General features: G+C 46.6%; 1 protein-coding gene across 4 annotated transcripts; it reads left to right on the top strand.

Annotated features, from left to right (window-relative positions):
* The first annotated feature begins 70,578 nt into the window (after positions 1–70,578).
* On the top strand, positions 70,579–141,675 carry NUAK1 (NUAK family kinase 1). Of its 4 annotated transcripts, XM_089921217.1 has the most exons (8): positions 80,243–87,165; positions 87,916–88,001; positions 100,942–101,062; positions 116,762–116,913; positions 119,493–119,558; positions 130,812–130,931; positions 132,718–132,850; positions 135,661–141,674. In XM_089921217.1, the coding sequence occupies exons 3-8, from the start codon at positions 100,990–100,992 to the stop codon at positions 136,812–136,814; spliced, it is 1,698 nt and encodes a 565-aa protein (XP_089777343.1). In that variant the 5' UTR covers positions 80,243–87,165; positions 87,916–88,001; positions 100,942–100,989; the 3' UTR covers positions 136,815–141,674. The 4 variants fall into 4 exon arrangements, with proteins under 4 accessions (XP_089777341.1, XP_022455498.2, XP_089777343.1 ...); XM_022599790.3 differs by lacking the exons at positions 80,243–87,165; positions 87,916–88,001 and adding an exon at positions 70,580–71,663; XM_089921216.1 differs by having other exon boundaries at positions 80,243–88,001.
* The last annotated feature ends 2,504 nt before the right edge of the window (positions 141,676–144,179 follow it).

Here is a 144,179-nt window from a genome sequence, read left to right as displayed (position 1 = left end):
TGCACCCCCTGCCTGTTAACACAGAAACGTGGTTTGTGCACTCAATATTCATTCAACAATACTCGGAGAGCACCTCTCTTTGCTGGACAAGGAGGAGATGACAAGGAACAAGACAGATCCGGCTCCTGCCTTCATGATGCTCAGTCCAGGTGGGAGGAGACCAGCAGTAAATGTGGAAAGAAACAGAGCTAAATGTACAAACTGCAGTCCGTGTCTTGAAGGATACGAACAGCCCCTATTTGGCCTCCCCTGTCCCCAGCCTGGTTCCCATTCAGGGAATCCTCCATGGGTAACTGGTGTGATCTTTCTCAAAAGCTCTGAGAAAGAGACTTTCTCAAAAGTTAGCCTGTGTCCTTTCCCCACTAAATCCTTCAGTGTCTCCCCTTTGGTTTCAGAAGAAAATCCCAGTTAAAAACCTGTGCTCTGAATTACTCTATAACTGATTTATTTTCTTCACTTAAAAATACCTAGTCCTGGGACTCTCCTGGTGGCACAGTGTTTAAGAATCTGCTTGCCAATGCAGGGGACACGGGTTCGATCCCTGGTCTGTGAAGATCCCACATGCCGTGGAGCAACTAAGCCCATGTGCCACAACTACTGAGCCTGTGCTCTAGAGCCTGTGAGCCACAACTACTGAGCCCACATGCCACAATTACTGAAGCCCGTGCGCCTAGAGCCCGTGCTCCACAACAAGAGAAGCCACCGCAATGAGAAGCCTGCGCACCACAACGAAGAGTTATAATTCACATACTACAAAATCTACCCTATTAAAATGTACAATTGTTCTTAGTATATTTACAGAAGGCTGGACACATTCTTATTTGATAAATCTTGCCTCTGTCACTTATTAAAAAAAATGTGGCACATAGTAGGTGCTCAATAAACAGCATCTGTTTGAGTGCATAAGGATTTTTGAGCTGGATAACACATTTTGGGGTCTCCATCTTACTGGTCAATGACTCTGAGATGAAAAAAGAGGGTGAGGTGTGGTGGAAATGTTCTTCCTCTCGCCTCTCTGGCTGGGTCCACAGGGAAGGAGGTGAAAACTACTGGGGCAGGGGCTTTGACAGTCCTTCCCCCTCCTCAGGCTGTGTTTAGTTAAAGTGTGGATTCCACAAGTGGCTGTTTATTATGAACCAGGCAGAATTGCATTCGCTCTGGGAGGTGAGACGAAGGATGAGGTCTCCTTTCCTTGAGAGATTCCCAGCTGAAAAAGGGACACAGATATGTAAACGGCACATGTAGTGTGACGTGTGCTGCGGTAAAGGGGTGCATACAGGAGGGACTGATGAGGTCCTGGACCTCTGTTTTTGCCTGCCCAGCATCAGTCCTCCCTTGTTAGGCAACAACTCCTCTGTTTTTCTTCAGAACATCACCCCTTCCCCATTCTCAGTCTACTGCACTTTGATGAGACTGACTGGGATAAGCACATGACCCAGGATCGGCCAGTGAGAAATCCCATTCTCCTGGTCTGATTTGTTCAAGATGAACACATATCCCAATCTTATCCATTGCTGCTGGAACTTTCTAGAAAGGAGTGACCTCTGTCCACTGGCAGGATATAAGCCCAGAGCTGCTAGGGGCCACGCTATGTGGAGAGACCACTGAGAATGAAGCCAGCATAGAGGAAAGCAAAGCCAAGAGATGGTACTAGACAGATTCCTGATGACATAGTATGAGCACCTGGATCCAGCTGTGCCTGAAGCTTCACAGGCCATGTTCTTTACCACACAGAATTGTACACCATCGTGCCTTTCATGTGGACACAAGGTGACATGGAACCATGTAAATGACGGGCATAGTGGCAACTGCTTAAGACTAAAAAGATTGTAAACACCTAAAAAGTCTGGTAACCTGATCAATAACTACTTTGTCACTTGTTCATACAATGGACCTCAAAACAATAATAAAAATGAATTAAACCAGAATCCTGTGTATCAGTGTGGATGGATTGCTCAACTAAATGCTGAGTGAAAAAAAAAAAAGCTACAGAAGAAAATACATAGTATGAAAACTTGTATATAAAATTAAGGAAGCATACAAAGTAATACTATATATTATAGTAAAAGGATCAAGAAATGGCTAGGCTACTGACTATCCACATTCAGATTGATCTCTTCGGCTACGTGGGGGCTACCTGGGTATTCATTATATTATTCTTAATATCTTTTTTCTTCTCTCAGCAATTTATTATGAAAATTCAGACAAAAAATGGGAAGAATTGTGCAGTGAACACATACATTTACCACTGAGATACTGCAATGAACATTTTACTATCACATATATATCCATCTCCCCATACATATATATTTTTTTGATCATGCCATGTGGCTTAAAGGATCTCAGTTCCCTGACCAGGGATTGAACCTGGGCCATGGCAGTGAAAGCCTGGAAGGCTAACCACTCGGCCACCAGGGAACTCCCAATCTCTTCATATTCTTGATACTTTTTGCATGTCAGAAATGTTTTGTAATGAAAAATTTTTAAAAAGGGGCATGAAACACATAGGGAAACACTCATACTTTAAAAAATTAAATTATAATTAACATAAAATATTATATTAGTTTCAGGTGTACAACAGTGATTTGGTATCATTATACATTAGGAAATGATCACCACAAGTCTAATAACCATCTGTCACTGTCCAACGTTGTTACAATATTATTGATTATATTCCCTATGCTGTACATTACATCCCCATGACTTCTTTATTTAATAACTGGAAGTTTGTACCTCTTATTCCCCTTTACCTATTTCATCTCTTCCCTCCATCCCCTGTCCCTCTGGCAACCACCAGTTTGTTCCCTGTATCTATGACTCTGTTTCTGTTTTGTTTTGTTTGTTCGTTTTGTTTTTTAGATTCCGCATATAGTGAGATCATATTTGTCTTTCTCTGTCTGACTCATTTCACTTAGCATAATGCCCTCCAGGTCCATCCACATTTGTCTTGCCACAAATGGCAAGATTTCATTCTTTTTTATGGCTGAGTAATATTTCATTGTGTGTATATATATATATATATATATATATATATATATATATATATACACACATCTTCTTTATCCATTCATCTACTTAGGTTGGTTCCATATCTTGGCTATTGTAAATAATGCTGCAGTGAACATAGGGGTACACATATCTTTTCAAATTAGTGTTTTTGTTTTCTTCAGGTAAATACCCAGAAGTGAAATTGCTGGATCATCTGGTAGCTCTGTTTTTGTTTTTTTGAGGAACCTCCATACTGTTTTCCATAGTGGCCTCACCACTTTATATTTCCACCAGTGGTGGAAAGCGTTCCCTTTTCTCCACATCCTCGCCACTTGTTGTTTCTTGTCTTTTTGATGATAGCCATTCTGATGGTGTGAGGTGGTAAACCACACTTTTTTTGTGTGTGTGTGGTACGCGGGCCTCTCACTGTTGTGGCCTCTCCCGTTGCGGAGCACAGGCTCCGGACGTGCAGGCCCAGCGGCCATGGCTCACGGGCCCAGCCGCTCCGCGGCATGTGGGATCTTCCCGGACCGGGGCACGAACCCGTGTCCCCTGCATAGGCAGGCGGACTCTCAACCACTGCGCCACCAGGGAAGCCCGTCAACCACACTTTTATCATTTAAAATAGTGTAGATCAGAAAACAAATGATCATCTCCCTATACTTCATGAGATGCTATATTTAAACATAACTAACTACTTTTCATGATAGCCAAGCTAAATAGCCATGTGGCAGGCCTTAGAGAGCTAAGGCTGAAAAGGGGTTCCAATGTCCCTTCTTTTATAGATCAGGGGAGGGGGGACTGAGTCACAGAGAGAGGAAGTTGCTCCCCCAAAGTCACAGACTAGCTGTTTAGGAGACAGGGCCAAGTTCCTTCTCTTCTCTTCCACTGGTTCTTTTGGCTCCATCCCAGGCCTAAGCAAATTTCTGAAATGCCCAGAAGAAAGCAAAGAATCAAGGCAGCTGAGTTGCTGCAGGCAGCGAACTGCATTCTGCGCGGGAAAGCGAGTGGCCCCTTGGCCGTGCTGAGCGTATTGGTCATGAACAGCCAGGAGCAATACATGTTGGGCAATGGGCTGTGGGGAAACCTCAGCCTATGTGCGTGTAAATACCTGATAATGTTCTGTTGAAATGTCTGTTATCAATTGGGTGTAGCTGCCTGGTATTAAGATGCTTACTGTCCTATGGAGTCACTCTTAGAAACTCAGGAACATAGGTCTACGTTTCTCATGCGCTGGTATTGTCTTGGTTTGCTCTCCTTAGGGGAGTCCCCAGCTGAAGTTTGTTTTTTGTTTTTTTTTGGCCGTGCCTGCATGTGGGATCGTAGTTCCCCTACCAGGGATCAAACCTGTGCCCCCTGCAGTGGAAGTGCAGAGTCCTAACCACTGGACTGCCAGGGAAGTACCCCCGGCTGAGCTTTTAAGGACAGGAGGCAGGGCGGAAAAGGACCTGGGGTCAGGATGCTGGTCTTAGTTCTGATCTGCTGGCCTGTGTTTCTCTGGATAACTCATCTCTCTCTGGGCCCCTGTCTGCCGTGCTGTCTGTAAAGTGAGGTGGGTGATAAATATAAAATGATCTCCAAGTTCTCTTCCAGCTCCAACTTTCCTTGACTTTATCGTCTTATATGATTCTTTGGGAGCATCTTGTGGGCAGCAGGAGGTCTGAGGGAAAAAGAACTAGAGGGTGGGCAAAGCCCTGGAGGTCAAGGATAACTTCTGTCGTAACCAAGGCTGTGGTCCTAGCTCCCATCTGTGTCTTTCTTACTGGGGTGGGGCTAGTGATTTGTTAGATTTGTTATCGGCGATAGCCTCCAGGCTGGGCTGACATCTTGTATAACCTTATCCGAAGTCTGTTAACTTTTAGAAGATACCCGGATACACCAGGAACTCAAGCTCTTGAACTTTCAGCACACCCCAAATCTGTAGGGCTGATGGCTGTAGGAACCAGAGGTGCCACTTGAAGTGAGAATTTAGCGCCATCTAGTGTCTAAGTTGGGGATCACAGGAATGATTTCTTCAGTTTTTTAGGTATTGTGTTTCAGAAAGGAGGGATAAATCCAGTTGTACCATTAAAATGTACGAAGAAAACCCACTATTTAAAAGACTCATGAGTGTATTGTTATGTGACATGAACACTTTTTTTAATATGTATACCCTCCCCCAAATGAGCTCCCTCTGAAAACTTAGGTAATGATAAAGGGTTTTGTTAATAGGAATCTTTTGTTAGTTGAGGCTTAGTAAGTCCTAAAGGACTTAACCTTCCCACGTCCAGCTAGTTCAGAAGGGCAGGCGCTGACCCTTAGAGCAGTCCAATGCTGAATGCTTAGTCATTAACATAAGTAGCAGTCACTCATAATTGTGTATCTGTGTTTTATGTCATGCATTAGGTAAAACACGTTTATCTCACTTAATCCTAGAGATTATCCCAGAAAGTGAGAACGGCAGTCTCTGATTTGCTGGTCATCCACAGCAGCTAAGAGAGTTTTATTAATTTGCCCTGACATCACACAGTAATCGTTAGGGCCAGGATTCAGACTCACCTTGGTCTGTCTCTAACGACAGTTCTCTGCCTACTAAAAATCACATTCTTTTTGCCATAGTGATATAACTGGCATCCCATAATGTCCAAGGATACAACTTTACATACTTGTACTGTTTATCTAGTACTGATAGTCAAGGAATTGGGTTCTGGAGCCAGACTCTCTGAGTTCAGATCCTAGCCATAACAATGTCTATCTGTCGGACATAGGGAAAGCTACTCAAGGGCTCCATGGATCAGTTTCCCATTATAAATGGGGATGATGCTAATAACACCTACTTCATAGGGTTGTGTGACCCTTAACATAGTCACTACATCTCAGGTGCTGAGGACAGTGCCCTTCACACAATAAGGTGCTCAGTAAATATTACTTCAAAATTGACTGTAAGGCAGGGAGTTGAAAATATGAGTCCTGTGAAACGAGCTCGCCTGTTGTTGGCCGACAAAATGCATGCTGAGAATTTTGGGTCCGAGCACCTCTAGGTGGGCCTGTGTCCTCTAGATCCTCACGGTTCCCATCACTAACTCACTTCTGCTTCTCCATCCATTTAGGACCCTTGTCTGCCTCTCAAAGGCATTTGGGATTTTGATCCTTGCAGTGTATGAGATGAATTAATGGAAACTCCCAACCCCGAGAAATGGAAACTTTGGGCTCTTTGTAAATCTCTTTCAAGGCCTGCAAATTCACAGCTCTGTACATCAGAGAAGACCTTTGGGTTCTTCCGTCGTGCAATATGGTTTCTCCTGCCAAGAACAGGGGCTCTGCTAGCCACAAACTAGGGCCAGCCCCAGCTCCACCTTACCTCCTTCCACAGATGTCTACTTTCCTCCCACCCTTCTCAGGGAGGAACCAGGCTCCGGAGGTAAGAAGGGGTACAAGAGAAAGTGAGTGAGATTTGCAGACACAGCCGAGAGCCCCAACCCCTGCAGTCGCTCTGCAGAGAAAGTCTGCCCTGAGGAGGTGTCAGAGCCTCAAGAGTCTTGAAAACTACACGCAGACCAAAAAGGCAATTTCCCTCCACTGCCAGAAGAGGGCAGTGTAGTGCAGAGGACAGAGAAGATTAGGTCTGGGAGACGGAGGTTCAAGTCCAGAGTCTGCTTGGAAGGACATCGCTGTGATCTGCACAATAAGCTTGGCCCCATTTTTCCTGATGTACAGCTCTAAGGTTCTGCGATCCTGTCAGGAGAGAATTGGGATGAACTAGCCAAGAACTCAAGTCGGCCTGTGTAAGTAAGAAACCAGAAATGGACGAGGGGAGTGGGGGGATGGGTGAGAATGGCGTGGTGGTATGTGCAGCTGAGAAGTTTCTTTTGTGAGGGTTCAAACCTCTCTACGTGAATCCAGCAGGGGGAAAAGGCTCAAAACGGGTCTTTTAGGGTCACATGCTCATGCTGGGAGGCATGTCGAACCACCCCAAGGCGTCTGGAATCCAGCATTGTAGCCTGCTTCTGCCCTTGCTGGTGTCACTGTTTAATCCCGGAAAAACATTTACAGTGACAGGTACCACACGCTGCGGGTTTGCCCATCTCTGCGTTGTGGAATTGATGGAAATTCCTTCCAGAAATGGTTGATGCAGAGCCTGTGGTGGCCTCACGTACCCCTAGGCAGAGATAAAAAGTGAAGTCAGCAGGCAAAACCCTTTCTGGCTCAGCAGCTCCACTAAGAGTGCCTTGCTATGCTTTAGAAACCCCATCCTACTAATTTTGGGCAGGGTCTTTTTCCACTGAATTCACTTGATCAGGTGCCCTGGTCGGGTGCCCCGGAAGTCAGGGACAGTGAGGTTGTATCTTAAGAGAGCACTAAGGGTCTAGCTTGTCATTAGGAGATGAAGGGGCATTTTTGGTGGTTTGGTGTCTATGCATCTCCATTGGCCTCTAATTCTGCTAGACTCACCCAAAAGCCAGCCGTAAAAGTATAAACTTTGGGCAGGAAGCCTTGTTCAGGAGCTTCCTACCAAGCTTCACATTTCCCAGCCTGTTCCTACATCTGTTGGCTGTGGACCTCTTACCTCACTTCCTCTTATTACCCTTGGACTTCTTGGAGCTAGTGGGGACAGGATAGCCTAGTAGCTAGGAACACAGGCTCTGGAGCTCAGCTGTCTGGGTGTGTGACTCGGGGCAAGTTGCCTAACTTACTGCCCCAGTTCCTCACCTGTAAAATGGGGGTGACTATAATAGTACCTGCCTCACAGAGTCTTTGTGAGGTTGCAACTGCTTAGCACAGTATAAGTAGGAACCTGATAAAGATTTGTTGAACATATATATTCATGTCTGCATTGCAGACTCTAAAGTATGCAGAGCAAAAAAAAATCCTAGAAGAAAACACATTAAAAAAACCATTATCTCCACTTCCACATCAGGCTGAGGTGGATACGGGGACTGGATTTGCCCATCTGCCTGAAACAACTAAATACTAACATATAATAAGTGCTTATTAAATGTTTGCTAATATTATTGTTTTCATGCCTTAACTCACTTATTCGTCACAAGTGTGTGAAGCATTTTATTTTTATTTATTTATTAAAATTGTTTTTCTATTTATATTTATTTATTTGGCTGTGTTTGGTCTTCGTTGCTGCGCGCGGGCTTTCTCTAGTTGCGGCCAGCTGGGCTAATCTTCGTTGTGCTGCATGTGCTTCTCATCGCGGTGGCTTCTCTTATGGCGGAGCACGGGCTCTAGGCGCGCGGGCTACAGTAGTTGCGGCACGCAGGCTCAGTAGTTGTGGCGCACGGGCTTAGTTGCTCCATGGCATGTGGGATCTTCCCAGACCAGGGCTCGAACCCATGTCCGCTACATTGGCAGGCGGATTCTTAACCACTGCACCACCAGGGAAGCCCATGTGAATCATTTAAAATTATTAGTCTCATTTTACTGCCAAGGAAATTGAGGCTCAGAGAGTTTCCATGACTTGACCAAGGTCCATTAGCTAGTCAGTCAGGGGCAGAATCAAGATCTGAACATTCTAGAGGCTGTGTTCCGGACCACTGTGCTATCATGTCTGAGTGTGTAGCCAAGTGTTCAGTGATATTTGTTGAATGAATGACCCCAACAACCTGGAATGAGACACTCTCCATCCTCCCACTCCTCTCCCGTATCCTCAGCCTCTTCTCCTCTGACTCTACCCAGTCAAGTCTTGAACACATTCCTCTCTCTCCTATTCAGGAAAAACAAAGAAAAGAAAAGAAAAGAAAACCTCCAGTGCCCATTCCACCTCTTGCCTCTGCCCACAGGCAAACTTCTTGAAGGCGTCACCAGTTTTTGTCTCTTTATCGTCCCTCAGTCCTGCTATCTGAATTCCCCTCTGTGTTGTCACATGGTTCCTGTGGAAGCCACCAGTGGGTTCCAAGTCCAAGATCTTCTCATCCTCATCTTCATCTCATAGCTGTGTTCACTACGAGTGCCCACTCCCTCCGCTGGTGGCCGCGTTTCTTCATGCTTCTGGTTTTCTTCTCACTTCCTTGGCCACTCCCTCTGGGGATGTGTGCCTGCTTCTCTTCCTTGACCAGACCTAAGGGCTTGGTCATGGACAGTCCTTTCTCCTTGCTCTATCCTCTCTTCCTGGGTGATGCCACCTGCTCCTGGGCTCAGCATGCCACCTCCATAGGCTGAGGACACCAAGGTTTTCTCTCAAGCCCAGACCTCTCTCCTGAGCTCTGGACCAGCTCTGCTTAAGTACATACTTGGCATCTAAAGACCTCACAACAGACTGTCTTTGGAACACACTTTCTATTTGGGGGAAGAGGCACAGATATTCTCTTTTCTAGTTCTCAGCAAATTACAAACTCTCAGCCTAGAGCGTTGAACTCTCAGCTCAGCCTTTGAGGTGCAGAGATAATCAGAGGTCATTTACAGTGATACTGAAGAAATCGAGTGTCTAGGGTTCAGATGGAAAGTATCCAGGGGTGGTGATGCCCCTGGCAGCATCCACAACATGCTGTTTTCACTTGAACTTTGCTTCTCTCTTGTTTGAATGTTTTTGGTGACAGGGTCTCTAGCCTTTCTTTTGCACCAGTGAGCCACCAGCTATCCTTCCAACCCAGGGCTGTTTTGTGGTGATTGTAGCCAAGACCATGAAATGTACAAGCTTACTAAATTCATTGTGCCTCAAACGAGCCCATTATCTACTCCTCTGAAACCGTCTCCTACTCCAGTGAACTGTATCAGAGTAAATGTCTTCTCCATCTATCTGGTTTCTCAGGTCAGAAACACGAGTCTTACACCTCCCTCTCCCTCACTGTCTACCTCCAGTCACCAGATCTCACTCATACATCTTTCTAAACATTTCTCGAGAACGTTTCCTGCTCTCCACTGCCATGACTATGGTCCAAACCACTGTCATTTCTTGCCCAGACTCTTGTGATTGCCTCCTGCCTGATGTCCTTGCTTTCCCCAGTCCATCCTTCCCCCAGAAGCCAGAGTGACATTTTAACAAGACAAATCTAATTTTATAACTCCTTTGCTTAAAACCTACAGTGTCTGTGTTGCTCTGAGGGTAAAGTCCAAAATTACACTGGAGTCCCTAAATTCACACGAGAAGCACATGAACCTTTCAGTTTCCTGCCAATGCAAAACTCCTTATCACCTCAGCAACTTGGGACAATCTGGTCCCTCTGTCTAGAATACTCTTCCCACTACCCACCTTCACCAGGCCAACACTTGGTCATCTTTTTGACTCCAGTTCAAATGCTGCATCTTCATGGAAGTCTTCCTTGATTCTCCAGGCTAAGTCAGATCCTTCTGATATATGGTCTTCTGGCATTCTGGCTTTCTCTGTCTCAGCTCTTGTCATAATTGTTATTAATTATTGCTCTAGTTCCTTGATTTTCCAATATTTATATTTCTAAACACTTTAATGTCTCTGAAATCAGGATGTATCTTACAATTGGACGTGCCTCAGAAGTATCATTGGTAGTGTTTTTCTTTTTTAGTTGTATATAAAATAATGGTGCAACTTACAAGCAGTGCCATCTTAGAGCAGATGAACTACGGTAATTATACATTCATTGGTTTGCCTGATGTATCTCCTAGACTGCAAGCCATGTCTGTCTTGATGAGCACTGTATCTCCAACACTACTATAGTACCTAGCACACAGTAGGCACTGGATAAAGATTTGTTGAATATACACACACATGTATACATTACAGAGACTAATATTTGCAAGGAAAATAATTCCACAAGAAAATAAACAAAACCCCTCATCATCTCGACTTCTGCTTCTGGGCCAAGGTTGAGTAACAGTATTGGATTTACCCACCCATCTAAGACAACTAAACAACTGAACCAAATGTGTGAAACAATGATTTTCATGACATTGGATATCAGATAACAAAGGACAGTGAGCCCTGAGAGAAGGGAAACAGGTGAAGTGAGCCCTGGACCTACCCTAATTTGCAGCCTTAAGAGGGTTTCCAGGCTGTGGTGTAGGGAGAGGAAACCCAGGTGGATCTTGGCAGTCTCCCCAAGTTGAGGAGACAGAGGTCTCCTTCTGCGGAGTCCAGAGTGGCTAGCATTTACAGGACAGAGTACTGGGGAGGAGAGAGAACTATGGGATTTTGCAGGTAGTCCTCCTTCAGTCTTCAGGTGAACAGCCTTTAGCTCATGTGTTTGAGGAAATACCCAAAGTTGGGGAAAGAACTCCTCAAATGGGTGGGAGCTCGCTCAGGGCGGGGAATAGTCTCTGTTCCCACCAGTCAAAGTGAAAACCTCATAATTCACAGGGCATTGGGTAGAGTACTCAGTAGAGTTTTGCCTCAGTAGTAGGAGAAATTAGCCCTAGGTTAAACATTAAACTCTCCTTGAGTCCTGCCTAACAAAATTTAAAAGCAAGACTCGAAAATACCATACTGTTTCTGGGTAACTTAACTATGTTCAAGAACAAAGTTCAAGAGTATTTATAAGACTACAAAAACATCCAGCACCCAAAAAGGTAAAATCCACAATGTCTGGCATTTTATGAAACACTAGGAGGTACCTGAAAAAGTAGGAAAATATAACGATAATGAGAAGAAAAATCAATCAATTGAAAGTGACCTAGAAATGCCACAGATATTAGAAGTTTTAGACAAGGATATTAGAGTAATTATTTTAATTGTATTCTATGTTTTTAAGAAGCTAGAGGAAAGATTGAACATATTAAGTAGAGATATGGAAGTTATAAAAAAAAGACTGAAATTGAACTTCTAGAGATGAGAATGACAACATCCAAAAGGGAACTAATAGCAGATTAAATTTTGAGAAGAAAGATGAATGACCTTGAAGATATAACAATGAAAACGATTCCAGAAAACATAGAAAGAAAGACTGAAAAAAATAAATAGAGCTTCAGTGAGCTGTGGCAAAACTACAAGTGACCTGATATAAATGTAATTGGAATCTCTGAAAGAGGAGGGGACAGAAAAGCTGGAAGAATTTATCATTAGCCAACTTGCACTATAAAAAATATTAAGGGAAGTCCTTCAGGAAGAAGGAAAACGATACCAGGTTGAAATCTGGATCTACGCAAAGAATGAAGAGCCCCAGAAATGTTAATTACATGGATAGATATTATTTAAATCCCTCTAAAATATAATTGACTGCTTAAAAAGGAATAACAATGTATTGTGGGATTCATAACATGTAGAAGCAAAATGTATACCAAAAGGAGGAGGGTGAAATAAAAGGATATTGTTGTAAAGTTCTTACAGAATATGTGAAGTGGCGTTGTATCACTTGGCAGGAGACTGTGATAAGTTAAAGATGATTATTATAAACCCTAGAGCATCCACTAAATTACAAAACAAAGAGTTAAATTATAGCTAATAAGCTAACAGAGGAGACAAAGTGTGAAGGGATAGAAAGGAGGGATTCCAAAAGGGTAGGAGAACACTTTGGGGCGGGGGTGATGAATATGATCATTATATTATCGTGGTGATGGTTTCATGGGTATATACATATATATCAAAACTTACTATGCTGCACATTTTAAACATATGCCCTTTGTTATACTCAATAAAGCTATTAAAAAGGATACCTCTTGGGGCTTCCCTGGTGGCACAGTGGTTAAGAATACACCTGCCAATGCAGGGGACATGGGTTCAAGCCTTGGTCTGGGAAGATCGCACACGCTGCAGAGCAACCAAGCCCGTGCGCCACAACTACTGAGCCGGCACTCTAGAGCCGGCAAGCCACAACTACTGAGCCCACATACTACAACTACTGAAGCCCATGCACCTAGAGCCCGTGCTCCACAATAAGAGAAGCCACCACAATGAGAAGCCCGTGCACTGTGACGAAGAGTAGCCCCTGCTCGCCACAACTAGGGAAATCCTGTGCGCAGCAACGAAGACCCAACACAGCCAAAAATAAATAAATAAAATAAATAAATTTTTTTAAAAAACGATATCTCTTGATGGTAAGGTTATGAATCTCTTTTATTTTCCTCATTATCCTTCTCTAAGTTTTCCAGAATGAAGATGGGAAAGTGAAAGCCCATGAATCTGTTTTTGTAAAGCCTCTGTATCTTTCTTCTCCTTTTGAAAATTCATGAAATTCTCCTGTTTTCCATACTTTTTCCTTTACCTTCTCTGTAATCCATCCAGCCAAGGATCACCAGCTTCATTCCCTTAAAAGGCATCTCTCTCTCCAGCTTCCCATCATCTATAATTTAATGAGGTCCCGAATCCTCCGCTGGGCATTTAGCACCAGCAGTTAACCTAGCATCTTTGTAGATGGGATCTGGTTAGCCTATTCCAGTGGGCACATTTTGGTAGTTAGGGGCTTGCCTGGAATTTGGGTTTCCATCCTCCAGGGCAGCATTTTTCATCCACTGCAAACCCTGCGGAGGGAAGGAAAACCCAGAGGCTGGGAGCCACTTCCCCACCCCCAATGCATCAGCTCCCAGCAGAGCCCAGTGCCTCGGCAGTGGTGGGTGAGTTAGGAAGAGGGGGACTGGCTGCCCTCCTCACCCCATGTCTCAAGTGTCCCAGAAAAGAGAAAATCTTGAAATGATGTGAGCTACACAGACCGCTGTATCTCTCAGAATAAGTCAGAGCTGGGGGGTGAATACTTTTCCCAGCTATACATTCTGAAAAACAATCTGTATATCCCAACATTAATGGTTTCTGTCTCCTCCCTCCCTCCCTCCCTTCCATCCTCCCTTCCATCCTTCCTTCCCTCCTTCCTTTGACGGTCTCTCTTTCCCACTCCTTTTCCTTCTCCATCCACTTCCACCAACGCACCCTTCTCTCCTTACACGAGATTCTTGTTTTCTTTATCATCACTATTTCTTGGTTTGTAGTTTCCAAGTACATGGTCTTAAAAAGTGCCCGGCTGACTCGAGGGCTCCCTTGCAAGGCTGTTTCCAACAGGTGTGTCCCATTAAGCCCAGGGCGCCCCCAGCCCAACCCTGGCCCCCAGCTCTCATTTCCGCCCTGCCCATCTGCCCTGCCCACTCCATTTCTCTCTCTATCAGCCTCAGCTCTGGCTGAGCACAGGGCGGGCTCCCTTTAGCAGGTGTGCCCCTGGTGAACCGCCTGGCTGCCAAAAACAATGCTCCTGGTGCCGGGCAAGAGCGCCCCGCGTGGCAGAATGTTTATGGAACTTTTCCGCAGAAAAATCTGGCACCTGACACTTTTAAACCACGGGGAGGGATCCCGAAAAACAACTTTTTTTTGCACTTTCTCCAAGAACTTTCTCAAAAGCAAAGGCAAATTACATTTTTTATGGAGAAAAAAAGAAAACCACATGGAACCAACAACAACACAGGGTAATGACGGAGGATGAGGGAAACGCTGTCAGTGATGTGAAAGCAGGCTGTCGTTTTTTTTTTCCTTAGCACTTTTCACTTTGGAGGCAAAAGAGCCACGGCTCTGCTACATTCCTGTGGACGGTCCTGTTTTTTTGCCAGGATGGATCTGGTTGGGGCAAACTCTTTTTGTTCTGAGTAAGGGTGGAAAGCATAATGAGTGTTTGTTGGAAAGATCATAAATTCCTTGACCTTCTCCAGGCTCTGGGGCTCTGGGGAGATGAGATTCTGAAGCTCCCGGTTCAGTTCTGTGCCATCTGGCTCTGGTCTAATGAAGGTTCAGTGACCCCTGGCTTCTGGGTAACAAAGCTCTGTGTTTATACTTCTCCCTCTACGAGAGCTTGAACTACCTGCTGACCTGCCAGGTCACTCACCTTAGATGTTAGTGGTGGGGAATTAGGGGCAGGAAAGCAAGCAGGCAGAGGCACTTCTAGAGAACATGCACAGAGGGGCTTTGTATTGGTTCCCCACGGCTGCTGTAACAAATGACTGCAAACGTAGTGCTTGGAAACAACACCAATCTATTCTCCCACGGTGCTGGAAGTCGGAGTGTAAAATTGGTTTCACTGGGCTGAAATCAGGGTATCAGCAGGGCTGTGTTTCTTCTGGAGGCTCTGGAGGAGCCTCTGTTTCCTTTGCCTTTTCCAGTTTCTAGAGGCTCATGGGCCCGTCATCTGTCTTCACAGTCAGCAGCGTAGCACCTTTGAATCATCATGGCATCACTCTGATACCCTGCTTCATCACGGCATCTCTAACTCTATTAAGGACCCCTGTAATGACACTGGACTCACTGAGATGATCCAGAATAATCTCCCCATCCCATCTCAAGGTCTTGAACCTAATTACCTCTGCAAAATCCTTTTTGCCCTGTTGGGTAACATGTTCACAGGCTTCAGGGATTAGGGTGTGGGTATCTTTGGGGGACCATTATTCTGTCTGCCACAGGCTTCTTGGAAAGGCAGTTGCCTTAAGTCATGTGGTGAGACTCAGAGGACAGAGGGGACTTGCTTTAAGTCAGACAGCCTGTCATGGACTGAGATGGGACTCGAATCCTAGTTTAGGACCCCTGTCTTTCCACGGCATTTGGATTTGAGAGTAACATTTTGAGGATGGGTGGGGATCCTTGCAAAGCAAATCTTAGCCTTCATAGAGAGGAAGCAATGAGACGGCCCAGATGGCGTTGGAAGGGTTTGTTAAAAAATTATAATTGGGCTTCACTTTGTGCAGAGATTATGGTAAGTGATTAAAGGCCTTTACTTCACAAAATCATTCACAAAACACTGCAGTAGGGATAATTATAAGCTCCATGCTACAACTAAGAAGACCAAGGCCAAGGGAGACTAAACAATTTGCTCAAGAAAACAGTGAAGCCAGGATGCAATATCAGGTCTGTCTGACTTCAAAACCCAGGTTCTTGGACTTCCCTGGTGGTTCAGTGGTTAGGAATCTGCCTGCCAATGCAGGGGACAAGAGTTCGTAGCCCTGGTCCGGGAAGATCCCATATGCCGCAGAGCACATAAGCCCGTGCGCCACAACTACTGAGCATGTGCTCTAGAGCCAGCAAACCACAACTACTGAGCCCATGTGCCACAACTACTGAAGCCTGCACTCTTAGAGCCCATGTTCTGCAACAACAGAAACCACCGCAATGAGAAGCCCGCACACTCCAATGAAGAGTAGCCCCCGCTCGCCGCAACTAGAGAAAGCCTGCACAAAGTAACGAAGACCCAAGACAGCCATAAATAAATAAAGAACTAACTAACTAACTAACTAAATAAATAAATAAAATAATCCCTGGTTTTCCTACTCAGGTGTCTCTCATATATGGACCCATAAAATCCTGTCTTTATGAAGCTCTTATTGCATTAATTAAACTTTATTAAAATTACCTTTAAACAAAAAACACACCCAGGTTCTCAATGACTGTGGTACAAAGGGAGGACTCATGAAACACTCTCCTGCCAGGAGAAAATTTTGCTGTCCCTCCTAATTTACCTGCAGGGCTGAGTTAATTTAGTACCACTCAGAGGATAGAACAGAAATTTATGGAGAAAGTCGAGGTACAGAGAGGTGAATAACTTGTCAAAAGTCACACAGCCAGGCAGAGGCAGGGCCAAGAATAGATGCCTGAAGCCTCTGTGGGGACCTCTGTGTCAATCAGTATTCATGGTATGAAAGGGACACTAGGAGAACTGGCTCCTCCCTCCCTCAACCTTCTTTGCAGGATAGAGAAGGAGGCACAGAGAGGCGTCACCTGGATGAAGATGGTAGGATAAAGTGCATCACCATTGCCATGGCCGGCAAAGCCCTCCATGATGGCCTGGCTTCTACCTGCCAAGCACGTGTCCTGCCTCTCTCCCCTGGCTTGCCATACCCCATCACACTGGCCTTCTTTCAGTTATGCCAACGCTCCAAAATTCTTGCTAATTTAGGGCCTTTGCACTCATTACCCCTCTGCCTAGGGCACACTGCCCCGGTTCTTACATGGCTGACAACCTCTTCTCGTTCCAACCAGTCATCTCAAATATCACCTCCTCAGGAGGCCCTCCCTGATCACCCAATCAAAATTATCACAACACTTCCCAACCTTAACCGTCACTCTCTGTCATGGAACATTGTTATTTTTCGCTTCACTGCATTTACTACTATTTGATTTTTTTAAAATTTATTTTCATTTTTTTGGCTGCGTTGGGTGTTCGCTGCTGTGCACGGGCTTTCTCTAGTTGCGGTGAGCGAGGGCTACTCTTCGTTGCGCTGCATGGGCTTCTCATTGTGGTGGCTTCTCTTGTTGCGGAGCACAGGCTCTAGGCGTGCGGGCTTCAGTAGTTGTGGTACGCGGGCTCAGTAGTTGTGGCTCGTGGGCTCTAGAGCGCAGGCTCAGTAGTTGTGGTGCACAGGCTTAGTTGCTCTGTGGCATGTGGGATCTTCCCAGACCAGGGATTGATTCTGTGTCCACCACATTGGCAGGTGGATTCTTAACCACTGAGTCACCAGGGAAGTCCCTACTACTATTTGATTTTCCTACTTACTTTTTTTTTTTTAACATCTTTATTGGAGTATAATTGCTTTACATTGTTGTGTTAGTTTCTGCTGTATAACAAAGTGAATCAGCTATACATATACATATATCCCCATATCTCCTCCCTCTTGCATCTCCCACCCACCCTCCCATACCCATCCCTCTAGGTGGTCACAAAGCACAGAGCTGATCTCCCTGTGCTATGCAGCTGCTTCCCACTAGCTATCTATTTTACATTTGGTAGTGTATATAAGTCCATGCCACTCTCTCACTTCATCCCAGCTTACCCTTCCCCCTCCCCGTGTCCTCAAGTCCATTATGACTGGTCTCTACCCCGCCCCATTCCCCGCCTCCCCCAAGCTTCATTAAGTGCAGGAGGGTTGGTTTGATTATTTACAGCTGTGTCTCCTAATGCCTGGTAGATGGTATGCCCTGAATAAATGTTTGTTGAATGACAAATAAAAGTCCACGAGGTGACTACAGGTGGTGGGGAGACCTACTAGAACTCTAGGCAGAGGGAAGAGCATTTGTGAAGGTCGAGGGCTTTGAGAGAACAAGGGGCAGTGGGTGGTCGGCCATCTGGTGTGGCTGGACCATCAACGTTGAGATGGTGAGTGGAGGAGATGGGGTGTTGAGTTGGGTGGGGCAGGCTGACGCAGGGTCTCGTCTGCCAACCCAAATGGCTCAGAGCTTATCCTGACAGAGACGGAAAACCACGAAGGAGTTTAGGCAGGGATGTGTCATTGTCAGATGCTCATGCTCTACTGACCACTCTGGCTGAGTAGGAAGCATGGATTCGATCAGGGAAAGGCTGGAGCAGGGATAAACAGGTAGGAGTGGAGTTGCATGGTCCGGATGAGCGGGTGAGAACCTGAATAACATCTGGGGATGTTGCCCATGGCTTTTGGATGTAATGTATACATGTTACACGTACACAGTTGGTCCTCTAGCCCCTCTGTTCTTGCTCTTTGTAGCGAATGCTCTTTGTGCTCTATTCATGTCTCTGTCCCTCTCGGTAGGAACAGGTACCAACAGCTCTTGGCCTGCCTTGGAGTTAACACGTGGGGAGCAGCCTCAGCCAACAGTCGATGTTGGAGGACAAACACCCCAGCCTCCTGGTACCCCAGGGGAACAGCTCTGAGGCCTCTTCTGCACCATCTCCCGATGCCCCCAGTGGGACTGAGCCCCAGGGGTAACCTGCTCACGAAAGAACCCTCCCTCTAATGGCTTCCTCCTTTCCCTGGCTCTCTACGTCATTCTCATCTTAGTGTTTCTGGGGTTGACTACCAACTAAATCACTCACATCCAAATCCTTGTCTCAGGGAGTGCTTCTGGGGGTTCCATCCTGAGACATTGTTCCTAACACCTCACACCCTCCTTGGTGTTTTCTGTCTCTGGATTGTTCTTCCCCCAGGTTTCCAGAAGGCTCACTCCTTTACCTCCTCAGATCTCTCCTGAGATATCACCTTCATTATCAGTCAGGATGGGTTAGTTATGCTGAGGTAACAAGCTGCTTATCTCAGTGACTTAACCAAGGAAGACTTACTTGTCCCCATGCCACATGCCTCCTGGGGTTTAGCAGGGGTGTTTTGCTCATCAGAGGTCCCCAGGACCCAGGCTGATGGAGGCTCCATGGCCACATGGATTCCACAATCACCACAGCCTGGTATGGACCATGAGGAAGTGACCCTCGCCACTTCTGCTCACACAACAGAGACCAGAGCAAATAAATGGCCGCACCTAGCGGGGAGCAGAGCAGTGCTGTCTTCAGGTCCAAGAGGCAGAGAGCCGGAAATATTTGGTCAACATCTCCAGAGACTCCTACATCTTGGGGAACTTGGCTGTGAACTGGAACCCCAAAGGCACAGGTCATGTTCTATGTCTTCAACTGGCTACCTGAGTATGTGCACTTGGAGAAAGTTTGTTGAGCTGAACACGTATGATTTGTTTACTTTTCCGTACATGTATGATATTTCAGTAAAAAGTTCAAAAATTGTACTCCTGTCCTTGCTGTCTTCTTTCCTCTTTCTTCTCCACAGCATTTATCACCATATAACCAACTACGTATTGTGCTGCTTTGTCCCGACCATTGGAATATAAGCTTCATAAAGAGGGAGAGCATTTTCAATTTTTTTTTTTTTTTTTTGGTCCAGGCTTCATTGCTGTTTGATCAGGTTCTGGTATACAGTAGGCATTCATGCATGTGTATTCAATAAATGAAGATTTGGAACCAGATGTAATATTCAAAATATGTCCTAAGTAGAAAGTAGAGGCCTGATCCACTTGGGGTGGACATTTGCTATAAACAACCAGTACAGTCTTATTGGGCATTCCGGCTGAATATTAGCCCTGGCTGGGACACTAAATGCAGCATTTGAGAATCTTATACTCTCCCTTTTGCAGTGAAATAGGCATGTTCTGGGAACAGGCATTGCCAGGGCTAATTCTCTGTAATTAGCCGAAGGAAGGGGAACTCACACCTCCTGAGTATTTCACTTGGTGCCAGTCCTGGGCTGGGCCTATTATTTAACTTTATGGTCTATGTTGTTTTATTTCAAAATAATCCCAAATTGCATACCCCAACATTCTTTTTCCTCCTGGCTTCCCCTTTCCTCTCTCTGCGCCCACTTTAGCAGTGCACCTGGCAGGTAAAAAGGTGCTCCTGGGACCTCGGTGGTTGATGAAAACCAGGTTAGGAAAAATGGGCTGTTATGTGGGTCTGGCTGGGACCAGAACCTCTGGCAAAACCAGAAAAGACAACACCAAGAGGGCCAAGTGGGCCTCCTTTTCTGTCTGTATTCACACCTCATCTTTTCCTGTCACATGTGACACCTAGAAGATTTTATACTGAAGCTGCCTGGCTGGCCCAGGGGTTCATACATAATGACCTAGAGCGCTTATTCTTTCAACTCATTATTATGATTGCTTTATTGAAGTAGTGACTTGAGAATGCTAAGTCTGTTCTTTATGAACACTGGCTTGCTTCAAGACCAGGCCTCTGGGTCTGGCTTGGAAAAGAACTTGAGCGTGAACTTCACAGGCTACACACTCAGTTCCTCCTGGATTTGCTCACTGGACTCCCCAGTGTATCAGGGAGTCAGTCCAAAAACTTGATAGGGTTTGGGTTCTGTTAGGCTTTTAAAAATTATTGTTGAATTCCCCAGCAGTCCAGTGGTTAGGACTTGGTGCTTTCACTGCCATGGCCTGGGTTCAATCCCTGGTCGGGGAACTAAGATCCTGTTGTGCAGTGTGGCCAGAAAAAAAAAAAAAAAAGAAATCACTGGTGGTGACGTGATGGCTCCAGAAGAGAATAGAGGCTTTGGAATCAAGAGCTATAGCAACTCTTATCTGGGAAGATGATTTCATTTCTGTGTTCCTGCCCCACCATCACAGGGCATCAGAGCTAAAAATGAAATTATTTAGTCAATCGAATCAACAAATGGCATCTTCCATTCATCCAGGCACCAGACCTGGAACTGGGGTGCAGCAGTGCACAAATAGAGATGACATATTTCTGCCGTCATTCCTTCAATGATTATTTACTGAGTGTACACGGAGGACCAGACCCCGGCTTGGGTGCAGGGAAAGCAGAGATTGATAAGACACAGTCTCTGCCTTATAACCTAGTGGATAAGAACACGAACTGGGGAGTTCAAATCCCAGATCTGCCCTCTCCATAGCTGGGTGACCTTGGGCAAGTTGATCCAACTCAGTGTTTTAGTTTCCATGTCTGTAAAGTAGGGATAATAGTAGGACCTATCTTATAGGGTTGTTGTTATTAAAATGACCTAACTGTTAGGTCTTTGGAATAGTATCTAGCAAGTGTTCAGTGAATGTTAGCTATTATTATTAGCAATAATTCTATTGTTTATCTAATCAGGGAGACAAATAGGCCAAATCTTACAATGTGATACAATCTATAGTGAATGAAGGGTTAAGGAAACATAGAGAACAATACATTCTGATGGACTGAGAAAAAGTTTCATACGAAAGGGGATTTTCAGAGGCGGAAGTTGGGTTAGGAGGGAGTGGGGTGGAACCCTCAGCAAGGGGAACAAAGTGAGCAAAGACACAGATGTTTGGGAACTCATGATGTGCGTAAGGAGATCAAGAATATTTGAGAAGGAATCATAGGAGGTGAGGCTGGACCAACTTTGTGGAAATAACCTGCACTCTGGAGCCAGGCAGACCTGAGTTCAAATCCTAATTCTGCTACTTACTGCCTGGATGCCTTCTGTTAAGTGATTGAAACTTTTGGGGTCCCTGCAAAAGGGTAATACTTTTGCCTGTGTCATATAACCCATGAGAGAAAAATGGTGTCACTAAATTGTCCCAAAGAATCTCTGTCTATTCTTTCCGTCTTGAATTTTGTGGAACTACAGACCAGTTCAGAGTTTTCCTCCATGATTTCCAAATAGCTCCCCCCAAATCAATCCTGTGTTCACAGAGTCCTTGTAACCACCCAGAGATGTTGGCCACATTCTCCTTTTCTCTCTGGCTCTTGTTGAGTTGTCTGCTTCTGTTTGCACTGCTGCATCTGTGCCTCTGTAGACTCTTAAAGTCTTGCAGTTATGTCAATAAACAGCTTCCTTAATGACTTTCAATGCAGCCCCCTTGTTTCCGGGTCTCAGGCATGAGTCAGAGACAGTTTGGGGACAGGACCTCGTGCCCAGAATCAACCCTCCCCCCATAACACTGGCCTATCACTCTGGACCCTCTCTGCTGTGCTTTCACACTCTTCCATTGTTCTTAAGGTGTGTGTGTGTGTGTCTGTGCATGCACACATTCACATGTACACACATTCTGGACCCATTTGGTGGTTTGGAAAAGCCCATAAATCCCTTCTCAGTGTCAAAGTCATAGATGCAGCTAGCACTACTGTGGTTTGCTGCCTACACTCTAAATGACAAATACGTTACATTTCAGTTCTAGGTTAGTGAAAACAAAGATGCATGTTTTTCTTCTCCAACTTTTTGGACTCCCTGAGTTCTCTTTACAGGTACTCCGGGATATGTGGACCCCAGATGTTCCAGATATGTATCATGCTGCATCATAAGCTACCTCAAAGCTTAGTGGCTTAAAGCAACACTGTTTTATCCTGCTGCTCCACGTGGTATGAACTAGAATCACTGAGTGGTGACATTTGTCTTACGACTAATCTGACCTGGAGGCTCCGAGAGCTTTAAGAAGTTATGAGTCCTCTTCGAAGGCTAGACCAAGAACTGGCATGGCGTCACTTCCACCGTACTCTACTGTCAAACAGTCACAGGCCTTCCCAGAGTCAGGGGAGGTGAAATAGACCCCACCTCTCAATGGGTGAAGTGTCAAAGAATTTACGGTCATCCTTCATCTGTCATACCAGGTGACAGTAAAATGTTTGCTTTTCAAAAATCTTTGCTTCTTAAGCGGTGTGCTTCCTAGGGGTCTCCCCGGTCCCTCACGCAAATCAACTTCTACCAGGCTAGCCCCATGGATCTGCTGAACAAGCCACACATGTCAACATGTTAGATTGAACAAGACTTAAATGCCTTTGTTGCAACTCCCTTACATTCCTAGGACTATGCAAAGATCAAATGTGATAATATATGTCAAGTCCCCAGTATAGTAAGTAACTCATGGTCAGATAATGTCAATTCCATTCCCATTCCCTTTCTGTTTTGACAAAACAGTAGCAAACACTCTCAGAATTCAGAGAAGGAAGGGTTCATTTCATGTGGGATATCAGGAAAGCTGCTGCAGGGCTTAACAATAATAACTAATATTTATTTGGTGCCTTCTTTATGCCACATCCTGTGCTAAGTGCCTTACTGGCTCATCTCATTTAATTGAATCTTCTCTGAGTCGATGAAGCAAGTATTCTTGTTTCCTCATTTTTCAGATGAGGAAACTTAGATTCGGAGACATTAAATAATTTGTCCAAATCACACAGTAATCAGTGATCGAGATGAAATTTGAATCCAGGCACTGTAATTACAGAGCCATGCTTATAACCATCGTAATATATTAGTTTTCTATTGCTATGTCATAACTTATCCCAAAAGTTATCAGCTTAAAACAACAATGAATATTTATTATCTCACACAGTCTCTATAAGTAAGGAACTCAGGAGCTGTTTACCTTGGGTGCTAAAGTTCTCTCATGAGGTTAAAATCAAAGTGTCAGCTGGGTCTGCAGTTGTCTGAAGGCTTACTTGAAGCTGGAGGACCCTGTTCTCAGATGGCTTGTGCACATGGCTGACAGGTCTGAGCTGGCTGTTGGCAGGAGACCTCAATTCCTCACCATGTGGACCTCTCCAGAAGGTTGCTTATGTCCTCTCAACGTGGTAGCTGACTTTCTACTGAGTGAATGTTCAAAGAGGGATCAAGGTAGAAATTGCAGTTAAAAAAAAACAGCCTAGACTCAAAAAAGTCACACACCATTTCCACAAAATTCTTTTGGTAACATAGGTCAGCCCTACTCCGTGTGGACGGGAATGCACAAAGGTGTGAATACCAGAATACGAAGGTCATTGGGGACCATCTTGGAGGCTGGCTACTACAATGTGCTCTTCAACACAGAGAAGGTATTCAATAAGATATTTCACATCTTTGGAATGGTATTGATGGAAGTGTTAGATTTTTGAGTTGGATCTAGAAGGCTGGGCAATATGTTAATAGTTAGAAGTGATAGGAAGTATGAGTCAATCATTTCTCTTTGCTTCTTCACCCCTAATCATTATCGTCATTGTTAACGGATATCGTCAATATTATTGTCATCATTCTCATCACCAGCACCAGCAGCAGCATCACCGTCACCATCATTCTAGAGACGTCCTCGATCACCTTCGCAGGCATTTACAATCTATGACTGTAAAGATAGGGACAGATGTGTATAGAGTCCACACGTGTATAAAGTTAAATCTATACTGTACCATGCAAAGCGGCGGTTATTTTGGTGGAGTGGGATGGGTGAATTGTGCGCTCTAGCAAAGACCTACTCATTTGCCTTCTGGAAAGCCAGTCTCTGTTGAGGCCTAGAAAAGGAGGGACTTGGTTCCTCAGCTGAGGGCTGTGAGGGAAATATCTTAGTAAACCAAGGTGGGCTGGCCCCAGATGCCCTTGCTGTATGTTCCCTTGGCACTCTGAATTTGTAATTTCTCGTGTAACAGGATGTTACATTTGACTTTTGGTGTTTTGGCAAAGTACCCAAGGTTGAGACCATCTGTGTAGTACATGCTAAGAGACTGTGAAATCAGTTTTTGTTTAAAAAAATTCTTAGCTCATCACCCACATGAACTAAGACACATGGAAGACAAACAATGGGGTGGGAGTGGGGATCAAGGAAGAGAGACTGGAGAGTGAGTAGTCAGAGTGGGGAGAGGAAGGGGCATGCTTCTCTCTCCTTCCTTGGAACCAGATGTGGAGAACTTCTGAGAATCACTTGGAAAAGTCCCTGGCATTGAAGGGACTTAGTGACTGGTGCACAACTACGCCTGGAGGGTCTAAAGAGAGAGTCAGACTGGAATTGCCTTGATGAGAAAGAGAAAGAAAGGGACTTCCCTGGTGGCGCAGTGGTTAGGGATCTGCCTGCCAATGCAGGGGACACAGGTTCGAGCCCTGGTCTGGGAAGATCCCACGTGCCACGGAGCAGCTAAGCCTGTGCGCCACAACTACTGAGCCTGCGCTCTAGAGCCCGTGAGCCACAACTACTGAAGCCCACGTGCCTAGAGCCTGTGCTCCGCAACAAGAGAAGCCACTGCAATGAGAAGCCCATGCACCGCAACAAAGAGTAGTCCCCGCTCGCCGCAACTAGAGAAAGCCTGCGTGCAGCAACGAAGACCCAATGCAGCCAAAAACAAACAAACAAATAAATAAAAAAGAAAGAGGAAGAAGGGCCACGCTGGTATGAACAGTCCTCCCAATGGCAATGGGAGCCTGAATATTGTCCCAAGAAGGAGGAGCCAAACTTGAGTTATCTTGAGAGGGGTCTCCATCCAAGAGATCCCTTGTGAGGCACAAGGTGACTCCAATAGAGTGTCTGAATAGGAGAGATGGCTGGAAGTGAGGGGTTGAGAGGTCAGCTGGGGAAGGCATGGCCCATATCAGGGAATTACAGGAGGCCAATTCCATCAATGGCAGAAGGGAGTGGAGAGGAAGTCCCTGTGGGAGAAAGAACCAGAGTTTGCACATCTGCATTAATGAGGACATTCGACCAGTACAGATGACCCTGGCTCCATACGACCGTCTCACCTTCTTTACCTCTCTCACCTCTTCTTCCTGCCAGCGAAACAGTGGGTGGGGAAGAAGGGCAAGGGTCAGCAAAGGAGCCCATACAATCCCTTTCCCTATTGCAGCTTCCCAGCCTGAGCCAGTACCAAGATGAGGCTGGGGGAGGACTTTTTAACTGGATGAAAGATTGGAACTTTGCCATTAGACTAAGTGGGACTTTATAAATTACCCAGAACGTGAGATTATTCTTTAATATCTGAGAGTGGCCAGAATAAATATAGGATCCATTGAAGATACCTAAGATTTCCAAGGACTAGGAAGATAGAGCAGGTTTGAAGAGGCAGCGATGAGAAAATAAAGTTGCTTTCGACTGATTTCGGTTCATTCAGGAATCTGGTTACCTTTTAAAAGATGGTTCTTTTCTGCTGCTCTTTAAGCTCTATGAGGGCAAGAGTGCATGTTAGTCTCCTTCACTGTGGGATTCCTATCACCAAGGACAGTGTGTAGCTCACAGCAGGTGTTCAGCAAAATTTTGTTTAATTGCACTGAATTGAGTTGAACTCAGGGTGTGGGCAAGAGTTGGGTGAATGTGATGCCAAATCTAGTGATTCAGTGGGAGAGAAAGAAGCCACCTTTCCCCCATTTAGGATCCAGTGAGGAATGTATGATAGGATGGCAAGAGCGCCATATTGCAAGCCCTGGGTTCTAGGCCTGATTCTGCTGCCAGCAGGCTGATTACCTTGAGCATGTCACTAGAACTCTCTGGGCTTCAGTTTTCTGATCTGGAAAATGAAGAGGTCGGTTGGATTGGCAAGTAGATTCCAAACAAGGCTGTACATGAGAATCATTTGGGGTGCTCTGTAAACACAGATTCCTGGACCCTCTCCTATCCTTGTTCCAATTGAGGGTGGTGGTATCTAGAATAGGGTTCCAGATTCTGAAGGGTTTCCTAGATAATTCTGATATACCAGTCAGCTTTGGAACCACTGGCTAAGATGATTGCTAAGGTCTGTTCAGGCTTTAAAGGGTCCAAATTACTTACCTTATCTGAAAAATGGAAATATTCTCAGCATCTGCCCCAAGGTTGGTATGAGGTTTAGATGAAATAATACATGGAAAGAGTTGAGAGCAGCTTCTGGCACATGCTACCTACTTAGTAAATAATATCTCATGAACTATAAAAATAGAGGTTTGTCAGTAGAGTACAACTGTCAACTTTAAAATGGGTTTTAAGCCCACAAATATAATGCCAAATCTTTTCCTGTTTTCCTTTTATTTTCTTACACATTTCTAGCCTGGGCCATACCCTTTCTCCCTCTCATGTGTTTGTAATTATTTTCTCTTTAAAATGTTTTCTTATCCCATCCAGCCACATCCCATGCTTGTAGTGTGTTTCGCCTTACACTGAAATTATGGACATTGCTCACTAATTTTCCAGTTCTCAGAGCAAACTCCCACCAGTACCTCCACCCCAGTGTCCCTGAAATGCAATGTCTTAGAAAGTCCCTGGCACGCGAGGCAAGTTTTCTGTAAGTTGAACAAGAACCGAGGGCAGTGGGTAACTTTGCTTTCACGGTCCAGTCCTGATGGACGGAGGGGTTGCTGTTGTCCTGGTGAATGTTGATCTTGGTCATGCTCAGCTTCCCGGCTGGTTTTCATTGCATCCTGACTTGGCCCAAGCCAAACATTTTGTGCTGGGCCAGCAGTTGTGAAATCCACAGCAGATCCAGTGGTATTGTGTGTCTATTTTTAGACGCTGTGTCCTCGGGGCCACAGAGAATGGGGGTTCTGTGGTATTTTGCTGCTTCTCCTGGGCCTTGCTGTCAGGGACCTGACCTCATTTTTCACTCACCATCAGTAATTGACTGCAGAACCACCTCTGGATTTCTCCAGAACCATCTCAGACTTACTCCCTGCACCCTCCCACGACTGAGCTGCAAGTACACTGCCTGACTTCTTGGACGGAAATTAATCCTGGCCTAAGGCACTGCTCCAATATGGTTTTCTATAGCTGAAGAGGATAGGCCAAAGGCCAGCATATCCTAAATCCCTGCAGGTCCCTTGCTTTTGATGAGCCGTTAAGGAAGAGGACGACTGGAATTGGAGAGAGTGGGGTTGGGTAGGCTTATTCCAAGGTTTGTCAAACCCAGTACAATGCAGGTGGTGGAGAAGGTGGATCTCACTTACTCCCTCTGTTATCACCCCTTGACTTACCATCACTGTAGCACTTAGCCAATCGTACTGTTAGTTGCTTGGGAATTTGTCTGGATTTGCTAGTAGCTTATAAACCCCTATAGTCCAGGCACTTGGTGGGAACTCAGGCAATATCTGTTGAGTGAATTTGGAATAAACTACATGAGGAGTGAGTCTCATCAACCATTTATTTCCATTTCACGCAGGATTTGGAGATGGTAGGGACTCTATCCTATCTATGAATGAATGAATTTCAGCATCTATGGCTTTGGAGTCTGCCAGGTGTGGTTTCAAAGGCTGGTTCCACAGCTGTGCGGCCAAAATCGATCAGTTTCCTTTCTGAGCCTCACTTCCTTATCTGCATAATGGAGCTAACAGTATCCATCACACAGAGCTTATCTTGAGGGTTGGATGAGCTAATGTACCAGTTGATGAAAAAATTCGGCAGAGAGAGACCCTTAGAACTGATGGTGACTCTGGGAGAAATTAAAATAGAGACAACAGAGCTGGAGGGGAGACAGTAGGAAGAGAGGCAAAGATACAGTGAGGGCCAGTGAAGGGTATAGAATGTATCCATTTCCCTCAGCTGGCAACCATTACTGGTTGCATGGTCTACCCTCTCTTTCTGGATCAGAGACTTAGAGGTCCAGCTAGGGAGACTGGAGAAGGTTCCTGCCTGACTCCACTGAGGGAGTCCCTGCTGGAAGTGATTCTGGGACAGGATGCAGGTCACTGGGTCCAGTGGAATCCCAGGACATTGGGAGGCTGAGCGCAAACCCAAATGCCCTGCCCAGATCTGGAAGATCAGTCCTGGTGGCACCAAGGTAAATGAGTTTTTCAGACTGTGACTTCTCCAAAATTCTTAATGTCTGTGGTTAGTGTTTGAAATATGTTATATGGAATATTTGGCTGTTCAGAAGTCTAAGATAGTAGTACCATGCGATGATAGGGCTTCTCTTATATTTTTTGTAACTTCAGAGGTTCTACAAAAAGGAATTAGGGAGGAGAAAGAAGCATGTCACTTCAGAAATATTTTTAAAAATTCCTAATTACCCAGGAAAGCTAATACAATAAAGTTAACACATATATCAAATCTATCAGTGTCTAACGCCTTCTAGATATTCAAGAACTATTACTTTATCTTCTCCTCTGCGGCATTAAAAGGTGGTAAAAAAAAAAATCAAGTCACAATAAAAGGAAGGAGCCCCAAACCCCCAATTCCAAATCTAAATCCAATTTTTTAAAATGTTGCAGAATTATAACTGAGGAACAGTTCCTATTAGTCTCATGGCAGAAAGTAACAGAGCAGTAACTGAACCACACGATGGCTCTAAAAGCTTCTGCTCAATGGTGGCTCTGTCACATCTGCCCAAGCCCAACATCAGTGGAAGCACCAAAAGCTGTGTGGCAATGGGCAGGGATGTCTAATCCGCTTACGAGAAAGGCAGTGACTGATTGGAACAGTAACAGGATCCACTGTCAAGACTTTGGAGGTGGGACTTCCCTGGCGGTCTAGTGATTAAGACTTCGCCTTCCAATGCAGGGGTGCGGGTTCGATCCCTGGTCGGGGAGCTAAGATCCCACATGCCTTGCAGCCGAAAAACCAAAACATAAAACAGAAGCAATATTGTAACAAATTCAGTAAAGACTTTAAAAATGGTCCACATTAAAAACCAAACCAAAAAAACGTAGCACTTCTCTGGTGGTGCAGTGGTTAAGAATCCGCCCGCCAATGCAGGGGACACAGGTTCGATCCCTGGCCTGGGAAGATCCCACATGCTGTGGAGCAACTAAGCCTGTGTGCCACAACTACTGAAGCCCGAGTGCCTAGAGCCCATGTTCCGTAACAAGAGAAGCCACCGCAATGAGAAGCCCGCGCACCACAACGAAGAGTAGCCCCCACTCGCCACAACTAGAGAAAGCCCGCGTGCAAGACCCAACGCAGCCAAAAAATAAATAAATTAATAAAATTTAAAAAAAAACCTTGAAGAAAAAAAAGACTGTGGAGGTGATTTGATTCAAGCACTTCACTTGACAGATAGAGAAACTGAGTCCTGGATTAAAGTAACTTGCTCGCAGTCACGTGGGTCACCAGTGGCAGAGTGAGGGCGAGGACCCAGGTCTCTTGTGTCCCAGTCTAGAGCTCTTCCCTGCGCCCCGGCTGCTTCCTTGAAGTTCCACTTTGGCGAGTGAGGTGAGATGTTCACAGTTCTCTGCTCCCTTCCGCTCACTCGCACAGTATGTTTCCCTGCACTGATTGCTGGATGATGGTCAGGGCAAAAGAGAAAATTCTCCAGAATCATTATCTGAGCTGGTTTCTCCCAGGCATTTAGTGAGAGCAGAGAGCAGGTTAGGGGTGATCAAACAAAGTCTAAGAAATTATAATTCTGGGGATCCTGGAATGGGGAAGACATCTGGAGTGGAACCACAGGGCCACAGTCCACCTGCAGCCAACAAGCAACATGAATGAGAAATGAATTTTGGTTGCTGTAGACCATCGGAAGCTTGCAGCTGTCTGTTATGCAAGCCTTTCTTAGAGAAAGTGGGTTAGTAACAGTCTCTAGCTTTGAAGTTCCGGGTCTTCCTGCCTCAGTGCAGGAGCCTCTTGGTCATTCCCCTCCGAACAGATGGTATGCCCATTCTAAACCCAGATCTGATTGTATCCATTAGGGCTCTTTTGGCTGCAAGTTCAAGAAAACCCAACTCAACAGGCAAAAGACCGAAAGAAAAAAAAAAAGAGAAAGGAGTTTAAAGTTTATTTAACTAAGAAGTCCAGGATAAATTTGGCCCAGCTTTACCCAGAGGTGCAATATTATCATCGGGACTCCATGTCTCTCTATCTCTTGACTCTGCTTTCCTGCTTTCTCATTTTTTTGCATTAGTTTCAGGCTTTCTATGGTAGCAAGATAGCTATTTTAACCACCTTCTCTAGGTTTAAACCCTTCTAGGTCCAATCTAGCCTAAAAAAGGCACTCTTTTACCAATAGTGCTTGCACGAATCCCAAGAGTCACTTTGAGTGGAACAACTTGGGTGAATATTCCTGAAACAATCCCTATGAACTCAGGAGGACAGAATTATTGTGATAAGCTTACCTCTAAATCAATCACTGTGGCTTGGGGAATTCTGTGCTCTGACTGGCTGGGTTTGGGTCACATGCCCTCCCTCTACCTCTAAGAGTTGTAGAGAGGTGGTTCTCCTAAAGAAATCTGAGCTACTACTGCCGGGAGAAAGGGGATGTCTGTTGGGAGGGAAATCAGCAAGTGAGCATTATACTCACTATGTCACTTGTATGACAGGGAAAAAAATTACCCCCCCCCCCCCGCTATAATTTTCAGAACCAAATCCCAACTCTTTGATCTGGTCCTCATTCATTTTGCTGACCTCATCTTCCTCCCCATCTTCAGTAAACTCTTCCCTCTTGGCCAGGTTCACTTCCTCAGAAGTTAAGAGAGGTGCCTTGAAGCCAAATGAAGACATGTCAAAGTAAGGTTAGGAATACTGTAGTTTTTTTTTTTTTTTTTTTTAAAAAAGACGTTTTGGGGCTTCCCTGGTGGCACAGTGGTTGAGAGTCTGCCTGCCAATGCAGGGGACACGGGTTCGAGCCCTGGTCTGGGAGGATCCCACATGCCACGGAGCAACTAGGCCCGTGAGCCACAACTACTGAGCCTGCACGTCTGGAGCCTGTGCTCCGCAACGAGAGGCCACGATAGTGAGAGGCCTGCACACCGCGATGAAGAGTGGCCCCCGCTTGCCACAGCTAGAGAAAGCCCTCGCACAGAAACGAAGACCCAACACAGCCAAAAATAAATATAAAGTAAATAAATTTATTTAAAAAAAAACAAAAAACGTTTTGGTTAATTAACAGTTTCAACACATGCATGAGAAGTTCAATGGGGATATAATCTCATTAGAGGATTTAGGATCAGAGGCCTGAAGCTGGGGCCCTCTGTGATGGTGACGCCAAGGTGAATAGGCTTCCAACTACGCTCTCAGCCTCTGAACTGCCTCCCTCAGCTCGCCACAGCTTAAGAGGTCCTCAGCAGCCTCACCAAACAGCTATTGTACCTGAAAAGCATGTGATTTTCCAAATGCTGTTTCCTAGGCTGAAATGCCTTTCCCCTGCCCCTTTCTTTTGTCTGCTTTAATTCATGCCCTTTAAATTTCAGCAACTGATCCTTTAAAAGACCACACCTGCATCCCATAGTCCAAGGGGCCCTTAATCTTTTAATGCCTTGGACCCCACTGAAAAAAAAGAGTTAGTGATATAGTGATCTATATGTTTCTTATTAATGTATTAGATAACAAGATCCAGCAGCGAGTCTAATAACTACCATTGTTTTGATGTCGTGATGCAAATAAGTGTTATTTCAAAGTTTCTGCCACAAATGAAATATGATATGAGAATATTTGGGATTATAATTCATTGTAAAGTCACAGGTACCACTCATGCCACTGTGTTGCCTACACTCCTAATAGAAGGGCCTTCTTCATTTCAGTTAGAGGTTGGTGAAAATTAAGATAAAAATTTTTTCTTGTCCAAGTTCAGGGAGCCCCTAAGTTCAATCTACAGACTGCAAGTTAATAACTCTGCCCTAGTCTGATTTAGATGGCCCTGACCTAAGATCTGGAAGCATTTTGTCTATGTCTCTGTATCATGTATCTTGTCTCTATATCTTCTGCTCTCAAAGCTGGACCAAGACATACAGGCATCCTCAAGCAGCCCATAACCTGCCCTCCCAACATCTACTTATAGGAGGGGTGGGGGTGATGGGGGAAGATGGAAAGGAGGTTGGACCTCTGCTGGCAGCCCTCAGCCTCATCTCCTGGTGCCAGCCCAAACTGGCATACTTCACCCAATAAGATCCATACCCTTCTTAGAGAGCAGATCTAGTGCTTCTAAATTGCTGTTTGCTGAGCTTGACCCTTGGAGGTCTAGTACTGGAAGAAGTGCCAGAAGCCTCTTTCTAAAGAGACAGTTTCTACACTTTCCTGGCATTCATAAAATCTTCCCTAAGGAGCCCAATGGCCACCTTTCCTCCCTGATTAGGGGAGTGGATGGGGAAGGGGGGCGGTTAATAAGATGCTCAAGCCAGTCAGATTTTTCTTTATTTTCTTTGTTACAAATGTTTTACCACCTAGAGCAAGTGTTTAGCTGGGTCTCTCTCTTAATGTGGAGGAATGGTAATCACCGACTAGTTGACTGTAAGTTACCTGAGGACGGGACCCAGGGCTCTGTGTCCCAGTTTCTAGTATACATTAGACATTCAATATTTTGGGAAGAAAAACTTCTATAAAAAAAAGCAATGGTTAATAAAGTTTAAGATGTCAAGAATGAGAACCTAAAATACCTGATCCTTGCTCAGTCCTCAGGCTTTCCTTCAAACATTTTTATTCATGAAACCAGTCTTTCTCCTTTATTGGACTTTCTTGCTCTCCCACCCTATACCATGTCCTAATTAAGCGGTTTTGCTTTATAACCTGGCACCAGGAAATGACATGAACCACAGACCTCCCAAATGAACCCCTGCTCCCTATACTTTTTGGGTGAAAGGACAACAGACTCTATGGAGAGGCAGAGAATACATTCATTTAACAATTGAAGAGAGAAGAGAATACAGGTTTTCATATATTTTCTTTCTTACCACCAAAAGGTTAAAAAATAAAAATAAAAGGGCTGTGAAGCTTGTGCACGTTCTTATCACTGGGCCCTTTTGCTCAGGCCCTGAGGGCGTCCAGCCCAGTTCTATAACCATTTGGATCAGATTTAATTTGGTGACTCTTTTGATGTGCCACTCGTGTTCTAGGCAATCTATTGGTTTCTTCCTGGAGCCACCTGGCTCACCAGGTGACGTAGCTTTAGTTATAGACTTTGGTTTATGGAGGTTTTGGGAGTCACAGATAGACCAGACTAGCAGGTAGACCAGAAGTCCTAGCAGGTGGTTGGTTTGTTCCTCAAGATATTAAAAAATTTGGGAATAAGAGGCCTATTTTTAAAAGACAGGATATTTTACATTAAAAAGTCTGAATTTCCTGCCTCTCTTGGAAAATTGGAAGGTCTGGCAATACTGGGTTCACTGTCTCATGTTCCAGTACCTGGCTGGTGTTGAGTCGTAGCTGCTACCACCACTGTCCACGGTAACCCTCTGCCTTCTATGTTTAAAACCCTTCAGGCTTCCCAGTGCTTTCGGGTTACAGACCAACAGTCTTTCCAGGGCCCACAAGGCCTGAATAGCCTGACTCTTGTCTACCTGCCTGTCCTTATCTTGTGCCAGGAACAATAACAGGACACATACATGTAGGGCTAAACGTATGCCAGGCTCTGACTATCCTCAAGACAGCCCTGGGAGGGAGGTGCTTTTACTGTCCTCACGTTACCGGTGAGAAAAGTGAGGCACAGAGAGGTCAAGTAACTTGTCAATAACACACAGCTGAGACGAATCAGAGCCGGGATTCAAGCCAGGCAGCCAGCCCCTTGGAGTCTCCACTCCTAAGCACTCCAGTCCCTCTCTCTGCATTCCAGTCACATAGCTCCCTCCCATCACAGGCTTGTCCCATGGGTGTTGTTACCCTGCCTACCATGCTTTCCTGCCCTTCCCCAGCTCTCTGGAGTTTTCCTCATCCTTCAGTCTCAACTCAAACGCCACTTCCTAAGGGAAGCCTCTAGGTGTCTGAACCCCCAGAACTCATAGTTTTGGTTCCTTTCCTCTTGAGCAGTGCTCTCCGATAGAAGCTTCTATCATGATGGAAATCTCTCGATTTGTGATGAGCCGTAAGGTAGCCACTAGCCCCATGGGCTGGTGTGACTGAAGAACCGAATTATTCATGTGGTTTACTTTTAATTAATTCGAAGTTGAATCAAAATAGCCACAGGTGGCAAGTGGCTACCATCTTGGATGGCACACCTCTGGACTGTTCACCTCATGCAGGAATTACACTCTCTCACCCCTGCTGGTTTGATCTGCGTGTCTCGGTCCCAGACCATAAGCTCCATGAGGGTAGACATGACTTCCTTTGCTTCCCACTGTATCCCTGACCCTATAGTCAGTGCCTGGCCCATCCCAGATAATGCCTGAATGGACAAACTTTACAGTTCTCTTCTTTCCACCAGAGAAGAATGTGCTAAAGAAGGGCAGTCTGAAACCCCCAGGCAGAGGGTGACTTTGCAACAGTGTGGACGCTGGGGGCAAAGCTGAATTTGAACCCAGCCTCCAAATATAAGCTCTATGAAAATGGGAATTTTCCATTAGGAGAATGGAGATGGTAATAATTGCTGTCTCCGAGGACCGCGAGGCAGGCTTGAATAACTGCTGATGATAATAGGTAAGATTTCTTGGGAGTTTATTGCCATGCCTTCTAAGAGTTTTCTACGTATCATTTCACTTGGTCCTTTCAGTGAGTTGAGGCACGGAGGGGCCAGGTGACGTGGGGACGGGGGCGGGGGGGATGGCACGGTGGTGCAGCCTTGTTTGAGCTCACCTGTTCCCCTCCCCAGCACGCCCTCTTAATCATCAGGTAAAAAGCCCCAGCTCTTGGTGAAAATCCTAGTGTTTACCCGTTGTCCACCTCCCCACCCCCATCCTCGTGCCCTCCTCCCCTCCCCCACCCCCCACCAGCTTCTCCCTGGTCCAGCTGCAGCAGTGCAGCCCCCCTGGTGGTGTGAGCCCCTTCTGGGGGCAGCTCTGGGGTCCAGGTGGCTGAGCCCAGCAGAGCAGGAGGGCTTCTCCCTCACAATGGCCCCAGAGGCCCTGGGGCTGGGGACAGGCAGGGTGCCAGCTGTTAGTGAATGGGCTGGCGCCCCGGCCAACCTCTCTGCTGCCCCTGCTGCTGCCCCCGACCTTGCGTGGCTCTACTGGCCGCTGTGAGCCTTGTCCGGCTGTGAGAGGTCAGCCCCTCTATCCTCGAGCAGGGTGGTTTCCATTTAGGCTTGTTGGAGACTCCTTTCTGAGGGATTCAGACTGGGAGGCTGAGAAGGGGGTGGGAGATGGAACTGGAGGGAGTGGGGAGGAGGCAGGAGAGAAGGGGAGGAGGGAATGAGCTTTGTGGGTGAGATGTCAGCTCTGTCCAGAAACCAGGGCATTTTGGGATTTGTAACCTCTTGGGCAGCACTTTGCAACAAGGCTAGTGGTGATAATAATGAAACTAACACTTATCAAGCACTTGAAACCCTTCAAAACAGTTGTTCTCTGATTTAATCTCATTTGACAGATGAGAGAACTGAGGAACAGAGAGGTTAAGTAACTTGCTCAAGGTCACACAGTAGGTGATAGACCCAGGATTCCAACCCAAGTAATTGGACTTCAGAACCTAAGTCTTTATGAAATAATAAACCCAGATTACCTCATGTGCATGTTGGGAGACCCAAAGATTAGCTATCACGTATACCCTGTTCATTGCATAGCTGGAACCTCAGAAATCTAGAGAGGTGGAGTCTTGAGGATTGCCTCAAGGTCATACATGTGACTGGAGATGGAGCTGTGTAAGAACGTAGTCCTTAACTTCTACTTCAGTCACATGTTAAAAAAAGATCAGGACTCGGGGGATTCCCTGGTGGCGCAGTGGTTGGGAGTCCGCCTGCCGATGCAGGGGACACGGGTTCGTGCCCCAGTCCGGGAAGATCCCACATGCCACGGAGCGGCTGGGTCCGTGAGCCATGGCCGCTGAACCTGCTTGTCCAGAGCCTGTGCTCTGCAACGGGAGAGGCCACAACAGTGAGAGGCCCGCGTACCGCAAAAAAAAAAAAAAAAAAAAAAAAAGAAGTATTACTTGACAAAAGTTTCTGTGGCCAAATAAGTTAGAAAATTCAAGGGATGCAGATTTCTTTCTACAGAACTTCTCAATGCCTTAGTTGAGTTCTTCTTCAACTCCATCTCTAGTCCTATTTCTTAGGATTCTCAATTCTGATTTTTTAAAAAGGAACATGACTTTCCTATTTATTTTTTGATAACTACTTACCCTTTAAGTCCTCTAAGTCTTAAAGTGCCTGGAATCTTTTGTGCTACTCTGAACGTTAACTAGTAAGGTATCCTGAGCTAAAGGGATGATTATATGTGTGTCAGGCCCACATATAGTCATGGGGGACAAAACCAGCATTTACTGAGTGAGGGCTTACTATGTGCTGGTTAATTTACACACATAATCTTATTTATTTCTCACAAAAGTCATGTGCCATTTTAGTAACCCCATTTTATAGACTGGGAAACTGAGGTTCAGAAAGCTCAAATATTCAAGGCAACCTGTATAGTTTATGGCTCTGCTGAGCTTAAAATCTAACTTCAGGCTGACTCCAGAGTCCGCATGCTTGGAGAGGTGGTATGAGCGCGGACTTTAGGGACATCAGAAAATGAAAAGTAATGAAATAGAGAAATGAGAAGCTTCTTGGGCAATGAAGTGTAAATAGAGGAGCCCTAGGGGGAAAAGTGAGTTAGCTGGGCCACATGCTTTTTCTCTGGCTAAGTGCTGGGGCTGGGGAGATAATTGAATAAATAAAGAGCTGGGTCAAGTTTCCTAAAGGTTGACAAGCCAATAAAATGACAGTCTTCATCCAGTTTAAGGGATGAAAAATGGGGCGTAATTGAAAGAAATTGGCTATTCCTGCCTCCTTTGGCTAAGTGCTGGACCTTACATGTGTTCAGTTTGGATCGATTGTGATTTTCCTGCCCTGTTCTAGTCTTTTTTTCTTTTTTTTCTTTAATTTCTGAAAAATGATCTTGCAGCCAGTTTCTGAGAGATGACGTTTTCATTTTACATGGGGTTGCTTTAATAACTTAATATTACTTATTGTCATTTGCAATAATCCCTTGAATATTGGAAATAAAATCTTTAGGGGACAAACTTGCCTTCTTTCTCTTTCGGGACTAATAATTGTTCTTAGGAGAATGAAATGGAACTCGGGAGAATGAAGCCTAGAGAGGAAAAATGGAAAGTGAGCTAGAAGCCAAAGAATTTGGGGTCCAGTTCTAGCAGAGATAAGTCAGAGTTAGGACTAGAGGCACCACTTAGATGTGTGCCCCTAAGAAAGTCCTTTCACTTCTCTGGGTGTCCATTTCCTCATTTGTCAAAGAGAGGGTTGAGGGGGGCTTCCCTGGTGGCGCAGTGGTTGAGAGTCCGCCTGCCAATGCAGGAGACACGGGTTCATGCCCCGGTCCGGGAAGATCCCACATGCCGCAGAGCGGCTGGGCCCGTGAGCCCTGGCTGCTGAGCCTGCGTCCAGAGCCTGTGCTCTGCAACGGGAGAGGCCACAACAGTGAGAGGCCCGCGTACCACAAAAAAAAAAAAAGAGAGAGGGTTGAACCAGGTCATTTCTTGGATGCCTTCCAACTCTAATATTCCATAACTACGAACTTATTGTATATGCACGGGATAAATAAATACATGGTACAAACTCAGGACTGCTGGTGAGATCAGTCTTGGGGTGCTGGGTCTGGGGGGCGTATTGGGAGTGGCGGTCTGTGGGAAGACAAGGTCTCCTTCATGATATCAACCTCAGAGGCTTAGAGGTGCTCCCCCAACTCTGGATGCTATGCCATACCTTGCAAAGACCAGGTGGCATAGTGGTTACAAGGTGTGAATCTCAGCCTGGCCATTTTGCTAGCTGGGTGACTTGGCCCAGTGACGTCACCATACTTTGAAAGAGTATCCCAGCGTTTGTGATATACAGATCAGCCTGGAAATCACTGGTACCACTCAACTCTTTAGTGTGTTTCACCCCTAAAACAGTTTCCAGTCAGTTATTTTCTGAACCTCTGAAACTGAAATAATAAAACTTATAGGCCATAGACTCGTAGTGAGGGTTAAGTGAGATCATGTGACTAGTGCCCTGCACACAGTAAATGCTTAATAAGATAGCAGTAGCTCAAGGTAGGTGCCCAATTAATGCCTGTCTACTTACTGTGTGTGTATTAGTGCAGCTGCCTGCTCCAGTTTAACCCCAGGCCCTTTCTGTACCACGCCCTCCCCCCCAAATACCCTTCTCGCTCGATGCTGTTCCTGTTGTCCACTCTGCTTTCTCCTTTGAGCCTTTATTCCAGAGCAGCTGCCTTTTCCTGGCCACCTGCCTGTTGGCCTGGCCGTTTGGCAGGGCCAGTTTTCCCCGCATGCTCTGGTTCTAGGTCCTCATTGTCTGAGACTAGAATTCTGAAAGTCAGGTTTTCTTTTAAATAAAACAAAGTGTTTCCTCTTTATTATGAGAGCAATTAAGTTTTAACTGATCATCTGGAAAATGGGAGAAGAAAAACTTAAATCTTCATCCGTCTAAAACTGACAGCCAAATGTAGTGACTGTAATATCATATTTTCTCACATTCTTTTTGTCTACATGAAATGTGTTTGAACATATTTTGGACATAACATAATTGAACATAATATAGTATATATAATTGTGTGCCCTTATTTTTCCTATAACATTATAATAAGCATTTAAGCTATTATCACAAACTCTTCTTAAGTGCACTTAGTAAAGGGCATCTAATACTCCATCAAGAGTGGTGGCCCATCGTTTCTTTAACTATTTCCTTTTTGTTCATTTAGGAGATGTTTGTTGAGGGCTTACTCTGGGTCAGGCACTTCGTGAACAATTAGACATTTGGGTTGTGTTCATTTTTCTAGTAGTGTACATGGTCCTGGGATGAACAATGTTCTACATAATAAATTCTTTTTCAAGTTTGAGATGATCTTCTTAGGCTAGGTTTCTAGAAGTTGGGGGCAGTTGGCTGTAGTTAGTGGAAAAAATCATAGGTCTCTGAGTCAGACAGCTGGAGCAGTATCCCAGCTCCATCTTTCAGTAGCTGGATGACTCTGGACAAGTACATTCCTGCTCAGAGCTTTGGTTTCTCGTCTCTACAATACGGGTTAGAACGCATAACCTATCCTTATTGTAAGGATTCAGAGGTAAGTGCTGAAATAACGCCTGGTATGTAGATAGTATTGAACGACAATCACCACGACAAAATATATCGTGTTATTGAGTTTGAGGGTACAAACATTTGGGACATTCTATAGGCTTTATAGGTCAAGGCGTCTCTTATTTACTCTTCCCAGCTGTCATCTCATTTCAGCTAACTCTGGGCCTGGGAAGATCTTAACTAGGCCCCTCTCTCTCTTCGTGTACCTAGGAACACCTTTCTGTGAGCCCATAGGGAAGGAAGTGGGCTTTGAGATCTAATCTACACAGAACCAAATTCTCTGCCCCCCAACCCGTCTCCCCAGCTGGCCTCCCTTGGTGCCAATATCTTCACCATGACAGGGACTTCTCTGGCCCAGAGGCAAGAGCTATGGCCTTACTACCAGAGGGTGCAGTCTGCAATCTGTCTCTGCCCTGGAAGGTCCCAGGAAGGAGCCTCTCTGAATCCAGCCTCCTCTAGCCTGCAGGAGCCAATGCTCCCTTCCTTCCCCCAAAAGTTGAGAGAAACCAAAGGGCTGTGCGTAGCCCCCACTGGCCCGTATCCTGTCAGTTGAGTCTGACAAGGTTTGGCTGCAGAATCCCTTCACCTGCTCAGGCACCCAGCCTTCCACTCAGGTCCAGCTGACTTTCACTCTGTAGAACTCTTCCCCAGCATTGCCAGATCTTCTGATTTTTTAAATATAAGCTCAAACATCTGGATTTAATAACACAAAATAATCTCCCAAGTTTGAAATGTTAGCAAACCCTTATTTTTCCTTCAAGACCCTTTCCAGCTCTCACCTCTTCTGGGAGTCGTCCCTTGTCCTCCAGTCTCCTCTGTGCCACCCACGCCCTCTGCTTCTCTCCACCATCCTCATATCTCATCACCTTGTGTAACCTCTCATGGGGTGCTTCCCCATCCATCTCTCACATTTGACCCTGAGTTATTGAGGGTGACCACCTGGTCTGACTCATTCACTTTCCCTGGGCCCAGCACAGGGCCACGTACAGAGAGCTACTAAACAGACTTCTAGAATGAATCGATGAGTCGGCGACTGAAGAAGAGCTGAAGCAAGCAGGTGTTATCTTATGATGCAGAACTTGCAAACCCAAGGACCAGAAACAACAACAAAAATCCTTGAAGCTGGCTGCACTTAAGACAACAGGCACCTGGCTGTTTGTAACGCGAACCATCTACCTTCTGCCCTGTTACGTGGGTTAAGCACACTGCCCCATGAAACACACCGGGGGCCACTATTCTGCTATCCTGGCACATCCCTATGTGGCGATGGATTATACATTATGCTCTGTAAACCAGGTGCAAAGCTGAGAAAAAGAAACAGGATACAAATGACATAGGTTGCTAGAGTAGCCAGGATACTGGTGAAGTTCTTGCCATTAAAAATGTATTATGGGGACTTCCCTCGTGGTGCAGTGGTTAAGAATCCACCTGCCAATGCAGGGGACATGGGGTCGATCCCTGGTCCGGGAAGATCCCACATGCTGTGGAGCAACTAAGCCCGTGCACCACAACTACTGAGCCTGCGCTCTAGAACCCGTGAGCCACAACTACTGAGCCCACGCACTACAACTACTGAAGCCCACATGCCTAGAGCCCATGCTCTGCAACAAGAGAAGCCACCGCGATGAGAAGCCCGCGCACCGCAACAGAGAGTAGGCCCTGCTCGCTGCAACTAGAGGAAGCCCGTGCACAGCAACGAAGACACAACACAGCCAAAAATAAATAAATAAATAAATTTTTAAAATGAATTATGGTTATAATGAAAAGTTTGTTTAGTTGGAAAGAATTTTGATAGTGAAACATGCAGAAAGATACAAAGAATATTACAACAAACGTTCATGTAGCTGCTACTTTGAACTGCTGTTGACATTTTATCTTTTTTCCCTCAAATCTTTTTATATGAATGAAATTTTAAAATTACAGATACAGTGAAAATTGTCTTCTGCCTTCTTTCTCGGTCTACCTCCTCTACCTCTTTCTTCTCCCCTCCTTACCCTCCTCACACACCACAGGCACCGATATCCCTCGTTTGGTGGGTCTCCTTTCCACCTTTTTTACAGTTGGCAATGTAGTTTAGAATAATAAATAAAAATGAGAGAACAAAATCTTTTTTTTTTTTTTTTTTTTTTGTGGTACGCGGGCCTCTGACGTGCAGGCTCGGCGGCCATGGCTCACGGGCCCAGCCGCCCTGCGGCATGTGGGATCTTCCCGGACCGGGGCACGAACCTGTATCCCCTGCATCGACAGGCGGACTCTCAACCACTGCGCCACCAGGGAAGCCCGAGAACAAAATCATTTTGCCTTTCTCTATCCAATCCCTAATCTTTTAGATACCAGGATGAGAGGCTTAAAAATCTCAGTTTTGGGGACTAGAATATTCTAGTAGACATCACTAGGAAGAGCGTGGTTCTTAGACCTAAGAGGTGCTGTATAGGCAGTGTGGTATGTTCAATGGGATTAAATGTGTCCAGTGCAACTAGAGAAATGACGATATATTCAAAGTTTACAACATGGTGGGTACTTTATTATTATTATTATTTTTTGTCTGCACCATGCAGCATGCAGGATCTTAGTTCCCCGACCAGGGATTGAACCCGTGCCCCTGCAGTGGAAGTGCGGAGTCCTAACCACAAAACCCCAGGTAAGTCCCTGGTGGGTACTTTAAATATGTAATCTTATTCAATCTTTCCAGAAACCTGTGAGGAAAGTATTTCATCCTCATTTTACAGAGGAAGCCGAGGCTTAAGGATGTGACGAGATAGCCCAGGCAACTCCACTAACAATCATAGCTGGATTTGAACCCAGGTCTGTCTGACTTTAATGCTCCTGTAGATGATAGCTGAGTGACACAGGCTGAGAAAGGATTCAGGCCTACAGGCCAAGGTTCTTGTTCTCGTTAAATAGAACTTCCACTTGGTTCTCTGTTTTCTTTCACTCACTCAGAATTTTTCTGAAAATTTCTCTCCTTAGGGCAACATTTTCCATCACAGAAGGTGATTTGTTTTGGAAATATTTGAGTAAAAACAGCTCTGTATTTCTTGCTTTCCAGAGAATGGAAAAACACATGCTATTCAGTTGTGTTTTTAATAGCTACTTTGAGAAACAACACGCAGACATTCACATAAATTACTTCTTTGTTAATCACCCCAAATGCCATCCACAATGTTTCCAATGAACAGCTGGGAATGTGAGTTAAGAAAATGAGTGATTTCTTAACATATTTACTTTCCTTATGAAATCTGTATCCTTTGCCTTAGAAAGATAAATGTGTTTGAGATTTCTCAACTTGGAGTTATTTAACATTTTCCAAGGACCAGCAGACTTCCAGGTGATTTTGAGGGGCATTCAAGTAGACATGGGATCTTCAGCTTACAAATCTCATAAGACAGGCAGAGATATAGAAAAATATATGAACGAATGAATGGCTAGTATTTTGCAGTTAAAAAAGCGTTCACATACAGTATGTCATCCATAATCCTGGAGGGTAGGGGAGCAGACTGTTATTCCCATTTTACAGAAGAGGCAGGTGGGATGCTCAGAGGTTGAGTAGCTGGATTAGGTAATGTGACGGGGGAGGGGCAGAATTACCCCTTCACCCAAGGTCTCCTGAGTCCTGGAGCCATGCTCATTCCCCAGGGAGACAGAGTGATGCAGTTTGAGTCTTGACTCTATGCTTACCAGACAATGTGCTCCAAACTTCACGTCTTCAACTGTAGAAGGAAGAACTAGGATGCCTATAACCAGAGGGATGGGAGAAGAGTCAGTGAGCTAAGGAGAGACTTGAAAGAAGATGTCTTTGATCAGGCTCACCAAGTAGTCTTAGCAAAAGTGGGGGTCAGTAGGAGCATCCTGGGGTGTCTCATGAAAACCAAGTATGAGCTCTCTTTCTTTTTCTCTCCTCCTTCGTTGCTTTTCTTCAATCCCCAACCCCTCCCACTCCAATGGCTTCTCATCTCTGCTTTTCACTCTGCCAGTCTCTTTTCTTCTTCCTTTCCTCCCTTAGGCTTTCTTGGTTTCTCTGGACACAGGACATGCAGTAGCTACCTCAGCTCTTACCTGTCCTCTCTGTTCAAACACCAACAGAGAAGAACCAGAATTTCTGAGTGTCACAAATTTTAAACAGACAAAATCTAATTGGCTTAGCTGAGGTCAGGGTTCCTGGAGAGGAGCCATGGGGCCATGGGGCCATGGGTCAAGTGGTCAACAAGCATTTAATAATCCCTTAAGTACAGGCAGTGTGCTTACGGCCATGACCTGATCAGATTTTTAAAACCATTGTTAATCGAGTGTTTCTGTAAGTCAGGGATTGTGCCTTGCACCAATTTCATTTCATTGTCACAGCAACCCTTTGAGGGAGACATTATTACCCCCATTTTTTTTAACATATGAGGAAATTGAGGCTCAGAGAGATGGAACCATTTTCCTAAGACACATAGGTAATAAGAGCCAGAGGTAAGATTTGAACTCAGGTCTATCTGACTCCAGAGTAGGCAAGTGTAACCACCAGGAAGTATTGCATGTAAGATATTTATTGCTTCTCTGAATGTAAGGAATGACTGAAGGAGTGAGTGACTCAATCACCATTATTTGAAAGATGTACTAGAACAGGGGAAGGTCATGTTTCCTTCCCAAGCTTTTGTGGAGGCTCGTATGCTCTGATTCACATAGGGTCATTCTTGGGTCCCAGTTTCAAGTATTTTTTGAGCCTGTCATGGTACTTCATCTGCTGGCTCTCCAACCTTCTCCTCCTTCAATCCCATCCCCAACTCATGTAACAACCAGACCCCCAAAGGCACCCTGCCCTCCATCCTGCACTAAAGTTCCAACTTGCATCTTTCGCTCCTCAAAACAAAATAATTGACAATATAGGACTTACTAAACAGAACTAAGCCTTTCTCAGACCCTTGTATGATGGGAAGTCTTGGAGGTTTACATGAGACGTCTGTTTCATGACCACAGGGCAATCTAAATAGGCCTGGATGTTCATGGTTTCAGCTGCTGAACCATCCCCAGACCCCTTTATGGAACTTTGCTTGGGGCAGTAGAGGCAACCCGGTTTAAGCGGTAATAAAACCCTGGAGAAAACCCTTGTCTTAGTAGCTGATCAGAGAAGAATTCCTTTTGGGAAACGACCTATATATTTGTGAAAACCGATGAAACTACTTGGTGTGAGACCCCTTGAAGATCATACCAAGAGCATTAGGAACTCACCAAAGTCAAGGGTGGCTCTCTTTTCCAGGCTGGGCCCAACATTGTGATCTTTTAAAATAAGTAACAAAGAAGAAGATTCTGGACACTGGAAGATGTGACAACCACTCAAAGACTGTTCTCCTGCCCGTCAGTATCAACTTGACCAACATTTGGCTATTACCATGCCACTTCAGTCTTCAGCTTGGGACGCGTGTTCCTTTGTGACCTGTCTGAAGAGATGTCCCAGTCTGGGTAGCGGCATATCCAGAGTTTTTTCCACAGTGGATAGATATCTGCTTCAAAGGGGGAGATGATATTTTTATAAAGTCTCCTGGGGAAAATACTATTGGAGGGATGATATCGGATAATAACTCCCAAACCTCAATTGAGGTAGCATTAATGGTTCCCTCTTAGGTTTTTTGTTTTTTTTTTTTTGCGGTACGCGGGCTTCTCACTGCTGTGGCCTCTCCCGTTGCGGAGCACAGGCTCCAGACGTGCAGGTCCAGCAGCCATGGCTCACGGGCCCAGCCGCTCCACGGCATATGGGATCTTCCTGGACCGGGGCACGAACCCGTGTCCCCTGCATCAGCAGGCGGCCTCTCAACCACTGCGCCACCAGGGAAGCCCCCTCTTAGCTTTTTAAATTGAATATTAAACAAAAAGAATGGCCCAATGATTGAATGACTATTACTTGTTGGTGTGTTCCAAGTACTATATTTGGAAATATAGTAAATATATATATTTACTATATATATTTTTCTGAGAAACATGCACACAGATCTTAGTGTGACTCACTGGAAGCAAAGGGAACTAGTTAAATAAATTTTCATTCCCCCCACCCAAAAAAAATAGAAGGGAAAAAAATCTTAAAATGTATGTTGAGTTTGAAGAGGTTCGGTCAGGAAATTAAAAAAACATGCTGGGTATTTCTAATACAGGGAATTTAATACAGGGTATTGTTAGAAAGATCTTGAAAGGGCTAGAAAAACAGAAATAGGAAGGAGATGGGAGGGAGAACAAAACGGAAGACACCTGGGCACCCAGAGTTGCTGGCGTCTTTGGCAGGAACCACTGCCTCCCTGGGGAGCTTGTTGCAGTGAGATCTAAGTCAGTTAAAGTGGTGCCTCCTTGGCCCGGGCTGGGACTGCTGAAATAGAGCTGCTTCTGCCAGAGTGGTTGGAGTCCAGACTCACCTAACTGCTGCAGCAATTCTACCTGTCAGGGTGCCAGAGCAGGAAGCTTCTCACCAGTGCAATACCTGTCTCTTGGCAAGGTGTTCTAAGTGAAGTGTTGGTTTTTATGTCTGGCTCCCCTAAGCTCACTTGAGCTCCTTGAAGGGATTGACTTCACTTTATTTGTGGTCTCATTCTTTTTAGTAATTGAGTTTTTACCTGGGCACATGGCTGCCCAGAATGAAGACTTCATTTCCCAGCATTCCTTGCAGCAAATATGGCCATGTGATCAAGTTATGACCAATGGGATATGACTGGAAGTGAGGGAGGAGGTCTGCCCGCCTTCCCCTCCCTCTTTCTCCTTTCCACTGGCCAGAATGCGGACATGGTGGTAAACCATTTTGGACCATGTAGATGAAGGCAACATCTCTGTATTAGTTTTCTGGAGCTGCTGTAACAAAGTACCCCAAACTTAGTGGCTTAAGAAACAGAAATGTATTGTCTTGCCTTTCTGGAGGCTAGAAATCCAAAATCAAGGTGTCAGCAGAGTTAGTTTCTCCTGAGGGGTGTGAGAGAGGATCTATTTCATGTCTCTAGACTGGCTTCTGATGGTTTGCTGGCAATCTTTGGCATTCCTTGTCTTGGAGAAGCATCACCCCAATCTTTGCCTTTGTGGCTATCTCCCTGTGTGCATTTCTCTGTCCAAATTTCCCCTTTTTATAAGGACACCAGTCGTATTGGATTAGGGGCCCACCCTACCCTGGGATAAGCTCATCTAAACTTAACAAATTACATCTGCGATGACCCTATTTTTCCAAATAAAGTCACATTCTGAGGTGACTGGGGGTGAGGACTTCCATGTATAAAATTTGGAGGGGACGCAATTCAGCCCATAACCACCTCACAGTGGATGCTGTGCTGTGATTACCTTTTAGGACCGAAGGATTTATACCCACAGCTGCCAGCGACCCCCCCCCCGCCGTCCCCCGCTTTCAGCCCTTGCTGAGACATGCCCTCAGCTGAAGAGAGTCTTCTGCTCCAAGGTCACATACCTTCCCTGGGGGAAGACAGTAACCAATGACCAGTCTCTGTGTGTATGTATAAAGGCCCAGCCCCATTACCTCAACTTGGACAACCCTGAAAAGCCATTGCAGCTACAGGGCACCCCAAAGGGGTGGCTGAGGCCTTGGTCGTGACTGTTTCACAGCCCCACTCCTCCCTCTGCTCAATCCAGCCTGTACCCTTTTCCACAGGTGTTCATCCTGCAGGTTAACTTCCATTTCTGAGTCTGTTTCCTGAGGAGTTCAAAGGGCAACACACCCTAAAGAACCCAAAGCAGAGAAGAATCCTGTGTCCCTGGCCCCAGGGGGCAGCTCTATCGACCTCTACTGTTTACTGTGATACGAGAAAGAAAGAGACCCTGCTCCTTCATTTAATCCTGAGCTATCTGCAGCGTCTCTCACTGCGGCAGAACCTGTGTCCCAAGAACTTGTTGAGGTGCAGGGGGTGGTACGCACTGAGCAGGTGATTGTGCTTAGTGAGCTCTGATGATCTCTCCAGCCTGGAATTTCCAGGATCCCCAGATTCTGTGAACACTGCGGAGCAGGCAGTGGTCCACAAATCTGTGCATCGCACGGGAAATTAAAAAATGCTTGTTTTGGAGGTTGCATCCAAGACCTCTAGCGTCTTTGCGGTGGGGCTCAGATGGTTGTGATGTTGCCAGCTGGGCAGCCATCAGAAGATGACATTTGGGGTGCACTGGTGTGGGGAAACTCATTGAGTTTTGCTTAGGGGACTTCTTCCAGCTCTGAGTGTCTCTCTTCCCAGCTCTGTTATTTTGTCGGGCTTCAATTTCTCCGTCTCTAGCACAGGACTGAGTTATTTGCAAGTCTCTTGCTCTGCCTGCTTCAGAAAGTTGCATGAGGCCAAATTGAGCCCAGATGAAGGGCTTTGAAAGGTCAGTAGTGCTGTCCAAATACACAAGGTGAGATGATCATGATTGGTATTGACATTAAAAGGCTGTTTTTGGTCACAGGTTGTGCAAACCAATGCTTGACAGATGGTGTTCCGCTAATGCTCCCAGGAGCCTTGTTACTGGGGGATTTTCCACTGAATGCAATTTTCTTTCAAAAGTTTTGTTTTGAAACCAGAGGGCCAGTGAGGAGCGTTGGTTAATCCTGGATGTGGGCTGAGCAGCTCAAGCTGAGCATGGGGCAGGCCCTTTAGCTAGGCCTGGACCTTTGCGTGACCTGGGGAGAGAAGCTCTTTCAGTCCCTAGGACAGCTGGCTGCAGCTGACCCAATGTGAGTTGCAGGCTTATTGCAGTTTCCAGAAGTCTCTGGGCTGAGGTGAGCCAAACTCTCTGCCTTTGTCTTTTTTTTTTTTTTTAATTAAAGTCTACTTGATTTACAATATCATGTTAGTTTCAGGTGTACAGTGCAGTGATTCAGTTATATATATATTCTTTTTTTCAGATTCTTTTCCCTTATAGGTTATTACAAAATATTGAGTATAGTTCCCTGTGCTATACAGTAGGTCCTTGTTGGTTATCTATTTTATATATAGTAGTGTGTATATGTTAATCCCAATCTCCTGTTTTATCCCTCCCCCCAACCCCCTCTCTGCCTTCGTCTTTTTTTTAAAAAATTATTTTTATTTATTTGTTTTTGGCTGCATTGGGAAGCTGTGTGGGGGCTTTCTCTAGTTGCGGCGAGCGGGGGCTACTCTTCATTGCGGTGTGCGGGCTTCTCATTGCGGTGGCTTCTCTTGTTGTGGAGCATGGGCTCTAGGTGCACAGGCTTCAGTAGTTGCAGCCCGTGGGCTCAGTAATTGCGGCTTGTGGGCCCTAGAGCGCAGGCTCAGTAGTTGTGGTGCATGTGGGATCTTCCTGGACCAAGGCTTGAACCCATGTCCCCTGCATTGGCAGGCAGATTCTTAACCACTGCGCCACCAGGGAAGTCCCTCTGCTTTCATTTTGATATGCATTCTTTTGGGCAGGGGTATGTGAGGGACAGGGGGACTGGGAGGGGGAGGGAGGGAAAGGAGAGGGAGATCATAGTACACTGGAGCTGGAGGGGACCTTAGGGCCATCTAATCCACTCTCTTCTATTGCCCGTCATGACACAAGGCTCAGAGAGGTTTATCTTGCCTAATAACATCACACAGCAAATTAGGAGACAGCTGGGTGCAGAACACAGGATTTTAAACTTCTAGGCCTGGGGCTGTTCTCCACCCACAGAAACTGTTGACTGCAGCTTCCTGGAAGGTTCTGCAGAGCTGGGGAGTTGGGTGGAGTGCGGACTCATTTGCTTGGACCCAATTTCCCATCTCAATAGCTGGTTCCTACCTCTGGTGTTGCTAGATCCTTGTTAGATTAGCTTCTCAGAAGCAGCCATGGGCAGTGACCTGGCCGGCCCTGGTTGACCCTACTTTGAAATGCAGTAGAAAGTTGATTATGGTCTGGTGCAAGGGCATTGTGACACCTTCTGCTTCTCAACAGACTGCCCCAACCACTGCCTGGAAGTGCTCCATTGAAAGGCCCTCTTTGGAGCTGCCTTTCTAAGATTCCTCTATTTAAAATGTAAATACCCCTGGGAGGCAACTCTTTTCCATCTGACCTGCTATTGTTGTCAGGGAGTGTCTCTGATCTCAGAGCTGGTCCCGAGAGAGAATTGAACTGGGTGCAGTGAGGGGGATGGTAGGGTGACAGGGAGAATATGGAAGTGAGGACTGAGGCGTGGGAAACTCCTTTTTCTCGCTGCACAACTCTGGTGAGGGCTGGTGGGCTTTTGGGCCCAGTCCCTGCCTGGGTGAGGGCCATTTGCCCTTCTTGCCCAGTGACATTGACCTGACTCCCCAGTTCTGAGGACAACCTGGGAAGCCCGGGCTATCCTCAGAATTGGGTCCACCTTTGACTCATCTCACAGGTGGGGAGCAGGGGATTTCAGGGTGGGCTCCACAGCTGAGCACAGGGGCTACAGGGGTACAAGGGCCCAGGAAGAGGGCTAGCGGACACTTCTGGCCACTTTGGGGGGCAAGGAAGGGCTCATAATGGCCTTTCCTCTGCTCAAGGCCTCAAGGTACCCTTGGTGGGGAAGCAGGGGTGGGCTCAGATCTCCATCATGGCCATGGGAAGTCTTGAGGAGGAGTCTTTGCAAAGGCAGGGGAGGTTCCTCTCTTCCTAGTGTTATTTCAGGGGAAACCAGAAGAAGCCCTGACCCCTAAATATATCCACACCCTGCCCCCCACATCATTGGCTCTGCCTTCTCACCAATGGATCAGCATTTCTTTGAAAAAAGAAAGAACATTAAAAAGAAATTTGTCATGAATATCATAGAAAATCTAGAAATGCATAAAGAAAAAACAAAAGCAATCATCTATAATCCTATTGCCCATAGACAAGCACCGTGAACATTTTGGCTTGTGTCCTCCCAGTATTTGGGCTGTGAGTGTGTGTGTGTGTGTGTGTGTGTGTGTGTATCTGTAAATATATGTGTATGCATGGGTGTATATGTATACATGCATGTGCATGTATTCAAACCTGTGTGTACATATGTATCTATGTGTGTATGCGTATACATGTGGTTGTGTGCATGTGTATATACGTGTATGTGTGCGCGTGTGTGTAGGGTCCACCAAAAATAGCCCTCTTCCCCATCTGATGTCTGAACTTCTTGGGAGAGTCTGAAGAGCTGGGACGGAAAGTCTATGAAGAGAAGAGAAGGGAGAATTACAGAGGTGTGGGCAGAGTTAAGGAACAGATACTCAGTGGTGTGGCTCTCTAAGGCTAGCAATAGCTGGAAGGACTTACCTCCCCTATGGATGCCAGGAAGGCAGAGGGATTCCATTTAGAGGAGCTGTATCCATGGAGGGGGTTATAGGGCAGGATCCCTGACCACAGAAGGATGCAGAAGTTGCTAGCAGTAGGGCACTTGTCATCCTCCGACCCTTGCTGGTGCCTCCCAATGGCTTCACCCAACTGAAAGCCAGAACTCAAGGGGAGTCAGCCTCCCTGGGTCAGAGAAAGAACAGAATGGATAGAGGTTGAGTGGGTGGTGCAAACAATAGGCAACAGAAACTTCCTCCCCTGTGGAGGAGTGAGTGAGGAGCTGGCAAGAGGCTGACTTTGATGGTGGATCTACTTCACAGCTAAGTAAAAGTCAGGAATGGGGGAAAAAGTCCTTCTTCCTCCCCTTCCCCTCCCCCACCTGTCTGTCTGTCTGTCTCTCTCTATCTGTTTTCCTATCTAACTATCATGTCTATATGTCTCTAAATTCTTCTAGGAGAAAATTGTAGGTGGTATGACGTAGCAGCTAAGTTCAGGCTTTGAAACCAGACCACTTGGGTTGGAGTGCTGACTGGACCACTTGAGAGCAGTGGGGGAAAAGAAAGCAGTGGGAGTTTGAGCTGCTTATGTCACTGCTCTGAGGCTCAATTTCTGCACCTCTCAATGGGACCAGTGGGAGGATGAGGTGAGTGAATACATGTAAAATATTTAGAACAGTGCCTGGAATATAGTAGGTGTCAGTTAGTTTGTAGCTATGCCAACAGCCCATTGTATTAAGTTGTATTAAGACCTAGTGAATAGTTGGGTAACGCTTCCTCATGCAAAGAAAGAAAAGAGCCAGTCACCAGGTCATGGGAATGGGGGCGGGGCTGAGGCTGGCTTGCCCTGTCTCCAGTGTCTCACCCCACGTTAGATTCAGATTACCCAGTCAGGGCCTCTAGAGGGTCTCTCTGGGCACTTCTATTCTAGTTCAAGCCTTTGAAAATGAAAATCCTCTGGGGGTAGGAGCTATTCTCACCGAGGTGCTAAGAGTTTCTCTGCAAAAGGCAGGAAGGAGCACGTGAAACGCCAAGACCAGCTCTTCTGGACCAGGGTGCACTGAGTCCCTGTCTCCTGACCCCACCTGGCTGCCTTCCCACGGGTCTCCCCTGCCTGACATGAAGTGAGGCTCAGTGGTCTCAGCCAGGCCTGCCTCAAGGCCCTCTCTGCCCTTCTTAGGTAGCAAGTCATGAAAGGAGCCTCAGTTTCCTCACCTGTAAAATGGGAACAATAACCCTTCATTTGCTTGTAGTGAGGTTAAATGCAATACAATAATGCATCTGTGGAGCTTGCTTGAGTGCCTGGCACAAAACACAAAGGCAGCATATGGTCATGTAAAAGAAAACCAAAGGACCTGAATAGACATCTCTCCAAAGAAGATGTACGGATGAGCAATCAGCACATGAGAAGATGCTCAGCATCATTATCATTAGGAAAGTACAAATTAAAACCACAATGAGAAATCACCTCACACCCATTAGGATGGCTATTATTATTATTATCATCACTATATTTTTTTTGTGTGGCCACACCGCGTTTCTTGCGGGATCCTAGTTCCCCAACCAGGGATGGAACCCGTGCCCCCTGGAGTGGAAGCGTAGAGTCCTAATCACTGGACTGCCAGGGAATTCCCTAGGATGGCTATTATTTAAAAAATGGAAAATGATAACTGTTGATGAGGATGTGGGGAAAATAGAAACTTGTGCCCTGAGAGTAGGAATGTGAAATGGTGCAGCCACTGTGGAAAACAACATGGTGGTCCCTCAAAAAATTAAATGTAGAATTACCGTTTGATCCAGCAATTCCATTTCTTTCTTTTTTTTTTTTTAATTTATTTTTGGCTGCATTGGGTCTTCGTTGCTGTGCGCGGGCTTTCTCTAGTTGCGGTGAGCGGGGGCTAGAGCGGAGACTACTCTTCGTTGCGCTGCGCGGGCTTCTCATTGCGGTGCCTTCTCTTGTTGTGGAGCATGGGCTTTAGGTGCACAGGCTTCAGTCGTTGTAGCTCGTGGGCTCAGTACTTGTGGCACGTGGGCTCAGTAGTTGTGGCTCGTGGGCTCTAGAGCGCAGGCTCAGTAATTGTGGCGCACAGGCTTAGTTGCTCTGCAGCATGTGGGATCTTCCCGGACCAGGGCTCAAACTCGTGTCCCCTGCATTGGCAAGTGGATTCTTAACCACTGCACCACCAGGGAAGCCCAGCAATTCCATTTCTGGGTACACACCCAAAAGAAATGAAAGCAGGATCACGAAGAAGTATTTGTACACTCATGCTCATAGTAACATTATTCAAAGTAGCCAAAACATGGAAGCAACAAAGTGTCCATTGATGAATGAAGGGATAAACAAAATGTGGTATAGACATAAGATGGAACATTGTTCAGCCTCAAAAAGAGAATGAAATTCTGACAAAAGCTATAATACAGGTGAACCTTGAAGACATTATGCTAAGTGGAATGAGCCAGTCACAAAAGGACAAATAGTGTTTGATTCCACTTTTACCAGAAGCCTAGAGTAGTCAAAATCACAAACAAAATGTCGAATGGTGGTGGCTGGGGGGAGGGTGGAAGGGGAGTTAGTGTTTCATGGGTACAGAGTTTCAGTTTGGGAAGATGAAAAAATTCTGGAGATGGATGGCGGAATGATGGTTACACAGCAGTGCGAATGTGCTCAATGCCACTGAACTGTACACTTAGAAATGATTAAAATGGTAAATGTCATGCTATGCATATTTTGCCACAAAAAAGTAAGCAAACCAAACCAAACCAAGGAAGTTACAATAACAACGTTATTGTTAACAACAATTACTGTTATCTTTCTGAAAGTGGATCTTGTTTCTTAACACTCTTGTCTTTCCCAGCCCAGGGCAGTTCCAGGCTCTAATGAAAAAAACCATTGGTAGTTGTAAGATCATCTCCTCCTCTTGGTCTTCCTTCTCCATTTCCTTCTTCTTCTGGAGGACAGGTCCTGGGTGTTTTCCCCATTTATTTCCAGAGCCTAACACAGTGCCTGCTTACTAGAATTTTTTTTTCAATGAAAAAATGACAAAGCCTATTCCTAGGAAAAGATTTGTCTCTGTTCTCTCACTTATACTCCTAGAAATGCATCTTGAGGCTCTTGATGTGGGTTATACAAAGGCAGCAGAGCAATGAAGAAGCTAATAAAAAAGACAGTTCCTCTCTTCCAGAGGGATCAGAGCTATCTCAGTTTATTGAGATAGAACCTGATAGGTGAAAATCGAAAGCTTTGAGGCAGAAGAGCCAAGACTTGGTGAGAGAACAGCAAGGTTTCATCCCTTTATAGAAATGCTGAGCCCTTAATCACTAACCAGAAAAACAGGCAAGTGTCCTCTCCAAGATTCAAGTCACTTCCAAAGAGACTGGCTTCATTCCCTCAGGAATAAGAGGCTTTCCTGGCACTTTGTTTTATTCGTTGAACATTCCTTTGAAATGTTCTAATTTTGGGGTACACAATAGTCATTTCTTGGTAGAGCAAGATTTATCTCAGGGTTTGAGAGCTAGTAGGTTAAAACCCTTGGAGACTGGAATGAAAGTCCTGTTTGCCTGTCTGGCTTATTTTCACAGAGCCTTTGGAACCATTGTGGTCCTTTCTCATCTTGTAGACCATGTGACTCATCTTTGGAGAGAGAGGAAAAAAGGAAGAGGCAGAACTGGGGGTCTTTGACCTAACTGACAAGGGCAGCAGATGGGCTGTTTATTGCCTCACTTTGTCCTTAAGAGGGTCTGTGTGTGGTTACTGCAAATTTCACTACTCTTCTGTGCACACCACGGTTGCCAATTGTATTAGTTAGCTTTTGCTGTGTGACAAATGACTCTAAAACTTAGTGGTTTAAAACAATAGCCATTTATTCAGCTCATGAGACTGGGTGTGACTGGCCGTTTCTCTTATCTGGGCCAGGTATGACTTACAGCTGTTGGGTTCATGCATCTGTGGTCAGCTGTGAGATGACTTGGGGGCTGGCTGGTCTAGGGTGGCCACAGCTGGGCTGGCTCATCTCTGCTCCATGTGGCCTCCCATCCTCCAACAGACTGGCCCCGTCCAGGCTTGCTCCTGTGGCAATTGTCCAAGGCCAAGAGAGAGATAATAGAAATGGACAAGGTCCCTTGAGGTCCAGGCTTGGAATTGGCTGGACGTCACTTCCACTGCATTTTATTGGTCAGAGTGAATAATAAAGCCAGCCCAGATCCAAGGAGTGGGGAAATTGATTCAAGGAGGGGAATGATAGCAGGCCGTTTTTTGTAAACAATCTATCATTCTAACTTTACAAGTTTGCTATCATCTGGGACATCAGGTGAATGGGAGAAATAATGAAATAGCACAGTGCTTGCCATTAGTCATGCTCAGGAAATGCTGAATAAATAAATAAAAACATCTTGGGCTTCCCTGGTAGTGCAGTGGTTGAGAGTCCGCCTGCCGATGCAGGAGACACGGGTTCGTGCCCCGGTCCGGGAAGATCCCACATGCCGCGGAGTGGCTGGGCCCGTGAGCCATGGCCGCTGAGCCTGCGCGTCCGGAGCCTGTGCTCCACAACGGGAGAGGCCACAACAGTGAGAGGCCCACGTACCGCAAAAAAAAAAAAAAAAATCTTATTAGACAGAGAAGATAAAAGTAAGAATAAGATGCAGTCCTTGCCCTCAAGCATCTCAGAGCCAAGAGGGAAGACAGATTCATAAACAGATGATTCTGATACAGCGTGGTCAGCGTGGCCTGAGCAGTTTGGATGGAGTATTGCAGACACCAATAAGACACAGGTCCCCCTCATCCAGCCTGGGAGTGGGGTGTGGGGAAGCCAGAGGCAGTGAAGTAGAGTGGTTAAGAGTATAGTTTCCAGCCATCTTGCCCAAGTTGAAATCCAGTTCTGATGCTGGATGTGACCTTGGGCAAGTCCCTTGACCTCTCTATACCTCAGTTTCCTCACCTTTAACATGCAGATGTTAAAAGCAGTGCTTACTTCATGGCGTTTGCATGAGTTTTAAATGAACTAATATTTGAAAAACACTTATAACAGTGACTAGCCTATAATAAGCATTGTGTGTTAGCTATTATTATTATCAATTATTTTTAATAATTAGTAGGTGTTAGCCAGATGGGGGCTTGCGAGAGGTCAGAGCATTCTAGATGTTGGGGGTTTGGTGAGACCCTACTGCATTCTCCTCCCTTTTAGTTGTGAACCAACTGAGAAATGAACACAGGAATCAGGTGGAGGTGAGAGGATCAGTGTTGTAACTGCTAAAGGTGGACTAGAGATCTCAGCTTGGCTTTGAGGATGACGTGGTTTTCCTGCTCCTTCCTATAAAGCTGGCATATATTTAGGGTTCAACAGGTTATTATTTACGATTCCACCTTGATGTTAACTACTGGATTTCTTGGGCTATAACTGAATTTTGAATCTACTGGAAATAAAAATTCTGAGAACCTTTCTTGCTTGCCCCCCTACCCCCCTTTTGTCTTTCCCTGCCTCCCTCCACGGAACCTGAATACGCCTGGCATTTGCTTTCCCAGCCTGCTTTGAAGCTAAATGTAACTATATGACAAAGTTCTGGTGGAGGGGGTGGGCTGGGAAGTATTTGCATCTCTCATAAAAGGAGAGACAGGCATATGAAGGGGCTCACACCACCCCAACGCTTCTTACTTTGAAAGCCATAGTATGAGAATGTGATGTCTGGAACTATGGCAGCCATCTGTGACCATGAGGTAATAACCCAAGGAAATTTAAAAAAAAACAACAACCAATAAACTAAGAATGGAAGAGAAGAAGAATTGAAAGAGTCTGTGTCCTTGATGTCTTTGTTGAACTGCTGAGCCAACTCTGGAACAATGTACCTCCAGTCTTCTTGTCATGCAAGATAATAACATGTCTTCATTGTTTGTCACTTTTACTTCATTGTTTTGTTCCTTGTTGTTAAAATCGTTCTTATATAAATCCTCTCATTACAGGAGGAAGGTGCATTTTCACTAAGGCTGTTCAAAAGAATGTGCCACATACTAAAAGCTTCTTCCCAAAAAAGGTCCAACAAGTGTACCCCCCCTTTATGGTGACTACCCTGAAATGGACACCATTCATTTTGGATTTATGTGTTTTAATGAATTAAAAAAAATCAGTCTCATTTCTTTATAGTTACACACTTGGGCTTTAGCTCAGCTTATTTCAATATTTACTTAGCACGAATTGTTTCAAACATAGTAATAGCACTAGTGACTCACAGTGAAAAAGAGACCCAGACCCTGCCCAGTCCAGGGGGGAGGATAAACAGATAAACAGATAGTTTCAAAAAATGGACATTTCAATGATGATATGGAAGTACAAAGGAGGGGAAGCAGCCACATGGTTGGGGGAGATGATGGGGGTAGCAAATCAAGCCAGGAAAGAGAACATTTATTGAACACTTACTATGGGGTGTACAGAGTATATGAATGCGTGGCTTTTATCTTGAAGTCCTGGTTCTGGAATCCAGATCAGCTCATGAGAACTGCCTTCCTTCCTCATCTTTTCAACATTAGCAGATTAAGGTAGATTAATTTATACCTCCATAAATGACAGAGAGATGGGTGGGGGAAGCACAGCCAGCACGGACACTAATCAATATACCTAGGATCAACATATTAGGGTTTGCTTATTTGCATAGAGCCAATCAGAGCAAAAGTGTGAGCAGCAGCACTCCAGTGAAACCAATCACAGAAAAGGAGCCCGGGAACCATGAGCTTTCAAAGCTGGACGGCATTTGTTGACACGATGGGGGCTGTGTGGTGCCCCTCTGCATGCCCCTTCCCCACTGCCCTAAGGAACCCTTGGGAGACTTTCGTCAGAGGCTCTGAATCATGCTCTCATGAGAACTCTTGTACTGGATCCAACCCACAATGATGGCTGAGACAATTGCTGAGGTGAGAGGGAGAACGTCCATTCTTACAGGTGACTGATTCCTACAGGTACCTTACTGGACATTAAGGCACCGATAAGGCCTTTTATCCCAAAGGAATATATGTGTTTGCATTAAGGTGAAGGTTTAGTCTAGACAGTTTAGATAATTTTATATTGCAAGATCTTTCAATGTTAAGTAATCTTGTGTGTGTGTGTGTGTGTGTGTGTGTGTGTGTGTGTGTGTAATCTGAAAGGCGTCCTCTGATGGGTTTCTACTTATAGAGCCAGTGCAATGAACAAAGCCCAGCTCACTATAGCCTTAAACCCCTGTAGCTCTGACCAGGTGCTTGTAAACAGGGACTATGCCAGATACTTCTAAAGTAATGAGGATGGAGCTTGTGGGGTCCACTGTCTCTGCAACTCTGTTGTTTACTCAAGAGGCCAGAGCCATAATCAAGGTTGGACTTTACAAATCCAGGAAAACATCCTTAGAGGACAAGATCACCCCTGGCCAACATTGCCATATGGGACTTATTTGCAAAAGGGAAGTTCTCCTTCACCTGCACTGACACTTCTTAAGCTCATCTGGCTATGCTTGAAATTCTGTAATTAGAGTTTCATCCCTTTGGCTAAAGTCAACCAGGCAATCTGTGCCTTGTTAAGTACATTGCTTGGAGAGTGAACCATTACATTTACTAGTCACAAAAGTGATGTTCTCATATTCCTTCCTCTCACTGGATGCCCTGAGCAGCCCAGTAAGATAAGTTTGATGATTATACCTGTTTAATTGATGAGGAAACAGAAGCCCAAACAGAAGCCAAAATCTAAACCCTTGGCTTGAATTCCACATTTCTATGGATGATGTGGGCTCTTGGGTCTCACATTGCTCATGTAAAACTTGGACACAATAATGCGATAACACAACTCTCCTGGACGTCATCAGGAAGACCAAACGAAGCATGCTGCTCTTTCGCTTGTTAGTTCCTTCATTCACATTTAGCAGGTGGGTCTTCACAGTTCTGATCTGAGGGGCAGAGGGCTACCAAGATGCATGAGGAGAAATTGCTGTCCCAACAGTAAAAAATAACAATATCTCCCTTTAATAGAGCCCTTATTATGTGCCAGATGCAAGGCACACTTCAATATAATCCTCCCCAAATTATTTGTTAGGTATTGTTCCCATTTTGTAGATGCAGAAACTGAGGCCCAGAGAAATTAAGCAATTTGCCCAAGGTCACACAGCTAGCAATGGAGGGAGCTGGGTTTTGACTCAGATCCAGAACTTTCATTCTCCATGTACATGGCCTCTCCTACATTGGACTTCCTCTGCTCTATATTCCCTTTGACATTGGCTGGGCTTGTTTTAGGTAGATGCAGCTGGCTGCTATGGAGCCACACAGTCAAATGGAGCTCTGACCAGCAGGTAGACCCAGGACCCAAGCAATTTGGTGAGAGCTGCTGGGACACTTTAGGTACTGGGGACCGAGACTCTCTGGATAATCACTGCATCTTTCTGTGGGTGGGTGTGATGAAGCCGGCTGCTCCCCAGCTCCTGCTTCACAGGATACCCTTTCCTCTCTTCATGAACTTCCTGGGGGGCTACCCATGGTCCACTCTTTGTCAGTGTGGGGATCTAGTCCCTCCGGCCAGAGGCCACTCATCACCCGCCACGTCTGATAGGAGTGGCTGGTCCTGCCGCTGAAGAGAAAGCCTGCTGGTAACGGAAGAAGGCCAGCGGTGAGAAGCAGAGTGAGAGTCTGGAAGGGGACTGACTGCTGGGTGAAAATACCCCAAGGACGCATTAACTTCCCTAAATGCCCTTCCAGCATAACGAAGGTGTGGAGAAGCCAGTCAGCTGCTCTTTTCAGAGAACATCAAGGGGGCTGTTCTTTTTTTTTTTAAATAAATTTATTTATTTTTGGCTGTGTCGGGTCTTCGTTGCTGCACGCGGGCTTTCTCTAGTTGCGGCGAGCGGGGGCTACTCTTCGTTGTGGTGTGCGGGCTTCTCATTGCAGTGGCTTCTCTTGTTGCGGAGCATGGGCTCTAGGCACGCGGGCTTCAGTAGTTGTGGCACGCAGGCTCAATAGTTGTGGCGCACGGGCTTAGTTGCTCCGTGGTGTGTGGGATCTTCCCGGACCAGGGATCAAACCTGTGTCCCCTGCATCGGCAGGGGGATTCTTAACCACTGTGCTACCAGGGAAGTCCGGAGGTGGCTGTTCTTTTTGAAAGAGCAGGAAGCCAAGCTGAAGCCAGGGAGGGGTTCTTTGTCCTGCTCTTTTTTTCTGGCTCACTGTATTCTAATCTGGAGGCTGAAAGCTCCGTGCATTCCATTTCCTTATAAAAAGGACATCAAGACCCTGCAACGAACTATGTAGAAAGTATTTCACAAGTGACTTTCACAAACATGCCCCCCACGTTTATTTTTCATTTTGACAATGTCCCTACGATGGAGTATTGTTGTCTCCCATTTTACAGGTCACACAGTTAGTGGCAGACCTGGTCCTTTGACTCCATCTTCTATTCTTTTTCCATCACATCACTTCTCCCTGAGTTATTCAAGTTCTTTGAGTCTGTCCTAGGAGCTGGTCAATTTTTCTGCCTGGTAGTATATATTTTAGGCTTTGATGATCATATAGCCTCTGTTTAAACTACTCAATTCCACTCTTATAGCTCAAAAGCAGCCATAGACATACATAAATAAATGGGCATGGCTGTTTTCCAAGAAATCTTTATTTATGGCATTGAAATCTGAATTTCATATAATTTGCAGATATCATAAAGCACTGTTCTTATTTTATTTTTCCAACCACTTAATAATGTGAAAATCAGCCTTAGGTTGTGTAAGACACAAAACAGGTGGTGCAGGTCCCTGCTCTATCTTTATTCATAAAACTGGGGAGCACACATGCCTCTCTCTTAGGCTTGTACGGATTAAATGAGATCATACAGGGGATGCGCTTTGCACAGGGGACATCATCGCTCTTATAACCCACCTGTAAGAGCATGAGCTTCCCTGGGCTTCCATTTCCCCATCTATAAAGAGGGAAGTGTTGGCCACTTGCAGCCCTAGTAGTCTGTGAATTTCTGCCAAATTGCTTCTTAATTTTAAAAAATTTTTTGGCCGCACTGCACAGCATACGGGATCTTAGTTCCCCCACCGGGGATCGAACCTGCGTCCTCTGCAGTGGAAGCGCTGAGTCCTAACCATTGGACCACAAGGGAAGTCCCTCAAATTGCTTCTTGATAAAGAGCTTTGACTGCCTGCCTTCTCCTGTTCCTGAGGACATCCATGCCTCCTGGATTGCCCCTGAATTTCTCCACTCCACTTCCATTTTTGCCAAGGTTTTTTTTTTCTTTTCCTCTGTCCTGGTCATTAGGTATTTTGTGTCTGGGCTTGCCCTGAAGTGAACTAGAGTTCTTCTGCCTGTTTCATAGAGATTTTTGTGGGCAGAGGCTCAGCCACTTGGTGGTGCTGTGGGAAAATGTTTCTTCTCATAAAGCCACCTGGAATTTCTCCCAGAGAACTTCAGGTTTCAAGGGAGGAACACAAGAAATGGCACTTCTGGGGAAAAAAGAGTGTGGTTCACACCTGGGCATGAGTTTTCTGCCTTGGTCCACATCCTGTTAATTTGGGCAGTCAGGGCTCTGAGTTCTGAGGTTTCAGGAATCCCTAGTGGGGTGCTTGCATTGGAGGGGCTATGGGAAGACAGATCTGGGGAGACTCCCAATTCATCCGAATTCCTGGCTGTTTCCCAGATGTCCCCTCTTCTGTCTTGTTGGGGGAGGGAGTCAGTCTCTCTCCTCTCCAAACAAAACATGCAGTTCTCTTTGGAGCCACTCAAATGGCCTTTATCTTTCAGTGGGCTGACTTTTTGTGGTTTTTATAGAACTGCTGTTTGCGAGATGTGATGTTGCTTGGATACTAGCTGTGGTGGAGCCAAAATACCTGAGTTTGAGTCCTGGCTCCCCATTTTTGAGCTGCCAGAACTTAGATAGGCACTCAATCTCTTAGCACATCAAGTGTATGTGGGGAAAGTAAAAATCTCTAATCCCAAGTAAAATATCATTATGAGAATGAAAAGAAGCCAGTTGTGTGAAGGCATTTTGTAAACTGTCAAGCAAGATACTGATGGGAGGTCTTAGAAACTTCCCGAGGGCAGAGGACTCCATTGATTACTCTTGATCCCCAGTCCGGGCACAAGGAGTGCATCTTACAGATGCTCAAGGAACATTTGCTGCATGAATAAATGAAACCAGTGGATGCAGAGAGCATGAAGGGAAGGGGAGACTGGAAATGTGCCTGTTAAATTAAGGGTTTCAAAGGATGAGGCTGCAGAAGGAGCTGGAACAGCAGACCCTTGAGAGGAATGTGGGGCACCTGCCTCATCTGCTGGGAAGGCAGCTAACGCATCCCTCACCAGCTGGCTGCCTGGGCAGCCTGGCTCCGGTTGGACCCAGCTGTCAGGCCCCGGGCTGTCTAAGGCCTGGGGAACTGCTCTAGAGCAGGTGGACCAAAGAACTTCTACCATCACAGGCAGGCTGGTGACATGCCTGGAATGCCCTCCCTCTCAAGCCTGCTTTTAGAGCTTAAGTCCCTGGTGACAGTAAACATAATGGACGTAGGGCCTGACACTGAGCTGCCCTGGGTCTTGGCAGGGCAGAGCTGAAGGACCCATATCCCAGGGCTAGAAATACAAACAAAAACAGGACAGGTAAATATAGGCAATTATGTAGGGTATCTAGAGCCCAGGACTATTTTTCCCTGACCTAACTTTTTTTGTTTGTTTGTTTGGGACAGAATTACTTGGGAAACTGTAATTGCTTTACATGGTTGTTATAGCTGATAGAATAAATTTAATAATATTATTAATTAAACCGTAAGAGAGCAGCTCCCAGTTTGTCAGTGCTTACCACATTCCTATGTAGGTATTATACTTAAACACTTCATAGGCATCATCTTATTTAGTCATATAAGGTAAGCATTAACCCCGCAGGATCACATCGCACAACTCTAAAAGGTAAGTATTACTATAATACCCATTTTACAGATGAGGGAACTGAGGTTTAATCTTTAATTACTTACCGGGGTCATGGAACTAGCAGATGAAAGAGGTGGAACTCAAATTATTCATCCATCCATTCATTCATTCCACAAATAATTATTGAGCACCTATTATATACCAGGTACTGGGGATTCATGAGCAAGTAATATAGATAAAAATCTCTGCTTTGTCCAGACAGACACAACAAATAAGTAGATTGTGTAATATTATACACTGGTCAATGCAATGGTGAAGAATAAAGGGGGTAAGTAGCACCAGTGGTGGGGTGGGGGAGAAGAGGGTGGGCTGCGATTTTAAACAGGATGATCAGGAAAGACCCCACTGGCAAGGTTACATCTGAGCAACAGTAGAAGGTGCTGCTGGGTTGATGAGTTGTGTGGGAGTGAGTCAGAGAGTATAACTTTAATGCCTTTGAACTTTGCCCAATGGGGCAAATTGAAAAATTGGAGTCCAAGGAAGACTTCTACGGATTTACTTTCTCTTAAGTTCATTCTTTCTTTCTGGGGGTATGCATTTCCAGAGTAAGAAATAAGAAGGTAAACTAGGGAGGAAGTAAAGGTAGTCAAATCCATCCATCCATCCATCCATCCACCCATCCGATGTTTATATGGCACACATTATCAGGCAGATCTATACTTCTATTAGAACGAAGAATAAGATCGAGCTCTGTACTGCTGGATACAATGGCTATTAGCCACATGTGGCTATTGAGTGCTTGAAATACGGCTGTGTGACTGGGGAACTAAAATTTTAATTTCATGCAATTAACTAAAATTCAAATTATGAAACCTTGGAGTAGTGGAAAATATTTTTCTGTTAAATACAGCTTTATTTTTTTGCTAGGGTTACATTTCAGTTTAACCACTGCAAACTTAGCTCTGAATTAAGATTTACTGTAGGTGTAAATTATGCAAAAGAAGAATGTAAAATATCTCATCAATAAGTTTTTATATTGAATACATGTTGATTGCATATTGAAATAATATTTTGAACATACTAGGTTAAATAAAATATATGATTAAAATTAATTTCTCTTCTTTTTCTTTTTAACTCATTTTTAATGTGGCTGCTAGAAAAGTTTAAATGCTATACATGGCTCACATTATATTTCTATTGGACGGTGCTGTTCTAGACCTGACTACCCTGGAGCTCTCAGGCAACTGGGCAGAGCTGGGCACATAATCGAATAACTGTACTACCATGAGGTAAGCGCTGTAATAGACTCAGGAACTGAGTGTTCTGGAGCGAGAGCCTTCAGTTCTGATTAGCACAGGATCAGAGGCAGACTGATATCTTAAGCTAGGTGTCCGAGGTGAGTAGGAGTTTGTCATCTGGAGGACAGGAAGGGGGGTGTCCCAGGCATTGGGTGCAGCACGTATGAAGGTGGAGAGAAGTACCCCAGAAACGATGGGCGCTTGGTGGAAGGAGGTGGTGTGGATATGAATCAGGAGAGGGTCGTTAGGGTCAGACCTTGCAGGGAAAGAGAAGCCGGCATTGCTCAGGAAGAGAAAGACACATGGCTGTTCCCCCGCGTGCCAGCCACTATGCCAGATGCTTTCTCCTGTATTAGCCTATATTAGCTCATTCGTTGACTCCACACAAACTTGTTGAGTACCTACTATGTGCTAGTCATTGTTCTAGATGCTGAATATACAGAGGGAACAAGACAAAGTCTCTGCTTTCAGAGACATGAAGGTCATAATATACAGGACAGGGAGGAAGGAGAAGAAACCAAGGTCAGAGAGGTCGAGTGCCTTGGGCAAAGTCACACAGCTGGTGATAGGTAGGACCAGGGTTCTGATCTGGGTCTTTCTGATGCTAATGCTGATGCTCTCATTACCCTGTCAAGCTGCCCTGTATGTTAGGCCAAGGAATTTGGACTTTGCCCTGAAGGCCATAGGAGATCAGTAGAAGAGGTAGATACAGGGTCAGATAGACGTTTGTTTTAGGAACGTCATATGGTGACCAGGTGGGGGAAGGATGGCAGAAAGGAGACTGCCTAAAGAGCTATAGTCCTTGCTTTGTAGTTCTTGTGGGTGCCTCTCCTTAGCCCCTGTCAGAGTTACCTCCCCTGTGCCTCTCCAAATCACTTCCCTCCCTCCTCAAGCCTATTTTCAGTACAGTGGTTGCAGGGAGACTTTTCAAACCCAAATCTGATTATGTCACTGCTGTCATCAGATTGGTCAATGGCTTCCTGCCTGAATAAAATAAAAGAATAAAAGCCAAAGTCCTCCCACCACTCCACAAAGCCCTAGAGGATTGGGTCCTCTGTTAACTCTCGGGCCTCAACTCCTATTCCACTCTACTCGCAGTGACCGCTGCACCGTTCCATCAACAGGCCAAGGATATTCCTGCCTCAAGGCACTTACTAGACCCTATGGCTGGGAGGGTCTTCCCCCTGATATCCATATCGTTCCCCAGAGACCCAGATGGTATATTCTCTCTCTTCCTTGGAGCCTCTGCTCAAATGTCCCCTTATCAGAAAACCTTTTCCTTACTGCTCTACCTCCTTACCTTGCTTTATTCTTCTTGCTAGCCCTTACCGTTACCGGACACGTAATACATTTATTCGTCTATCTATAAACCAAACGAAGGCAGGGGCTTTGTTTTTGTTCACTTCTGTATCCCGAGTACCTAGAATCACGGTGAGCCCATCGTAAGCACTTAGCTCACGTGACTGAGTGTGCTGGCCCATGCAGGGAGCGAAACGTAGAGAATTCTTTGTATCTCCCCAACCTGCCCCTAACGCCCCATGTAACCTCAAGGAAACCCAAAGGCTCTTCCACTGCGGCCAGTTAGAGTTCTTCCCACATGACCCCAGTGCATCCCTGCATGTGACACGTGTACTCTCTTGACTTTCTGGCAGCCACTCTTTCCAGGGTGGTATGGTATTGTTTGCTCCTGCTGGAGTCCTGCCAGCGTTTTCCCTGTTGATGGGGAATTTATCACATTTCAGTTTCTTTTCTCGATAACAGAACCTTCCAACGAATCCCCGCTGTTGTATTCCCACAGGAAGCCGGTATCTTATTTTTCAGTATAAAGTTTAGGACAGAGAAAACAAAGCAAATGGAGCTGCTGCCAATCGTCCACTTGCCCCATTCTCTTCACACGTGCATGAAGAAGGGAGGAAAAGGAGGAATGTGCCGGGAATGTAAAACTGAAATCTCCAAAAGGGATCGCAAATTGTCAGCCCCGAGGGGCATCTCGCCTGATGACAGGATTCCACAGAGAGGCGAAGGTACCTGCCCACAGTACCACCTCTGGGTACAGTAGGGGCCAGGAGCCCTGTCACTTGTCCCGTTGGTTGTCCCCATACTCCGGTGGATACCCAAAGTGATGCTTTTCCCAACAGGACCCTTTTGTCCCCTCAGTCACCAAAGAGATGAGGAGAATGGAAAGTAGGATCTCAGTCTGGGTTATTTCAGTTGAATCCTTGTAATATCAATGGATTTTATTGAAAATTCTGTTTCCTGGTGTCATCTGTCAGCCCCCCTGAAAAGGTCTTCCCTTGTATCCTTTTATACACATAATGTAATACCAGTGGGAAGATGGCAAAAAATAATAACAGCCAACATTTATTGGACGCTATCTCGTGTCATCTTGTGTTGTTCTTAGTGCCTTTTTTTTTTTTGCATTAACTCAATCAATCCTCAACAGAAACCCTTTGAGCTAAGTATTATTAGTGTCCCATTTTAAAGATGGGGAAACTGAGAAACAAAGAAGTTGCCCAAGATCACACAGTTTGAAAGTGGTAGAGCCAGGATTTGAACTCAGCTGGTTCTGATTCTGGAGCCTACGCTCTTAACCACCGTTTTTACTGTTTCTCTAGCTACTTAGCTTAGAGAGAAACACAGCTTCTGTTTCGATTTTTGAGAAAATTTTAGTTTTTATTTTAAGTATATATTCCACATTCAAATAGCCTGGGCTCTCCCAAGAAGTTTGGTGGCTGGAGGTCAGTTGAATGTTGTAAATTGTGTTTATTACCCACAGACTAGAAACTTCAGGAAGATGAGACTAGGCCTGTCTCGTTACAGTGCATTCTCAGCCCCAGATGCCTGGTATGTAGTGAGAAAAAAAGAAATATTGTTGAATGACTAAATTTGTTTCTTACTAGTTTTATGACTATTCAATACTACTCTTGTTTGATCACAGATACTTGTAACCTGGGAAAAATTAAAGGAAAAACTCCTGCTCCAAATAATAAGCAAGTGGACAGAGAACATAAAAGTGGCATTTTGGGTTCCAGCTATTCAGAGGGTTGTTATAATCTCCCATTTTGCTTTTTAGATGTAAATACAGACAGTATAAGCTCTATGTATTAGTTAGGGTAGTACTAGCTGCTGTAACAAAGAAACCCTCTAATTTCAGGGACTTAACACAATAGAAGTTTACTTCTCACTCATGCACCAGTCTAATATCCTAGTCAGAGGGTGACTTTATTTTTCAAGGTGATGCAGGGACACAGGCTTCTTTTATTTGCTGACTCCATCATCTTCTGGGGCCTTGGAGTCCTCTGCTTCCAGCTAGGCAAAGTGGGGAAGGTATACCCATTTTTCTACACCCTGGTCTAGAAGTAATGCATATCACTTTTGCTTACACCTCACTAGAGATAACCAGTCATATGGCCACAGTGGGATGCAAAGGAGGCTGGGAAATATATCCCCAGTGGAGCAGCTGTGGAAGAAGCATGAATATTTGGCGGGCATCTAGAAATCCTCCACTGTGAAGAATAAGCGTCTGCCTGGGTTGCTTTTTATTGTAGGTCGTCTACCAGACAACATAAGCTAGAAATGTAACAACCTTAGGTAACGTTCCAAAACCTCATCTAGAAAAATGGAAGACTCGTGTCAACCAAAGCATATGCATTCACTGACATGAGCTGGGATGTCAGGCAGCTTGGAACGGGGGTCAGAGCAAAGCCTGATCACAGGTAACTTAACCTCTTTGAGACTCAGTGTTAACAGCCAAGTGGGGATCATAACACCCATCTTGCGGTTTTATGATGATTAGAGGTAATACATATAAAGGTCGTGGCAGACAGTAGATAAACCGTAACTGGTATTACTATGTTTTCTGGACAAAGATTTCTCAAGAGAGCAAACACTCTTTCTTTTAAATTGCTTTGAAAATAGAAAGTGTAGTAAAGAACAAGTAGGGAGCCTTATGTAAATATAAGTTGTAGGACAGTGTGGATGTCATGCTTCCAACTGCTGACGTGACAACATTGGTCCCATATCCAGAATGAAGCCAGAAATCAGAGTCTAATCAGGCAGTATGATCAACCTGCTTGTAACTGCATGAATTCTAGTAGGAACCCTAAGAAGACGAAAAATAAGTATAATATTAATAGCCATGACTTATTGAGTGTATACATTATGTCTCTTAATCCTCACACCAACCCCCTGGGACATACTGTTACCCCTGCCAATACCTCCTATGTTATTACCATTGACATTTTGCAGATGAGAGAACCGAGGGGCAGAGGAGGAAAAGAGTTGCCCAAGATGCTCAGTTATGCGTGGTGGAACAGGGCTTTGAACCCAGGCAGTCTGACTCCAGAACTCAAGTTCTTAACCAAGGAGCCTGGGATTTTGTTGGAGGAAATGCTTTATCTATGTGAAAACACTTGAGCACAATGCATGAGAACATTGTGCTGAAGTGTGGTTCAAATTATAAATGCTATAGGAATTCAGTCTGGAGAGGAACTCTCTGTGCTTGGGCATGACTGTGTGCCAGGCATTGTACTGTTTCCATCCTTCCCATTTAAGGAGAGGTAGCACAGCATATGTGGAAGAACAACATACACTTTGGAGCTGGACAGGTAGTGTTTAAATCCCGGCACTGCTATTTACAGCCTGTGTAATCCCAGGCAAATTACTTAACCTTTCTGATATGGTTTCCTCAACCAAAAACAGGGTTTCCTGTCATAAAATAGGTTCCGTACATGGTAGGTGTTATTCATGCAACAAATACTGATTAAGTCCCAGGCACTTGGGAGCATCTCTATCAGCCAGAATAAGCAACGTTACGCTGCTATAATAAATAACCCCTATATCTCCCTGGTTTAACATGTGTTTAATATTTGCTCACACTACTTTTCCAATGCAGGTTAACTGGGACAGCTCTGCCATCTTTACAGAGGCCCAGGCTGGATGACGGAGGCTCTATCTCTGTACTTCATGGTTGTCACGATAAGATTGCCAAGACTGAACTTGCAGGATTGTCCAGACATGGGCATTTGCCCATTGATCCTTAAAAGCTTCTACCTAAAAGCAACGCACATCACTGCTCTCATTCCATTGGCCCATGCAAGTCATACGGCCAAATCTAATTTCAAGAGGATGGGGTAGTAGATTCTTACCATGTCCCTGGGAAGGGAAAGACCCAGAAAATATTTGGTTAACAGTTTTAATTACCGCTACAGACACGATCTGTTTATCTGTAAAACAGACCCACTAATCTATACTTTAAGAAGAAGAAACTGAAGCTCTGAGAGGTTGAGTCATTTGACCAAGGTCACACAGCCTATCCACTGGGAAGCCAGGCTCAACCTGCATGTTACTCACTCTGACTTTTTAATCTACATACACAACGCCTACAGACTTCATACAAAAGCAGAATAGTTGCAGGATGGGGTCAGAGAGGCCCTGCAAGCATGGAGGACAGAATAGGAATTGAATAAACATGGCCTTTGTGTTTGTATTAAGCGATAACCGGTGTGCTCCTGGGGAAGGCAAGAAGGGACAGCGGGGTTTATGTCAAGCATCAGTAGAAGAGAATTTTGGACAGAGAAGAATACCAAGCACAGGAGTGTGGCACAGAGAGGATATGATGACTGCAGTGTTATAGGCCATGACTCTGGCAGCAGGGAGGGGGTTTGCGGGGAGGACATGCTGTTGCTGGAGTCCTCGGTAAGGTGATAAAGGACAGACAGGAGTGAAGGCAGCAGGAATGCAGAAGGGATGAACCTGAGAGCTGCAGAGGAAGGGCGAGCCCAGCTCACTGGTGAAAAAGTAAGAACCACCAAGCCATCTGCAGAACGCACCAGACATCCTTCATACCTCACTCTTCCCATCCTAGTCTGGTATACTGAACCATTTATTTAAAAAATTCCTAAGGTTTCTTTTCCCTTTGCCTTCTTCTTTATTTTTCCTTGCTCCTTCTTAGAGGAACGGGGCAGCCTGGCTGCAGACCTAGGCCCTTCCTGCCTGACCCTCGCTTGGGGGTGGGTAGAGTGCCTGGTACCATGTCCAGGATCTGGCCATTTCAGTTAAAGGAAAACTCTAACGGCCCAAGGGGCCGAGAGGCCTGCAAGTCACCTCTGGCTTCAGCAGGCCCCAACCCTGCTCCATTCGAGGCCCCTGGTTTGCCCACCTCCAAAGGCAGCCTTGGCGGGCAGGGTGGGCACCCAGCTCTCCTCCTCTGTCAGCCGTCGCCCTGCTCTCTCTAGATAGTGTCGGAGGGCGGCAGTGCGGCGGCGGGCCCCAGATTCAGCCTCCTAGCCTCCCTCCCTCCCCGACTCCGCCTTTCTTCGGGGAGGGCGCGGCGCCGGGCTCAGCGCGCCCCTCTTGGGGTTTTCGGGGGCGCGCAGCTGCCCGGGGCGAGCAGCCCTTCCGCTGCCGCGGCGGGGTCTGCGAGGAGGGGGGGCCAGCCCCGGTGGGGCGGAGGGGGTGCGCACCGCGGCTGGGCCGGGGTGGCCGTGACTCACCGCCTGTAACCCAACACCCGCGCTGCTCCCTCCCCCAGCCTCTCCCCCGTCTCCGGCCTGGCGGCCGCGGCGACACCCAAAAGAAAATGAAGGGGCGCCCGAGCCCGCGGCGCCCCCGGCCGGATCGCGAGAGGGTCCCGGCGGCCCTCGGCTCCGAGCGCTCTCGCCTGCCCGGCCCCGGGGCTCGGCGAGCCGCCGCCGCCGCCAGGGCGCGAGCAGGAAGGGAGGCCGAGCGGCCGGAGCAGGAGTCGGAGGAGGCGGTGGCGGCGGCGGAGGCGGCGGAGGGCCCGCGGTAGTTGCGGCGGGCGAGCCCGGGGAGGGGTCGCCCGGGCTGGGAATCCCCTGTCTCCGTCCCAGCCGAGCGAGGACAAAGCCCGCCGGCCGCCGCCGCCGCGGCCTAGGCGGCGCGGCACAAAGGGCGAGTCGCGACACGCACCCGTCCCCCTCCCAGCTCGGGGTGGCCCCAGGTCCCGGGAGGTGGGGAAGCCCCGGCCGCCCCGCCCCTCGCCCCTCGCCCCCCTCCCCCGGGGCCGGCCCGCGCTCGCCGCCTCCGCCCCCGCCCCCGCCCCGTCTGCGCGTCCTCCCGGGGAGGGGTCCGGGGGCGCGGCGCCCCACATAACACTCCCCCTCCTGCGCTCGGAGCCACCCCTCTCCCCTCCCTCCTGCGAACACCACCGCCTCCCCCGCCACCGCCGCCACCTCTCCCGACGCGCCGCAGCTCGCCGCGGCTGGTGGGCGGTGCGCGGATCGTGCGCGCCGGGGGCGCCAGATGTGCGGTCCCGGCCGCCGCCAGTGACCCAGCCGCAGCCCGGGCGGGAGCCGGCCGCCTACCCAATGCTGCGGGGGCGACCTTGAGCGCGCCCAGGTTTCCCTCGGCGGGGACCCACACACCGCGAGCGCCGTGCCCTGTCCTGCCCTCTCCGGCCCGGCTCGCCCCGCGTTCGGACATGGAGGGGGCCGCTGCGCCCGCGGCCGGGGACTGCCCGGACTTGGGGCCGGGGGCTCCGGGCTCTCCCCCGGAGGCGGGGGCGTGGGCGACAGCAGCCCCCGCGGCGGCGGCTCCGGAGCCCAGGAAGCCGCACGGGGTGAAGCGGCATCACCACAAGCACAACTTGAAACACCGCTACGAGCTGCAGGAGACTCTGGGCAAAGGCACCTACGGCAAAGTCAAGAGGGCCACCGAGAGGTTTTCGGGCCGAGTGGTGAGTTGGGGGGAAACCCGGGGGGCTCGGGCTAGACGCGGCTGGGGACCCAGCGCGCGCGCGGCGGGGTCTGGGGCGCAGAGGAGGGTCTCTTGTCCGAGAGGGGGCTTCCCGGGAACCCCCAGACAGATTCTTCACTCTCCCCCCAGCTCCCCGTGGCTCAGGCGTGTCTTTCTCCCGAAACACTTGTTACATCCTGTCTGCGCATATTTTGGGGGTTTTGATCCCATCAGCAAAGTAGTGTTTATGATTTGCAAACACTTTGCAACGTCGGGACCTTTGGGGTCTCCCTCGCGGGCACGCATTCATTCCCTGGAATGCCTTATTGCTTTAACTCCAGACAGAACCACAAACTCAGCTCGGAGCTGGTCCCCCAAGCCCCATGTCCTGTAGATGAATGAGACCCCCCTCCCCTGCATCCTCCCACTCCCCGTTACCGCGATGCTGCTGTCACTGCAAGGGAGGACGCACTCCTGCCTGTTTTTAAGAGAGAAGGTTAGGGGACAAAAGTAAAGGCTGCTGCATGCCTGAGGGTTGTGACAGTTTGTTGCTGGCTTCTGGGAGGACTGAAATGCCTAGGGCATGGACAGCCACACGGACGTTGAGTTGCAGACTCAATTGCATTTCAGGCCCTGGTGCAGGGCTACTACATTGCTTAAGGGGTCTGCCCCAGCCACCCCCACTCTTTGTGACAGCTGAAACCCTGCCAGGGTCCCAAGACCATTTACACAGCCCCAGGTAGCGCCTCGAGTGCCTTGGGGTCTCTGCATTGTCCCAACCTCCGTGTGTTGTCATTTTCCTTTCTGCAGAACGGGCCCTTGAAATCCACACTGCTTGTGGCTGGAGGTTTGGGTTCAAAGTGACTGACTGTTGCAGAAAGATTTTGTGTGGTGTGTGGCAGGATATTAACATGGTTCTTTGATTTGCAGCATATCAGATGGATTTTAATCGATTTGGGGCCAAAGTCAGGAACTAATTATGGGACTCCTTGTATACACTTTTGGGGGCTGTTTCAGGTCCCAGGTTGATTATAAACTTAACAAATGACCATAGGGAAAAAGCAAAATGGACTGTTGGATGAAGTGGTAGGTTCATGTCAGTATTTTTCTTTTGCATCTTTGCAGGGACAGTTCTGTGGACAAAATGGGGCATCAGTCAGAAAGTTCAGCCCCCCCAATTTTCAAATATTTGGTTACCTGGGTAACTCCCTCATTCTAGGCTTCACTCTTTGGGTTGATATGGCTTTATCCTATAGCCTAAAAAAAGTCTGTTATAGGTTAATTGGAAATTTGAGAGATTGTACCTTGTATTTTTAAGCTGTCGCCTCTCAACAAATTCCATAGCAAGCAAGTCATTGAGAGGGCAGGTGCCATTTTTGTAGGTTGAAAAATTTCAAGAGGAGATGGTTGTAAAGATGACCTTTGAGTAGCACACTTGCAGGTCTGTGGAAGAGGAGGCTGAGAAACGTGCGCTTCATTCATGCTTTTCGTCTGAGGTGATATTCCCCAGGCTGGATGTTGAATAAGCAAAAACTAAGCCTAGCTCCTTGCTCATGTTGTCTTAATAGCTGTTGAAGAATCGCGCTGGGAAGTTGGAAAGCGGAGTAATGAAAACCAGACGCAGTTGGAGCTGCAGGTTGAGGATGTGAGCTTGTGAGGGGTTGAGTGGTAAGGGTGTGTCTGGGATTTGTGAGGGGACACAGATACCAGAAACCTGGGGAGCTGCTACTAACTGCAAGAGTGAAAGCTTGTCTTATGGCAGACATCTTTCCGAGCTTCGCTGGGGCCTCAGGTATTTGTCTTGCTGTCTGATCCACGGACTAGGGTAGAGTGAAAGGGATTGCATCAGTAGACGGGAGCCTGCCTTTCTCTTTTGGTGGGTGTCTTTCCCTTTATTTGCAGAAACTCTGAACATTCCGTCGGGATTTAGTCGAGTGGCCACTAGGGGGCGCCCTGAGAACGGAAGAGGCTCATTTCACAGCCGCAAGATTTGAGTCCTGCTCTGGTATTGTCCAGTCCTAGTTCAGTTTCCCATTGTGCTATTCATTTCAGCTCCATCTCATGTTTTACTCAAAAATTATGCAAAGATTTTGAATCTGGTAGCATATCCACATCCAGAAACTGGCAATCCCCAGACTGCTTTCTACTTGGTAGATAAACTTAGGATGTTAGCAAAATCATCTGGTGAAAACCCTGCATTAAGCAGATGGGAAAACCGAGGCTGGGTGAAGGGAAGGCTTCCTTGGCCTCAAGTCCTTCCCCTGCTGGGCACACTGCTCACAGATGGTGTCAGAACTTAAGTGAGAAACAGGAATTGTCAGGTGGAAAATTCCCTGTGCCTGACTGGACAGAAAATAAAACAAACATCAAAAAAATTGGTCAGCAAGTTGTTCTTGCCTGTACAGTGCTTGGTGACTCAGAAGCTGTCAAGAGCAGCAAGGAATTTTCATCTGAAGTGTGAACTTGGAGTTTTCTTCTGGTTCTAAGGATGCACTAAACATCCACAATTCGCTTTTGGGGTGCGGTTTAGGAGAATTCAGAGCACGCTGTCTCATTTCTACCTTTTAGGCCTTTGGGTAGAACTGTGAAGTGATGTTTTATTTTCGTTTGTACCCACGCCCTTCAGAGCACTTCCCAAGAGGAGTTGTGACTTTCAGCTCCTTTGCCAATGCGAGTGGCGGAAATCGGGTGCTGGGTGTCAGGCTCCATGAGATGCTGTGAAATCAGCCCCCCTGAGACAGAGAAGTGTTTAAGAATAAGAATGTTGTGGCTTTTCATTGCACGTCTGCAAGGGCCTTCTGAATCAAGCAAAATACCACGCAGCATCAGCGCTCCGTGAAAGGCAGTTCCGTAGAGAGTTGCAGAGTCTGGAACTTGGAGTTGGCTAGTCCAGCCCTCTGCGTGGTCCAGGCATCTTCCCCTCTTCATCCCAAATGTAGTCTTGCTGCTGCTGCCCGAGCATGTCCACGAGAAAGGACTCAAAGTGGCTTCTTCCAGAGATTAACAAGCCCCACAAAGGAGGCACTCTTGCAGAAGGGCTAAGAGTCCTGGCTTACATTCAAGTCCTGACTGATCCCTGATTAGCCTTGTGACTTTGGGCAAGCTATGTAACTTTCAGAAACCTCCACTTCCTCATCTGTGAAATGGGCTAATATAGTACCAACTTCATGGACTAGTTGTGAGAATTGAATAAAATAACCTATAGAAAACCTCAAAAAGGGAAATTAGCAAATTTACTTTCCTCTTTTAAAAGATGTTTTTTCTCATATCACTTGGACTTTCATTTAGATTTTAAGACCATCAGAGAGGCATGATGCATTGGACAGTTAACTCACTCAGAGAGAGGAAGGCGAAATCATCAACTTTTCAGGTTAATTAGGGAAGTGCACCCATAGGAAGCCAGGACAGTCAGCCAGGTTCTGATAGGATCTGAACACGTTGCTAAGGCCTTGAATTTGGGCTTTGTTTATTGCACAACTTTTGTTTTGATACAGTTTCAGGCAGGGCTGTGTAGTGAGCCCCAATGTTATAACATGGCATTTTCTTTGAGCCAAACTCCCTGGGCCCTCAGGCTGCACAGAGCATTGCCAAAAAATTCAAGGGCAAAAACAAACAAGGTTTTGGGGAGAGGTGTTATGCGATCACCTCACCGTCAAGGGCTATGTTCAACTCTCCCTCTGCACCAGGTTAGCTCCTGTGAGCAGCAGTATGTGACGTGGTGTGAGCAGGAAGCAGGTCTCCGGGAGGGGTCTGGCATGGGAGTGGCAGGGCTGGCGGGCAAATCGTGCCCCCAGTTTGCCATGGTGCGTAGGTGATGGGGCATCCTTGCCCAGCAAAGGAACTGATTTGACTAAAAACGGGTGTTTTAAGCACTGGTCCAAAGTTATTGATAGCCTGGTGCTGGAAAATTGCAGATCGGGGATGCAAATTAGTAAGCTGGCCTGGCGTGGCTGTCATACGCATGGTGGCTGAGGTGCCATGTTGCAGCTAAGGCCCAAACCCAGTTTCAGGGAGTAAGGGACTTTGGCAGACACGTGGTCCAAACTTCTCATCCTTGAGGTGGGAAAAATAAGGCACAGAATTGTTAAGTGACTTTTCTGAGGTTGCACAGCTGGTGAGTGACTGGGCTGGGTCTAAGAAACCTGATTCTTAGTTTGGTATTTTTCCATCACTCATTTAATAAATCTTTACTGGAGCAAGACACGAGCCTCACTCTTAAAGAGCTTATAATCTAGTAGCAAAGATGAAATGTGCTTACAACTATTGAACTAATTCTGCTCAGTTCAACAAAGATTTATTACCATCTGCCATATGCTTCTCACCATGTTAAATTCTGGGACATACACATGGATAAGACCCGAGGAACTTACAGTCTGGTGGAAGAGACAGAGTGAGCAGTTGCTAGGCCATGGGTACCTCTTCTATGCAGGAATTGATTACTTCTGGAGATTTTCAAGTTGGAATATAGCTCATCGAAGATCAGTTCATTAAATTGAGTTCCGTGCTAGACAGGAACACCCCCTCCTGTATTGCTGCTGCTGCCGCTGTTATTACTACCAGCGGATACTTTTGAGAGTTTGTGGTGTGTCACGCTGTGCTAAGTGCTTTACAGACATTTTCTGATCGTCACCACGATCCTAAGAGGTGCGCACTCTTGTTAGACCCATTTAACCAGTGGGGAAAGCAGTGCTTGGGGAGGTTAAGTAACTTGCCCAGGATCAGATAGCTAGGCAGTGTCAGACAGGTTTATCTATGTTGAGACCCATTGCTGCTGGTGAAATGGAAAACCTTCTTTTTGATGCACAGCAGGTGACCTCTGGATTTGGGTGCGGTGTTTCACTCATGTGCCAGAAGATTAGCCATGGGGAGGTTCTTCTTCTGGGGGGGTTTCTTGTTGTTCAGGAAGGGTATAGAGAGAGGGCGTACTGTAGGATTAGGGAGGGCAAGGGCTGTTGAAGATGACCCTTGATTTGGGTTTCCGAAGACTGAAATATGGAAGCTTTCGGGCAGAGGGCAGATTCCAGGGTGAGCAGGCTAGATCTCTTGGAATGCAGGGTGTATGCTGGGACATAGTGGGAGGCAAGGTTGGTGATATGGGATGGGGGGAATAATAATACCATTTAATAATAATAATGGTACTAATAGCGGCTAATTCTTCTTGAGCGCTTCTAATGTGCCAGGTCCATTTAACTAATTTAATTCTCGTGACAATCCTGCAATTGTCTCATTTCCCAGATGAAGAGACAGAGTCACAGAGGGGTTCGCTAATTGCCAGGGTCACACGCAGCAGCAGAGCCAGGGTCTGGACCCAGGCAGCGTGAATGCAGAGACCTTGGCCAGCTCCCTTCCTCTAGATGGGCTGAGCTGGGCGCTGATCGCAGCGGGGGCTCCGAGCCCATGGGTCTGGTGTGCCGGCTTGGAGCAGGGAGCCAGCCTGGAGGTTTTCGCAGGGTTGAGCTGTGAGAAGATAAGGCTCAGCACAGTGCTGGGGGAGAGAGACCTCTGCTTGTTGGGCCACGGATCTGTTTTAATGAAGCAGGTCAGAGAGCTCTCCTCCTGGGCACACACTTTGTTCTTTGTGCCTTCAGCAGCCTCAGGTTCTGGAATCCCTAGGGGGCCTCGGGAGGTCAGCTGGTTCACTTCCCGGCCTGCAGACAGAAATGCACCCACCCCACTCCAGGAGGTCTGATCTCACTTCCTCCTGGGAAGCCGCAGGAGATAAGGGTTGAGTTGAGGTGTCTTGGCTGCTGGGAAGCCCCTTCTAACCATCTTGGACCTACTGTCTGTGCCTAGCAGTGTGCCAGGCACATAGTAGGCCCTGCGCACAGGCTTGTAGGGTGGCACAGAAGGGAATACAGCGAGTACAGTGAGCGAGGGACTGTTTTAGGAGGTGTGGAGGCTGGAGGTCACCACCCCCGACCTCAAGGAGCTTTCCGATTTGTGGGCAAGGAAAGACAATGGCTGGAAATGAATGGCGGGTTACGTAGCAGAGTCTGCAAAGCCAGGCAGACCCTTCCCTGCACGAATTCTCTTTCTGTTACATTTGCTCATGCGCTTGTTAGGGGGGAGAGAGCCTTCCTGGCTGTGGCTTCCTGTCCTCAGTGGCTCTGGAGTCAGACAGCCTAAGTCTCATTTGTCTTTCCCACATGAAAGTCCTGGAGCATCTGTAAGTTATGATTTGTGAAGTATCTGCTTTAAAGCAGAATGCATTTATCATTCCGCTGGCCCAGACGCCACTGTACAGCGCAGGAATGAGAAGATCCCAGGCCCCGGCACAGGAGGGGCTGGGCCAGATGACCCACCGTGAGTGGAGTCTGGCTGTATTGATAAAATTCTCTGGAAATGGTCCAGAAGCAGCCAGATGTTGACTTCACGGCGAGGCTCTCCGGTAAGCTGTTAACTGCATGTTAAACCGGGGCTGGGCTGAAGATTCCCCGTGATGAGCACACATCCTCCGCTGGGGTTGGTACCCCTTTTCCTTTCAATCTGGCAGTAAACCGGGTGTATTTCATGAGGGCTTCCTAAAGTGCCCAGGACAGTGGGAAGTTTCAGAGCAGAATATGACCTGCCATCGAGGTCCCGAGAACTTAGTTGGGGCGTGTCATGAACGCATCTGGAGGAGTCTGAGAATGATGCAAGGGAGTATATAAATGAGGAGAAAGAAATCATGGCTGTACAATCAGGCAGACTTGGGTTCCTTTGCCTCCCTGCGGCTCGGCAGCTGGAGGATCCTGGGCAAGCCGCACGTTTCCTCTGAGCTTTTGTTTTCTCATCTTGAAAATGTGGCGACCAATATCCGACCAAGTGCGATTGCCATGAGAAGTAGGATTTGGAAGCTTGCAACGCAGATCCTGTGCATAGTATCTTGAAAACCAGAGCCGGTATTACTACTTTGTTGAGAAGTACTAGCGTCGAGCACCTGGTGGCCTTCTTATACCAGGTCGTGGCTGTCCCTGCTTTCAACCCTCCCATGGGTTGCTGAGGACTTAAACTCTGAATCTGCCACATCCTTCAGGTCCTGACTGGCTATCCAAACTCTCACTCCCTTGTCCTCCCGTCTTGGCCCTGTGTCGGTTTCCTTCAGAGCTTGTGGGTTTGATGCTTTGTCTGTATACAGCTTCCCCTTCCTCCCCCTTTAGAAGGGAAGCAGGGTCACTGTCTGACCACAGCATCCTGGCCTGTAGCCAGGTGCCAGGCATACAGTAGGTGTTCAGTAAGAATGAATGAATGGATGAATGAATGCACGAATGAACAGCTGCATCGAGAGTGCACCAGCAGTCCTGAGAAGGTGGGGAAGGGCCCTTGGGTGACCCTGCTCTGGGTCACCCCTCTCCTTACCACCAGGTGGACCGCGGTGGAGGGCCCAGCGCGGCCAGGTGCGTCTCCATTGTGGCTCTGAACGGCTGGAGGGAGGAGGAGGGAAGCCGGTTCCCACCCCTGGCGGCTGCTCCCCGTGGTTCTTTGGAGCTCTGTGGCCTCCTTGGGTCACTCCCACACTTCCGGGAGTCGCCCGCCCCCCATCTGAGAATCCCTGGTGATCAGCTCTGCAGAGCAGGCAAGCTGGAGACACGAAATGCATTTGCAAGATTTTCAAAACATTTTCTCCCTGGGCTGTAAATCAAGTACTTAAGGAATTGTAAACCGGCTGGAGTGCAGAGTTTAATGTATGTCTGGAAAAAACACCATCGCGATTTGCCTTTTAACCTCGAGAAAAGAATGCCACTTCGCTTACTTTCATTAGAGGTATTGAGAGGCAGCTGGATATTTCCAGTGGGAGGGTGCTAAGAGGCTGCTGTGGTAGGTTCCCTCCGTCCCTGGAAGGGGAGGGGAAGGGCGGTGTCCAGATGGCTCAGGGCGCAACTTGCAATGCTGTGGCCAAAGGGAGTTTAAAAAGAGGGAGCTGCTGCGTTGTCAGTGTTTCCTTAAGTCCCCGGTTCCCTCTCGCTGGTGTCATGCTCCTCGTAGCTCACGTGGCTCGAAAGCCGCACAAGCAGTTGATGGGTGCAGGTTGGAAGGAATCCTTGCTGGCTGTTGTCATTTCATTGTGAGTTGGGCTCAGCTCGTGTGTGATTCACCCCAGCTGCCAATGACACTCACAGGAAGGTGGAAGGGAAGTGGACGATCCAATCCAGGACTCCAAAGGGAGTGTGGGCTGGTTCTGAGCGCCTGGATTTGAGACCCTGCTCCAACCTCCTGTGTAAATTTGAGATGGTCAGCCGGACTCGGTTTCTTCCTCTGTGAAATGGGAGTGGTTGTGAGGATAAATGAGTTGTACGTCAAGTTCTTAGAAAAGTGTGTGGCCCACAGAGAATGTTATCCTTGGAAGGAGCCCTCTTGGGAAAGGCAGGATGGGGTCTCAGCTGTCTTTGTACCTTGGGCAGCCTGGACACAGGACATCACAGAGTAGGCGCCCAGGTGTTGAAGCCCCTTTCTTCACCCGTAAATCTAGGGGCCAAGACAAAATGCTCTCCAAGGTCCCTGCCGGCGCATAGGAAGAGAATCCTGGGATTCGCTGAATGCAACTGGTGAAATGTAGACTTCATTTCCTACTGCCTGGTTTTTGGCAGGAGGTCTTGTTGCGGGAAGGGGAGGTATCTTCAGCTCCCAAAACCTTTTTCAGATTGTTAGGTGCAGGCTTTGTCAAGTGTAAGGAGAGTCCGCATTTCCATTCAGCTCAAGGCAGATATCGCTTTATAAGCATGTCTGTGAAGTGAGTTCTGGCCTAGGCTCTATGTTAGTTAGACCGTTCTCATTTTCAAAGAAGCGAATCAGTTTTCTCATCTATAAAGTGGGATGATAATAGACCCTGCCTCCTGGGTTGTCAGGGACAGTGCCGAGAACTGTGCCCAACATGTAGCCAGTTCTCAATAAAAATTAGCTGTTATTATTTGGGATTCAGAGGAAGGCAAACTCATATCCTGCTGGGTTGCTTGGAGGGATCTTCACTCATTCCTTAGCTACTTCGAGTTTAGGGGGCTTTGCTTTTGGTCCCAGTGAGGCTGGAGGCCTGTGGCTGCCTCTGCTCTCCATTGTGCATTTGGGTCTCCCAGTGCTTTTAGCATCGACAGGGTGTGTGTGTGTGGGGGGGCGTTCAGCATCCAGGGAGCTCCTTCTACCCGGGGACAGGTGGGTGGAGGCAAGACTCCGGGCAGGAGGAGAAGACTAAGGAGGGGCCCTCTCCCCAGTGGAAGGCATGTTTTTGGCATCCTCACTTAAAAGGAAGAATTGACCGGTGTGTTTACTAGTCTTTCATCCTTAAAGATGAAATCACTCTATCAAGCTCACCTCTGTGGAGCGCTTTATATTCACCAGGCCTTGGGGTGAGTGTGTTGCCTGCATCATCTCACTGACTTCCCGGTCGTTCTTAGACACCCCCCGTCCCAGTGAGAGAGATGCTCTCACAACCCCCATTTTACTGCAGAGGGAACTGAGGCCCAGGGACACGCTATTTGTGACCGGAGGATGATGGCAGGAATGAAATTCACATCTGCCTGAGCTCTCGGCTACGACCCTAGACGGCTTCCAAGGAGGAGTAGAAATAGCTGTCATTTTTCCTTCTGCCTCTCCCAGGTTGCACGTTTAAACACATTTATTCAAATACTTGCTGAGCTCCACCGCTGTGCCAGGCCCTGTGTGGGCACCAGGGAGGTGGTGGGGTGGGGCTGGGCAACGGCAACAGGGAACAGCCTCTGCCCCAAAGGAGCTCAGCCACCTCTTGGTTCTAGAACGTGCAGCTGCCCCTTGTCATTTCTAGATCTCCAGCCTTTATGGTCAACGCTTACCCCTCCTTGCTGGCCCATTTAAGGACACTGATTCCCTATTGTATTTCTTTTGTGTGTGCTTTAGTCTCTTAGAATTTCATCCCTTTACATCAAGTACATTCATTATGCAGCCATGATTTTCTCAGTATCAATTATAAGAGAAGACAGCAAACTTTGAGAAGCTCTCGGTGGTCCTTGATGTAACGCTACTACCTTGTCTAGCTCTCAGTAGATCAGAAAGTGAATTATTTCTCCAACTAGCAGAAGCCGTGGGAGGGAAGAGGCTGATACTCGGGTTGATCTGGTGAGCTCAGAGCCCAGCACGTGAATGTATTTGGGTGGAAAGGCAGGGCAGTGATGCACCTGCTCCAGGGAGAACCCCGCTTTGCATCTTCCTTGTGGTTAATTGATATCTGTTTCCCAGGCAGAATCAAATGGAATGCTCGGGGAAGGAACCAGTGTGTGAGTGGGTGTGCAGGCAGCTCATGGCAGAAATCCTGGAGAGGGGAGGAATGAAGTGGAAATCTCCACTGAGTCGTATCCACCTTCTTGAATGTGTAGGAAGGTCCAGAGCGGAAGGAGGATCCTTTCCCTAACGGTTGTAATAGCAGGAAACATTTATTGAGTGGCGGGTGTGAGCCAGGCATTGTTCTAACTACCTTGCCTGCTACCTCTCCTTTGAGCCTGTATTATTAGTACCTTCATTTTGCAGACCAGGAAGGAGAGGCTCAGAGAGGTCACAAGACTTGCCCAAAGTCACAGAGCTGGGATCTAGGGCTGGGCTGTCTGACTTCAGGGTCAAGGTTGTAATCATTGGGCTCCATGGCCTCTCATGGGCGCGGATCCTTGGAGGCTTCTGCAGCTTCCTGCTTTGGTCCTTCACCCACACGCTGTGGGGTGGACTTCCACTGAACCCAGACTTACCGCTCAGAGAAGTTGTGTCCAGGCTTGTGAAAATAGCAGCTGGAGGAACTTGGTTCCATGAAGCCAGTTATTCCGTGTCTTACTCATTTATGTCCTCCCTGTGCCTGGTTCTGTGCCTGGTGCACAAGAAGAAGGCACTTCGTGTTTGTGGAATGGCTGTGGAGTGTTAGGAGTCTGGGGATGTCGTCAGGAGGCTTGGGGGCCAGCCCCACCATTGCCACAACTTGAGCTGTGTGACCTGGGGCGAATTACGCCTCTTCTATGGCTTCAGCTAATTTCTCTGTGAGATGAGAGTTCTGGGACTGATTTGGAGCTTACTTTCCAGCCCCATCCAGTTTCTGCATTTGGTGAGTCTTCAGGTCTTGTCTCCAAATTGCAAGTGGCAGTCACCAACTCCTCCCTTGTTTGTCCTCTTTCACTGGAAGGCAGGCTCTTCCAGGGCATGGATTTTCACCAGTTTTGTTTACTGGTGTTATCTCAAGTGCTAGCATGGTGCCTGGCAAATCAGTATTGGTGACATGCCTGCATGCGTGCCTGAATGAATGACTGCCATCTCTCTCTTGCTGATGAAATCTCAGCCTAGAAAAAACTCTGGGGCTAAAGCCTAAGAAGAAAATTAAGGAGCAGCTGTACCATTTTCCAAGAAAAACACCATCTTTATAAAGGCAAGGTGCAGCCGAGATGGGGAAAGTTTATTATCTCTGCTAGCCGAGGGATTAGGGAGTCAGCAGGATTCCTCGATTTTTCATCATCTGGTGATACTTTTTGCAAACCACAGAGAAAACAAAACAAAAACAAAAACTCTCCCATTCCTTCCCCCCGCCGCCCCAGCGCCTCCTTTAACTTCAAGCTGAAAAAGCACTTGCTGCTTGAAACAGCTCATGAAGGAAAAAATTATAACAAATATTTTGCATTTCTCTGGTGGCGGCACAGTCTGAATTCCTTTCAGCCCCACAATGAGTTCTAATTTTATGAAATGTTTGGATTAGCCACCAATTTTCCGGTGGAATTTAGGAGGCTTGTATCCGTACTTATGCTTGAAGCGAAGAAATCTCGTAAAATCCATGCAGGGCCCAGTGGGACGTTGTAGCCAAGGACAAAATGACCATCAGCGGAATGACGGGGAAGAGAGAGATCTCTCTGGCAGCTGTGGGCAGGCTTTGTGGATGGTGGTGTGTTCTTGAACCACAGTCTCTGGGGCTTGGCCGGGCTGCATACCACTTCCAACTGATCATGGCCTATAAAAATTCCAGCCCAAGTACAATGCCTTGTACCTCACCTTGTTCTTTCAATCCCCAGAGCCAGAGAACATTAGGGCATCTGGTAATTGGGTGAGAGGCATTTGATAACACATGGTGCTCTACCCACCTCCCTCACCCTCATAGCACTGAGTGCCTTGTGTTATAATTTCCAGTCTACTAATCTCTTTCCGCCCCTAGACCTGTGCTGTCTCATGTGGACACACGTGCCTATTAAAGTTAACATTAATTACAGTGAAATAAAATTAAAAACTTAAGTTCCTTGGGCATACTAGCCACATGTTAAGTTCTGGATAACCCTATGGGGCTGGTGGCAACCATCCGACAATGCAGGAAAGATCATTTCCATTATCATAGAAAGTTCTAAAGGGTGGCGCTGCTCTAGAGGCCGAGTTTAATGACAGCAGGGACATGCTCCACCCGTTTCCTTGCTTTATTAGCTCCGTTCACAGCACTTGTCACCATTTTAATTATCTCTAAACAACCTCGTTCATCACCTTCTCTGCATCTCCAGCGTCTAGAACAGTGCCTGGTATACAGTAAGCACGGTGAAGATTTTTAGAATAAATGCATGAAGTTGTCTGTCTGATTTAGCATTGCTTTGCATGTGCCTGCCACCTTCAAAACAACTGACTGACCACTTATTGAGTTGTAACTCTGGAATGGATTCATCTGATATTTGTTGAGCACGTACTATGTGCAAGCCTCTCAGGCTGTGATGGTGGGCAAATGGACATGACCCTCTAGTTAATGAGCTTAGCCAGTCTAAGGGCTCTTAGATTTGTGGGGACATGGGAATCTCCTGGGTGTGCCAGTTAAAATGCACCATCTTTGGCACCCACCCCAGAGAGCCTGGTCCAGCAGGGCTGGGGTGCGACTTAGGGAGACCTGGGAATCTTCAGCATTTTAACCAGATAACACAAGGGAAGGTGATGGGGTTGGTCCATGGTCTGTCCTTGGGAAACACAGTAATGGAAAGCTCGTTGTATTCATCTGAGGATATGCCCCCCGCCACCTTCTTCAGTCCACACCTTCTTTTGTGATAACTGGAGGGCCCTAAGACCCCACGCCTTTATATTGGAACCGCAGTTTGAGGTCTCTTTGCCTGTTATTTTCCCATGGAGTAATAATAATAGCAAACAATTACATAGCAGGAATTGTGCCAGGCAGTAGTCTAAGCACGTTGAATCACTGACCTAATTCACCCTCATGGTAACCCTAAGAGATGCACAGCATTATCATCCTCATTTTACAGTGGATAAACTGAGGCACAGAAAATTAAGTCACTGGCCCAAGTCTGCACTACTTGAATGGGAATGCCAGCGTGGAAGTGCTGCGGGGCTGCTCCTCTGTCACTGGACCTTGAGCTGCTGCCCCCCCAAAATGCCGAATGTGCCTTTATATCCTTTTCTGCCAGTTGCTCAGAATCAGAGTCAGGTATATTTAGGAAATGCCTGTTGAGGGGACTAACACGTGTGGGCCTTAGGAGCTCTGTTGATCTACAAATGCCCACCCCTGGCCTCAAAGAGCATAATAAATTCAGACATTCCCCTGGGCCTACTATACCTCACCCCTGTGCTGCCAGGTGTAGGGGCTTGCAGCTAACAGGAGAGACAGAGGCAGAGGCAGGGACTTCCCGAGAAAGTGTCACACCCAGGTTAGGTCTTCCTCTCGCCAGGAAAAGCAAAGCAAATCTTACAAGCTAGGTGTTCCCTCATTTTGCTGCTTGTGACTCTCCATTCTTTGCGTAGTTTTGTTGTAGAATAATATGCCTACTTCACCAGCAGGGCTTCTGAGTGCGTGATGGGGGGCATCCAACATAAGGAAAGATGTGCCTCCCTCCCGTCCTTTTTTCTCCCACCTAGCAAGGCAGGAAGCCCCTTAGAGTTGGGAGATGCCCAGAACTCCTGACGCACCTGGGAGAACCTTGAAAGAAGGGGAGCGAAGGGAGAGGAGAGAACATTTGTAGAATAATCACCCTCCATGAGGCCGTTTACGTGCATCATCTTATTTCACAGCAGCTCTGTCATGATCCCACTTTGCAGTTAAAAAAGTTGATGCTCAGAAAGGGTAACTGATTTGCTCAAGTAAGCAAGGTAGCGCCAGAGTTAAAAACTCAGGTCTGTCTGACCCCTCTGTGGGCTCTTCCGGCTACACCGCTTTGTTCTCAGTCCCGGCGGAGCATTAGCATCACCTATAGGGACCTTTTAGCAGCTCTCTGCGGGTGGGGCCCGGGCATCACCATCTTTAAACAGACGCTTGGGTGCACGGCTGGAGCTGAGACCATGGTGGAGCATGGTGATGACAGAGGCCCAAGGGTCTGCACTCCTGAAGGTGTCCCATCCATGCCTGGTCCACCTGGGACCTTGCCCACAGCAAGGTGAGGCCCCTCCCCTATGGGGCTCCCAGTGTGCTTCCTCCACGGAGGGCTGGTGTGTCCAGAGCCATCCCACTGGACCTGAGCCGCGGACCTTTTGCTCTGTTGCATCAGAGGCTGCTTGTAAATCAGCAGCTGGCTTGTTTTCTTGTTAGGCTCCAGTTGTGGTGACTTTTGTGTCCTGCAATTCTGTCCTGCAAAATCGATTCCCTGGGGGTTACAGAAGTACATTTGGAAGGACTTCTTTTACTGGGGTGACCCGAAATGTCCTCTTTCAAAAGAGGCTACAGCTGTTCCTTTTCTCCCAAGCCCTGTCTCACTTTGCCCTCTGACACCATCCTCTCAACCTCGTATTTTGAAGGTCTCGCTGCAGGGTTCTTACACACATTTCTGCATGTGGCCTATTTGTTAATAATAATAATTTAAAAAGGGGCTTTGCAGTATGTACTGTATGTTGGACAGTATTGGGCATTTTTTGTATGTTGTCTCATTGCATTTTGCCTTTTCTTGGCAGTGATGAACCTGGGGATCTTTATCCTCAAATGGAGGAAGTTACAATTATACCATGATTTGCTGGCGTTTTGGGAGGATGAGGTGCTCCATGGACTATAGAAGCTGCCATATTGGGGCAGTTGGCTTGGCTGGGATGGTGGTGGGAAGTTGGCTAGTAAAACAGAAGAGGGTGGGAGAAGCAGAGAGCAGCCCAGCGGCCCCTAGGGTTCAACGTGACATGAGCCCAGTGAAGAAAGTGGAGAATTCTTGTTAATCTGATGCATTGGTTAAGTGGAAATACTAAAAGGTTATAATAGAGAGCTCTAAATATAGTTTTCCAGGTAATTGAAGCTCGCTTATTTACAAGCCAATCTTTTAAAAAATTGTAGCCATTTCTTATGGAAATCTTTCTCAGTTGGATGCACACTTTCTTGCTTTCTTAAAACAAAGTACCTTGAAGGTAGTTAAACCTTTTCTCGAAGTCTTTTGGGGAACTTCTAAATGGTTCTCAGTACTGTATTTTGGAGTTCTCATGTGTGCTATTTATAGTTTGTGTATCTGCTCCTTCATCAGCTTCCATGCCTTTTTGTGACCCTTTTAAATGATAACATTTTTCTTTTCCCTCTAGCAAAAATAATGCATGCTCAATACTGAAAACTCACAAGACACAGAAAAGTTAAAAGACGAAAGGTAAAAGCCGGTCGTCCTGTCTTGATTCCACCAGGGAGGCTGTCTCTAGTGGCTTTCTAGTTCCATATTTCCACTTCTCTACAGCTTTGCCATGACAAGCTTGTTAGAATTGTGTTAGCAGGAAAACATTGGGTGACCATCTTCAGGGGCTCAGTGGATGGATTCTATGCCATTTCTTGGGGTGGCTTTTCTAAGAGTTCGTTTCCTTTCTCATACAGTCTTCAGAGCTGAATGGGCCCTGACAATGAACCTAATGAGATTCTGTTTTCTCTTGTAAAAGAATGAGCCATTCTGGGGAGAGTTGGCCTGGCCAGGCTCACTCAGTATGTGGCTGAGCTGAGTCTCTTGATTCAAGGTCCAGTACATTTCCCATTTCGCCATATCTTACCTGTGTTCCGGAGGGACAAGTGACTTTGGAATAAAGGAGCTATTGCTATATTTGGAAAACTAAAACCAAGAGAAAACCTACCTTCACCTCAATCATCTAGGTTGCTCAAGTGACAGATTTTTTTCACTTTTTTTCTGAGGGAGTAAGAAACAGAATGTGGCCTCCTCCTTAGCATGCCAGCCAGACCCACTGCCCTTTTGAACATCAGTCTTAGATTAGTACCGAGATGGACTCAGAAACACACTTGAAAGCAACTTGCATTATTATCCGTACATAGCTTACATTTTATGACCTGCTTAAAGATGCAGGGAGCATAAATCTTGGGGAGGACCGTCTTATTTACTTGTTCTTCTTTTCTGCAGATGGGATGCTTGCATCAGAGCCTGGCTGGCTTCAGATGTCTGCTCCAGGATATTTTAGCTGAACTGTATGAGTCCATTAAACAAATGTAAGAGTTTTTGGGAAAGGAGGGCTGTGTCTCAAACCAAATGTTTTACATGGAGAACATCTGGGGAATATTGGTATTTGTGTGTACAGTACATCAGAAAGCAGCTTGGCGGGGTTCAGCTGGGATGTTTCTGGCCTGCGGTTGCTGGATTTGACAGTTGTATTGTAAGGGAATGGTTCTTATGAAGTGTTGCCATAAAGGCAGGGCTTGGTCCAGGAAGGGGTGTCCTCGTTTAGCCGTGCACTCAAATTGCTCTGATTAGCTCCCCAGCCAGATCGCCCACGACATTTGAACAGTCTGATATCTGAGCTAGTTCTCCCCAGGGTTTAAACAATGGAGAAAAGAAGCATCACAGTGCCAGGACTTGGGGTGTTTCTCCTTTACCCCGTGGTTGCATGGATTTCACGACACTTGGAAACAGGTGTGGCCCAGTGGAAGTAGTATTGGCCACAGAATCCAAGTACCTGGGCTGGAACTTGGGGTGTTGCCTTTATGACCTGTGGGGACTCAGAGAGTTCCTTTCGGCAGGATCAGTTTCTTTCTCCTGCAAAATAAGTAATTTGTCTCATGGATGGTAGGGAGAGTAAAATAAAGTGAGATGGCACTGTATACATGGCAATGTATACATACACACCTTGGTATTGCATACACGGGTTTGCGGTCTCACCCGCAAGTATAGAATCAACGTGGACCAGAGTGGAATTGGGAATCTGACATCAGCAACTTGTAGATTTTGGCCCAGGTTGGTGGTAGTGGGTGGATGAGTGAACATTCTTTTTTTTTTTTTTTTTTTTGCGGTATGCGGGCCTCTCACTGCTGTGGCCTCTCCTGCTGCGGAGCACAGGCTCCGGACGCGCAGGCTCAGCTGCCATGGCTCATGGGCCTAGCCGCTCCGCGGCATATGAGATCTTCCCGGACCAGGACACGAACCCGTGTCCCCTGCATCGGCAGGCGGACTCTCAACCACTGCGCCACTAGGGAAGCCCTGGGTGAACATTCTTATAAAAATTATGACTGATGGGATTCAGCATGTTTGATTCAGTTCAACTCAACACGTGTTTATTGAATGTCTGTTATGGGACTGGACTCTTCCCTACTTGTTGGGGACGCAGGGGTGAATGAGGGTTCCTATCCTGCCGTCTCTGCTTCCTATTCTGGGTATTGACCGTGAATGACTCTCCCTTTTATATTATGTGTTGACTGTGATTTAGGTAGTACCTGCCGTCTCTGCTTCCTGTTCCGGGTATTGACCGTGACTGACTCCCCCTTTTATATTATGTGTTGACTGTGATTTAGGTAGTGCAGACAACGACTGGCATATTAGTCTGCTTGGGCTGCTGGAACAATACCGTGGCCTATGTGGCTTAAATGACAGAAATTAATTTTCTCACAGTTCTGGAGGCTGGAAGTCAAAGATCAAGGTGCCGGCAGGGCTGGTTTCTGGTGAGACCTCTCCTCCTGGCTTGCAAATGGCTGCCTTCTCCCTGTGGCTTCACATGGCTTTTCCTCAGGGAGCACGTGCTCCTGGGGTCTCTTCCTCTCCCTCCAAGGACTTCAGTCCTGTTAGATCAGGACCCCACCCTTATGACCTCATTCAACCTTAGTCACCTCCTTAAAGGCCCTGCCTCCAAATAGTCACATTGAGGGTTAGGGCTTCAACATTTGAATTTGCTGGGGGGAGGGGAAGACAATTCAGTTTATAACACCTGGTAATATTTTATAGGGTAGAACATTATTTGTCAGGGAATATCGTTGGACTTCCTGTACCTTTCTTGCAAGATTGGTCAAAACAACCTGACTGAACCCCCCATCAGCCAGAAAAAAAGGCCAAATTCCGCAATAATTTACTATGTCTTTATTGGGGTGAGAGAGTAAATTATTGTAAGAATTAATCTGGATGGGTCCTGAAGACGGTATTTCAACTAGTACCAGTCAAGTGAAGTAGTCAGAGGCCCATCTTATGGAGGGGATGATGGAGTGTAAGGCACATACATGACATGAGTGAGCAAAGAGGACAGGGGAGATTCTCTCCTGGCTCTTGTCAGGGATGGGAAAATTCATACTCTGGGCAAAGTGAGACTCAATTCTCCTCTTAGGAGCATGAGGGAGACTTGGGGGTGGAAATGGGGGAATGAGGCCCGGAAGGACTTCTACATCAGTTTCTGCCTGTGATCTCACAAAAGAACACTTTGCTGGGAAGGGTCTCAGAGTCCTAGGAAGAGCATCTCCTTGGCCAAACTGTAGGTCATGTGTCTACCCATTGGCATGGGGAGGGTGCAGTATCTTGACTGTCAGTCTCTTTTAACAGTGGGGTAGGGGTGGGCCCCAGTGCAATGTCAGGGTGCTCCTACTAGTAGAAGGATGAATGGGTGCAAGGCAGGGAGAGCCTGTCCATTGCCCTCTCCATGGGATTGTAAGCAACTTGAAGGGTAGGTCCATGATTTTCAGGATCTTGATCGGTACCTTATCTAGAGCAGATTTCCCAGGATTGCTTGCTGGAGAATTGACTCACTGTTGCATCATTTTAGGGATGTGCTTCCCAGACCCTCTGGTCTGATTCTGCCTTTTGTTCAGCTGTGTTGCCTGGCCCTGCAGAGAGCAGCAAGAAACACCAGTGGATGTGCTTTTGAAGATGGGACTGATTTGAATAAGAAAAGACTTAGGGTGGGGACAAGGCGGTGCGGTGTGGCTTTGGTGGCGCCTGCATCTCCGGAGACTCCGATTCAGCCTTATTTATAGACACCCACTAAACGCCAGGCACTGTGTTACTTGCTTTGTCAGTGTTGGTACCGAGCTTCAGAGTGGGGTCTTTGGGTTTAGCAAGACCCAGCTCTCCTGTTCATTAGTTGTGTGCCCTAGGGCAAGTTACTTCATCTTCCTCAGACTCAGTTTAAATTCACTGAGAAAGCAGAAATACTCTTTTAGTGAGAATTTCATGAATGAGCTGTTGAGAGGTTTAACAGGATGGTGCCCAGTGCCCGGCACACAGTAAGGGCTTGATAACTGGGAATTATCATGATTACCACTAGCTGTTGTCGTGAATTCTCTCCCAGCCTTTCTGGAGTGGGCACTATTATTGCTCCATTTTAAAGATGAGCACGTTGAGGCTCAATGATTTTGGGACAAGCAGGGATTCAACACTTGAGAGTTTAGCCAGGTCAAAGAAGACGCAGTGGCAGGGGGCTGGGGGCTGGGTTGGGTGGAATCAGATGCCCTATTATTGTTGTATGGTTTCATAAAGTTCCTTCTTAATACTTGGGGACCATGTCAGCCACAGCTCATTGGCGTATACAGAACACCAGTTACCTGCCAGGCACTGGAGATGTTGCAATGAATAAAACAGAAACGGTCTCTGTGTGAATGAAGCCTGTAAGTAATGGTGAGCAAGGTTAGGAAAGGGGACCTATATGTGCGTTTCGGGGGCTCATTGCAGGGGGTGGGTGCGGAGGAGGGGGTCAGTTGGAGAAGTTAGTTGCAGACAGTAGGGTGTGGGGGGATCCGGGCAGAGGAAATGACAAGCACAAACGTCCAGGGGCATGGACACACCCAGGCTGCTCCTTAAGTCCCTGTAATGACCACAGACCCCTGCCCCAACCTCCCTGAGGGTAGGCACTGAGTGATGGGTGTGGGTGAGGCCCATGGAGGCAACCGGCCTGATGGAGTGGCAGGAAATTTCCACCTGGGACTGAGCATGCGCCTTGGGGGTTGGGCTGGCAGAGCTGGGTGGGGGCTGTGCCTTTGTAGCTGGAGGTGCTTCTGTGACAACATCCCTGGTAGCAGGTTGGCCGGGCGGTAATTAGCGGGCTGACAAGCATCCAAATGGATTGTGCCGGGGGGTGGGGAGAGGATGGGGGGGGAGTGGAGGGCGATGGGGGCGTCCAGCGCGGGGAGAGGGGCTGTGGAGCAGGGATAATGGACACTGAGAGCTGAGAGCTTCCCCTGGAAGGAAAAGAAGCTGCTGCTTGTGAGGAGGTGATGAATGAGGCCTCTGGGGGTGGGGGCGGGGACAGACTGCAGCCCGGGCTCTTATTCCTTCCCTGTCTGATCCGTCTTTTTTTTTTTTTTTTAACATCTTTATTAGAGTATAATTGCTTTACAATGGTGTGTTAGTTTCTGCTTTATAACAAAGTGAATCAGTTATACATATACATATGTCCCCATATCTCTTCCCTCTCTGATCCGTCTTTGCGCTCTAATTGCTATATGCCCGTTTTTCGCCTAAGAGGGATTCTGTCAGTATAAAAATAACCTCTGAGGACTCTTCTCTTTCACTTATCTTTAAAATCACCCATGGTTAACATATAAAATTTAAAGCCATGCCCTTTAATTTGCGTGTGTGTGTTATATGTATCCTACCATCTTAAGAAATTAAAAAACTTTTTTTTTTCTTTGTTCTGCTTACCTGGATCAGCTAAACTCAGTTGGCTAATTTCCTTTCCCTTTGGAAAACTAATGTTTCTTCGGTCTTTTGTGTCCCTTTTTCATTGGTTCCCAAGGTCAGTGATTCAGTGGCCGCCTGAAGTTAATATTTAAAAGCAATGTTTTCAGTGAATTAAGAAATAATGGGAGAAGAACCGCCCAGGTATGCCTACTCACGTGTGATATCAAATCAGGCTTCAGATATTGGAACAAGGATCGGACTGAATTGGACTGAAAAGTGTCCCCAGCAGGTCTGTGTGAGGACAGCCCCCTGGCGTCAGATGGAAATGAAATCACGCATCGTGCTGTGAAACGGGTCCTAAATGGCCAGCATGCTTAGGCGTGGCTGTCACCTCCGCCCCATGCCCCCATCTCAGTTTATTAATAATGCAGCAGTTCTGGGGACTTCGCTGTGCTGGGGCCTGCCTCACATGTAAATGTGAATTTAAACCCTTTGTTTTTGGGTGGCAGTTTCAGTCCTGCTGCTAGCTGTGGTTTGGAATTTGGTTAGGAATCCCCACCCAGGGTATGATATATCCAGGAGTGGAGTGGGAATCAGGACCCCTGTTGCCGTTCCAGTACTGCTGTTAGCTTCGTGAACTTGGGCCTGTACTTTAATCTCCCTGGGACTCGGTTTCCTCATCTGTAAAACGAGGGGGCTGGCATAGAACATTCTGGGGCCCTTGTAGTTCTGACATCTGCCAGTGATAATGTTGCTGGTTATGCCTTCTCGCCCTTCATCATACACACAATCTGATGCGATCCCCACAGCAACCTCGTGGGGTCAGTGCTCCTGTCACCTTATTTGCAGACGAGGAAACTGAGGCTGTGACATGTTTGTCTGAGTGCCTCGCTGTGCAGGGGGCACCTGGGCCAAGTTCCTGTGACTGATGACAGGGCCAGGGGGCTGAGGCTGGCTTTCTTAGCAGCTCTGGCTGGGGCTCTGCTGGGCTTGGAGCTTGATAAATCACAGTTGCGGAATCCTAAGCTTATTCAGGCTGTGGTATGAACAGTGTCAGAGTGATCAGATGCTACTCCTTGAGGCCGTCCAACTCAGAAGTAACCTCAGCTCTCTGGTCTGGTCTGTCCTCCCCCCAGAGCTATTGAAACCTGGAAGAAGAGTCGTAGAGCTTTAGATTTCTGAGTTGGTGTTGCATTTGGCTTTCAGGAATGCGAGAGTCCAAAAATAAACCCCTGCTTGGCCACTCGAGTCCCAGCTGAACAAGCCTCGCAATTTCAGTATTTTTGTGACGCTGATGTTGCCTGTGTAGCATCTCTTGTGCTACTGGAGACCATTTCCTGCAGGGGGCCTTGGGATGGTTTCTTAGAGATTTCCAGCGGATCCCCATAAGAGGGGGCTTCTCACAGCCCCGGCTAGACCCTCTCTCACAGAGCAGGCAGGATGGGGGGCTCCAGAGCTCACCTCCTCTCTCCCCCTCTGGACACATTCACTTTGACCAGGTGTGGGAGCTCCAGGTGGCCTGCAGAGCATGAAGTAACCCATGAGCAGCCAGCTTCCGTGGCCTCCCGGCATCCACAGGCCTGCCTCAGGCTAGGATGAGCCAGATGTCCTCTGGGAGCAAACCTTCCCTTTCCCAGGGGCAAATTAATGCAGGTCACTGAGTCCCTTCAAGGAAGTAGCTTGTTTTAAATTCTCCTCTTTATAGATGGGCAGTTCATGAATTTTCCTTAATCATCTAGCATTTAATATGACTGCATAGTATTTAAGTTATGGAAGGAGTGCCATCCCAGCCACATTGACTGTGGTTTAAGGTCAAACTAAAGAGTGCAGCAGAATCACCAGGGAAGCTTGTAAAAAGTGCCCATCCCAGCTTGTCCTCATCCTCGAATTCAATAGGTCTGGGCTGGGCCATGGAATCTGCATTATGGCAGTCAGCATCCCCCTTTCCTCCCCAGACGGAGGATCTGATGCAGGTGGTACGCCAACCAGCCTTTGGCCAAGTGCTGTCTCCTGGAATCTAACTGCGTGCTCGGGGTGGGCTTGTCGCTTGCTCTATCATTGCTGCTGGCGCTAACTTTCCATCGGTGCCTACCCGGTCAGCCCTGGCCACTGTCTCCTGTTTACAAACCTCAGCGCCATACAGGGAGTGTAAATCTGCCTGCAGTTTCTTAGTCATTAATTCCACTTCCCTTGTGGCACTGACACATGCAATAATGACATTCTTCGCTCAGCCCTTGAAGGGGGCAGGTCCAGAACAAGGGATGACTGTATCTGTAGATAGAAACATCCCAGGCCCTTCTGAGGACCTCCTAAGTGGGCCCTGGCCTGGACAAATAAAAATCTGCTTTGCTGTTTCAGTTCTGGAGATAGAACACATTTTTCATGGCAGGAGAAAAAAAAATCAGGGTCATCTGAGGAAACACCATCTCTTATGGGGAGTTTTGGGAAATTGAGGATTGAGAGCTGATTTACACAGGATTATATGTTCAGAACCTCTTAGAAGGTTAAAAGGCTGGTGGTGGCGAAGGCGAATGGTAGGATAATGTTCTTTGAAGAAAAAGGTCTTTCTTCTATATGCTGTGCTCCCTGGCGTCAGGACGCCTCTCCTCAGAGCCTGCTGATACAACTCTTGGCTTCCAACCTGCTTCTGTCTGAAGAAACATCCACGCATTGACATGAATTAACAGGCCAGAGAGGAAGAGGCTCACGGTGGAGCTGCCTTGGATTCCCATGGGGCTGGTTGCATCATGGCAACTTGCTAGAGTGTTGTCCTGAGTTGGCCAGACTCTTCACAAAGAGCTGGGGGTCATTTAATTAATTAGGGGCCTTGGCTGCAAGGTGGCCTCCTGGCTGGTGTCACCGTGGTAATGGCCGGGCACAGCCTTTCTAAGTGAAAGCCGTTTGGTGATCCTGGGGAGCTTTGGACCCGTGGGGCCCATGCGGAGCTGTGCCTTTGCCTTGAACTCTGACCATCAACCAGGCCAGAGCAGGAACGCCCTACGCTGGCCTCCAACTTGACTTGGCTAACCATTCATTCCCACTGCAAATGGCCTCTGGGCCTCTTGGTAAGAAAAGGTCGCCTGAGCTGCCTCTGACTCAGTGCCTTGCAGCTCCCGTGGAGCAGTGGAACGTGGCCGGGTGTGAGATCACACCTATGAATGGCAGGGAAGCTGCCAGCTCCTGTTGCCGGGATTAGAACTCAAACTTGTTCTCACTAAGTGATGCTAATGCTGTGTTTTATGGCCCTGTTTCTTCCCTGCTGCTCAGTCCCCAACTCCTGACCTCACAGAACCTCACATGGGACCCTGTAAAAAACTTCATCTGCTTGGAGGGGGCCCATCACACTGGGCTTTGGGGACTGTTTGGGATCCTTTGAGAGATTCTGTCACCTGCCATGTTTGCTGTCTGTCCCAACTTTATCCACAGCCTCAAGAACCAGCAGCCTCTGGGCTCAGCCTGCCTGGGTTCAAGTCCTCGCTCCATCTCTTACAGGCAACGTGACTTTGGGCAATGTTTATCTCCTCGGTGCCTTGGTGACCCTGTACAATGGGGCTGTAGTTAGGACTAAATGAGATAAAGTCCACTGGCACGTGGTTAACACATAATAGATATTAGTTACTGTTATTATTAAGAATATTGCTGCTGCTTTAAAAATGTTGGTATGTTAGGCCAAAGACAAAGCACTAAGATCATGCTACTCAAAGTGTGGTCCCTGGGCTGACAGCACTGGTGCATCACCTGGGAGTTTGCTAGAACCCCAGAATCCCAGGCCCCACCTTAGACCTGTGGATTCAGAATCTTCATTTTGACCAGATGTCCAGGACCCCTTTGAGAGGCACTGTTCTGGAACAGCCTCTCTTTAGGCTGACAGATGTCAATCAATGAGCATCATGGGAAGTGGCTGTGGAGGGAAGAGGGTAGTGATTCTTTTGGTTGGAGCCTCAAATACACACAGTCTGCGCGGAATTTTCTCCACTCCCCAAAGCAGCCCAGGAAGATGGCTGGCTGCCCTGCTGTGTGTAGGCATGCAGGCTGGATATTAATTTTAACCTGTTCTTGCCTCAGTACAAATGTGGGGAAGGGGAGGATGTGTGTGGGAGGAATGGGGAGGGGAGAGGCCCGTGTGATGATGTGCTGTGGGCTTGTCACCCCTTTAAATGTGGCCCAAGACCCTGTATCACCGTGTCGTTCTGACAGACAGTTATAGTCACTGCCATTCAGTGAACACCTGAGGGCCAGGCACTGTACTTACTTCTCCTCCTTACAACAGCCCCAAGAGTTAGGACTTGCTGACCCCATTTTACAGATGAGGAAACTGAGACCTGTGAGGTCCAGGTTTGCCTGAGGTCATCCAGCCAGCAAAAGCCTGAGCTTTCACCATACTGCTCTGCTCCCCATAGCCCTGCCTAGACCCCCGAGCTCTTAACATTCCCAGTGGCCACTGTGGAAGAGGAAGCCCAGCAGGCTGCAGAGCACGTAGTTTGGGGTGATTATTCAAAAAGGGAAAAACAACCACTGCAGAAGAGAAGGCTGTTATATTTAGCAAGGGATCAGCATCGGCTGAGCTTTTTGCCTCTTAAACAGTCAGGCACCGCAGGGCAGAATTTGCAGGTCCACGGCCATAAGGTTTAATCATTGAACGATAGGGTGGCCTCATTTATAAGTCACACGGTGATGTCTAGACTTGGGAACACTTAGGAAAGGGGCTGGGCTGTGCGTTGGGCTTAAACACCTGAGTTCCCAGCTTCAATCATTTTGAAGGCAGAGTGAAATCTCTCCAACTCCTGCAGGAACAAACTGGACTTTTTTTTTGGAGGGTGTATGATTTCAGACATTTGGTAACCTCTTCCTGCTGGGCCCTTTCCTTACCTCTGTCTTTCTTTGTAGATGTGGGTGAGGATTGAGGAAAACTGGGGAGGAGGTTTGCTCCATAATATCGGGCATCTCTGTGTATCTCTTTGGTAGCCTTTGGCCACTATTGGAAGGAGAAAGGGGAAATGGTCCTGAGGTTGCTTTTCGGGTTCCAGTTGTTCGTCCTCCTGTCTGGTCTCAGACTCAGGAGCCACGGATGCTCATGTGGGCTCAGCTGTTCTGAGCTTCCAGACATTTCTGATGAGGGTACAATTTAAAGACCCAGGAGAGAGATTCTCCTGCCCTTTTTGCACTTTGGGAACAAATGTGGTCTCCATTCCCTAGACCTTCACTTGCTGCCCCACAAGGAAGCAGGAGGAATTCAAGTTTGTTCTCAGGTTGGAGAAAAGGAAGGAAGGCCCTATTTATGGGGTATTCTCTCTGGGTTAAATGTGGCTGACATTTATTAAGCCCTTATCCTGGGCCAGGCATGTTCTAAGCCATTTAATCCTCATAGGGCCCTGTGAGGCAGGTCCTGTATTTTCCTGCTTGACAGATGAGGAAACTGGAGCACAGAGAGGTTTTGCAACCTGCTCAAGGTCACACAGCTGGTGAGTGGTTCTAGCCAGGACTCAAGGCCATGTCCTTAACCATCATGCTGCCTCACCGTGTGCTGGCTCAGTTTATCCTTCAACTTCACAAAGGAGGCACTGCATTACGTTACAGAAGCTGCATTTTTAGATCTCATTCTCCTTTTTAAACAACTCTTCAAAAATGTGACAACCATTTTTAGCTATCTGGCTCCTATGGAAACATCCTGGGAGCTGGATTTGGCCTCAGGCTGAATATGCATCAAACAAAGAAGCAGGATAATTTCAGATGGTGTGGGAAAGGTGTAGGGAGAGTATAAGGCCAGGAGTGTCCTTATCAGGTAGAGGGGTCAGGGAAGGCCTCCCTAAGGGACCACGGAGCTGAAGCTTGAATGATAAGGATGTAAAGATCCGCGGTGTGTAAAGCACTTATCACAGTGTCTGTACCATCTATTAAGTGCATCGTGAATGCCACTATTATTTCTATCCTTATTGCTTTCGTGGTTGGCCATTCATTGGATCTATGACCTTGGGTGAGTCATCTCCCGCTCTTGGGAGTTGAACTGAATGTCTCCCCTCTGGCCTTGACAGTTGCACAGTTCTCAGTGATTTCTAGCATTTGTCTCCCACCATGCCTTTGAAATAGGGGGCAGAATGAGCCCTCTTTTGCACTTTCAATAGAAGATTCATTGTCGGAAGAGGGAAGCTTTTGTGGAGGGACAACCACCATGGCTATTAACATTTATGGAGCTCTTTTAGTTTCCTCAGTGCCGAGTGGGGTGTGATTAGAATGTGGGCACTTTCCTTTTCACACTGGGCTGGAAACATCCCTCTGGCAAAGACACCGTGGGACCGTTGGCCTCTCGCTCCATGGTTGGGGGGATTGACAAGTCCACTTATTTTCTCAACCCCCCGAATGTCACTACCCTCCCCTGACCTTGGATGGTGAAAGAATTTATTTCTATTGTCATTTGACAGTAGGGCCTCCCCAAGGCCAAGTTCAGCCTGCTGTATAATCAAAGGGGTAGTTTCACCACTCGGCCCATCTTTAGTTCCTGGAGGAATGTAGGAGTTGGTCCAAGAGCCACCCACATCCTCCACGGCCTGTGTTCACTGTCGGCTTCCTCCAGAGCAAGCTCCCAGGATCACAGGCCCTGCTCAGATAATAAAGCCTTCAAGTCATGTCTTTACATTTGACGTAAGCAGAGGCAGGCATTTCTTGCTGCATCCTGAATGGGGCTGTCGTGAGGGCCTGGGGGAGCTGGGGGGCCTGGCACCCTGGTAAAAGGGGGCCTTGAAGCTGGAAGCTCATTCATCTCTGTGCAGCCTCCTTGTCTCCAGATGTGTGGTCCATCCACACTCTAGGGAGGGTGCTACCTGCCCCTGGGTTCACAGCAGGGCGTCCTGTGTTTCCTGTTTGCTTTCCCCATTCCTCGATTGCCCACGTTAAGTAGGATGCCAAATAAATCCTAAGTCACCTTCTTGACGTGCCTGTCTTGGTGGTGCTGTTTGACTGGAGTGGTCCCTCTGTTTTTGCTCCAATTCTGCTATCACTTCCCTGGTCTGGCCTCTCATCCACCTAATAACATCAACCCCTGCCCCCCTGCCCTTCTTCCCTCCTTCCCCCTTCCCTCTCTATGTACCTGCCTCCCTGCCCACACTCAGTGTTTTCTCAGGCCTGCCACGCACCAGGCATCGTTTTAAGCGCTGGAGAGAAAGCAGTGAACAAGATCCCCACTAGTGTAGGGTCAGGTAATGACACCAATACTGATTTAATGACAGCTGGGGAAAGGTCTGCAAAGGAGGAATCCGGGGACCTACTAGTTGATTTAACCAGCAAAGAGCAAAATCAAGAATAATAAGAGCTTCCTAAGTCTTGTGGCGTCACAGATGGACTGGTGGTATTTTAGAGACATTTCCGTGTGTAGCGCTGCATGGGGATCTGGTGCCCAGTCGGAAACTGCAGGTGCTCACAGGTGTGAGTGCCTTCCTGCTGCAGCCGCCCATGCTTGACCCTGTGATAGGCAAGGTGTGGCCCTGGGCTGCTGTTTTTCCTCCAGGGCCTTTGCACTCCGAGGGGTGGTTTTACTTCCTTTCATCCAGGAAAGGTTGCTAAGGTGAGGGTCGAGGTCACAAGAGGACCAGTTTGGAGGGAACTAAGCAGGCTTTCAGAGCTGGCAGCAAATCGATTGGCAGGTTTCCTTGTTACCCATGGCTAACCCCCTCCGCCAAAGTAGTTTTTGCCCCCCCTTAGAGCCAAGGCGGATTAAATTACCAACCAACTTGTTTATGAGCAGAGATGAATTCATTGGCAAATATATTTCTTCCTCATTAGATTCCCATTGTCCTTTAATGTCTTTTTATTTATGTGTTTCTTTTGAGTAATCGCTCTGCGCCTTGGCCCTGGCAACTCTCTCTGCAGTTTGGATTTGCAGACAACATTGGCACGGAGCTTTTGGAATCAACTGGGGCTGGGCAGGGAGTCTAGCTTAGCTTCCTTGGTTTTACTCTGACTTTTCTCAAGCAGGGCCTTTTGGTCGTATCACTTGCTGTCAAAGGTGCCTTAGTGAGAGGAAGGATGTAGGAAGGATTTGGCTTCTGAGCAATTGCATCAGCATAGCGTAAGCCGGAGTCTTAAAACGCAAGGTTTGAGCAGAACTGGCCTTTACTGCTTGAGAAAAGCAGTAAAGCCTTTTCTATCCATCACTGCGGCAGCTGCATGGTGGGGCTGAGTGATGCTAATTTCACCTCTCCATGTTTAGTCATCGACACCCTGTAAACCAAGCTCTCCTTTTTTCTTTTTTCAAAGGATCAGGATTCCTAGAGTAAATGAATCTGGCCGCGTGAAGCAGTCCTCTGCTTTGTGGGAAAAAAAAAAAAAAAAAAAAAAAAAGCCACCATCCCAAACCCAGGCTGTTAAAACCTGATGTTTTCTGTTGTCTGGAGAAGGGTGTTTTTGCTATAAATGAAAGATGTGACGGGGGTATTGCGAAGCTTTGTTTTGGTTATTGTCGGTTCTGCCAACAAGTAACATCTGTATTTATTTTCCAAACTCTCCCAATGGCTGATTTGCATCTGTTTAGTTCTCTGAGTAACATTTCATTTCCTGACTTTATAGGTTGCTATAAAATCCATTCGTAAGGACAAAATTAAGGATGAACAAGACATGGTTCACATCAGACGAGAGATTGAGATCATGTCATCCCTCAACCATCCTCATATCATCAGTATTTATGAAGGTCAGTGATTTTTTTTTCACCCCCGTATCAGTTACCATTTCTCATACCATGGGGCCTGCCAAGATTTTTAGGTAATTGCCCTTCTGGGCAGGAGCCAAGTATTTTTTCCTCATGATGCAAAAATAGCTGGGTGTTATCTCTTATTTTGTTACCTTGAGTGCAACCAGACACATGTAGCACAGCGCACTTTGGTGATAAAGCAGCTGTGGCTGGTGCCTTCTTCTATCTTCCCCGTTTCTTGGTGGTTGCTAAGCAACCCACCTTATTGAAAACCACTATGTGAGACAGCCATGGTTTCTGGAAAATGGCAGTTTTCTGGGTGGCCAAGTAACGGTGGATCTATTGTAAATGTCATTCCCCAAAGCTGATGCTTCAGGGGTGGTGTCACGAGTTATTCAAAGTTAGCCTTTCTGAGTTAGGAATTAACTTCCAGCAGGTCCAAGAAATGCCAAGAAAGAAGAGGGATCTGTTGGTGTGACAGATACTTTGCAAATACAGTTCGAGTTGTTGGTGTTTACAGAAGGACAGGGAGGGGAAAAGCTTATAAAGGTGCTCATGCTTCAACTCTTTAGTTCCTCATGGGAAGAAATGGAGAGTATAAACTTCCCAGTCTATCATTTAAAAAAATATCCTTTAAAAAATTACACAAACAACATGTGTTTATGGCAGAAATGATTGAAATACAACTGTTAAAATTTTGAAAATAATTTCTGCTCTCTCATTTTGATGAATGGCTCTTTATACATATTTATATTTTTAGTCTACTTTTCTATATCTGTAATGTGGTTTTTATCCAGAGTTAGATCATACTGTTTATACTGGGTTTTAGCTTGATATTTTTTCATTTTTTATATCATGCATCTCTTCCTATATCAATAAATATTCCACTATAAGGACATTTTAAAAGGCTTTATAGTGTTCCATTTATGGACATACCATAATTTATTGGATCTATTTTCTTTTGTCAAATATATAAATTGTTTTAAATTTCTGGTTATTATAAACAGGGCTTTAAAGACTCTCCTTGTACATCATGTTTACATTCATTTTTGATTATTTTCTTCTGAAAAATCCCTAGTCTTGGATTTACTGAGTCAAAACATTTCTGTAGAATATTTTTTAATATACGGCTGAGCCAGAAAAATAAACCTATTTTTAATTTCTGGTCTGTTCATCATAACTTATACAGTAAGGGCTAAGAGGAAACCAGACGGTGACCCTAAAGTTTTTCTGATATTTCAGTTTTCCTTCTTCTGGTTCCCTGCTGGGTTTTGCTATGCTTTTTTCCCCCTACTATTTCTATTTTTCCTCCTCATGTAGAAGTAAATGCTGGTAATATATTTTATCTTGATTTTTCTAAAGCTCATTTTTGGGACCCTTGGAGATAGGATTTTTAAGGGGGAAATTTGCATTTATTCAGTCATTTATTCATTCCACAAACATCTCTTGCAGTGAGTCTCAAACTGCAGTCCCTGGACCAGAAGCATCGGCATAAATTGGGATTGTTAGAAATGCAGAGTCCCAGGCCCTGCCCAGGACCTGCCTTAGATATGTAAACAATATATTCTGGGACCAAGGAGGCCCAAGCTTAGAAGTTTTCATGGAAATATATGGCATCCAAGCTGGGCCTTGAAGGAGTTTTTTTGGAGGAAGAATTGACAAAAGTAGAATTCCAGGCTGGTAAAACAAATCTGAATATGCCTGGTAATTGAGGGGAATTTCCAGAAGTGAGAAGTGAGTTGAGATACAAAATGCAGGATGAGAGTGAATTTTATTAAATGTGGAGTGTTTTTGCTCTTTGTGTTGCCATGTAAACCTGAAGGCCATCATGCATAGTGTGGACCAGTGTGGGTCACGTGCTCTGTGTGCAGTTCTGTGAGATTTCTTAGCCTAGAGCTGGAGGCTTCTTTACCAGGAAGCAGAGTTTTAATCCAGCATGAAGTTTCCAGTTCTTTATTTGGGAGATGGATCTGTGGTCACAGAAGTCTGGCATCAAGAAGCCTACTTCTTTACTAGCATCATGCCCTCCTTGACCTTGGGAATCCTTCAGTCTGAATGGGGAACAGGAGTCTGTCCCCCTTCCAAGGGAAGGCCAGAGATGAACCTCAATGGAAGAACATCCTATTATCAAGGTCAAGGCCTTAGTCCAGCCCCTGCTGGAGGCTTCAAGAAGAGAAGCCCTTGCTTGTAACTTTAAAGATGGGTATCAGCATGAATTAAAGTTCTTTGGGTGACTAGAAATAACTTTCACCAAGGCCTCAGGTGAGAGCTTGGGCTTCAATTCATAAAACCCTTAGAACTGGCTTTAGGGAGTCAGGGAAGAGCTTGAGTTCTCACACCAGACTTGAGACTTTGAGCAGGATGGTGGGCCTTTCAGTGCCTCAATGACTGCACCTATATTGGGATAACAATTCTACCCCCTCCTAGGATTTGTCAATAGGATTAAATGAGATGATACATATACTGGTAAGCTCAAAAAGGTCATTGTTATGAAGACCCCATAATCATCCTAAGTAGTTCTTAATCTGGGGTCCATTGACAGGATATTTCATGAATGAGCTACAGGGGGTCTGTAAATCCTCTGAAATTAAGTATGTAACTATGTTGTCTAAGCCACTAGCTACAGATGGATATTAAAATTAATTGAAATAAAAATTCAGCTCCTCAGACACTTTAGCCACATTTCAAGTAGCTCAATGGCCACATTTGGCTAGTGGCTGCCATATTGGACAGCATCGTAGTTGTGGAAACTGAGGCTCTGGAAGGTTCATGACTCCCTGTGTGTGTTTGTTTGCTAGGGCTGCTACCACAGACTGGGTGGCTTAAACAATAGAAATTTATTTTTTTCTTGGATTTGGAGGCTTGAAAGTCCAAGACTAAGGTGTCAGTAGAGTTGGTTTCTTCTAAGGCCTCTCTCCTTGGCTTGTAGACTGCCATTTTCTCCCTGCGTCTTCACATCTGTATGTGTCTGTGTCTAAATTTTTCCTTCTTAGAAGGACACTAATCATTTTGGCTTAGGACCCACCCTAATGACCTCATTTTAACTTGATTACTTCTTTAAAGACTATCACCAAATAGGATTGCATTCTGAGGAACTAGGTGTTAGGACTTCAACATAGGGTTTTTTGTTTGTTTGTTTTTTGTTTTGCAGTGGGGCTGGGAATATTCAGCTTATAATACTGGGTATGCTGGCTAGTTGGTGGCCCTGGCACACAGGTCTTCTTACCCCACTTGTTTTTTTCCCTCTGCCAGGCCTCAGCCCTGTATTTCTGACCTTGTGTCTTGTTTTGCTGGCTCTGCAGCCCACCACTGTGCCCCAGGCATCCCCCTCAGCCTGGCCTTTTCCCTCCTTTTCAACCCTGGGGTGTGGCAGGGGCAGTGCAGAGGTAGCAATGGTGGTGGGAACTGAGTCTGTGAGTTAATACCCTGGTCCCTCTGTAGCTCACAAAGTGACACCTTCTCCCTGGATGCTGATTGGTCGTTTGATGGGCCAATCAGGAGCCTTAGCTGAGTTCAGACATGTGTTAATTTTCTGAGTGAAAAATCAGTGCCCAGGCATCTAATTGGCTGTTTAGACATTAGCTAAGTGAACTTTACAATTTCTTCTTCAACAAGGACCTTTGTGATTTAAAACACACACACACACACACACACACACACACACACACACATCCTAGCAAAAGCAGCAGTAGCAGTAACAATAATAGCAGCAACATGACAAAGCAATGATGCACCTAACCCTGTATGTTTAGGACCTTTGGGGTTTCATGTGGGGAATGCACCATTTTGGACTGTACAATCAGGTGATGTTGAAATAACTAGTTCCAGAGGAATAATTCATTCATTAAAAAAACTAAGTGCCTACTATGTGCCAGGCCCTGTTCTAGGTACTAGGAATGCAAAGGTGAACAAGGCAGGCTCTGGGCTATGGAGCTGAAATTTAGTGAATAGACAGGCGAACAGATAAGTGACTTTTGAGCTGAGACCTGAATGGAATGAGAAGTGAGCCCTTTGAAGACCTGGGCATTCCAGGCAGAGGGAATAGTATGTGCAGATGCTCAGAGGAGGGAATCAACTTGTGTTGTGAGAAGTGACAGAGGGCCTCTGAGACTGAGGGACTGAATAGGGTGGCAGGAGAGAGGAAATTGGAGAGGGCCATATTTTGACCACATTGGCTAAAGGAAAGAGTTTGGATTTTTTACACCAGGAGTAGGGGGATGCCACTGGTTTTGAGGAAGGAAGTAACATTTTAAAATTAACACTTGAAAATAATACTAATAATAGCGTGGAGTTATTGAGTGTTTACCCTGTGCTAGGATATGTGTATGTATGATCTCATTTAATCCTTATATCCATGAAAGATGAATTGTTAAGATCCCTATTTTATGGTAAGGAAAATTCAGCTTGTTGGCTAAGTGCATTTTCCAAGGTTATACCAACTACTAGTAACTGGTGGATCTGAGAGTTGAACTTAGCGACACTCTGAAGCTTGTGCTGCTGATACTAACCAGGTATTTGGTGGTCTGCAGCGACCCCTAATTGGAGGCAAGCCTTGTCCTAAACCCTGTGATACAGATAATTCCTGGCCTTCATAGAGGTTACTGTCTTAAATATGTGAGAGTATTAAATCCCAGCTTGGTGGGTATTTTAGAGAATATTTCTGTATACATGTTAGGAAGAAGCTTGGGTCCCCATTCCAGTAAATTCATAGGTCAAGTGTTTCCTAAGCTGCCGTTCATGGAAATGTAAGTTACTTGTATATTATTCACAGTACCTGGCAGGCTCATAAAATCTGCAGCTTCACTGAATCAGTGCTGCTGTTCACCAGATCTCAAAAATAATTCCTCTTAAATGTTTCTTTCTCAAACCAGATCCTGGGGTTACTCTCCTTTTGACACGTAGGTGAAGGTGATTGACCCTCAAATTTGTCAACTCTGTGTAAACACACAAACCATAACTGGCTTCTAATGCTAAGTAAATAAAAGAGGATAGACATACACCTTCTAGCGTGTGATGCTATAAGGGTAACCTAATCGAGAGAGAAAAGGAAGAAAGAAATCTCTGGCACCATCTTGGGATGGACCCCTGTTTTCAGTCAAAGGAATTCCATTCTCTCAGCAGGGAGGTAATTGACAGTAAGGAAAGAACAGCTGAAAAGGAAGTGCCCCGGAGCTTTCCACTTGGTTTGCCTAGGATGGAAGAGATAAAAACGGTTTTTGCCTGGGGTTCTGATTTCAGGACCCAAGTTCAAACATCAAAGGCACATTGTCTCACCCCCATTTCCCCTTTGGAAGCCCAGGAGACTCAATCTGCAAAACCACGAACCAGCATCTTGCTGCACAACACTTCAGGGAGACAACACAGTCCAGCATGTAAAAGCAAAAAGGCGGGGAGTGGGAGATTGGACCGGTGCCTTCACTTTTATGCTCTTGATTTTTTTTGTTCCTGGAAATCTCTTTTCTTGGCCCTGCAAGATTACATCGTCTGTCTCGGCCCTTTTTTACATTGTGATATGCCAGACTGGCCAGCCTTTTCATCACATCCCCTGTCTTAGGTAAGGGTGAGCCTGGCTTTCTGGGACAAAGTAGGATGGCTATTTGGCATTTGTCAGCTGTGATCTCTTGCCTTTGGGAGAGTCTCTCAAACTTCAAAAACACAGTAGCAAGCAAATGTGTTTCTTTTAATAATCATGTGAGTTTCATGCCCTGGCTCCATGAGCCTTAAACCTGCTGTCCATGAGAAGATGTAAAAGAGTCCGTATTCTACTAAATTCTCCGAACTCTTACTGTGGAGACGTTTTGGATGAATTTACTATCCGTTAAAAGCTCCTCCCAGCTTCTTAGAAGTATACATTACAATATGCTTTTTTAAGCTACCTGTGCCTTATGAGATTCCGATAGATCTTTCTGGAAGGGGATCTAGTTCTCGTCTCTTGGTGAAAATCACTGCTTTAAAAATCCAGGCTCTGATGACAGCCATTCCTGCCTTCTCCTCCCTTGCAACTTGTGGCCAGAGGCAATGAGAGCAGTGCAAGATGTTTCCACAGAACTCAGCAGACTTCCTGGAGTGAGAAACTTTTGCTGCCCCTGGAAGAGAACCCCTTGAGGATGGCAGGATCCCGATAAACTGCCGAATAATACACTTGAGCACGATTCTCAGAGGGTGACCCAGGACCAGAAGCATCAGCATCTCCTGGGCCCCCATCCCAGACCCACTGAATCAGAAACCCTGCAAGTAGACCTGATGTTCTGTGTAATAACCAGCCCTCCAGGTGACTCTGCTGCACTCAAGTTTGAGAAGCACCATATTAGAAAAACCCCTGCTCAGTAGGTTAGAAACTAAAGCAGGGCTTCATTGCGAGCATCAGTGATTTGGAAATACCTACAATAGAAGCAGTTAACATTTTTCTTCTCTGGCTCAATCCAGAGATTTCAGGCAGCAGGCAAATCCTGATTTAGGCTCTTTCGAAGCCAAGGGACAGCTGATTTGATCTAACAAGGTCTGAGGGTCACTAATACTACCCTGTGTTCTTATTCATTTGCTTCCTTAATCATTCATTCATTCAGTCATTCATTTTACAAAGATGTATTGAGCACCTATATTCCAGGTACTGGGCTAGCAGGGTGAATATGTAGGCATTGTCCAAATGGGCTTAGATTTGAATGAATCAGTTGCTTTGCCAATTGCTACTGTGTGACCTTGGGGTAGTGACTTAACATCTCTGGGGCTTGGTTCCCTTAGCTATAAAATGGGGTCAATAGCTAGCTACTTTATAGATAAGATTGTGAGGATTAAGATAATGAATAAAATGGCTAAGCTTGGTCCCAGGTACACGCTCAGTAAACCATACTGATCATTCTTGATGTGATGTGAGTTAGAGATCTGAGAGGTCCTTTCTGGCTGGAATAGAAACTTCTGTTAGGAGGTGGTAGCAGAGAAGGTTGAGGCCAGATTGTCCATTGCAGTGATTCTGAACTCTGGATGCACATTAGAACCTCATGGGGCGTTTGCAAGAAGAAATGCTGATGCCTGGGCCTCACCCCTAGGGATTTCAATTTAATTGGCCAGTCCTGAGAAAGATGGGCTTGATCCTCCAACCAGGAGGAAGTGAGCCCTGCTCTAGAAACTTGTCTTGGTCTGATCATTTGTCATCAGTGGATTCCAGAGCAGAACATGTGTCTGGCAGCTGTCACCAGTGAGCCGTGGGCGATACCTTTGGGCTTGGGTTTCCTTCCTCAGCCATTTGGTTGCTGCCCTCATCAGGGACTCAGAGCCCCATGAAACAGTTTGTTGAACTTGGCAAAGTGGTGCATTATGCTTGTGTTTACTCTTCTGAACCCATGGCGAATTGCTGAGCATTTTAACACACTCCCTCTGCTGTCAGATTCACAAGTTCCACATGAAGTCTCTTCAGACTGCGTCCAAATGAAGGACCCACCCGTTAGTCACACAGCTCCAGAGAGTTTTCTTCACTTATAATCAGACAAACAAGCTCTTGGGCTGTGAATCTGTCCAGTCACGTTTCTAATGAGTTTCCTATGAAGTTAGCTATTTGACCTTCAAGTGTATTATTTTCATTGTTTTCATTTGATTACACCCAAGTCATTTTTCTAGAGGCTGGAGATTAGAAATAAAACAACCCAACACGAATGCTACTCCCTGGCTGTCCTGCCTCGCCCTCTTGGGTTTCCTGGAATTCAATATTTTCTAGTGCCTCAAATAACACCACTAGTACTTGAAGCTGATTTTTAAAGAAAAAAAAAAATGGAACTGTATTGCCATGTAACTTAGGGTCTTTTGAAATGAACTGGGATGGCTCTGTTAATTTGCCGAGGCTGCAAATTAGGAAGGCTCATGGAGTGTAGAAGGGGGGGTCTCTACAATGACCATACCCTACAGAGGAGATTTGGATATTGAAAGGGGGATTGGACTAGATGAACTATAACTTCTAACTTGCAGAGTTTGAGGGTTTTTTGATTTGGGACTTTGTGCTCCGCCCCCTCCAGTGACTTTTGACAGTGGGTTCATCTGGTAGGTACGGCTCCAAGATTGACATCTGTGCTTTGGAACACCACTGGGGACTGAAGAATGGACCGCAGTTAAGAGAACCAGGCTTGCGGAGTCCTTTGATGTCTTTGTGTTAGTTCACTCTTTCCTCTGTTCTCCTACCCCTCTCCCATCCCTCAAGGGCACAAATGCAATTGCAAGTGTGGATTCTGCCAATGCAGATCCATAATAATCCTGGATTTGAGCCAGGCATGTCTTCGTTTGTTCTTCTTTCTTAAACTAAGATTTGCTGCCTAATAATAACAGCTGACACTTACATGTCTGCTTACTGCTGCGTGCTGGGGTAATCCTCACAATGATGATAGAAACTTCATTTTAACAGATGAAGAAACTGAGGCAACAGAAAGGTTAAGTAACTTGCCAAGGTCACTTAGATGGGTAAATGGCAGGACCTGGATTTGCGCCCAGTAGCCTGGCTTTGGGAGTCAAGCTCTTAAGCTCTGCACTCTGTTGCCCAACGAAGCAGACTAGAATTTAGGGTTGACAAGATAGTCCTGAGCCATACCTCAGGGTCAGGCAGTGGCTAGAGCCAGAGGTGTGATGCCCACAAGTTTGTCTTTTCCACCCTAAGTGATAAGGGTGGGGTGAACCCATATAGCAAAGCCACCTGTGGGGATTTTCAGGAGAGGGAGACTAAGGCTGTTTTCACAGAGGGTGGGATTTCTATCCCTTCACTGTGCAAATTGGGGGAGCATGCTTTTTTCCAGAAGTTCACTGTGGAGGAGGGTGGAGTCCAATGGTTGGTCCTATATGGCACCCTGATTCCTTCTCCCACACAGCCCCTCTATCCTGGTCGTGTCCCCTGCCCTCCTAGGGTTTGCTATTGGTCTCCCCAGATAGCACTAATAAATGGTACTTGGCCAGCCTTTTTCATCTGCTCTTCCTCGGGCAGCTTATACACTTTTCTTTCATTTCGTCTGCCTTCAGTGGAGTCCACTGCTGGCAATGGGTGGCCTTCTTGACTCTGGTTCTCCCTGGGCATGCCAACCGACATCCAGAAAGAGTTTTGGTTTAAGAAAAGACAATGAGTGAACTAAAGAGCCTTTCATTGTCCAAACCAGGAAACACATTGAGTCAACTCTGACCAACTCACTGATGATGGGAGAGCTGCCAGTCTAGGTTAACTTTCTCGCTCTCACTGCCCTGGGCTTTCAGACTTGAGGGATTAGAGGACCATTTTATGAAGGACTAAGCCCATGAGGTGTCTGAAGTTTATAGTTCTGGGGAGGGAACTCTTAAAGTATGAATCTTGTATTGACTAATTGACCCAATTAGGCTGCAGACAGTTCTTGCCAAGGAAAGATCACTCCATTTCTGAAATGAAAAAGAAAATGACTTTCTGGGAGGATCCTCCTGAACTTTAATAAAAGAGCACCCTGAGGAGTGGAATGGTGCTTCTATCTGAGGGCTTAGGAAAGTAATAAAAATGCTGCTAATGTGAGGAGGCCCTGCCATGGAGCGAATGGCAGCACCCTGGAAGTGATTTAGGAGATGGAGTCGATGAAAGGCAAAGGCATGAAGAGAATTCAGACTGGTCCATCCTAGGCTCTTGGCCTTTCACTTAAAACCAACAGACGAGTCTTCCTCTCTTGAGGTTCCATGTTAAGCAGAAAGAGAGCCTCCATTTTTTATAACCTGCTTCTCATGGAACGTCCTGTTAATTGATTCTCACCCTCTCCCTCCCCAAGCCCATTTTCTTCCTACATGGCCTCGTATTTGGCTCTAAATGACCAGTGGATGGTTGAAATCTCAAGATCTCCTCACTCATCGGCGTCTCTCCCAGGCCAGGCCACTGTTTTTATCGTATGCATTTTCTCAAGTTATACAAGTTGTGTTATTAACCCCAAGGGAGGGAATGGTTAGGAGTTGGGTAATTAGCGTGGTTGTGAAAGCCAGGCAATCAGAAGGCAGAACTGGACTGTCAAACTGAACATCTGATGAAATTCAGAATTAATTGGGAGAAGTAGCTGTTACTATATAGCAGCCAATTCCCACTCTCCCTTGAAATGGAAAATAAGCAGAAAACAAGAAGAATAATTCAAGTCGGTATCCGGGAAGAAGGCCCTTCTGCGGAACAGTAGAAGAAAAAGGAGAGGGTCTGGGTATTTTAGGATATGCCGAGACAGTGGTAAAACCAGCTTGTGCAAACAGAGCCCAAGGTGTTTTTGATGGTTCAGTTCCACGCCTGTTTTCTCTAGGAATCTCCTCAGGCCCACTCAGGCTGCCCCACCCATCGTTCTCGCTGCTCATCTGGGGACTTAAAGTCTATATCCCACAGGTTAGCATTTGATTTATTTTATAAGTACTAGTTTTATACAACTAGATAGCAGCTCCTTGAGAACAAAGACCGTCTTATGCTACATTTGTATCTCCTTTAACACATAGCAAAATGTTCAGGTAAATGCTTCAGATAGGCTGATAAACAAGCATTGTCAGAAAAGGGAGTGATGTTGGTTCTCCTTAATGAAGGAGAATCTTTACTGAGTATTAGGCAAGGAGAGTAAACCTATGATGGAGGAAAGTGGTGGGGAGTCATGGCGAGGATATAAGCTTTCAAGTCAGCCACATTTGGGGTCAGACCCTTACTGGTTATCTGCCCAACAGACATGAATACAGAGGAGCATCAAAAGACACACACAAGACTGTTCATAGCAGCATGATTCGTAATGACCCTCACCTGGAAACAACCCAGATGTCTCTCACCAGTAGAATGGATAAGTTAGCATGACACACAAATTGGAGTACTCTACAGCAACGAGGATGGACGATCTTTGACTACATGGAATGGCATGGATTATTCTTACAAATATAATATTGAACGAATGAAGCCAGACGCAAAAGAATATACTGTATGCTGCATGATTCCATTTTTAGAAAACTCAAAGTCCAAAACGAATCTGTGATATTGGCTTATATACATATCCTTGGGGAGATGGTTAGTGACCGAAGAGGACGTGCGGGGGGGCGGGCGCTGGCCACATTGTTTCTAGATCTGAGCGCTGGTCCTCTGTTTATGAAGTAGGGGTGATATTAATGTCTCATAGGATTGTTAGTATTGGATGTGACAATCCATGGCATGTAGTAGTTGCTCAGTAAGTGTTAACTATGGTGATTATGAATCAGCCTTCTAGGAGAGGAGAGATCACTGACTGGGGAGGCTCTTGGGGTGATGTGAGCCCTGCACTCTTTCATGGGTCCAGGGTCCTGGCTGCTACCCTGTCCCTTGTTCCGTATGTTTATTGTTCTTGGCGATGTTTGGTTGCGTGTCTGTCAAGCTCCTTGTGGGCATTCAAGGCCTCTGTGTTTCATTCACAGTCTGTTGCTTCTTTCTCTTGTCTTAGTCCCTGGCACCTGTCCCCTCTGGGGGTCCCGCTTACGGTGCTCCTGTTCCCCCCTTCACTCATGTTGCTCCTTCTGCCGGGCTGACCTTTCCTCCCCTTCTTACCCTGGTAAACATTTCCTCCAGTATCCCCAGTGTCATGCACGTCATGGGTGCTTTGTAAAGTTTTTGTGGCTCTTCTAGAAACCTGGGTCTGCACCACATGGACCTGGACCCTGGGCTGTGGGCTGACTCAAGTTGAGCTCAGTTTCTATTCAGGGGTTTAATTTTCCTGGTAGGCTTGGCATGTCAAGGGCCATAGTTTTCCCTACCATTCTGGAGCCACCGGGCTTCTGGGTAGAACTGTCTGGCCAAGAGACACAGGCTTTCATTTTTCAGAAAGGAAACCCTTCCCAACTGGTGGAAAATAAGCTTTTGCTTAGTGACTAATAACAAAAACACAGACAAGATTTCTGGGCTTATAAATAACCAGTTGTAAAAGTACCCAAGGGAAGCAGCCCTTTTTGCCAGAAGAATGGCTGTGAGTGTTCCTGTCACCTGGCGGATAGGGACCTCACCGCGGGCAAGGAGTCGTGGGCCAGGGGTGCGGAAGCCAGTCATTCTTCAGGACGAATTCCCAAGGCCTTGCTTGGGAGGCCTTGGGAATATAAATCCTGGGCTATTCTGGAAAAATAATAGCTGATCTCTAAGGTTCTTCCTGCTCGAAAATCCTGTGATTCTGCGGAGCCATAGCATGTTTTAAAGAGTGATGCCGGCCGGGAGAGGAAAGTCTTAGGGTTTTGTTTGCCAGAGCTGCCTAAGAGGCAGATGAAGTAATTATGAGAATAGCTCCCATTGACTGAGCAGTGGCCAGGGCACCGTGCTCAGGGTGCTAGGCCCATGAGCTCACTGAATCCCCCATTACCGTGTGAGGAAGTTGTTAGCCTCATTTGACTGATGAAGAGACTGAGGTTCAGAGTGGTTGATGTATATGGATAGCAGTATAGGGGCTAAGAGGATGGAGTGTGCCATCAGACCGTGGGCCCAGGCCTCGAGCTTGCTTTGTGGCCGTGGCAGTTATTAACCTTGCTGTACCCGGGCTTTCTCATCTGTAGAACAGAGATACTCATAGGACCAAAGCCATATGAAATAATGCGTGCAAAATGCCATGGGTACAGTGCCCGCACATAGTAGGCCTTCAGTAAATGCTGCTGTTATTAGGTAGGGCTCAGGAAGCTTCATGTATAATAATAGCCTACTGGATGAATCACTGATGCCCCAAGTCTAGAAATGTTGTTTGCATTTAGCTAATAATCTAGGGCTGCAACCAGGGCCTTGACCCTGACTCCAGCTGCTTCCTGCTGGAGGACTGGGGGATGGGATCTCAGAGCCAGGCCTGGCCCCGTGGACAGTTCTCTCGCCCGGCTGCCCACCAGCCCTACCAGCAACAGTGAGGCTATCGCCTCGTTCATCCATTGTTTCCCAGACTGGCTCCCAGTTAGTTCAGTAGGAGTACTGCAGTGGCCAAATCGCCCTGCAAAACTCAGAGTTAAAGAAACTAGGTTCTCCAAGGGGTGATCAAGTATTAGCATTTTCCAAATATTTTACCTATGTTTTACCATGGAACCCTTCTTTTCCTCCAGAATGTCTTGTGGGACTAGTGTTCCATGAAACACGCATTGGGAACTGTTCCCCAGCACCCCCTCCAAATGCGGTCAGCAAAGAGGCAAGAGTGAACAGAGCGGAGATCATTCAGAAGGGGGTGGCCGGGGACGTGAGACAGGTGGACAGGATCAGGCTCTATTTTAGAGGTAGGACCAGAAGGACTTACTGATGGAGGCTGTTTAGTAAAACATTTGACATATTGAACTGTGTCGAACTGAATTGTGTTTAGATCTCCTTGATACCAAGTTAGCCGGTTGGAAAGGGATACATCTGGTCACTGAAACAGTCCTTTCGTCTGCGTGCAGCCAGCGACCCACACCTTCTGATGGTCACTGAAGGGGCCAGTGGCTTTGACCTCCTTCAAGGATGCATCGGACTCTTCGGGGGCGTGAGGCTCCTTGTTTACTTCCCTGTCGAAGTACTTTCCCTCTTCCTCCTCCGCCGTGACCCCACTGATTTTTAAAATTAGAAAACCCACTGCCCTCTCCAGGGCCTGTCACTCTATCATTTTTAGAGGCTGAGCCATGCATCTTGAGGCAGCTTTTCCAGTTTCCAAAGTTTATTGTTAATGAAAAGCGCACAACAGGCTGAAATCCCTGGCAAGAGTCAAAGCTGCAGGGCACACCGAGGCCAGCAGATGCGGGAGCAGCCAATTTTATTTTTGTTTTTGTTTTCGTTTTCTTTGCGGTACGCGGGCCTCTCACTGTCGTGGCCTCTCCCGTTGCGGAGCACAGGCTCCGGACGCGCAGGCGCAGTGGCCACGGCTCACGGGCCTTGCTGCTCCGCGGCATGTGGGATCTTCCCGGACCAGGGCACAAACCCGTGTCCCCTGCGTCGGCAGGCGGACTCTCAACCACTGCGCCACCATGGAAGCACCTCCCTTCGTTTTATCAGAGAGGTTTGGCTTGACTTGAAGGAGCCAAAAAGGAACTGGAGGAGCCTGAGCTTCTAGCAGCCAGTGACAAGGTATGGGAGGACAGGGGACCCAGGCTGAGAGCACGTTCCAGTTCATCGAGTGTGTCTGGCTCAGTGCTAGGCCCTGGGGTCCCATAGTAGTGATACCAACAATAATAACTAACATTATTGAGTGTATGCCATAAGTACAAGCCTCGTTGTAAGCATTTCACATACCTGATATCAATAAACCCTCCCAACAATTCTAGGAAGTACTTACTGATATTATTCACATTTTACCATTGACTAAAGTGTGAGGCACAGAGAGGGTACGCAATTCCCCCAGAGTCACACAGCAAGTAAGAGGGAGGTCTAGGAATCTACTTAGGAGTGTCTGATTCCAAAACTACAGTTTTTACCTCTCCAAGTCCAGGCTCACAGTCCCGGCTGAGGAAATAAATATGTAAATCAGCAAATATATCCACACAGTTCGAAAGTGCTGTGTTGCAAGTATCCATTATGAGAGGTAGAAGGGAGGCAACATGGGCATCAGATTTGAGTTCATCCTTGACTGATGAGTTGGAGTGTCCCTGGCAGGTAAGACAGGTGGGAGTAAAGGCAGAGGGCAGAGCATGGAGGTGGGAAACAGCAGTGTGTTTGTGTGTGATTGGGAGAAACAGTGAACAGTCTGGCATCAGTGGGCATGGGGGCCTGACAGGCAGTGGAAGAAGCCGATGAGATGGAGGGAGGTAGGCAGGGGTCCTTCAGGGAAGGAGGGTGTTGGGTACCCTACCAACATTTTTATACCACATCCCTTGGAAGGTTGGATTTCAACACAATTATTATTTTGTCTTTGCTCAAAGGACGTCTTATGTGAAAGCCCCAACTATAAAGCAGATAGCAGTGGAGTGGCTTTGGCTGAGGTGGAGCTGAGGACCTATAGCCTGTCCTTCATGATCTCCCCTGACCTACCCCCATGGGCATCTGCCTGGAACTCCTAGGACTCAGTCGAGCAGAGTTTGAGCATTACTGCTAGAGAATATCAGGTCTGGGGAGAGAGAAGCATTTAGTGCCATGTAGTTATTTAGTATAATGGTCCAGAATGCATTTGTGAAGTTTTGAATTCCCTCATTTAATAAATATTAATTGAGCCCCTTTGCCAAAAGGCATTGAGTGCTGGGATACGTCAGTGAAAAAAATAAACCAACCCTCGTTTAGATTCTAGTGAGGTAGACAGAATAACTGCACAGACTAGATATGTAACAGGGCTAAAAGGGGTCCATAGGACATGTAGGACCTGGTGGCCACATTTGGAACTTCGGGTTTTATTTTGAGTGAGATGGAAAGTCTGGAAGGTTTTGAGCAAAGAGACGACAAGTTTCGCCACCCGTTTTGGGGTCTGGGTAGCTGGTCCATACCAAATGGTTAATAAATGGTAGTCATGTTTGTTGTCCCCCATCCACAGGGAGGCAGTTCTGGTGGGAGGCTCTTGTGGGAAATGAACCTGGTAAAGGGAGTAGTGGGGTCCTCAGAAGAGAGAGGCACATTCCCCGTGATATTACAGACGCAAGTCCAGTAACAGCAGCGATGATGTCATTGCCCACCTGGCTGGGAAACTTGCCCATCTCCTTGTGACGCTGTGGACTGATTTGTTTGTCCAGCGACATCTCTGTTGTCCCCTCTCGCACGGTCTGTAGTTATTAGCGAGCTTGTCAGTTAAACAGGGTGTTTGTGTATCGCTGTTCCTCCCGCAGTGTTCGAGAACAAAGATAAGATTGTGATCATCATGGAGTACGCCAGCAAAGGGGAGCTGTATGACTACATCAGCGAGCGGCGGCGCCTTAGCGAGAGGGAGACCAGACACTTCTTCCGGCAGATCGTCTCCGCCGTGCACCATTGTCACAAGGTACGGCCGGCCCTACCACAGCTTTGCTCACAGACGGTTTTCATGGCACCACGTGATTCTGTTCATATTATGAAGGTGACATCTGTTCATAGTAGTATGTATGGAGAATTCATAAACCAGAAAGAAGAAAATCACCATCACCCAGAATCCAGGGATAACCCACTATTGACATTTTTTTTTGTTGTTTTCCAATCTTATTCCCCCTGCTCCTCACATCTGTTTTTCATTCAAATTTTAAATTTTGAATCATTTTAGATTTACAGCAGAGTTTCCGAGATAGTACAGAGAGTTCCCATGCACCTCTCACTCAGTTTACCCTAATGCTAACATCTTACAGGACTGTAGGACACTTGCTAAAATGGAGACACCCACATTCATTTACTGCTATTAACAAAACTCCAGATTTTACTCGGATTTCGCCAGTTTTACACCAGTGACCTTTCTCCCTTCCAGGATGCAATCCATATGCAATCAATGTGGTACACATTGCATGTATTTTTACATTTCTGTCTTGCTTTTTCACTTAGGATTTTAATCTAAACATTTTCCTATGTTACTAAAAAGTCTCTGGAATGATTGTGATTGTTGGACACTTAGGCTGGTTCTAATTTCTGGTTATTAGAAATAGCGATTGATGTCTTTATACATTAACCTTTTTTCTCTCATTTGAATAATTTACTTAAGAGAAATTCCAGAAGTGCAATTAGCGGGCCATAGGTTCTGAACCTTTCTATGCCCTGGTTTCTTTTCCTTGCATAGGTTATATCCACAGAGGTTACATACACACACGTACAATTTTATTGCAACACAACTAATGGGATGTGCTCTTAGTCCAGCCAGTTTAGCTACCCTTGGTCTCTGGAGAAGGGAATGAAGTACACAGATAGTTCCAAGCCATACTTCAACCAATTATTATTTATCATTTTAGTCCTGATTTCCATCCCATTCATACTTTGCACACCTGGAACAGTCCTTCACTTTGAGGACAGTAGTGACTTGAATCCAACATGCCATCCAAAATAGAGTCAGCTTCTTCATTTGAATGATTGCAGCACGGGGCCTTCTGGTTTGTTAAATACCCTGGTTAACTGAGAACGACTCTGGAATGATCATCTTCTAATTACTTACAATCTCAAACCCTTAACCCATGTGGACATTATTTAACTTCTCTCTGCTGACTCAAAAGGCACTGATGATTCAGATCGCACAGTGTTTTGTATTTTATCATCAGGCGTCATCATAAAGCACCACAGATCCTGTTTTCATTATTTGACGTGTGTGAAACTTGGCTTCACACTGAATGGGGCTTTAGTATGCTCATTCCATCTTATGAAAACTGGGAATGCAACAGTGTAAACCAGACTACTCCCAACATTTAAAATTAAACAAAATCAGCTACCTTGCATTCCGTATCTTTCCTCCAGGAGCCCTGGTTTGTGCATTTCTGAATCCCTGAAGGTTTGGGTTAGAAAGAGTGGTAGAAATACATGTTTTCACCTCTCCAGTCTCAGTGTCTTTAGAGATACTAGGAACCGTCAAATAGAAAGGAAAATAAGCAATAAAGTACTAGCTGTGAACATGCAGATTCTGAACTAAAGAAATCCTGAATGAAAGACAAAGAATTCCTAGCCAGTTGGTTTTCTTGAAAGGGCAGCTTCACTTGCCAAGGTCCTTTATGCTGAATGATGTTAAAAACGTCCTCTCAGCCCCAATAGCTGGTTCTTTCAGTTCCTCTTCCCCTGCTCACCCATCCCCTTAAAAGATCACTGGGTTTTGAAAAGAATTGAGCAGGACAGTCGTTACTGCTCTATAGACCAACAGCCTGCTGGTTAAGGACTTCTTTTCACCATTCAGCTGCCTGCCTGCTTGTCACTGGGCTCCTCTGTCAGCTTTGCCAGCATTTGCTTGAATGGAAAGGTCCCACCGCATGGCGGCAGCTTGCTTTGGCCTCAGTGGCCTCTCCCACCTTCACCCTTCACTCCACACTGAGTCTTGCCCAGCAGAGAGGAGCCTTGCCTCCCAGCTGCCTAGGAAATAACCCTTGGGAATGCTTCTGTTATCCTCAGGACAGATCTGCATGGTTTCCTGGGTCAGAACAGATTGAGCCAGGCCCTGGGGAGACAGGTAGACAGACAAGACAAGCAGGGTCTGTGAGCCCCACATTCTGAGTCCCCAGCAGAGAAATCTGCTGCTTCCCTGGGAATCGCATCACAGACAGACAATGTTTGCCACTGCCTGGGACTATATGGCTTTCACACAGTGGAATTACATTCCGACAAAGAATCCCCCCCGCTGTTTTACAGGCTCTGGGGGAGAATGGATTCCTGTCATTTTTCCCTTAACCACACAGCAAGTGACTAATGCTCTCCTGTCGCTGGTGCTGTGCTGGTCGCTGGCAGGGAGCTTCATGACAGTGAGAGAGGCCCTGAAGGATGGGGGTGAAGACCACCGGCGCTGACGCATTTCTTTAATCTGTCAAAGATTTCCCTTTGCTCACTCTCCTCCTTCCTCCCCCTCTCCCACTTTCTCTCTCATCCCAACTGCTCCCATTCAATTCCCTGCCTGTCTTCTCATTTCAGAGTGGTGTGGTCCACCGGGACTTGAAGCTGGAAAACATACTGCTCGATGACAACTGTAATATTAAGGTAAAGCTCTTGCCTCACTGATTGATATGCCAGACCTGGGGATTACAGCTGGTTGAAGGCTCACACTCTGCTCCAAGCTGCAGCCTACGAATAAGGCGGCCACTTCCTTCCCGGCAGGCGGGTGGGGAGAATCACTGTGTTTGAGCCCTCAGTTCAGTTCCAGTGGTTGAATTCACTCAACAAGCATTTATCGATCTCCAACCACATGCCAGACATTGTCCTAAAAGTTGACTAGAATACAGTCCCTGTCCTCGGGAAGCTCATAGTCTGTAATTAGCACCATCAAAATACTCACAACGATAACCTAGTGCGTTTGTGTTTCATAGCATCTTTGCCCGATATCACTTAAATTCAATCTTCGCAGCAGTCATGAGATAGATACTGTTACTTACATCATTTCACAGATAGGGAAACTGAGGCACAGAGACGTTAAGTAACTTTCCTGAGATAGCACAGTGGTAGGTAGTGGAGTTGGGGTTTGAACCCCTGTCTCTCTGACCCACTGAGCCCAAGTTTGAACCATTCTGCTGGAATTTGCCCGCAGGCCCGCAATTTATTATCTGTCCCTGCCACTTCTCTGTCACTTCCACCCCATTGTCTCCTCACCCCCCACCCCAGCTGTGGAACTGGGAAGCCGACTGAAATGGTGGCGGTGGTGGCTTTTGGGAAAGAACATGCCAGCAAGTGATGGGGTTGACTCTCACGGGGAGTATTAATGCGGGCTGCTGACGGAGCTAGAGAAAGCTCTCCTGGCCGACAGGGTTCAAGTGCCCCCTGCAGAGCACTCCGAATGGCCTTTTGATCATGGCTGCAAAGTAAGCAAATACGGTTTCAAAATAAACTGGAGCTTGCCGCATGGGTTTCATTATGAAATGGCCTTAGTACTCCCAGCACCAGGGGTCCCTCTCATTGGCCGCCGGTGACGTTAGTGCCTCATCCCTGGTCCCTGGACCAAGCATGGGAGTGACCCTGCATCATGCCCTTTTTTTGTTGTTGTTGCTTTCCGTTGAGGGAGTGCATCACAGGGAGGCTGTTTCCTTGCTGGGACGGTTGCAGTTGCTTTGGTGTTTGCATTCTGGTTGCAGATCATGGTGGCAACCACTAGTCACCATCGTCCTTTGAGAGGCCCCTGGAAGCCACATCCGGGTGACCTCCTGTTTTTTGTGAGTGGTTGACCGTGATCACATATGTCTCCGTAGCCCACAGAATAAGGAGGAAACAGTCGGTCAAATTAGTCTTTCTAGGAACAGGAAGTGAAATCTCAGGGTCTCTCCGTTTCTGGCAAAGTGGTTGGATTATTCCAGAAGGAGCAGTGGCTGCAGAGTTAGAAAATTCCACCCTGTGTGGTTTACTAGCTGTTTGACATCGGGAGAGCCACTTAAAACCCTGTTTCCTCAGCCATAAAATGGGGAGAGGGTAATGCCCACGGGCTTGTCTTGAGGACTGAACAAGATGCTCTGCCTTTGGCCTTGTCTAAGCACAGTGCAGTGAGTCAAGGTTAAGAGCAGTGGCTTTGGAGTTGCATGGCCTGGGTTTGAAGTGCAACCCTGCCCCTTACTAACGGCAGTGTTTTAGATTAATTATTCACATATCTAAGCCTCAGTTTCCACATCTGTCTAGTAAGGATGCCAGCCCTGGACAGTCAGTGACAAACGTGAGGATTTTAGACAATATGTGGTCAAAGCACTTAGCACTTACCTATTAATATCCAAGGCCCCAGCTGACAAGGCTGGCCATTGGGGAGGGCATTGAACAGGAAGTGAGCTCTCTGAAGGTGCTGGGGCGCGGTGGTCAGGCCACGGCTAGAGAATTGGGTTCTGGTCTGAGGGGCACATTCTAAGGGTTTGTATCATCCACCCTGGTAACTTTCTCTGCAGAGTCTTTCTGCCACCTGCCCCTGAACTCTCAAAACGAAATGTGGTCTTTACAAGGCCTGGAATGTGAGCCTCTCGCTTGGGGGTCGGATTCTGTGGTACAGCTTGACCTCATGGTCCCATGATGTAGTCCCAGAAGTGATAAGGCACATAGCTTCCTACGGAGTCATAGAATTCCCCGATGGAAGAGAAGAATGGTCACCATTCTGAAAGCAATTGTGCGGGGAACAATGGGCAGGAGCCTGGGAGAACGGCTCATTTGCATAAAGCAAAAGGGCAGTGATGGGGGCCTCCCAGCTCCCAGGACCAAGTCCTTCATCCCAGGGTCCCTAACCATTAGGTAGGGAAATAACAGATACATAGAACATTATAAAAAGTAAGGTTTGCGTCCTTTTTCCTTAGGATTCTGAATCCTTAAGAATGTCTACTCCCGGCGTTTACCAAGGTAAAACACACACACACACACACACACCTCCCCTCTCTCTTACGCTGTTCCTTCCTTCTGCTTGTTCAAGGAATCCTACGAGGATCTGAGAATCCTAGAGCTTGAAAGAACCTTGAGGGTCATTTTCCAACCCCTTGTTTTAATGATTATGGCCCAGAAAGTCTAAGTGATGTGCCTGCCCAAGGTTGTACACAACGAATCAGTATGTCATTGTGTCTTTGTTTCCTTGGAATGCGGCACAATGCTTGTCACACGCCGTAAGTCGGTACTCTAAGCTATTCGATTCTGGAGTGAAGGGGTGACAGCCAGGATTAGAACTCACATGTTTGACTTCCAGGCAGATTCTCTTTATATCGTCTCACACCCACTTCCAAGGTTTTTGAAAATGTGTTTCAGCTGCTGTTGATCTGTCTTCCGGCTGCATATGCTCAACTCTTCCTGACTCAGCATTTTGCTGGAAACATATTTAGAAAGGGCACTCGTAGCAAAGGCAGGCAGACACATGGCCACAAGCTGGCCTCCATGCTCAAGAGAGTCCATGTCATCAGTGTCTGCACCGGGGGACCACTGACCCTGAAGGCCTGTTACCAACCAGCAGAGTATGAGCAGTGAGGTGCTTCTCAAAATGTGGGTCCATGTTGCGTATCTCGAGGGTGGAGGGCTTTTGCCCAGAAGGCCTATAAAAATGCTACTGGTCGAAACTTGTCGCTGCAGTTTTGGTGTGAGCCATGGCTCTTGTTCCTCTCCCCTTCCCTGCCTGATGTTGATTTGCAAAGAGCGCATCTGGCACTGGGAATTATTTTTCTGGCCACTGCGCGAGGGTGTGGCTTCTAAAAATATTCACACAGTCGGTCGGCAGAAAGAATGAGAGCAATGTGCTTCTTTGGGTTGCATTCCGTACTTTGCGGAGAAGCATGTCTACTAAAATAGACACCCAGCACAGCATTAATTTGCAATTAATAAAAATGGGCCAGATTCACATCCCACTCTCTGGGAGAATGGAATGCTGACAATTCCCATAGACAGCTCCTGTAAAAGTGCCTGACAATGAGAAGAGGGCCAGGCACCAGGGTCAGCAGACCTCCACAAAGAGGGCTGGGAATTTGGTGAGCTCCCAGGGCTCAGAGTAGAGGGACATAGGGGAAATGGCCCATTGCCCCTGATGACAATGGAAATGCCTGCTGCTGTGGATAAGAAGAGCAGCTTTGAATGGCCAGGGCTAAGTCAAGATGGAAACCCCGAGGCTTAACAAGACCAAGAAGGGCAGCTCAGGGTACGGGCCTCTGGGCTTTGATTATATGAATGTGAGGATGCTGCATTCATGCATTAATGAATCCATTCATTTGTTTGTTCATTTGTCCACTTATGTGTATGTGCGTGTATACATACATATCCATGAATGCCTGCATTCACTCTTCCATTCCTGCACTTATCCATTCAGCAAATTGAATACCTCCCGTGAGCACTATTTATTTGACCACAAATATTTACTAAATTCCTACGGTATACCTGGCATGGTGCTGGATGTTGGGAATTTAATAGTGAACCAGATGGCCAGGTCCTTGTCTTCTTGGAGCTCAGAATCTAGCTGTTGTTAAACCAGCAGTAATAATGAGCCATGAGAAGGATACAGAGGTGAATGAGGAAGGTAAGTTACCTGTCCTAATGGACTTAGAATTCCAGTTGGGGACACAAGCAATAAACAAATACGTAGTGTAATTCTCTGGAGGTGATGAAAATCCATGCGGGATGAGTATGGGGAATGACAGGTGTTATTTGAGCTATAGGGGGCGGGGGGTGGGGGGCAGTCAGAGAAGCTCCCTTGCCTAGGACACAACTCCTCAAATCCACTAGACTTTTTGGCCTTTGCACACACAGTTGCCTCTGCCTGGAATGCTCTTCCTACTGCTTTTTTCCTACCCCTCCTTAGAGTTTCAGCTTGAAGGCCTCTTCTTCCAGGAAGCCTTCCCTGATCCTCATCTCTTAGGCCCAGGTGACTCTGCTGTGTGCCTCATAGTCCCTTTGTAATCTGTCGTGGAAGTGCTGAGGAGGAAGTGGTGGGTCTGAACTATGGGCAGATCAGAAAGCTTTTGCCGAGGCAGTGGCAATTGAACTGGGTTTTGAAGGATGGCTAGGAGTTTGATAGAAAGGGATGTGATGATGGGCTTCCAAGGGGAAGGAGCAGCAAGCACAGGGGCAGGGCAGGGCATGGAGGCTAGACAAGGAAAGTAACCTTTTTGGAGCCCCTGCTAGAAGCCAGAACCCTGGGGCAGACCTTCCACACGCCTTATTTCATTTGGTTCTCAGAATGTCTCCACTGGGGTGGGTCTGATTACCCCCATTTTACAGATGAGGAAGCTCCTGCAGCTAATAAGCAGTGGGGTTGGCTTACAAACCTAAGGTTATTTGACTCCAAAGACCGGGCACCTGATAAATTCTCTACTACACCCACCCAGATTTGCCCTAAATCCAACAGAGCATCCTCACACTCACAAGGGGAGGCCACTTCTTTCATCCTTGCTTCAGCTGGCCTTACCTTGTATATAGGCAGCCTGCAGACAGCTGTCCCTGGGGGAGACTCTCCAAGTGTTGATGGTGGCCATGGCCAGGTTGCCTGAGTCACTGTGGCCAGAGTAGCCATGCAGGGCTGCCAGGGTCGAATGAGCTGGGTGGTTGCGTGTTCGCATCCCCCGAGAGGCTGCTTCTTGGAGGTACCTCAGTGAAGAGCTTCCTCAGATGGCTTGGGATCCGCTATTTCCCATCTCTCTCGAGAGGAGGTGTAACCTTAGATCTGACGATGCAAGCTGACCCCACTCACTTTTGCTCACCATTTCACTCCGTACCTTCACTTCCTGACAACCCGAGTGAGGCTGTCACGGAAAAGCCACAGCAATGAACTCCGGGGCCCGACAGAGCTATGGAGTGTGTCTTTCTGGAGAGGGACACGGAAAGCCCGTCTCCTCCTCAGCCACCCAAGAACAATAAATCCCCTTTATGTGGAGCTTTACAGCCAGTGCAGCCCTTCACCCACATCTCAGGCCAGCCGCTTTCCTGCCCTGGGCCTCAGCTTCCTCATCTGCGAAATGGAGATAACAGTGGACCCCTGCTCATTGGGTTGGGGTGAGGACTTAATATACGTAGCACTCACAGAACAACGACTGGCATGTAGCAATGCTGCTGTTTATTATTATCTCATTTAATCTGATTTTGCTTTTCACAACACCGTGTGGTTGAGGCTATTGCAATTCCCTTTTCCAACAAAGGAAACTAAGACTCAGGTGAAAGTAGTGATCGCTTAACATTGACCCAAGGCCTACTATGTTTAAGGCGTGGGTTAAGGCACTTTCTATCTATCAATTCATTTGATTTCGTATCTGCCCTGTGAGGTAGGTTACATTATAATCATCACCCCCCCGCCCCATTTTACAGTTGAAGGAACACAGGTTCAGAGTGACTGATGTGCAACGAATCCCCTGGGGACCGTGTGACAATGCAGACGCTGACTCAGTAGGTCTGGGGTGGGGCTCCCAGCTGGTGCTCACGCTGCTGGTCCAGCTGGTAGAAGGCGAGGCCAGGATTTGAACTCAAACCCAGCACCCCTTACTTCTCCTGTCGTGCGGTGCAGCCTCTCATGCTGGACATGCTCATTTCGGAAATGAATGGTAGTCATTTCTCTTGGGTCTTTGGTGGGCACTGGCTCCGAGCAAACAATTGTTAAGTAGACCAAACCACCATCATTATCCTAACGGCTGTCGTTTATAGAGTCAGCCAGTACCAGGACTCTTCCAGGGGCTTTACATGCATGTCTTCAATCCTCAGAACAGCTTTAGAGGTGGGTTCTATTATTATTCCCATTTTGCCGTTGAGGAAATTGGTGGCAGTTCCCACCCATGATCTAGCAGTGCCAAGTCCAGGGTTAGCCCCAGGTGCTTCTGGCTCCACAGCCTCTGAGCTGTGCAGTGCACTTCCTGTCAGACACTGCAAATGACTGTCAGACCGTTGCTTTTATTATCATCCACATCAGCATCCTTTCCCAGTGGTTAGTCATCAGCAAGCTGATCCTTCCTTTTTCACTGCGTGAGCTCGCAGGGATTATTCACAGTGATCCGAGGTTAACCCCCTTTTTAAAAAATGGTGGTAAAATATATGTAACGTAAAGCTTGCCATTTTTAAGTTTTCGGTCCAGTGGCATTAAGTACATTCACGTTGTTGTGCAACCGTCACCACCATGGATCTGCAGAACTTTTGCATCTTCCCAACCAGACACTCTGTGCCCATTCACCACTAACTCCCCGTTCCCCCCTCCCCCAGCCCCTGGCAACCGCCCTTCTACCTTCTGTCTTGATGAACTTGACTCCACTAAGTACCTCACATAAGTGGAATTCTGTAATATTTATCGGTTTGTGTCTGGTTTGTTTCACTTAGCATAATGTCTTCGAAGTTCATCCATGTTGTAGTGAGGTTAATTCTTTTGAAATGTGAATAATCACTTCCCACTTTGTATAACTCTGATTTTCATCCAGCAGGGCACACCTGTAGAAAGGTTTGAAAACAACAAAAACTCTAGAAATTAAGGACATGAGTGTTGATATCCTTTTCAGAGTCCAGGCTGAACTGATAGCCCAGTGTGAGGACAGAGGGTGGTTCTGAACGGGGCAGGGCAACAGCCCATCACCAGCAAAGTGGTTACCTTTCTCCAAAGGTTACCAGTGTGTCGGCAAAAATACAACTTTGAAAGCAAAGCTGGATGCCTCGTTGGTGGAGTCACCCTCGATACACAACTGATGTTCTGTTACAGAGAATCGTACAGAACCCAATGTTCACGTAGCTGTTCTGTCTGTGACCTTCAGTGGAGCTTCTTAAGTCCTGTAACCTTCGGTTGCTTCACTTACAGAGCAAGGGGCAGGATTAGTTCACCACTTACGACTCTTCCAGGTTGGAACCATTTCTGGGATTCCTTTTCGTTTTATTAGGTTTAAAATCATTATTTCCCAAATTTCCCAAATGTCTTTTCTTTTGTTCTCTTCATGGATTTTGCCTTTTCCTAGTATCTTCTGTGCTATTTCACTTTAATACTTTTATTTAGTGCAATTCACTTAAGAAATCATGTGTATTTGAAAAAGAAACCTTACATAATTACCTCCAGTGGAAAACCAGTATTGTTTTGAGTATCATGAAGCTAATAAAGCTACCCAGGTGGATTTAAAGGTGGGACACGTATTTGAGCTCCAACTTTGTAAAATGCTTAAAATAGTAATTGGCACATACTTTACATCTATGACACCGTGGGGCTGGATACTATTCCTATGTCACCGTGGGGCTGGATACTATTCCTACCTCCATTTTACAGATGGGAAATTGAGGCTTTGAGACGTTTTATACAGTGGCCATTTCCCGTCTTATAGTTGATATAAGCTCCATACGGCGTGGAATCTTAGAGCTGCAGCCCAAGTTTAAGTGGCTCAAGGATGGAGAAGTGTGTGTGTGTGTGTGTGTGTGTGTGTGTTGATTAATATTTCTTTTCCACTGAAGTGCCAAGAACATGGACTAATCTAGATTTCTATTAATCTTATGTCAGCAACAATGACAGTTTAACTGGGAGAGGCTGATAAACATTAGTCTGTGAGGATGGGAGTGGGCTGTAACATAAACACACTTCTCAGAAGGGCTGAGAAAGAAAGCAGGGATGCCCAGACTCGAGCACTCCTGGTGTGTGTGTGGGGTTTTGCACGTGGTGGTGGCGGGTGCCTCTCACGTGTGTGTGTGTGTGCCTGTGTTTGGAAGCTCACGCAGTGCCCCAGGTGCCGCCGACGTTCACAGTGCTGTGTCCTGCCTTAGCCGACTTCTCGGGATGTTCCAGGGCTGCAGCTGGTCCCTTCCTGTCCTGATTGACAGGGCACACTTCATAAAGCTTGCAACCAACTTCCTGCAAGCCAGTCAGGGGCCTTGATAAGAAAGTGGAATTCAGGGCAATTAAGTGCAGGCTGAGCCCCGAGACTGCGTTTTCTGAGGGCGGTTGTGCGCCAGCTGCTTTCAGTGCCATTCCGTTCATTCAGGGGTGACTTTTACAAAGTAGCCTTCTTCTGGGCGCTGCCTTCAAAACAGAGCCTCAGCTGGGCTGTGTGTGAATCACTCATCCTATTTATAAGCTTCAAGTGGAAATCAGTTTGGGGAAGGGCAGAAGTCCGCAGAGGCTCAGCGTGGCAGGCTGGCTTAGACTGGGTGAGATTTGCAGATTACCCAGGGGCAGCGCTGGGCAGTGGTTTGAACCTTTAGAGACACTCGGTTTACATTGTTGCTTGCTAGGTAGCTCTCCTGAGACGAATAACCTAATTTTCCTAAACCTCAATTTTCTCATCTGTTAAGTGGGTCTTTAAAAAATTATGATAGAATATCCATAACATAAAATTTACCATTTTAACCACTTTTAAATGTACCATGTCGGGCTTCCCTGGTGGCGCAGTGGTTGAGAATCCGCCTGCCGATGCAGGGACATGGGTTCATGCCCCGGTCTGGGAAGATCCCACATGCCACGGAGCGGCTGGGCCCGTGAGCCATGGCTGCTGAGCCTGCGCGTCCGGAGCCTGTGGTCTGCAACAGGAGAGGCCACAACAGTGAGAGGCCCGCGTACCACAAAAAAACAAAACAAAACAAAAAAAGCAAATAAATGTACCATGTCAGTGGCATGAAATACATTCACATGGTTGTGTAAATGGGATTTTAGATAGGATTAGATTAGAGAGTGTAAGGTGCTTAGAACCACGCCTGATAATTGGAGGTTGTTCTGTAAGTGGTAACTAAGTTTACTATTATTATTTTGTATTATCTACTAATTGTCTTGTGCTTTTCAAAATATAATGCCTATTCTGGTGACAGGTGTTTCTTGGGTGAGGGCAGGTGCTAAGCAGTGGATGTTACAGAGATGAGGGGCAGATGTGGAACCTGCCACCTGCCTCGGGGGACTCAGCCTAGTAGGCAAGGTGAATTTATATACATATAATATATATATTTGTATATACATATGTATATACATATGTAAGTACATATGTCATATATATTATATGAATGTATGTGATATATGTGATGATATGTACATGTATAATATATACATTATACATATATATGTGATAATACGTATATACGTGTAACATATATACATTATATGTATATATGAATAGGTGCACACACACACAGAAGAGCACTGCCATAAACGATAGTAAAACACTTCAAGAAGCCAAAGGAGAAGAGAGTGATTCCAAGGGGTGTGCGATACAGGAGAAGCAAGGTTAGGGAAAACATTTGCCTGGAACTTGTAGACAAAGTTTCAAGGCACTTTTTCGTTCACCTTGGTTAATTCTTTTTTTTTTTTAATCGTTCTCACAATAGTCCTGTGATCCAGAAGAGCATAGGGATCGTGGGTTTCCATTTTCTGGTGGTAAACTGAGGCTCAGGGTAGCTAAGGGACCTGCTCCATGTCCCACAGATGGCTAGTGGCAGAGTGTGGGCTGCAGTGTGATGACTCAGAACCCGGTGCTGTGGGTCCATTTCATCTAGGGTCCCAAGGTGGGCAGAATACAGTTCTGATTGGTGCGTAGGTCTATAAAAGGTGGTGATGTCCAGTGCACAGGTAGGTACCTACACCACTGTGGAGGAAGGCAGTGAGATTTTAGGTAGGCCACAGACGGACGGGTCTCAGATTAATAGTTACACACTGTAGTGTTCATCAGAAACATCGAGCATGTGATTCTGTGGGTATTTCTCAGAACAAGTCTACACTGACGTGAAAATAGAGTCCTTGCAAGGAGCGATTTTAAGTAACAGAGCATGCAGTGGTGCCAGGGACTGCAGTCGGGAATCACTGGCCCAGTTGTGCCAACTGGTCCTTTCATGAAAGCTCAGGGCTGCAGAGAAAAGGGTGACCCAGCTGCTTGTAAATTTTGGAAATTAATCCTCTGTCAGTTGCTTCATTTGCAAATATGTTTTCCCATTCTGAGGGTTGTCTTTTGGTCTTGTTTATGGTTTCCTTTGCTGTGCAAAAGCTATGGAGAACAGTATGGAGGTTCCTTAAAAAACTACAAATAGAACTACCATATGACCCAGCAATCCCACTACTGGGCATATATCCTGAGAAAACCATAATTCAAAAAGAGTCATGTACCAAAATGTTCATTGCAGCTCTATTTACAATAGCCCGGAGGTGGAAACAACCTAAGTGCCCATCATCGGATGAATGGATAAAGGAGATGTGGCACATATATACAATGGAATATTACTCAGCCATAAAAAGAAACGAAATTGAGCTATTTGTAATGAGGTGGATAGACCTAGAGTCTGTCATACAGAGTGAAGTAAGTCAGAAAGAGAAAGACAAATACCATATGCTAACACATATATATGGAGTTTAAGAAAAAAAAAATGTCATGAAGAGCCTAGGGGTAAGACAGGAATAAAGACACAGACCTACTGGAGAATGGACTTGAGGATATGGGGAGGGGGATGGGTGAGCTGTGACAAAGCAAGAGAGAGGCATGGACATATATACGCTACCAAACGTAAGGTAGATAGCTAGTGGGAAGCAGCCGCATAGCACAGGGAGATCAGCTCGGTGCTTTGTGACCGCCTGGAGGGGTGGGATAGGGAGGGTGGGAGGGAGGGAGACGCAAGAGGGAAGAGATACGGGAACATATGTATATGTATAACTGATTCACTTTGTTATAAAGCAGAAACTAACACACCATTGTAAAGCAATTATACCCCAATAAAGATGTTAAAAAAAAATAAAAAATAATAAAGTTAAAAAAAAAAAAGGGTGACCCAGCTGGCAGAGCCACGCAGGGGCACCTCAGCTGCTTTGGTCCGTGTGGTGTGAGCTGAGCTGATGCAGACGCTGACGGTAACGCTAACAGGCTCCCTGGGTCTTGCTCCTCTTTGTAGATTGCCGACTTTGGGCTTTCCAACCTGTACCAGAAGGACAAGTTCTTGCAAACGTTCTGTGGGAGCCCACTCTATGCCTCTCCCGAAATTGTCAACGGGAGGCCTTACCGAGGGCCGGAGGTGAGCAGCTTGCCTGGTGTGTACGGTGGGGGGCTGGAGGGGAGAAAAGAACTGAAGCTAGGAATACTTAAAAAAACCAAACAAACATAAAAGCAAGCAAACAAAAAACCGTTTCCTTATATGATTATAAAAGCCATAATATACACACCTGGGAGAAAAATCCAGAGCAGCCTAAAAGAGAAAATAAAGTTGCCTGCAATCTCCCCACAAGAGACAACCACGTAATATTTATGTGACTTCTTCTTAGGCTTTTTTTTCCAGTGTAGATCTTGTATTTCAAACAATTGAGGTCACTATTATATGTGTACATCTCGCCTTGTATTACTAACTTAAAATTGTGACTTTTCTGAATTTGTTATTACTAAAAACATGGTTTTTAACGATGACATGATGTTTTATTGTATGAATGTATTGTAATTTATTTAATCACTTCCCTAGTGTTAGACAGATTGTTTTCAGTTGTTCCCTATGGTAATGAGACAAGCAAAACAGAAAGCAAACAGCCTCACTCTGCAGCGAACCTTTTTGCGTGTATCTTTGACAACATGTATTTCTGATCAAGGAAATACATTTTAATTGCATCTTCTGATTCATGAGAAATACATTTCTCTGTGTGCCTAAAGCTTTCAGGGCCACTGTAAGACACAGGTATGTGAAAATATCGTTTTGAAAATGGGCGAGTTGTGACTGATTATTCATTTTTAAAGAGATAGTTCTATTTATAGAGAGATTCATCCACTCAGGATACTTTAAGTAGCAGCCATTCAGTGGGTTGAAATGTTTCCTTCCAAGTATTTATCTGTTTGAGAGTGTTTGGGGCAGGGCTAGAGGGTAAAGAGATGGATGCCAAGAGCCTCCATCACTTGCAGTAAGGAGAAAGTCTTTCCAAAACAAGAATGTAAGGGAGGAGCCTAAGGTCCAATTTACAACATTGCAGAAACTTGACACTGTAAATTTATCACAGATAATGAATGCTGCTTTGATCCTTGATGATCCGTTTCTGAGGTTACAAGCTGGCAGCCTGTGATCTGGCCAGCAAGAGTGCTTTATTTGGCCATCTTTCTAAAAAAAAATTGAACATTTAATAAATGGGAGATTTCACATAAAAGTCTGTTTTCTGACTTCTCTTGAAAAAACAAAGGATCTAGCAGTGCTGGGCCTATATTACTATGTGACAGCAACTAGCCAGAGGAGGCTGCCTGTGTAAGATGGGTGAATGCCCTCTATAGTTTGTCTTCAAACCAACACTCCACGTGGTACCCCACTGTCTCTCTTTCTTTGTTCATGTTTGTTGTCTGCCTGGCTCTTGTAAGCATTTGAGTTTGCAACCCCTGATCCATTTGAAGAAGGTGCAGGATTCCTGGATTAGGAGTCAAGAACCCCATGTTCCAGTCTTACCTCCATCACTGGGATGGGGAGGGGCCTCTGGAGAAACCATTTAACTTCCTTGGACCTCAGTATTCTCATCTGCCAAATAGGGCTGAAAATAATCCAGGGCCCTACCTGTTTCACAAAATTATAGTGAGGATCAAAGAATATCATCTATTCAAGAAAGTTCTTCTATGGGTTGGGACCGTTGCTCTCAGTTTGCAATGAAAAAGTCAGGCTCTGAAACAGGCCCCAGGTGCACTGCCTATCAGGTGTCAGGCTGTGGTGGGAACCTGTCTGCCAGGTGCTAAATTCCATTCCTGGGGTCGTTGAGGGTGGCTGCTCATGGTCTGTGATGCTAATGGTTTGGAAGGGAATCTACTTCCCAGCTCCTATATGTCTTGTCTCTCTGCTCCAGGTGGACAGCTGGGCCCTGGGCGTGTTGCTTTACACTCTCGTTTATGGAACAATGCCCTTCGATGGTTTCGATCACAAAAACCTCATTCGGCAGATCAGCAGTGGAGAGTACCGGGAGCCCACGCAGCCCTCAGGTGTGTGCCCACGGAGGGTCAGCGGCTAAGCCAGGCGAGGCCAGCTCACACTTTCTGCTTTTGTGTCCATGTCTGTAAGGAGACTCCTGCTTTTTCCTCTTTCTTCCCCCCAGATCTTTGCCTTCTGGCAGAGCTGGCTTATTAGGCCACTTTCCCCAAACCTTCCCGCTGTGATATTTCCAGAACAGCTGTTCTACCCTGCAGGCTAGGGGTCCTGTTCGCTTGCTGTGTGAACTTGGGCAAGGCCCTTACCCTGTTTAGATTCTGTTTCTCCACTATACATTCACATTTTGGAAAAGGTATTACGTGAAGTGCCTTCCAGTCCACGTAGACATAAAACCCCCTCAGTAGATTCTAAGGGTGGCAGCTGCTCTTCTGCACACCTTGCCCTGGCCGGGGGGTATGGCACATGGGTGCTGTTTCATGACCTGTTGCCACAGAACAAGTCTATCCCATCCCGCTCCCACACCCAAACAAACTCAGCAGTTTAAACAACATCTATTAGCCGTCATCTCTTGATTCCCTGGATTGGTTAGAGCTTTTCTGGCCGGCCTTGGGTTTCTCCTACAGTTGCAATCAGACGGTAGCTGGAGTTGGGGCCGATTGTGGGGACACCTCGGGGCCCCTCTGTGTGGGCTCTCTCCCCATGAGCTGCCTCCCCAGGCCTCTCTCTCTAGGAAGGAGCGTGGACTTCTTACATAGCAGCTCAGGGCTCGAAGATGGAGGAAGAAGCAGCTGCCAGGCCTTCTTAACGTCTGCTTGGAAGCCAGATGATGTCACTTCTGCCACGTTCTATTGGTCAAAGCGCCCAAGGCCATAAGCTCCATCTCTTGATGGGAGAGCATTGTTTGAGTGCAGAAGGGGTGTGTACAGGTGGCCGTATTTGGAATGTGGTTAACAGACACTTCGTATATTGCAGTACGCGCATCCTACATGTGTATATACACACACACGGTTGATTCTCATTATTTGCCGCAGTTGTGTCCTATAACATTGCTGTGAACGCTGAGTTTGTGAATACTGAAGCACTACTCATAGGGAAATACAGGGCTCGACTCCTGGGAGCCTGTGGTCACAACGTTTTTGTCAACTGATCAATCCATATCCTTGTTTTATGTATATTTCTGTTTAAAGACGCCTCATTTAAAATATATTGTTGATTTATGATCATCGAACTTACGGCCAACAGCACTTTAACTCATGCCTGAATGAGGCTTATCTGGCTCATATGTTTTCTCCGTAAGGTACATCACTGCCTTCTTGGCCTTAGAATCCCCAGATAGCACTTCAGCACCACGCTTGGGGGCCATTTTAAACAGTGAAATCACCAATAAAAAGTGCAAATATGTGAAAAGCATGAACTAAACGGTCTGTGAAAAGGACACTTGCTTACGGCATGAGAGCAGAAACAAGAAGGCAGTGCCTTGTCACCTGGTTCTGCTTCAGCTGGGAACGCACATGCGCATTGTGTGTGGGGGTAATTCACATTTTTTGCCAGTTCGTGGAAAGCACCTTGAGTATTGATTTGGGGGGTTCCAAATACATTTTAATGAGTAGGCGAATTTACAAATACAGAATCTGTGAATAATGAGCACTGAGTATTTTATATGTATAAACAGGTATAGATATGCAGATATCTATATCTGTACATTTTTTCAATAAGCTAACCCGAGTATTTTTGTTTGTTTTTAGAAAATTCAGGGTGAAATCTATGGCAGCCTTTTTGCCTGACCAGCTAACTTGTGTCAACACAGTTTCTGGTACACTACAGGGGTTCAGAAAACATTTATTGACCGAATGAATGAACATCCTGTTACTTTTCAGGGCTGCGGCTCACCCCTGGCTCCATTGCCAGGTCCCGGCCAGCTACTCATTAGCTACATAAGTAGCTGAGGGGAGGTGGCGCCTTCCCAGGATATAATTCAACCCCCATTTGGGGAGCACGGTTTGATCTTAAAAGGCGATTTATAAGCTGTGAGAGTCTGTTGGTTCCTGTGGCCTCCTCAACATCCCTTTGGGGCTTTCCCCTAATTCTTTGGCAGCAGAAATTGACAAATGGAGTTTTTCAGACAGGCCGTAAACAGATAGCAGATAGAGATCAGCTCTCTGATCTGACAGCTTGGTAGGCTATGGCTTATGTCAGAGAGGGACAGGAGGTGAGCACTTGGGTGTGGGATTCAGAGCCCGGCCAAGGCCCGGGTCAGGCCAGCCTTGGGGACGGCCCCCTCTCAAGGCCCAGGCGTGCCAGGTGTGAACACCTCTCCATCCTTCTCTGTCTCTCCCTCTCTGATGAGAAGCCTTTTCCTTGCCATCTCAGCCCTAAATTTCCTTTTTGTGCTGACACATTTTCCTGGTGACCTGAGCACTGTGTGTTTATATAAACCTAACTTTGGAGGACTAAAAGCCATGGTAATCTATACCTGTTTTCCCATTTAGTAAAACGATATCCACCAAAGGAATGGTGGGGCCCTGCTTGGGGTCAGGCCTGGATTCTTTCTTGGTTACCTGGCCTTCCCCATTTTATACAGATCTGAGTGGATGGAAGGTCAGCAGTTTGACATTCCGTCAGTAGCGTGGAGAAACATGCCAGGCTCTGATAGCCCACTGGCCTGTGGCTCTGAGTCCTGATGACGCTTTCTGATGGACAGTCTGGAAGGCTACGGCTTCCTGCTCCATAGCGTGGCTTCACCAGGGCTCCATTTGGATCTTTCCTCAGATGAGTGTGTCTCCTTTGCACCCCCGGAGCGTCAGCTTTGGAAAGCCCAAAACTCCCGTAAAATGTATCGTTCCTTCTGCTTCTTGTCCCATAGATGCCCGAGGCCTCATTCGGTGGATGTTGATGGTGAACCCCGACCGCCGGGCCACCATCGAGGACATTGCCAACCACTGGTGGGTGAACTGGGGCTACAAGAGCAGCGTCTGTGACTGCGATGCCCTTCACAGCGCTGAGTCCCCACTCTTGGCCCGCATTATCGACTGGCACCACCGTTCCACAGGGCTACAGGCTGAGGCTGAAGCCAAAATTAAGGGCTTGGCCAAACCCGGGGCCCCCGAGGTCATGCTGGAGCGGCAGCGGTCGCTGAAGAAGTCCAAGAAAGAGAACGACTTTGCTCAGTCCGGCCAGGACTCGGTGCCTGAGAGCCCATCCAAGGTGAGTTCCAAGCGGCCCAAAGGGATCCTGAAGAAGCGGAGCAACAGCGAGCATCGCTCTCACAGCACCGGCTTCATCGAAGGCGTCGTCAGCCCTGCCTTACCCCCCGCTTTCAAGCTGGAGCAGGACTTGTGCCGGACTGCCGTGCCCCTGCCAAGCGCCCCCGAGGCGGAGGTGCCAGCTAAACTCAGCCCAAAACAGTCGGCCACGATGCCCAAGAAAGGCATCTTGAAAAAGACCCAGCAGAGAGAATCGGGTTACTACTCGTCCCCGGAACGCAGCGAGTCTTCGGAGCTGCTGGACAGTAACGATGGGCTGGGTGGCGGCATCCCCTCCCCGAGCCCCCCGGATCCGGCCAGGGTGACGTCCCACAGCCTCTCCTGCCACAGGAAGGGCATCTTGAAACACAGCAGCAAGTACTCAGAGAGCACCATGGACCAGGCCCTGGCCAGCCCCGAAATGCCCACACTGGAATCCTTGCTGGAGCCCGGCATCCCTGCCGAGGGCCTCTCCCGGAGCTACAGCCGGCCTTCCAGCGTCATCAGTGACGACAGCGTCCTGTCCAGCGACTCCTTCGACTTGCTCGACTTGCAGGAGAATCGCCCTGCCCGCCAGCGCATCCGCAGCTGCGTCTCTGCCGAAAACTTCCTCCAGATCCAGGACTTTGAGGGGCTCCAGAACCGGCCCCGGCCCCAGTACCTGAAGCGGTACCGGAACCGGCTGGGAGACAGCAGCTTCTCCCTCCTCACGGACATGGACGATGTGACTCAGGTCTACAAGAAAGCGCTGGAGATCTGTAACAAACTCAACTAGCTCCCCAGGGTGCAAGGGTGGGTCGGGGTGGGTACAAGGGAGGAGTGGGAGTGGTGACTGGGCTATGGACAGAGCTGGTTACCTCTTTGCTGGCCATGACGACAGACTGAAAAAGGATCGGTGCTGTCTTGCTTTGGCCAAATTTGCAGCCTTGAGCCAGTGCCTATGAGGGAGAAGTGGGCTCTTGGCCAGTCCTGCCAACTGCCAGTCAGAAGTGGGATCCTCATTGGCATTTGCTTTATGGCACCTCCTAGAGTCCAGGGGAGGTGGTGTTGGCCAGCACTTAGGGGGTGGGGAGGGAGCATATGGGAGAGGAAACGTTTCCCTAGAAGTCGTCCACGTGCTTCTGGAGGAGGGCAAGACAGACTGGGGCCATCTGCTCTGAGTGAACTCAGAGCTCGCTCCTTCTCTCCTCACGTTAGCAGGCTTGGTCTGCCTGCAGGGGGTGGGCACGTAGATTTCATCTGAGCTTGAATCGGTAATCGATGGATAGGGGCTGCTGGGTGTGCTGGTTTGAGTAGCCCAGACAGTGGGAAGGAGTGGTGTGATTGAATAGTATTGGCTGCCATGGGGATGGGAAGGGGTGCAGTAGCACTCATGCCGTGTAGTTGCCATCCTTGACCTGGCTAAGCCCTGGGAGTGCTAGTGTAGATCCCGTGGGATCTATGTTATCTCTTTCATGCCACTGGTGTGGCATTTGTTAATTTGCCACTCTACCTTGAATGGAAGACAGGGCCTTGGTCAGAGAGAGAGTGCTCTGAACACTGCTAAGGACTTAGAGTCAGCCCATGGTGATTTTTTGGCTTTTTGTTGTCTGCCTCTTCTTTCCTGGTGTCTTCCTGGCTCTTCAGCACAACCTCCAAGGGTAGACAGGGAAAAAGAGGTGGTGTCAGAGGTCAAAACTATGGTGTATAACAGAGCTTGGAACCCTCTGTGATCTTTTGCAGATGAGTGGAAGTTGATCCACACCAGCAAGGGGACAACTTGTCAATTTCTTTAACATCTCAATATTAACTGGAATGCTGCCTTGTGGGTTCTGACCTGTGTGAATATTTTGAATTGGATGTGATATCGTCCATAGTCCCCAAAGGAGTAACTCGCTCAACCATTAACCTTGTTTACTCGTAGCAAATGGTTTCCCCATCCACTAAGCATAGAATCCTCAGAGGTAGGCGAGTTTGCTTCTAGGGAGTTAGTGTGTAGGTGGGGTATTTGGATGAGGAAAGGTAAGTCAGGCAGAAGGTGTTTCCCCGTACGAATCTAGGTATTCTGTGTCCTACCTGCCTAGAACTCCTAGGCTTTAGGGGGAGCGTTCCAGCCACTCAGATGAATAAGGTGCTTAAAGAGCAGAGTGGGTTGGGAGGAAGCAGAGAGGAGAGGGAACACTTCCCTGGAAGTCCTCCAGATGGTTCTGGAGGAGGCAGAAAAGAGGTGTGACAGGACTTTTAGCTTGAAAAGTAACATAGCTAACATAGTGTAACTTCTAGACACCCAGATTACAGGTGATCAGATGTCACGCCCACAGTGGGGCATCTTCAGATACCAAGTTTGGAATTAATGGTCTTATTTGGGAGTTTGGGACAACTTCAGGTTCTACTGGCCCCAGCTAATTGAAACTCTTGTTTCAGGATGGCTGACTTCTGAAAGCCACCTAGACATTTAAGGAGAACTAGTCTTGGGGGTATTTTGGGGAAAACCAACAGATAATAGTTCATGGGGAGAAGAGAAGGAATTCACCTTCAGGTACTACGAACATTGATTAGAATGAAACTGCCCTTTTCCCTAAGGAGATGGCTCCATTTCTCCCCTTGTCACCAGCTCTGGGGTTTTGGCTTGTGCGTCCCTTCGGGTTGAGCTGAATAGTGTAATATGGGAAGCTTTCCGGTTTCCCTTCATTCAATTCCACCTCCTTCCTGAACTCCAAGATAGGTTCAAAGGGAAAAAAATTCTGTAGCTAGCAAACTGTGTATGGGGCGTGTGGGTGCGCGGAGGGCATTCTGCAATCTCTAAAGCTCCCTCCTTGTCTCATTTTACGCAACCTTTTCTGGACAGCCTGCACTGCCACACTGCTGGTCCCTCATGCATGGCAGCCAGCCTGGTTGGTAGCTGTCAGTATGACTTAGGTATAACACCTACCTACTGGTTGGTGTATTTTCCTCTTGCCCTAGTGATTGTGTCTGTTTGGTATTTTCCATCCTTACAATCTTCAAGTAAAAATGACACTATTAAGGAACGTCATTCTACCCCCACCCCCAAAACACATGTATGTTCTCTTTTGTCAGTAGAACCAGACAGTGGATTGTGGTAAAGACAGTCCTCCACTCAGAGGAAGAGACCCTGAGTTTAATCCTGGTGTGCTGGTGGCCTTAGGCACCTGCAGTATTTCCGGGGCTGAGTTTTCCCTTCAGTGAGGGCTGGAGGGGTAGATTAGCTGGTCTCTCAGGCCTTGCCTAGTTCTGACATTCTGCTAACATCCTCTGATTCTGGACATGATGTTGACTCTGTCCTTTTAAGGAAAAACTTGGAATAGAGGGACAGGCCCTCAAAGCAGCTCCCTTGCTTCCTGATTAAGTCCTATCATCCCTTCCAGCCAATCCCAGCCAAGGAAATTATGCTTGATTCATTTCCATGGAATTACAAGTGAGAGACACTTTGATGACCTGGTGGACCAAGCAGGAGATTCAAGGTCAGCTCTCCTGGTCCTTTCCTTGCCTCTGTGGGCCTTTCAGTGTCTTAGTTTACACATCTGCCAAAGGAGTAGAATTATACTTCTTTTTACAGGTAAATTTCAAGGCATGATCAGTTTTCAGGAAGTGCTTCAAGACCCCGGGCAAAATGAAAATGCCAAGTACTCTCTGAATTTCCATCCCTGTTTTAAGGTGCTGCTTCTGCAGATGACAAGGTGCATCTTTCAGGGTGAGACTCTGGTGAGTGTTGGCCACGCCTGCTGTCTTGAGTACAAATGTGAATGACTGACTGACTGCTTATTGCCAAACTGGAAATGTTCTGTAGGGATTTACTGGCATGGTATCATTCCTAGAAGAAAAAAAAGAAGAGAGAGAGAAACTTGACTGCACATTTTTTTAAATCCGTGTTGTGACTTTTATTTAATTTCTATTTTTTTTTGGTAATAAAAAGTTGACTTTTTTATTTGAATTTGTCTTTTTTTATTTATTGGTCTGAAAGGCATTTCAAAGGTATTATAATAATATATTGGTGTAATTTAAACGGTGCAACATGCTTTATGTCTCCAGTCAAAATTGGTTTTCATTCATTTGATTGGTTTGAGCCCAGGACAGCCTACAGGGGAAAAAAAAAAAGCTGGATAACCACCCAAAGTGTTTGTATTTTCATTGGAAACTGATTTGTTTTTTGTTTCTGTTTTTATTTTTAAATTAAATAAATTGCCATGAACTGAACTGGGACGTTGCTTCTTTATTTGGTGGTTTTTCTCTTAGTTAAGAGAATGACAGAATGGGTATAAGTAACAGAAACCCACCTGTTAGCTTAAGCACAAAGGGGGAATTTCTTCGAAGTTCCCAGAAGAGGAAATGTAGCTGGCCGTGCAGTTGCAACCAGAAACTGGAAAAGTAGGACCCAGGCCCTCTTTTCTGCTCCTCCTTGCATGCCAGTTTCATTCTTCTCCTTCTGTAGCCTCACTTTCTCATCCCTGGTTTTATGACCCACCTTGGCTTACCCCATAGCTTCCAAATTTACATGTTCTCAGTTCTGGTTTCCAAAAAGTTGACCCTTTTCCCACAGTCTGGACTAGAGATGGCATCAAAGGTTAACCCCTTAGCCACACTTGCTCCCCACATGTCAGTTTCCTCTGCCTGCCCCCTGCCTCAGCCTCCCTCTATCCCAAGGGCAGACAAAGCGATCATATGGTTGCTCTGAGTCCAAATCATTGGGCCATATTTCCTAATGGGGAAGACCACTGCTCTGCCTATAATAAAATGCCGTCCTTAGTCCCATTTGCCATTGTTTTTTGTGCTAACAGACCCTCAGGAAGCTCTTGGAAAGAGGGATGGATAACAGGGTAAGATTGAGGAGTTCCTGGATCCCAGTCACGATATCAAATGACATCCAATCCTACCCCTAGTCTCTAATATTAGAGAGTCATGCTGTGCGCTGAATATCAGTGTTAGGGATCCAAGCAAGAGAAGTCTGACTTTCCAACAAAAGTGCAACTTTCCAGTTTGGACATGATGATTGCTACTGAGTCAAATTTCTTCACCTCTTCGGGCCTCAGTGTTCTCATCTGACTTGTGGGTATATTAATTGCTACCTTTGCCAAACTCTAACAGGGCTTTGAAGAAGGAAGGAGAGAATTTCTGTGAAGTTAGCCTGAGAGTAAAACTCATGATGAATGGGAAACTATAGTCCTTTCTTTACAGGGCAGTATTCACTGACTTTTAAAATAGGACGTTTGAGACAATCTGCCTGGTCTGGAGACTCTTAATTCTTGCTTTGGTCTCTACTGCTGTTAGCAAATGGGCCTGTCAGTCGTGCAGGATAAGAGACTAAGGGGAAGTTCACCTATAAGTCAACCCCTTTGGCTAAATGCTGGAGAGGGTGTGGAGAAAAGGGAACCCTAGTACACTGAATGTAAATTGGTACAGCCACTATGGAGAACAGTATGGAGGTTCCTTAAAAAATTAAAAATAGAGATACCATATGATCTAGCAATCTCACTTCTGGGCATATATCTGGAAAAGGTGAAAACTCTAATTTGAAAAGATACATGCACCCCAATGTTCATAGCAGCATTATTTACAATAGCCAAGACATGGAAGCAACCTAAGTGTCCATCAACAGATGAATGGATAAAGAAGATGTGACATATGTGTGTGTGTATATATATATATATATATATATATACACACACACACGCACACACACACACAATGGAATACTACTTAGCCATAAAAAGAATGAAATATTGCCATTTACAGCAACACGGATGGACCTAGAGACGATCATATTGAGTGAAGTAACTCAGATAGAGAAATATTACATGATATCACTTTATGTGGAATCTAAAAAATAATACAAACAGAAACAGACTCACAGACATAGAAAACAGACTTATGGCTCCCAGAGGGGAAAAGAGAGGGAGGGGGGGATAAATTAGGAGTATGGGATTAATAATACAAACTACTATACATAAAGTACATAAACAAAGGATTTACTGTAGAGCACAGGGAACTATGTTCAATATCTTATAATAACCTAGAATGGAAAAGAATCTGGAAAAATAAACTGAATCACTTTGCTGTATATCTGACACACAATACTGTTAATCAACTATACGTCAACAAAAAAGTAAATAAATAAAAAAATAAAAGTGAACCCCTTTAGAAAGACATAATTTGGCAGTCAGGTAGGAGGAATAGCATATGCCTGTTCTAGAGGCTGGACCAAATGTGACATGTAAGGGGTAGAGAGGAAATAGGGGTGGCTGGATTGGCACAGCTGACATGTTGTCAACTGATAGGTCAGTGAGGTTAATGGGAAGTGGTCACTTTGAGGAAAATCAAGAGAATTAAGTGGTATAAACCCAACTCAGACCATGTTAAGTAATAAGACAAATTTACTGCTTCTTGCAACTGAGAAGTCCAAGATGTATGTCTCAGGCACAGCTGGATCCAGGAGTTCAAGTGATGCCCTTGGCCTCTTTTTCACTCACTCTCGCTGGATGTGGGCTTTATTCTTAGGCAGGCTCTCTCTGCATGGCAGCAAGAGATCTCCCGGTAGTAACAGGGTTATGAGGTCTTCTTACTGTGTGATCCTAGAGTCAGAGAGAGATTCTTACTATCCTAGCATTTATGTGCCAAGAAAGGACTGTGATTGGCTTTTTTTGGGTCATTTGTCTCCCTCTGGCCCAGTCACAGAGTCCAGGTGGAGAGATGCTCCAATTGGCTAGCCTCGATCCTGTGCCTACCCTTGTGGTATACTTGAATGACAGCTCCCTCAGAATCACAGTTGGGGAGGGCACCCGTCCCACAAGAAGGGATGCAAGCTTGACAAAAAGTAATCCATGTTAGTTACAACTTTTGGACATTAATTTCCTCACCTTTAAAGTAGCATTAAATGATTCCTAACTTTCAGAGTTATTGTGAAGATTAAATAAATCACTTAATACAGGACTTGACACATACAAGATTTTTAATTTATATACAAAAGATCAGGAAAGACAATAATATACTATAGAAAGGAGAGATATTTGTTAGGAAGATTTTTAGCTGTAAAAATCAGGTGTAACATCAGCAAATTCACCTGAAACTGGTTTAAACACTACAGGGGCTTTATTAGCTCATATATTTGTAATTTTAGAGATCATGGTGGATTTCATGGTTACGTAGGTCTAGGGGGAGAAATGGATAATAAACAAGTAAACAAAATCCCTGAAAATTACAGATTGTGTAAGTGCTATAAAGGAAGTGGACAGGGTGCAGAGTCAAGAATTAAGGGAGGGGATACCTCTTGTATAAAGGGTAGTCAGGGAAGGCAAACCTGAAGAGGTGACCCTTGGGGAGAGGTCTGAAGATGAAGAATTAGCTATATGAAGAGTGAGCGTTCCAGGCAGAGGGAACAGTACATGCAAAGGCCTTCATGTCTTCAAAACAGAGCTTTACAGGGTTAATATCTGGCCCATTTGTATATGACAACCATGGTCCAGGAAGTCTGGTGTTTTGCTAACCATCTGTGGCCACATTCTAACATGAACTGGCTGTGATCATTTATGATTTTGTGTATCCTTAATTACAAGTGGCTGCTTCCTTTGACAGGTGGTCCCCAGATGAGACACATGCAATTTTAAAAGGAGAATATGTTTTCACTGCAGAACTTCACTGCTAATTTACTGAAATTTATGGAGAGGATGTTTTTAATCCACAGAATCCTGTGAAGTTTGGGGTATGGAAATGGAGCAGCAGTGATGCTCTGTAAAGACCAGAAAGTGGGGTCTAAGGTTTTCATGTCATAAAACCTGCCCCATGCTATTACGACTTTCTGGTTCCAGTAGGGAATTGTATAGAAAATTAGCAATCAATTTTGTTTGAAAACTATGACAATTATTTTCTTATTGATGAAAATTTACACTGCCCACCTCTACCTGACTGGGAATATCCACTGTATCTTCACCAGTAGTTTCCTCCATCCACTCCCTGAGCTAGTTTTCATTTCTGAATTAGTCTGGATGAGCTATGTTATGTGAAAGTAACAAACCCTGAAATGTCAGGGGCACAATATGGTAAACGCCTGTTTCTTACTCTCACCAAGTACAATACAGTTTGGGCAGCTCTTCCTGTCATGCTGTCTCCATGCAGGCGCTTCCATCCTGCGGTTCTTTCATCCTGTGGT

Source organism: Delphinapterus leucas, chromosome 11 (assembly GCF_059928025.1).
Source record: "Delphinapterus leucas isolate spDelLeu-1000000601 "Yukka" chromosome 11, BTC_Dleu_Yukka2, whole genome shotgun sequence".
NCBI lineage: Eukaryota > Metazoa > Chordata > Mammalia > Artiodactyla > Monodontidae > Delphinapterus > Delphinapterus leucas.
This window is presented reverse-complemented; position numbering and strand designations above follow the sequence as displayed.

Excerpts from the sequence above, each read along its gene's own strand:
- NUAK1 (XM_022599790.3), top strand. The coding sequence starts at position 71,409 with ATGGAGGGGGCCGCTGCGCCCGCGGCCGGGGACTGCCCGGACTTGGGG. Across the intron at positions 116,914-119,492 it reads CCGTGCACCATTGTCACAAG|AGTGGTGTGGTCCACCGGGA; the intron begins GTACGGCCGGCC and ends TTCTCATTTCAG. Across the intron at positions 130,932-132,717 it reads GGCCTTACCGAGGGCCGGAG|GTGGACAGCTGGGCCCTGGG; the intron begins GTGAGCAGCTTG and ends TCTCTGCTCCAG.